General features: G+C 37.8%; 1 protein-coding gene and 1 long non-coding RNA gene across 2 annotated transcripts in view; one reads left to right on the top strand and one right to left on the bottom strand.

The window, feature by feature from the left end:
* Nucleotides 1–26,100: 26,100 nt before the first annotated feature.
* Nucleotides 26,101–140,871, top strand: LOC149231513 (ABC transporter G family member 35-like). Its single transcript, XM_089381658.1, has 24 exons — nt 26,101–26,495; nt 26,797–26,917; nt 27,160–27,248; nt 58,949–59,033; nt 59,194–59,353; nt 59,501–59,577; nt 98,219–98,272; nt 98,507–98,597; nt 98,693–98,994; nt 99,078–99,359; nt 99,448–99,761; nt 134,431–134,591; nt 134,743–134,846; nt 135,287–135,538; nt 135,624–135,732; nt 137,617–137,699; nt 137,800–138,132; nt 138,265–138,555; nt 138,680–138,763; nt 138,890–139,023; nt 139,152–139,379; nt 139,597–139,768; nt 140,079–140,333; nt 140,482–140,871. Exons 1-24 carry the CDS (start codon nt 26,101–26,103, stop codon nt 140,749–140,751), a joined length of 4,446 nt encoding a protein of 1,481 aa, XP_089237784.1. The 3' UTR covers nt 140,752–140,871.
* A 901-nt stretch (nt 140,872–141,772) lies between these two features.
* Nucleotides 141,773–144,179, bottom strand: part of LOC149231512 (uncharacterized) — a 5,405-nt gene continuing 2,998 nt past the window's right edge. Inside the window, exon 2 of the long non-coding RNA XR_016248074.1 lies at nt 141,773–144,179. This exon is cut by the window's right edge and continues 2,108 nt beyond it. This is a non-coding gene — a long non-coding RNA (uncharacterized LOC149231512).

Here is a 144,179-nt window from a genome sequence, read left to right as displayed (position 1 = left end):
GAGAGAACGTTTGAGGTGCAAACTGATGCTTCGGATTTTTCCATAGGATGGGTTCTTATGCAGGATGGGCATCCGATGGCGTATGAGAGTCAGAAGTTGCAGGATAGAGAACGGAGGTATCCGGTCCATGAGAAGGAAATGACTGCGATCATTCATTGTCTTCATGTGTGGAGTCATTACCTAATTGGGAAGCCATTTGTTTTCAAGACTGATAATGTTGTAGCAAGTTATTTTGCATCACAACCGAAGCTTTCTGCGAAGCAAGCTCGTTGGCAGGACTTCTTGGCAGAATTCGACATGACTATCGAGTATAGACCGGGAAGGCACAATGCAGTAGTAGATGCCCTTAGCAGAAAGGGATAGCTTGCAGCATTGGAAGGAGAAGATCGGGCAGCAAGGAGTAGGAGTCGAGTTCAGATGTCAGAAGAGATGCAGAATAAGTTCAAGGAAAGTGTTGAAACCGATACTTTGGTGCAGAATATAGTGAAGCAGATAAAGGAGGGGAAGACACGAAAGTTCTTTCTACGAGATGGGTTCTTGTTCTTTGGAAACTGACTCTATGTTCCAAAGTCATATGGGCTTAGGAGGCACCTTTTGAAGAAGTGCCACAACTCGCCATGGGCTGGCCACCTGGGGAGGTGTCGTTCTTTAGCATTGTTGGAGAGAGGATTCTTTTGGGAGAAGATGCGAGAGGATGTAGAGGAGTATGTACATACATGCATCATTTTTCAGTAGGACAAATCGGATACTCAGAGGCAAGGAGGACTGTTGCAGCCTTTACCGATTCTTGAGAGGCCATGGATGAGTGTCGCGATGGACTTCATCACTCAGTTGCCATAGGTTCAGGGGTATAATGGGATAATGTTCGTGGTTGAACGTTTTTCCAAGTATGTTGTTTTTGTTCCTACAAAGATACCGTGTGGAGCCGAGCGGACTGCGGAATTGTTCTTTAAGAACATAGTGAAGTATTGGGGGATGCCATTGAGCATTGTGTCGGATAGAGATCCGCATTTTACAGGCAGATTTTGGACCACATTGTTCAAGTTAGTCGGGACAGAGTTGTTGATGAGTTTGAGTTACCATCCACAGACAGATGGGCAGACCGAGAGGTTCGACGCATTACTGGAGGACTACTTGAGACATTATGTAACGGCTGATCAGAAGAATTGGCCTGAACTCTTGGATATTGCTTAGTTTAGCTACAATATTCAAAAGAGTTCTGTGACGGGTATAGTCCATTTGAGTTGGTGAATGGACAAATGCCAGTTGCACCGCATACCGTAGTGATAGGAGGTTTTTTGAGGAGTCCTCATGCGAAGAAGTTCATGAAGGCTTGGGATGAGACCTTGGAGTTGGCATGGTTGCGCTTGCACGAGGCTGCAAGGAGAATGAATAAATATGTTGATCGAGGGAGATGGGATGCACACTTCAGTGTGGGAGATATGGTGTGTCTCAGGATTACCGGGGAGCAGTTTCAGCCAGCCAAGGGGACTGTGAGCAAACTGACACGGAAGTATGAGGGACCATTCTAAGTGAAGAAGAGAGTGGGGGAAGTTGCTTATGAGTTGGCGCTTCCCCGCCATATGCACATGAAGCATCCAGTTTTTCACATGAGTCAGTTGAAGAGATGCAGACTTGATTCGGACCATCCAGAGAGAGCTGAACCACCAAGAGGACCAGCCGGGATTGTGGACAAGCCAGGACTGGAGTTGGAGAAGATTTTGAGCTACAGAACTACAGGGATTGGTTGCCACATGAAACGGGAGTATCTTGTCAGATGGAAGAATGCACAGGAGGAGGAAAGCTGGGAATCGGAGGACTCACTTTGGAGATGGAAGAAGAAGATTGTGAAGTATGAACGGAAGATACTGAGGCAGTCGAGATTGTCGAGGGCGACAATGATTTCCAGTGGGGGAGGATGTAATGCCCTGCGGTCATCAGGCGACCGGGCGCGCTCTTCCTCACCAAATTTCGACTAAGTATAAGTGCGACGAGCTCCAACGATGAGGCGCGGTTATATCGTGCGGACAGATTGGCACTCCACTTATATGGCAAGCTGGGCAAGACAAACGAAGGGCGAGCCGACCTATGGAGGGGTGTCGCATATCGTTTGGGCACATCGTTTTTGTGAGCATTTGGTGGGTCAGCCGTGGAGGAGGTCGCCACACCATGGAGCGTATAAACACATGTGTAGATTGCTCATTTGGACATCATCAACTCGCATCGTTCCATCGCAAACGAAGGCGAGCGACGGTCTTCTACCACAGGTCGTGTAGGGCATTCGGCGATGCGCCCAGCCGAGTCGGGCAAGAGGACACGCATATCATTTGGCATTTGGAGGTGTGAGCCGTGGGCGTGGGTAGGCGTCCGCCCGCCTGGTGAACCGAGTGAACCGCGCTTGGTTGTGGTCGTGTGGGTGTGCACGAGTGCGCAAGCCCATTTGGGCAACATTTGTGATTCAGTTGTATTGTATTGTGTTGGTTGTTGGGTAGGCGAGGTGCGACTGTCGTGCGCTCTTGCACGGGCGGGTGCCGGCCTTGGTTATGAACGCCGGTGGAGCATCGCTCCCAGCCATTATACAAAATCTCTATATATAATAAAAAGATTATCTTGCATATGAATCGTGTTATTGTTGTTGTTCTATCATGTTGTTTATAATGGTTTCCGCACATTATAAAGTTATTCATGGTTAATATGAATGTTGAAGGCGTAGTTCGTAAAGTAAATCTAACAATGGAAAAAGTTGGTTACTTAGGCGGTGTCGCACCCGGCCAATTTAAGGAAAAATGAATTGGGGGCGTGACACGCCCTCTCGTGCAGGCACCACCCGGGCCGCCCGCGCCCTCGCCCGATAGGCAGCAAGGCAATTCCGAGAATCGCCCTGCCGCCTGCCCGGGGGGGGCACGGGCGGCCTAAGTGGCGCCTGCACGAGGCGCCCTCGTGCAGGCGCCACCCAGGCCAGGTGGGGGCGCGGCCGGCCCTGGTGGCGCCTGCATGAGCCGCCCTCGTGTAGGCGCCACACGGGCCGCCCGCACCCCCGCCCGATAGGCGGCCCGGGTGGTGCCTGCAAGAGCCGCCCAGGCGCGGGCGGCCCCGGTGGCGCCTGCACGAGGGTGGCTTGTACAGGCGCCACCCGGGCTGCCCATGCCCCCGCCCGGCCCGGGTGGCGCCTGCACGAGGGCGGCCCGGGTGGCGCCTGCACGAGGGCGGACGGGTGAGGGCGCCGCGAGGGGTGGGTGGCAAGTAAGGGCGCCCAAGCCGAGCGGGCGGGTGAGGGCGCCCGGGCCGGGCCAACGTGTGAGGGCGCCCGGAGGGGTGGGGCGGGCGGGTGAGGGCACCCGGGCGGGGCGGGCAGGTGAGGGGGGGGTAGGTAGGGCGCCCAGAGGGGTGGGGCGGGCAGGTGAGGGCGCCCGGAGGGGTGGGGCGGGCAGGTGAGGGGGGGGGGGGGGGTAGGTAGGGAGCCCGAAGGGGTGGGACGGGCGGGTGAGGGCACCCGGTGGGGCGGGCGGGTGAGGGCGCCGGGTGGGGCGGGCGGGCTGGTGGCTGAGGGGGGTGGGGCGGACAGGCGGGCGGGGGTTGAGGGGGGTGGGGCGGGTGAGGGCGCCCCGGGGGGTAGGGCGCCGGGGGGGTGGGGCGGGCGGGCGATAGCCCACCACCCGGGCCTCCCCCGCCCGCGCCCGGCAGGCAGCAGGGCAATTCCCGGGGGCGTGGGGCAGGCGAGTGAAGGCGCCCAGAGGGGTGGGGTGGGCGGGTGACGGCACGCCACCCGAGCCACACGCGCTCACGCCCGGCAAGCGACAGGGCGATTCCCGGAATCGCCCTGCCGCCTGCTAGGCCCGGGTGGCGGGGCCGAGGGAGGGTGCGCGGGGCGCGCCCGGGGGGAAGGGGGTTGGGCAGGGGGGCGCACCCACAGGTATTAAGCAAATGAGGTTGACCAGGCCCACCATGCTCACGATGGATGTAATTGTTATTTTGGCTCAGGAAAATTATTAATTTTTAAAAAAATATTATTTTTCATTAAACTAATTTAATATAAAAGTTTTCAAGGACAAAAATTTAACTTACCTTTCAATTGCGAGAATTCTTCGTTGAATATGTTGTTGATAGCGATTTAGCTGCTCCACAAATTCACGAGTCTTTCAACGATTTTGAGAAAGCCTGGATGTGATGTGAGTAATAGTGATAATGAAATTTTAATATATAAGTGAAGTTACGGAGATGTTTTACTGTACGGTTAATATGGGATAATTTGTTTTACAATATTATAAAGTGAATATTATAGATTTGTTTTACAACAGGTTGAATGTGGGATAATTTGTTTTAAAATATTATAAAGTGAATATTGTAGTATTGGAAAGCGAATATTATATGGTTTAACTATTAAAATAATTAATGTAGAAGTTGTAGTGTACAATTTTAATTATGATTTCATAAAAAAATTTAGTTTACATTTTTCAATAAATTGTAGAACAAAATAATGAAGGTAAATAAATTTAACAGACTTTTTGGAGGGAAATATTTTCGCGAAACTTTTTGGAGGGAAATATTTTCGCGAAACTTTTTGGAGGGAAATATTTTCACGAAATTTTTTGGAGGGAAAATTTCATTCTTTAAGCTATATAATATCTTTAGGAGACTCTCCATTTGTATCATTCAACATCTTCTATTTCAAAGGGATGGATTGTTCTGATAGTGAAGTTTCGATTTATACACCATCAACTTCTTCATCGTGTAACAACTCTATTCATATTGATGAATATAGAGGGAATTCTTCCACTATGAATAGAAAGTCAATTCTTCCACTTAGTCCTGATTCTAAGGATTATGAGAGCAACACTGATGAAAGAGGGGATGGAGAATTTCAAATAAATAAAGAGTCATAGATTCCACTTAGTCCTACTTCTAAGGACTATGAAAGCCGCAGTGATGAAGAGCATGATGGTGAAGTTCAAAAGAATGAAGTGCCACGATGTCCACTTAGTCCTAATTCTGAGGACTATGAGAGCAGCAGTTTTGAAGAGCATGATGGTGAAGTTCAAAAGAATGGAGGGTCACGGTGTCCACTTAGTCCTAATTCTGAGGACTATGAGAGCAGCAGTTTTGAAGAGCATGATGGTGAAGTTCAAAAGAATGGAGTGTCACGGTGTCCACTTAGTCCTAATTCTGAGGGCTATGAGAGCAGCAGTTTTGAAGAGCATGATGGTGAAGTTCAAAAGAATGGAGTGTCATGGTGTCCACTTAGTCTTAATTCTGAGGACTATGAGAGCAGCAGTTTTGAAGAGCATGATGGTGAAGTTCAAAAGAATGGAGTGTCACAGTGTCCACTTAGTCCTAATTCTGAGGACTATGAGAGCAGCAGTTTTGAAGAGCATGATGGAAAATTTCAAAAGAATGGAGTGTCACAGTGTCCACTTATTCCCAATTCTCAAGACTATGAGAGCAGCAGTGATGAAAAGCATGATGTTGATTTTCAAAAGTATGGAGTGTCAAAGTGTCCACTTAGTCCTAATTCTAAGGACTATGAGAGCAGTAGTGATGAAAAGCATGATGTTGATTTTCAAAAGTATGGAGTGTCACGGTGTCGAGTTAGTCCTAATTCTAAGGACTATGAGAGCAGCAGTGATGAAGAGTGGGATGATGAATTTCAAAAGATTGGAGTACCACAGTGTCCACTTAGTCCTAATTCTGCAGACTATGAGAGCAATAGTTATGAAGAGCGTTATGATGAATTTCAAAAGAATGGAGTGTCACTGTGTCCTCTTAGTCCTAATTCTAAGGACTATGAGAGCAGCAGTGATGAAGGACAGGATGATGCACTTAGTCCTAATTCTAATGAGTATAAAGGTAGCAGTGACAAAGGACGGGATGTAGGATCTTCAATAAGTAAACAATCACATTTTCAACATAGTCCTAATTCTATGGACTATGAGAGTAGCACTGGCAATGCATATGAGGAAGAATATCCATTAAACATCGAGTCAGATTTTCCATTCAGTCTGAATTCTAAGGACTACGACAGTATCACTAAAGAAGTGGAAGATGAAGAATATCCTCCAAGTCAATATTTGAAAAGCAGAGCTGATCATAGTGTGGATAACATTCCTCTTAATGATGATGAAAAGCCTTATACAAATGATGATCCAATGATGGAGATGTTGCCAATAAATATTGTATCAAGGAGTAGGAGCAGACCTTTTCGTATCAATGCAAGTTGTTCTAGTTTTACAAGGGGTAGAGCAGAATATCTGACGAGAAGAAGTTCTATCAATGCTCTCATTTCAAGTGAATGTTGCCAAAAATATTGCTTGAAACATATGGATTTCAAATTTGCATTAGAAAGCAGGAAGAGATATTTGTCAATGAATAAAAGCATGCAAAATCCATATTTAGTTGGGTGCATGCAATCTACATTGTCAGGTTATGATTATCATATTGGGACTTTTTTTATCTATAGAAAAGGTTTCAAAATGTTTCATTCGATTGGGAATTTTCGTCTCTCGAGAATTCAAGAAAATTTGGAAAAGGATCCCACATTTTATTCAGAAGTACGTCATAAAAGACAGTTTGGTCCATTATCAAATACTGCAATGTCATGGATGAAAGATTTCTTTTCAAAGCATGGAGAGTGTATGCCAAATAGAGAGACAATACATATTCCAAATAATTTTTCAAGACGAGAAATCTACAACTTATACAAAGAACATGTAGAAGGTGCTGAGGGACATGGCTAGTTTATTACATATCAATATTTTGTGAAGGTATGGAAGAAAGAATTCAACAATGTACATATTCCTAAGAAGACAAGGATGGGGATTTGCAGTACATGTGCTTCTCTTAAATCAAAAAGGGACAAATGTGAAGGCTCAAAAAGAGGTAAGCATTCATAACTTTAACTTTTAAAATTGTATAGTCATCAACTATGAAAACATATTTCTTAATGAATCTCTTTTATGTTGTGTAGATTTAATTGTCAAACAACTTCAGGAGCATCGCGAACAACAAACAAACGAAAGGAAGAAGTTGTACAAGCATCGAAAGAAGTGTTATGATAATCCGAATAAATATTTGGGTTTGATAATTAATGGTATGGACCAGAAGAAAACACTTTTACCACATTTTGTTCGCACACTCAAAAATTTACAGGAGGAGAACTTTATTCAATTTCACTTGGTCGGTTGTATGGTCTTCAATGGGAAAATGTTGCCAAGGGTGTACTTCACAGCTCCAAATATTCATATTGATGCAAATCTGACCATAACCATAATTCATGATGTGATTTCTCATTGGTCTGGTAATCTTCTTGAAGTTTTGTATCTACAATTGGACAACACTTGCCGTGAAAACAAAAATCAGGTTGTTTTTGGATATCTAAACATGCTTGTTGAATTGAGAATTTTTCAAAAGGTAAAGGTTGGTTTCCTTCTTGTTGGGCACACTCATGACCATATTGATCAGATGTTTAGTCATTTTTCAGTCACATTGAGGAGGAAGGAAGTTGGGAGCTTGCCATCACTAATTGAATGTATTAAGAAATCATACATGCCAGAACCTACTTTTGATGTGTTGGAAGAAACTATTGACATGCGAAGTGTTATTCTGGGATCATATGGTGAGGGGAAATGCATTGAACAACTTAATGACATTAGCTTCCAACATCAATTTCGTATCAAAAAATTTGATGGGAGAACACTAATATGGGTCAAGAAGTATTCAAATACTATAGAATGGGCACCATCATCAGGTTTGCAATTTTTGAAGTTCATTCCAGATCATCCAATATTTGCATCAAAAATATTGTTATGACAATCAGTTGGTGAAGTTCAGAATGCACGCAGACAGAACAGGGCTATAAATTATTCTGATTGCTTGGAAGAAATTAAAAAATGTATTAGATATACATATGAGTACTTTGACATTGCTGATTCAGTTTGGTGGGAGTCATTTTTCAATAATCAAAGTGATATCATTTCGACAACAAAAAATGAAGATATACCTTTGAAAAATCCATTTATTTGGCCACAAAATGTGTCGAATGAACATGAGGAAGTAAACATTGTTGAACAACAACAATCTCAAGGTATTATTAATTCTTCACAGGCAACGGAAAGAGTGATGTATATTGGTTCCAGAAGATCTCATGCACAACATGAAGCCATGGAAGACCTTTATAGGGGTTCAGTACAGGATATTAAGGAGGGTTGCATGATTGTAGTGCTAGCAGATGGAGATCCCAATGGCTATCCATTTTGGGTTGCTAAAGTTATAAAGGTCTTTACAGAAAATGAGGATGTTACAAGTGTTGAAGTACATTGGTATGCCACAAATACACACCCATTCAATGGTGTGTATAAGCCAGAGATGGTAGTTAACAAAAAAAATGTTGGAAAAGGAAAAAGAAAGGGTACAAATGTAAATCGCCGCCGCACAGACAAATTAAAATTGGAGGATGTAGACATGCTTGTTTATGACTTCAATTTAACAAAGAGAGGAACTCTTCGCTTCAAGACGATAGAGATTCTGAAAAGGTTGTTACCAGAAGGAACAGTGTTGACATGGGAGTCACCTAAAACCAGTTGTAGATTAGTAGAATTTTGAAACCTGAAATGTTGGGCATGCATGTGGACTCAGATGGGGCACTAGTTGATGAAAGAGAAGAATATGGAACATCTTCGTCAGCATCCAGTCACTCATCTGAAGATGTGAATTCTGATGGTGTGCCAGAAAATATGAGTGATTTTGAATAATTGTTTAAGACAGTTTATATAACTAATGTATGCATCGTATCTTCAAATAAAATTAATGTTTTCCATATGGTGTTAAATGAGAAGTTATGAGGCATTTTTATGTTGTTGGATTATATGTCTTAATTATGATAAATTTTATTGTTTAAAATATCTACAATGCAATATTAAATTAGAGATATAATGTATGTTTTATTCAATATACAAATAATGACTTTTGAATGCATTTAGTGATGTAATTTGTTCATAATGTCATGGTTTTTTAATTTTATAGTTGAAAATTTTCAATTTTTTTTGTATCTAGCATGTTATGGTTGAAAACATGTTAAATTTATACTTAGGAAAGAAAAATGATATTCTACCAAAAACATTAGTGTGTTTTTTCCCTCATAAACAACTTTTTTTGACACATAAAAATTTGGTTTTATTAGCATTTTTTAAAAATTTTGAAAATTGACCCTAAAAAAAAAAAACATTGTTCCAGTGTCATCACTTTCATTTTGAAGCTATATTTTGCACGAAAATTTCATAGTAAATTTTGTAGTCACTGCCATTTTTAAAACATGTTCAAAATTGACGCCTAAAAAATAAAAACATCGTTCCAGTATACACACTTTTCGTTTTGAGCACTGTTTTTGATGTTTTTTTGGGGTTTTTTGGCCTGAGTTCCCGTTTTGAGTTTATATTTCCCGTTTCAAAATTTACATTCTTTGTTGTGCTCCTCTTGTTATCTCTATCACCCATCATATCTGCATCAACATATCCCTGTAAAGCAATGTTTGAAACACCAAAACATAATGCTTGATTTGTGGTACCTCTCAAATACTTGAGAATCCACTACACCACCATCCAATGTTCTTTTCCTGGATTGTTCATGTACCTGCTTACAACTCCCACTGCATGTGCACTATCAGGCCTTATGGAGACCATTACATACATTAAGCTTCCAATTGTTGATGCATATGCAACTTTAGACATATAAGCCATTTCTTCCTGAGTCTTGGGACACACCTCCTTACTTAATTTGAAATGGCTAGCCAAAGGTATACTAAGTAGTTTTTCATTCTACATATTAAATATTTTCAACACCTTTTCTATGTACTCACTCTAAGACAATGTTAATTTTCGATTCTTCCTGTATCTAGTTATTCTCATACCAAGGATTTGTTTTGCAGCACCCAAATCCTTCATTGCAAATGAGTTTGCCATTTTTCTTTTGAGCACATTTATTTCCTGCATGTTAGAACCTGCAACAAGCATGTCATCTACATAAAATAACAATATAATATAGATACCATCATTTTTCCTTTTGATATAAACACAATAATCAAAGTGACATTGTTATGAAACCAGCTCACAAAAATATAGAAAAGATAGATGAATGCCTTAGAAATAAGCCTCTTCGAGGGGGCAACCTCCTTTACACTACACAAATGAACAATTCTTTGATGGTGCAAATGACAAGACCTCCTTTCTATATATAGGAGTTTAAGGAGTCATAATATAATCAGAACCGAAATAACAATAATAATGTAAGGGCACAATAATAACAATAGTGGGCTTCTATGGGGCACAATAGTAAAAATATGGGGACTACATGGGTACAACAATATAATAAGTGGGTTGTACTAATAACAATAAGGGGTTACACTAGTAGTATAGGAGCCTAACATGCCCCTCTCCTTCAAAAAGTGTTGTCCTCAATGCTTGAGTAGTTCTTGATGCTTCTGTAGAATATTCTTGTCCTCCCATGTGGAATCTTCAGCGGGTAAGTTCTTCCACTTGACGAGATACTGTGAAATTGATCGATTTCGTAGCTGTTAGGTTCTTGTTTCTGTGACTTCTCTAGGTTCCAATATGATTTTTCCTTCCTCTTTAAGTTCTGGAAATATTGTTTGAATTAGGATCTTCTGTAAATTTTGAATGAGTGGCCACACTTCTTCATCCTTCTTTCATTCATCCCTTGCTTCGTAGGTCATCATGGTATTTGCGCTATAACTTTTTAGCTGCTCCAAACAGGTCATCGTGGTATTTGCGCTATAACTTTTTTTCTGTGACATTTAAGACGCTAAAAAAAAAAACCATTTGGGTTGAAATCGTGATGAACCGTGGGTCTGAATTTCAGAGCTTTTCGCACTATATTTGCGGAGATATGATCTGAGGAATTTGGCCTTTTTGTAGACTCCCGAATTACATTTTAAACAGGTGACCTGGGGAAAATCGTCATAACCGTCTCTCTGAGCATCAGATTGAAATTTCATAAGAAGTTACAGAAAGAGGACAGACTGTAGTTTCCTGTGTATATTTTTTAGATGTGAAAGTTAAAACAGTGACACATGGCACTTCATACAAGTTCGCTCTTCTGAAAAGGTATATAATCAGGGCATCTTGGGAGATTTGGCATAACTCTTCCTTGGAGAATCTAAATTCAATCAAACTGGTGGCATTAGAAAGATGATGTAGAGGGCTACAACAGGTCTCAATTTCAGAACTTAAAGATCCGAAAGTACAGAGTTACAGTCATTTCAAGATCAAGCTCCTAAAATCAAGAAAAAGCGAGATGAGGAAGTTTGATGGCAAGGATCCGGTAAATTGGATACTACAGATGGAGAAATATTTTGATCTACATGGTGTACCACTATTACAAAAGGTATGTATTGCATCTTCATATTTAGAACAAGATCAATTTTTATGGTATAAAGGGCTTTGTTCTCGTAAAAAACTTGTTACGTGGTCAATTTTCACGGAGGAAATTATAGCACATTATGAGAATACAAAGAGCAACACCTTCTTTAGAGAAACACCACAACAATTGGAAGAAAAAAGAGAAAAAGAGCTTTGTTACATAGTGGAAAGTAAAATTATGGCAACAAGGAAGTCTACCCCTCACAACTATAATACTAGAAGTGTTGTTTCTCCTAGCCTTCCACAACCTACAAGGGTTACACCACAACAATTGGAAGAGAAAAGAGAAAAAGGACTTTGTTACAATTGTGATAGTAAATGCACTAAAGGTCATAAGTGTGCTGAGAAGAAATTATTTTACATAGATTATGAACAGGAGGAAGAAAAGGATCAAGAAACATCAAAATAAGAGGACATACACCAGATGCCAACCCCAGAGAAACAAGAAATGAATCTGACCATATCTTGTAAAGCATTGGCAAGAATTACCACTCCTCAAACTCTCAAGATAGAAGGACATATCAAGAAGAAAATGGTTCAAGAAGTGAAAGATCACATCAAGAAAGAGGAAATGAATCCAACCATATCGTGTAATGCGTTGGCCATAATTACCACTCCTCAAACTATCCAGATAGAAGGACATATCAAGAAAAAAAATGTTCAAGAAGAGAAAGATCACATCGAGCATCAAGAAATGAATCCGACCATATCTTGTAAAGCATTGGAAGAAATTACGACTCCTTAATCTCTCAAGATAGAAGGACATATCAAGAAGAAAAAGGTTCAAGCAGTGAAAGATCACATCGAGCATCAACAACAAGTTCTCAAACTTTTAAAGGATAACGCCACTTTGGTGCAAAATCAAATGAAACAACTAGTAAATCAACATTGTAGTGAAAAATATTTTGATGTAGGTGATTGGGTATTTTTACTGCTACATCTCAAGCAAGCTATTTATGAGAAGGAAATGTTGGCAATACTACATGCACCTAAGAAATGGCGGCCTTACCGAATGGGAAGACACTTCAAGGTAAAAATAGATCATGATAGTCTTAAATACTTTTTAGAACAACTATTATCTTTAGAAGAACAGAAAAAATGGGTCACAAATATGTTGGGTTATAACTTTGACATCATCTATAGAAAAGGGAAGAAAAATTTTGTTGCGATGCACTCTCAAGAAAGGATGAGGATGTGGAATCATTGTTTTGTGCTATTTCTATTATCCAACCAAATTGGAGAAATGAAACAAGGGATGAATAGAAGAAGTATGGCTACTCATTCAAAAGTTGCAGAAGATCCCAATTCAAACAATATTGCTAAAACTTGAAGAGGAAGGAAAAATCATATTGGAACCTAGAGCAGTCATAGAAACAAGAACCTGACAGCTAAGAAATCGATCAACTTCAGAGTATCTCATCAAGTGGAAGAACTTACCCACTGAAGATTCCACATGGGAGGACAAGAATTTTATACAGAAGCATCAAGAACTACTCAAGCGTTGAGGACAACACTTTTTGAAGGAGAGGGGCATGTTAGGCCCCTATACTACTAGTGTAACCCCTTATTGTTATTAGTCCGTTATTATATTGTTGTACCCATGTAGTCCCCATATTGTTACTATTGTGCCCCATAGAAGCCCACTATTGTCATTATTGTGCCCTTACATTATTATTGTTATGTCGGCTCTGATACCAAATGTTATGAAACCAGCTCACAAAAAGATAGAAAAGATAGATGAACGCCTTAGAAATAAGCCTCTTCGAGGGGGAAACCTCCTTTACACTACAAAAATGAACAATTCTTCGATGATACAAATGAAAAGACCTCCTTTCTATATATAGGAGTCTAAGGAGTCATAATATAATTAGAGCCGACATAACAATAATAATGTAAGGGAACAAAAATAACAATATTGGGCTTCTATGGGGCACAATAGTAATAATATGGGGACTACATGGGTACAACAATATAATAAGAGGGTTGTACTAATAACAATAAGGGGTTACACTAGTAATATAGGGGCCTAATAGACATCTAGTATAAGCTTGTTGAGACATAAACCTGTCAAATTTTAGATACCACTGCCTTGGAGCCTGTTTTAAGCCATACAAGCTCTTCTTCAACCTGTACACTAGTTTCTCCTTCCATTTTATCTCATATCCTTGTGGTTGCTGCATTTATATATATATATATATATATATATATATATATATATATATCTTCCTCCAAATCCTCATGGAGAAAGGTTGTCTTTACAACTAACTGCTGAAGATACAAATCTTCAGTTGCTACTAGACTTAAAATAGTTCTGATTGAAATCATTTTAGCAACAAGAGAAAATATCTCGTCAAAATCTATACCCTTTTTCTGTGCAAACCCCTTCACCACAAGTCTAGCTTTATACCTATTTCTACCTCCATCTTCTTCCTTCAAACTGTAAACCCATTTATTCTGCAATGTTTTTTTACTTGCAGGAAACCTGACTAAGTCCCAAGTCTGGTTATGTACTAAGGAGTCCATCTTTTCTTTGATGGCTTGCTCCCACTTCTTCCTGGTTTCAACCTGCACTACTTCTTCATAACATTTTGGTTCACCAGAATCAGTCAACAATACATAATATAATGAAGGAGAGTATTGTTCAGGGGGTCTACTTATCCTGGTAGATCTTCTAACGCCACTTTCAGATGTTTGAGGTGCTTGTTACTGTTGTGGTTGTAACTATTGTTGTTTTTCCTGTTGATCATTATGATTTTTAGGCACCTTCACTTTTTCTGTGATCTCATCAAGCATTGTGTATTCTCTATTTTCTTTTTCCTGTTTCTTTTTTTGCATCTGATCCTTATAAAAAACCTTTTCATTGAATATGATATCTCTGCTCCTAATGGTTTTATGTTTTTTGTAATCATAAAAGCGATAACCAAAATCATTAACACCATATCCAATGAAGGTACATTTATTTGATTTTGCCTCAAGCTTTGTTCTATTTTCTTTATTAATGTGGACAAAGGCTTCACAACCAAAAGTCTTTAAAAATGAGTAGTTTACCTTTTTACTTGTCCATGCCTCTTCTGGAATACCACCATCCAAGGAACTTGAAGGCCCTCTGTTTATTAGATAAATAGTAGTATCTACAACATTTGCCAAAAATTGTAAAGGTAATCCTGCATGCAATCTCATGCACCTTGCATGCTCCATGATTGTCCTATTCATCCTTTCTGACACACCATTTTCTTGTGGTGTTCTTGGACTTGTCTTCTCTCTACGAATTCCATTCTCTGAACAGTACCTATTAAACTGTTTGCTACAATATTCACCTCCATTGTCTGATCTGAGACACTTCAACCTTTTTCCTATCTCATTTTCAACCAAAGCTTTCCATTTCTTGAAAGTATCAAATACAACAGAATTATTTCAAATACAATAAATCCAGGTTTTTTTTACTTGTGTCATCAATAAAAGTAACATAATAACGATAGCCACCAAGAGATGATACCTGAGTAGGTCCCCATACATCTGTATGCACAAGCTCTAATTTTTCGCTCTTCTTTTCTTTCCCAAATCTGAGGAATCTGACTCTCTTCTGTTTTCCATAAACACAATTCTCACAGAATTTCAAATCAACATGCTTCAAACCTAGAAACAAACTTCTTGAGTGAAGAATCTGCATCTCCTTCCCACTCATGTGCCCAATCCTATGATGCCACAATGTTGTATCTGCTCATGTAGAGGTTAAAGGATTAACAGAATTAGAAATACCATTGCATAAATACAATGTACCAAACTTTTCTCTTTTTTCTATTACCAGGGCTCCTTTAGTGACCTTTGAGGTTTTATCTGTAAAGGTAGTTACACAACTTTCACCTCCCAACTGCCTTGTTGAAATTAGATTTTTCTTCAGATCTAGACCATGCCTTACCTCCTTCAACAACCATTGATTTCCATTTTGTTGTTTTATGAAAACTGTACCCATTCTAATGATTTTACAGGGTGTATCATCACCCAATCGAACCTGTCCAAAATCTCCTTGAACATAATTATTAAAATGTTTACTATCAGGTGTGGCATGGAATGATGCCCCTGAATCTACCACCCAGGAATAGATAATATATTCTAATGAAAGAATCAAAGCATATTGCAACACATCACCTATCACATTTGCTTCATGATTGTTTTCTTGTTGCATGTCTCCTTCTTTTCCCTTCTGAGACTTGTAGTCTTTCTTCAGGTGTCCTTTCTTCCCGCATGTCTAACACACTATCCCTGATCTGGACATGGATTTTCTTTCCTTGACTTACTACGATATCTTGGGCTCTTTCCTCTTTCCATTTTTCTTCCCCTAGTTTCTACAGTCAAAGCATTACTTGATGTCTCACCAGAGCTTTTCCGTTGCATTTCCTCACTAAGGATTGCGTCGACAACATTACCAAACTTTAAAGCACTAGATACAGAGACAGAGTTACTAATGGCCATAAGTAAACCATTCCAACTTTTTTGCAATGAGCATAGAAACAACAGAGCCCTAACTTCATCATCAAAAGTTACCCCTACAAAATTTAACTGATTGGTAACTATATTAAATTCATTTAAATGCTAAGCAACATTCCACCTTTTGACACCTTCATATTAAATAAACGCTTCATAATAAATACCTTATTTGAGGCCAAGAGTTTTTCATATAATTTGTCCAATTCTGACATTAAACACTCTGTTGTCGTTTCCTTTGAAATATTAAAGGCTACTGACGCTGCTAGGAACAACCGTATTGTTCCAAGTGTCTTTCTGTCAAGAATATCCCATTCTGTGTCTATCATACTCGTCGACGTCTTTGTATTTCCACTCAATGGTAGGTACAGATATTTCTTATACAAGTAATCTTCCATTTGCATCTTCCACAGCTGGTAGTTTTGGTTGTTAAATTTTTCAACCCTAAACCTACCATCTTCCGCCATTGCTCCCACTCGAACCAGGAACCCTTCTCTTTAGTGAGTTTATCAGCCAAATAGACCTTCGGCTCTGATACCAGTTGTTAGAAAATTATATATTACAGAGCAATGGAACACATAAAATATATTGCAAAAATATAAACACAGAAAATTCATAAAACAAGAGAGACACAGATATACATGGTTCACCCAATTTGGGCTACGTCCATAGAGAAACAACTAGTCCTTCGTTTTATATTATCCAGCAAAATGAAGAGATATAACCTACAACAGATCTATTGTAATTCCCTCTTCTCTCTCACACAATATCCTCTCTTTCTCACTCAGAATACATATCTACATAGCCACAATACAATTCCCTCATATATATAGCGAGGGGTTGCCTTCTAGGGAAAAAACCCTAAATTAAACATAACTTCTACTGTCAGATTTCTACCTAATGAATGACCCAAATTGACTACGAAATTACAACACTTTACAAGGCAATTTTACATCTATTTTTAGCTTCAGGAGAACTTCCCCTGATCCCCCGCCAGGGGGGCTCCAAATAATCATCGTTGCCCCCCTTGGTAGCGCACATTTATGGGCAGCATTGCCGCCACATTACGAACCGGGGTCCAATTCGGCAATACCTTTGAATAAATAAGATAATCAGGATCCACATCCAACAATCTCCCACTTGGAGACTAATTATAACAACTCCACCGTTGCTTCATTTGTTGTACAATAACTCCCCTTTGGACTTGGTTGTTTCTCATCTTCATCATCATGCTTGAAGACCTATTGAAACAGAGCAAAATCTCAGTTTCTCCCTAGTTACAACTTTTGTTAACATATCTGCAGGATTCTGGCTAGTGTATATCTTTTCCAGCTTCAAATGTCCATCTTCCAACATTGATCGTATGAAATGGTACTTGAGTTGTATATGTTTAGTCTTGGAATGAAATGCAGAGTTCTTTGCAAGATGTATGGAACTCTGGCTGTCACTGTATAACCTACCCAACTCTTGCTTCTTACCCAATCCATCCAAAAACCTTTGTAACTAAATCATTTCTTTACTAGCCTTTATAGTAGCAACATACTTTGCTTCCGTCGTTATAAGTGCAACAACACTTTGCAATTTTGAAACCCAACTGACAGTTGTTCCACCTATAGTAAACAGATATCTTGTTGTGCTCCTCTTGTTATCTCTATCACCCATCATATCTGCATCAACATATCCCTGTAAAGCAATGTTTGAAACACCAAAACATAATGCTTGATTTGTGGTACCTCTCAAATACTTGAGAATCCACTACACTGCCATCCAATGTTCTTTTCCTGGATTGTTCATGTACCTGCTTACAACTCCCACTGCATGTGCACTATCAGGCCTTATGGAGACCATTACATACATTAAGCTTCCAATTGTTGATGCATATGCAACTTTAGACATATAAGCCATTTCTTCCTGAGTCTTGGGACACACATCCTTACTTAATTTGAAATGGCTAGCCAAAGGTATACTAACTAGTTTTTCATTCTACATATTAAATATTTTCAACACCTTTTCTATGTACTCACTCTGAGACAATTTTAATTTTTGATTCTTCCTATCTCTAGTTATTCTCATACCAAGGATTTTTTTTGCAGCACCCAAATCCTTCATTGCAAATGAGTTTGCCAATTTTCTTTTGAGCACATTTATTTCATGCATGCTAGAACCTGCAATAAGCATGTCATCTACATACAATAACAATATAATATAGCTGCCATCATTTTTCCTTTTGAGATAAACACAATGATCAGAGTGACATCTAGTATAACCTTGTTGAGACATAAACCTGTCAAATTTTAGATACCACTGCCTTGGAGCCAATTTTAAACCATACAAGCTCTTCTTCAACCTGCACATTATTTTCTCCTTCCCTTTTACCTCATATCCTTGTGGTTTTTGCATATATATCTCTTCCTCCAAATCCCCATGGAGAAAGGTTGTGTTTACATCTAACTGCTCAAGATTCCAATCTTCAGTTGCTACTAGACTTAAAATAGTTCTGATTGAATTCATTTTACCAAGAGGAGAAAATATCTCATTAAAGTATATACCATTTTTTTGTGCAAACCCCTTCATCACAAGTCTAGATTTATACATTTTTCTACCTCCATCTTCTTCCTTCAACTTGTAAACCCATTTATTCTGCAATGCTATTTTACCTGCAGGCAACCTGACTAAGTCCCAAGTTTGGTTATGTACTAAGGATTCCATCTCTTCTTTGATGTCTTGCTCCCACTTCTTCCTAGTTTCAACCTACACTACTTCTTCATAACATTCTGGTTCACTAGAATCAGTCAACAATATATAATATAATGAAGGAGAGTATTGTTCACGGGGTCTACCTATCCTAGTAGATCTTCTAACACCACTTTGAGGTGTTTGAGGTGCTTGTTGCTATTGTGGTTGCAACTGTTGTTGTTTTGGCTATTGAGCATTATGATTTTCAGGGACCTTCACTTTTTCTGTGATCTCATCAAGCACTGTGTCTCTGTTTTCTTTTTCCTATTTCTTTTCTTGTATCTGGACCTTAGACAAAACCTTTTCATTGAATATGACATCTCTGCTCCTAATGATTTTGTGTTTTTCATAATCATAAAAGCGATAACCAAAATCATTAACACCATATTTAATAAAGGTATATTTCTTTGATTTTGCCTCAAGCTTTGTTCTATTTTATTTATTAATGTGGACAAAGGCATTACAACCAAAAGTCTTTAAAAATGAGTAGTATACCTTTTTACCTATCCATGCCTCTTGATGGAGGAGCATGAGGCTTAAAGACAAAAGGCTTCAAATTTTATTCCAAAAATACAAAAAAAATTACAAGCAAAGGAGTGGGATCCTTTACTTGTCACTTTACAAAGCTTTCTAGATAGGATTTGAGCTAGAATTTGGGCATTTGAATTATTTTGTAATTAATTCAAGTATTTAGACTTAGTTGAGATTCGTGAGGAGAATATCATGTAGATTAGATAGTATCTAGGATTATATAGATTCAATCCATTGATTGAGGATTTGATTGTTGTATGTACTGGTATTTATGTAAGTTTTGAATTAGTAGAATGGGATTTGGATGGATTTGGAATCTCTCTGTATCTCTGTGTATATTGTGTTGAATGGTCAAATCTCGAAGGGTTGAATTTCCTTCAAATTATTTTTGAGTGTTGTTGATTTCCAGTTTGGCCTTGTAGAATTAGAGTTTTGTATAATCTTGTGTTATCGCGTTTAAATCTTCACTCACTATGTATTGAAACAACCTGAATGTATTCGAAATCACAAAGTTAGTTAGCGATATCCTGAATATAACTTAGAGACAACCTAAACTTGGCGGAAGTGTTAAACTTGGCGGAAAGAGGATACGCTAACAAAATCGTGAGAAATCCAAGAGAAGAACTGAATTTTCCGATCAACAGATCCAATAGATCTAACAGTCATCGCGTGCCAAAAAGCACAGGCGTTAGTCAGTTTAAAAAAGCAGTCTTTGTAGGTGAAAGTAGTATCTCGCGCGGTCTCAAGGTGGCAAGTGGTATTTTGAAATTTCATACGATTAACCTTAGCAGTCGACGCGTGGCACAGGAAAACCACTTTTCTCACATGCTCTCGGCTTGTTATACATCGCGCAAGATTCCATGCGAGATTATGTGATAGCTGTTGGATCAAGCGGGATTGATCAACGGTTGAGATCGTCCAGCCTAGTTGGTGAGCAGACGAAGCGCCAACCATCGAATTGAGGATGAGATCGACGACAAAGATTTAATGCGCTAAAGGTTTGTGGAATGGCAGATGCGATAAGGTTATAAACTATGGTTTTATTTACTTTTTGGTTCCGTGAAAAAATAGAAGGTTTGCCATATATCAGTTAAATTAACCAATTCTGCCATTTTAGTAGAATAACTAAAATTGGAGGTTGATGACTGAAACTCCAAAGGAAAACCGAAAAGAAGTTCCACCTAAACTTGAAGGAATAGTTTCTAGTTTTGAACAATTATCCTTAACACCTGCGACAAACCCACCACCTCCTCTGGAATACCACCATCCAAGGAACATGAAGGCCCTCTGTTTATTAGATAAACAACAGTATCTACAACATCTACCCAAAATTGTAAATGCAATCCTGCATGCAATCTCATGCACCTTGCATGTTCCATGATTGTCCTATTCATCCTTTCTCACACACCATTTTCTTGTGGTGTTCCTGGAACTGTCTACTCTCTACGAATTCCATTCTCTGAACAATACCTATCAAACTTTTTTCTACAATATTCACCTCCATTATCTGATATGAGACACTTCAACTTTTTTCTTGTCTCATTTTCAACCAAAGCTTTCCATTTCTTAAAAGTATCAAATACATCAGATTTATTTCAAATATAATAAATCTAGGTTTTTCTGGTTGCATCATCAATAAAAGTAACATAATAACGAGAGCCACAGAGAGATGATACCTGAGCAGGTCCCCATACATATATATGCACAAGCTCTAATTTTTCACTCTTCTTTTCTTTCCCAACTCTGAGGAATCTGACTCTCTTTTTTCTCCATAAACACAATTCTCACAGAATTTCAAACCTGGAAACAAATTTCTTGAGTGAAGAATCTGCATCCCCTTCTCACTCATGTTCCCGAGCCTATGATGCCACAATGTCGTATCTACTCCTGTAGAGGTTAAAGGATTAACAAAATTAGAAATACCATTTCATAAATACAATGTACCAACCTTTTCTCCTTTTGCTATTACTAGGGATCCTTTAGTGACCTGCTAGGTTTTATCTATAAAGGTAGTTACACAGTGTTCACCTCCCAACTGCCGTGTTGAAATTAGATTTTTCTTCAGATCTGGAACATGCCTTACCTCCTTCAACAGCCATTGATTTCCATTTTGTTGCTTTATGAAAACTATATCAATTCCATTGATTTTACAGGGTTTATCATCACCTAATTGAACCTGTCCAAAATCTCCTTGAACATAATCATGAAATGTTTCCTATCAGGTGTGGCATGGAATGAGGCCCTTCAATCTACCACCCAGGCATTAATAATATTTTCTAATGAAAGAATCAAAGCATCTTACAACACTTAACCTGTCACATTAGCTTCATGATTGTTTTCTTGTTGCACGTCTCCTTCTTTTCCCTTCTAAGACTTGCAGTCTTTCTTCAGGTGTCCTTTCTTCCTGCATTTCCAGCACATTATCCCTGATATGGACATGGATCTGTCTTTCATTGAATTATTGTGATATCTTGGGCTCTTTCCTCTTTCCATTTTTCTTTCCCTAGTCTCTACAGTCGAAGCATTACGTGATTTTTCACTGGAGCTTTTCTGACACATTTCCTCGCTAAGGATTGCACTGACAACGTCACTAAATTTAAAGTACTAGATCCAGATACAGAGTTACTAATGGACATAAATAAACCATTCCAACTTTCTGGCAATGAGCACAGAAATAACATAGCCCTAACTTCATCATCAAAATTTACCCCTATAGAACTTAACTGACTGGTAACTGTATTAAATTCATTTAAATTATCAGCAATAGATCCACCTTCTGACATCTTCATATTAAATAAATACTTCATAAGAAATACCTTATTTGAGGCCAAGGGTTTTTCATATAATTTGGCCAACGTCGACATTAAACCCTCTGTTGTCATTTCCTTTGAAATATTAAAGGCTACCGATGCCACTAGGCATAGTCATATTTTTCTAAGTGCCTTTCTGTCGAGAATATCTCATTATATGTTTGTCATACTCGTCGACTTCTTTGTCTTTCCGCTCAATGGTAGGTACAGATCTTTCTGATACAAGTAATCTTTCATCTACATCTTTCGCAACTGCTGGTTTTGGCCGTTAAAATTTTCAACCCTAAACCTACCATCTTCCACCATTACTCCCACTTGAACCAGGAACCCTTCTCTCTTGTGAGTTTATCAGCCAAATAGACCTTCGGTTCTAATACCAGTTGTTAGAAAATTATATGTTACAGAACAATGGAACACATAAAATATATTGCAAAAATATAAATTCAGAAAACGCATAAAATAAGAGAGACACATATATATGTGTCTCACCCAATTTGGGCTATGTCCACGAAGAAACAACCAGTTCTTCCTTTTATATTATCTAGCAAAATGAAGAGATACAACCTACAACAGATCCGATGTAATTCCATCTTCTCTCTCACACAATCTCCTCTCCCTTTCTCGCTCGGAATATAGATCTACATAGCTGCAATACAATTTCCTCATATATAGCGATGAGTTAACTTGAGTGACATGGCTTGTGTCACCCAGTTAGCTTTAAAAATTTGAGTTCGAGGACTTGAGTTCAGTTGAGCATGAGGGATTGCTAATTTCTAGCAATTTAATTCAGTTAAATTGAGTTATTATCAGTTAAACTAGTTCTAAATGTTAGAGGGACTAGTGGAAACTCAAGTTGTGCAGTGAGGCTTCAGTCACACTTAGTGATTAATCAGCCCCGAATAACAGTTGCATGCAAAGAATTCAAGTTACCCAGTTGAGGAGGAGGTTCTAAGGCAGTGTATTATCAGTTGTAAACTAGTTGGAAGTGTACAGGTGGTGCATGAAGTCAAAGGATCAACCTAAAGGAACTACGCAATTCCAGTTGAGGAATTTCCTAATTAATAGGGGCCAAATTCCTCAAGGAACAACGCAAGGAAATAGGAGCTCAGAGGACTTGAAAATTGGCTAAGTGTTGGCTAGATTTGGTCAGTCAAGCAAAGGGATATACTATACACTTGCAATTTGTGCTTAGGCTTGAGCAAGCATATGTATTCATCCATATTCTTTGATTAATGCAATACATATAGGAAGGGGTTTTGAGCAGTTGCTTTCTCCTAGATAAATATCTGTGTATGTGTGTTTATTCTGGATGCCTGTTTATGATTTGAGCTCTCGATCATGAATTGAATTTCACAGATGAGTAGAGTAGATTTGAGTCTTGTGTTTTATTAAATTAATGAGCAGTTTCATATTTACACATTAATTTCTACACTTGGGTGCCCTACCTTAGATCTAGGCATGCCCTTGGGCACGAGTCCACTGATTTATGTTGTCGACTTATTAATGTATGTGCGCGCACTCTCCCTCATGTGTCCTCCATTGTCTTCACCAAGTTGTTCCTTGTCGCATTGGTGGGCACCCTGCCTTGTGCAGTCGCGCCCCGTCGTGCGATCTCCTTGACTCGATTCCAAACTTCGGGTTTTCAACACCAAGTGAGAATGGCTTGTCATGAGTGCCCGATGGCCTTGGTACCAACTCAGGGTCCTAACATGACCGAATCCAATGATAGATGAGAAATCTAGCTAAAGCTAATCCAATGGACTGACGAACAAAAGTACACACTATTGATTTATATGATTGGTTTTTAATTATAAATAATTATTTTTACACATTGGGAAAACCTATCATAACTTAGTTGTCAAACCAGTAGCAAAGGCAGTGGGAAAAACTTTCATAACATAGTTTTCAAACTAGCAGTGAGGATAGTCATCAGTAGAAGCTATATGTGAATGTAGGGTCACTCATTACCTTTATTCAAGGAAAACCAAGGCACCTGGTTTTACCCCATTGGTGGTTTGTAAGGAGGTAGGTTTTTCACTTGTGCCAAATGCCTTTGGGTCTTGGGCCATTAACCTTTTTACTTATGTCCTATGAAAATAAACATGTCTCTGTCTTAGGAAGTTAACGTGTTTCTTTATGTCTTAGGAAGACAAACTCTTTGCCACCTACAAGCAGTTTTAGCATCATATTTTTTTAATAACAAAATATTTTTTATATTTATGTTAATTGAGTAGACATGTAAATGTTTACAAACATTTACACCACTACAACATCGTTGCCATACTACGCTTTATATTTATGTTAATTGAGTAGACATGTAAATGTTTACAAACATTTACACCACTACAACATCATTGCCACTGTAAAGCATCTCTCAACGCAATTAACACCCATAAACAATTAAACATTTACCTCATGGTACATTTCACATTGCTAAAAGTCAAACAAAAATAAAAATTAACTAAATTATAACTTTATTATTTACTTTAACATGGATATTCTTAACTTATAAATAGACTTTATTACAATATCATGACTTACTAATATCACATGCCCCAAAAAAACCATAACTCGAGTTGATATAATATATGTCCATATGTTGTTTTTTTTAATTAATCAATTTAATTAAAAAAGAATGAAGGGCATAACTACTTTGGAGATAAATATTTATCTTTGATTTATGAATACTACTAAAAACATTTTAATATAAAAATAGAGGTTAAATCCCTACTATCCACATAATAATTATTTTGGAGATAAACCACATTTTTTAATTTATAAATATTACTAAAAATACTATGGAAATTAAATCCCTACCATCCACTTAATATTTTTTATAATTAAATTAAAATTTTAAAAACTTCCAACCTAAATATGCCTATCCATTTAATTATAATACTAAAACTAAATTATTATTACTTAAAAAAAAAATTTAAATAAGCATTGATCAATTCCATTAATAAATTAACATATTTGACCGTTTTAAAAGGAATAATGGCTTCATGCCCATAGTCTAAAGATTATGTTTTTTTGTCATGAAAGTTATGGAAATTCTGGTTATATTTTGAAAAAATTCTGGTTTTTGTAAATGCAAGTAAAAGTTGTCAAACTTTATAATTTTAGATGCCCTTGACGTTTTTGATGGTGTTGAATCCATTTCCATTATCAACAACATGATTTAAATACTGTATTTACCATTTCCATTATCAACAACATGATTCAAATACTATATTTACAAAAAAAAATTAAAAGAAATTTACCCAAATTCCAACCACTTTTAACTATTCCAACCATTCTTCGTCTTCCATAAACTACTCCATTAATTACCAGCTTATATCATAATATATAAGCTTACATACATAATTGTCACATCATTAAAAATATATATATATAAGTGGAACATAAAGATAACTCTATAATACATCATATTGCATAGACCGAGAAGATCAGATTGGGATGTAAATGACGTATTCGACGAACGGTTCGATCGCAACGTATAAATGGTGAAGTCAAAGGCTAAAAATTTGACAGGAATTCAAGACAATGATATCTCGTTTCCCTTATTCAGAGTGACACTGTATTTTTAAAGGAGTTGTCTATAATGCGATTTTTTGGAGATTTAGTTGACGGAATCGGAAGAAATTGAAGTTAAATCTTGATTTGTTGCAATTAAAATGGTTTTTTAATTGCATATTTAGCACCCTGAAAAACTCTTGGGACGCTTTCATTGTGCAGAAACTAACTATCAAACTTGCGATTCCAATAAATTCTTGTCGGATTTCGACCAGCCGAAAAAGACTTTCAAAAAATCGTTATAAACAACTACATTTTTAAATAGTTTAACGAGATACGGCCAAAATTCCGTCTGGAATCTCTTGATCTCAGCCTGACGTATGAAAATCCTCTTGATCTCAGCCTGACGTATGAAAATCCTCTGACAAAATTTAGCCCGGGAGATTACGCAAATAGGCCCAAAAATTCAACCGATCTGTTGTCATCCAGAGCCTTTTGGTAAGTATGGAGTCCCAATACAATTAATGCAAATTGCTTCTTATACCAGAGGACAAATTTCCTCCGTATAAACAGCAAAGTATATATTCATTCAGATAAAAATGGCTCAGGTTATAGAATTATTCAGAGAAGAAATCGCTGAAGTGGGAAGAGCAAGTGAAACAAGAAGCATGAGGAGTAATATCAGTGGTATTATCAGGCGTCCATCGTTTCAATTTGGAGGAGAAGAAGATGTGAATGCAGATGATAAGTATGAGGACGAAGAGGCTGCGCATTGGGCAGCCATAGAAAAGCTTCCGAGTTCTGAGAAAATGAGAGCATCAATACTGAAGGAATATGCATGTGATGAAAATGGTGGCCAGGTGACAAACATGCGTGTTGTGGATGTGGGTCACCTCACGCCTCAGGAGAGGCACCTGCTGATGAAGAAGCTGATCACGGACACACAGCAGGATAATGAAAAATTTCTGAGAAAGCTCAGAGATAGAATTGACAGGTAAATCAGTATATTTATTTAAATTTTTGCATTTTTAAGATTTTTTTCAAATTATAATTTTAACTCAGTAAAATTTATTATTTTGATAGTGGATAGACATTCTTACACATCATACTGGATTGTAAAATAAAAATATTTTCGAAATTGTTATTATACAAAACTGTAAACTGAAATCTTGTTTTAGTTTGTTATAAACAGAACTTATGGAAACCAGATATTCTATTTTGAAAAGAAATGTTGAAGAGATATAAAAGCTCACACAATTCAGGAACTGGTGATGTTGTTGTTGTTTGATGTACAGGGTGGGCATAGAGTTACCAACTGTGGAAGTGAGATACAAAGATTTGAATGTGGATGCTCAATGTCACATTGGCAGCAGAGCTCTTCCAACACTTTGGAACGCTACCAGAAATATTTTGGATGTGAGGGGGCTGATATTTTTCATTTTCTTTGCATATACTAAATTTGGTAGATGTGAATTTCCAGGGCATGAACGAGATTTCATAAATATTTCTGATTAGTTTTAGAGCTTATAGCTTTCAGCTAGGCGCAATGGCAGGGTGTGATAACACTTTGCTTTCATGTGTTCATTTGATTTGCTTAATGATGCTGCCCTGTGTTGTGTTGCGTTGGCAATTTTAATTTGTATTCTGATCATTTGCAGGGTCTGCTGGAGATTATGCACCTTTCTCCATCGAAGAAGGTCAAATTTACGATATTGAAAGATGTAAATGGTTTAATCAAGCCTTCAAGGTGAGAATTTTAAGTAACATAAATGCCCACAAAATTATTGTGTTCAAACATTTCAATGAGCATGGATCTTTGTCACACTTGAATCTTTGAATTTGATGTGGTTTAACTATTTTAGAGTATAAGTTTTTTTATTAACAGCACGTAAATTTTAGTTGAATTGAAATTTCTGTGATCCATAATAGTTGAAAGAATAACTTCGGCGTAAATCACATGTTGACAAACATTTGTCGACGCGTTTCGAACCAATTAGTGTGGTTCATCGTCACGACAAGTTATGCTGACGATGAACGACAAATGTTTGTCTACATGTAATTTACGCCGAAATTATTCTTTCAAGTACGTAAATTTGTCAAGAGTGAAACTCTTGTGAGTGAAACTCTTATGAGCATTTATAAAAGTTTGAATTTTTTAACTCGAATTGCAAAAACAGTTTTTTTTTTTAATTAATATCTAAAATATATCATTTAATTTAATTTTATAATAATATAATATATTTCATAAAAACTTTATTTTGATTTAATTTAGAAAATATTTTATAGTTTAAAATATAACTTATAATTTTAATAAATATAATATAAAACAATATAGTTTTTTTAAATCAAAACCATAGGTATATTGTCTTAAACATGATCATAATAGTGAAATATAGTTAAAAACAAAATCTAAAACCTAATTATTGCGCTTGCACTTGCACTTGTGATAGATTCCACCTAAGTCTCAAGTTGTTCATTACTTTCTTATCCATGTTTATCACAAGGATGTCATATAATACAAATATAGAAAGGTTTCCAAAGTTACATATTTTGATTATTAAGTTTAAGAGAATTGGAATAAATGGTTCCAACTCCATTTTTTTCATCTCTTTGCATCTTGATATTACTTAGAGATGTGTTAATCTCAATGTTTTTAAATTTCAAAGAGTATTTAAAATAAATGGTTTTTATATTAATTTTTCAATATACTTATTATCAGTTATGATGTGTACGTGTTTCAATAAAAAAGCACACTTAAAAAATTATTGCAATTTGCATAAACTAAAATCTTTAAGAAATGATTTCCATAACTTTATTTTATTCTATTAAAACAAATTTATAATTTTCCTTCTACAAAATATTGTAATTTATATAAACTAAAATCTTTAAAAAAATGATTTCCATAATTTTATTTTATTTATGTCAAAATAAATTTATAAATTTTTTTGGGCAGATCAACGGGTGTCAAGGAAATTTGACCCTGTGACCTCCCAACTGGTAAAGTAATTAGGAAAGTACTTAGCAACCGAAGGGCCTAACCTCAAAAGTGTCAAGGAGATTTGACCCATAACCTTTCAAGTCTTAATTGGTAAGGTATTTAGCAACCGAACTCAAAAACAAGAACTCAACTAACTAAACTAAACCTATGGCAAATTAACTAATTCATTAATTTATTTATTTATTTAAAACTTCATGGCTAATTTATTTATTTATCCAAAGTTCTATGGCTAATTAATTAGTTCATTTATTTATCCAAAACTCCATGGCTAATTTATTTATTTATTTATTTATCCAAAACTCCATGGCTAATTTATTTATTTATCCAAAACTCCATGGCTATTTATTTATCTAAAATTCCATGGCTAATTAATTAATTAATTAAGATCTTCCTTAAAATCACATGCAGAATTATTGGTCGAACCGTTTCGAACTTCGATCTGGTCTTGATGATGAACCTGAATAATTATCCATGTGATTTTCAGAAAAAGCTTAATCATCACATTATGAATCACAAAAGCATCCAATCTAAAACTAATTTATTTATTTATTTAAAACTGTATGTCTAATTTATTTATCCCAAAAATTAAGACTGTTTAAAAACAATTTTTTTGCAAATGTGGTTTGCAGTGGCCCCAAGCCTAGTTTCGGGTTTTGGTGCACGACCCGCAATAAATCTAATCCATTCATTTCTTGATAGGTGGATTTGATAATGAGTTGTCTTTAGTGCCACTTTTTGGGAGGTTTTTCTCCATGCACAATAGAAGTGCCCTAAAAAATTTTGGGTGCTGAATCCATATATACAGGCAAAAAAACATCACACAAATAGTTTCACTTCAAATCTGCCAAATTAAAGCCAAAAAAATTAAAAAATTACATTGAAAACAACTCTGTGATAACCGTCTTTTAACCAACTCCCTGCCATTAAAATTCGAACGATAATTAAAAGTCGAACGACAAGGAGGAGCCCGCAATTTATTCTCACCGGAGGATTTCCGCGGCCTTTTAAGGCAACTCCCTGCCATTAAAAGTGGAACGATCAGGAGGAGCCCGTAATTTATTCTCACCTGGGGATTTCCGCTGACTGTCCAGTCATTTCGTCGCTCGGATCATCTTGCACTTGACCGTGAGCTAGTGCGTGAGCCGGTATAGACTAAATATGTCTATCTCATTATATCGGTTCAGAATTTCCGTTAGTGTAGCTTTACAGTTTTGGTTGCTCCAAGGGTTATTGGAATTAAAACCACAGGTATTTTTAATGATCCCATGAGTTCCATCGGACATAATTTCATGCCTCCATCCTCTGCTAGCTCTGCGACGTATTTCCCTTCTTCAGAAGAACTAAAGGCTGGAGCCTCTTTCTTTCACTGCATATCGGAACAGGGTCACTTGCTTCTGTCCTATTATGGAGCATTGAAAGACGGAGAACATTCGTTGCAGCAATATTCAGATCTCCCCATTTGTTTCTTCTATAAACGCTGCTCTAGAAACTGTCTTATTTTCTTTCTCTAGTGAGAATGGTAAAATTTTAGGCACAGACTGAGATATTTTATCTGCTCCTCTTGAGGTTGAAACGATATCTACAACTGCTGCGCCGTTGTTTGGAATAGGCTTACATGAACTGCAATTAAGTTGAATATAGAGGATTGTCTGTCCAATTGGGCATCTGTATCAGATTTTGATTTATTCTTGAGCCAGTTCAATACTTTGCTCGGCTGTTAAAGGTGTAATCTAACTTACAGGTGATACAATTGAATGGCAGCCGAAATAGCAAGCCTCACCCTTCGATCGCGGTGTCCTTTAGGAGGGTTCATTTCACTGTAAGAGGATTTTTAATGGTAGGATTTTTAATTTATGCTGATGGTAAATTTTGGGAATATTTTGAAAGTTGATAATAAAAACATTCAATTATTTGATTTTTTACTCAATATCAGATTATAGAAATATGTCAAAAATATTTTAAAATTTGAAAAAAAAAAAAAAAAAAATCAACTGTTTAACCTTTTACTCAATATCAGATTCTATAAATATGTCAACATCTGCCCTAGATATAAGAATGTTAATCATAATCTGATTGCAAATTCAGGGATATCTCCAAATAGCAATCCCCGAAACATCTGAGAATCTGACGATCAGAAGAGAGGTTGTAGAATAGCGAACACTATGTTTTTAGTTATATACAAATTCTATTTGCATTCCTAGTATTTTTTCAAGGGATCGTCTCATCATCCACATCAAACACACGATCATTTAAGCGTTCTGTTCTCCTTGCTACAGGCATGGAGCCATATCTCATAGCTATCATCTAGGTCAATCCACATGGCTCAATACCATAAATATAATCTGAAAGAGCCCCGTCGTACTTCAGAATCAGCTGATGGATGCTCACAAAATTGGTTTCAATGACCACAAATTCAGGCTGAATATGTGGAATCGCATAGAAGCCCAAAGGAGCAAATTGCCCTATAATTTTTTTTTTTTGGTTAAAACACACTAAACTAAGTTTTGTTTGGCTCCAAAATCCCTGTATTGTGTGAGATTCTCTGGTGTTGTTTTATGTAGTTTTTTAAACATGTAATGAAGATGTTAAATAGAGTTTGTATGCTAAAGTTATGCCATCCAAAAGTTGACTTTTTTGTTTTGTCTACCATGATTTGAAAGGATGTTAAGTCAGCCCTATTACTCATGGAAAAGGGGCTAGTCACATAGATATTATTATGAAGACTCTAGAAGGGTCAAATTTGTAACTCTAGTTGAGAGTTAAAAGAATCAAACTTAACCCATAGTTAATTTATGTTATAATCAAGCCACAAGGAGGAAAATGGATTTCATCCTATTCGAATGTATTTTGTTCTATAGTAGTGCAGAGTTGATAAGAGTGAACAGAGAGAGGGTAGAACTAAGGAGGTTTGCATTCTATTACAACCCATGGGCCACAAGTTTTAGGTAACTCCATAGAGAGTGCCTTCTCTTTATTTGCATTAAATTTGTATTCTCCTTTGTATTTGTATTATTTCCATTATAGACAAAAGAGTAGAGCAACCTCACCTCCTAGCTAGGTTTTCTCTTGAAAGAGTTTTCCATAGCATATCTTAGTGTTCATTGTGATTGTCGTGTGTTTGTAAGTCATTGTTCTCTATTTTCCTCGTTTTATTTTATTGCATGCATAAACAACAAAGTCATCGATAAAAATCGAGAATCTAAAGGAATTAACCCTTCTTAGTGTATATTTTTAGTTTATTTTAATAGATATGGTGTGATGAATTGCACAATGGAATATCCACAATATTTATAGATCATGCATGCCTAAGATCAAGTTGAGGAAGGAATACTCTATAATGCAATGTCAAGGAATGAGACAGAGGAGTAAAGGTTCTTTATGAACATCACAAACCTCACACACGTGAGAACATTAGGTGCTAAGTCTAGCTTGTGATGCTATAGTGTCAAGTGGGACAACAAAGGGGGTTTCATCCCACTACCTCTTTCGTTAATTGTTCAACAACCACATCCCCTTACCACCTTTCGGTGACTACATTCATTTTCCTTTTATTCATGGAATCAGATTAAAAGTGAGTTTAGTGACCCTCTTGCATCTAAAGAGTTTCCTCTGTTTCATCCATCATGGCACCTAGATTTTCGCTAACATTTTCCTTTGGATTTAGGTGTCTCTTTTACGTGAACACTATTGGAAATACAACAAAAGAGCTCACACAAGTAAAGGAGGAAAGACAAGCATGCAAGTGTTATTGTTGTAATGTACAACAATATTTACTCTTAATTGTATTACTATATGTAGGAGTACAAAATTGTGGGATAGTGATAAAAGTTGACCAAGTTTGTATTAAAGTACATAAAGGAAGACAATAAATATGTACAGGAAAGATTCTAAGAAAGAATGTAGATATTCCTTTTCCAAGAAAAACTCATATGGAAACCTCTAGCCATTTCCCTGCATTTTGTAGATGGTACCCAATATAAATTTGTCACCATTGTTAATGGATATTGACCTTATAGGGACATCAAGTAAGACACATAACAAAGGTATCTAGCATTTAGGATTGACCCTAAGGCCGCTTATATGAAGTTTAAATCTCTCAACCACTCAAGCTATCCCAATGGGCTATTAAAATGTAAGTGTGTACAAAGGTATATGTGCAATACATGAGAATGTTAAATAAAATATAATAATTTATGGGACTACATCTCATCACTTTTCACATTAAACATGGTTGTGCTTATGAAGTGTTATAGCTAGGATGAGGCTCTTTGGAGAATATGGGGTGTTATAGTTGATGAGACTAAAGACTCTTTAAAGAGAGCTCAAATAATGGTATTGGGTCACCAACTATAATAGTTTTTGGGTAAATTTTTTCCTTAAGTAGCTTGAGCCACTGTTATATTTCTAGAGGTTATATTTTATTATTGGTCATGTCCAATCTCCTAAGTTAATGACAATTCATTCTTTCATCTGAGATCAACAATGATCCCTTGAAATTTCTTCCACAGCATCTACTACTATGTCAAGTCTAATATAAACAATATCCAAATAATATCACATCAAACTATAGTGGGAACCTTGCTAACAACTTCTCTTTCAACTTCTTGTTAATGATCCATGAGGTAAATTCTCATCCTTAATGTGGAAAAATTCTAATATAAACAATATCCAAATAATATCACATCAAACTATAGTGGGAACCTTGCTAACAACTTCTCTTTCAACTTCTTGTTAATGATCCATGAGGTAAATTCTCATCCTTAATGTGGAAAAATTCCACCTTAGGCTAGTGACTATAATGGCCCTGCTCTTTCAAAAGGTTAAGCACACCATATGTTTTGGAGAGAGTTATACTTTGGTTGGGAAATAGTATACCTCCATTTTGACTATGATAGAAATTCTCACAATACCAGTGAAAACTATAGTGATTTTGGAATATTTCTCTCTACTCTTTTTGAAGACATAATCAAATTTTGAAAAAATCCAATTAATCTCTTTCCTTTTCTAAGATCTCATAAACCAATTTCAATCTCAATGGACGCTAATTTTTATCATCATCAATTTGATTACTAATAAAATGTTTTTTTAATTAATATTTCAACTAGATTGGGGAAATTGGTAACTCTATAGAATCTAAATAACATAAAATAAGGTTTAACCAAAAGACTTGAATGGAGTTGAGTGACATTCACACCTTCAATACCAACCAACCATTTTGTAACATGATGAGCATTATTAATACATAGCTATAATGCAAACATTCTATAAATTTGTCTTTTTTAATAATTCCAACTAAAACTCAAATTAACATTTTTAAAATCTAAAATCCTTTTAAATTAATAAAATTTATATATATCAATAATTAACATTACATAATTAAATTACAACAACCATATTTAAAATACACCATCCATTTTTACATAAAATATAACAATTTCAATAAAACCTAAAATTATAATTTAATTATAATTTAATTTCAAAAATAACAAATAAAAAATATATATCATAAAATATTCAAGGTTCTTCATAATACACCTCTTTTTATTAATAAAACAAAATTTTATTTCACCCTCGTCCGATCTTTACTCATTTTTCCTTTTATTTAAAGTTTCATTTTTCCATAAACTTTGCTGGAGGAACTAAATTATACTTTATTTAAATCTTTTTTTGGTTTTAATGTAATGTGTTTTTTTATTTAATTTTTATTCTATATTATACTTTATAAATTTCAAACATCCATTCATAATAACCTATTTATAAGTTTTATAATTTCATATCATCTAATAAAATGTTTATAATAATTAATCATAGTCTTTAACATTTTTATATAAATAGTTTGTTGGTAAGGTGAGGTGGTTATTTTATAATTTAATATGAATAAATTAGTGTAATAAAAATATTTTGATGTTTATAAAGTCAAAAATCAAATCATAAAAAATTAATTTATATTTTTAATTAAATTGATTTGATAGTAAAGTGAATTAATTATTTTATAATTTAATATGAATAAATAATTATAATAAAAATATTTTGAAATATTTTATGATGAGATGTTTTTAATAGAAAATGTGAGGAGGAGTGGGAATGGGTTATTATGGATTTTTTTATCCAAGTGGTTAGGAGATGTAGTAGCACATCTCCACAATAAATTGAATGACAGACATATTCATAATATTTAGCCTGAGACAAGTTGTATGTCGGATCCTTGATCCCAAGACTATGCATCATAGAAGATTTGCACAATCATTTTCTTATCGGGATCGTCATATGCTAGCATGTGAGGTGAATAGTGTTAGCATTTTTGTAAACCATGTCCTCCTTCTATTGTGATCCTATTTGTATGTTGCTACACGAAAAAGTCTCATTTGGTCTGTAACTCCTTCCTTAGCTCTAGCAATTAGCACTAGGGGCTTTGGTTGGCCCACCCCATTGAACTATGGCCAGGCCTTGTCACATTTACTCATATTTTTGTCAGTAGCTTTGGACCTATTCAAATTCTCCTTCATTCTCAACATTACAATGACACTTTCCATTCACCTACCTGATTTACTTGTGAAGACATGTTTCCTTTTTTTAGCTTATTGACTTTTCATGCAAGAGAGAATGTTGGGTGTCGCGTGGGTGGTAATTGCACACTTTTCACCATCCCCTGAGGAAGTCGGACTCATGTAGTGTCTTCTGGTTTTAAGTTTTATGGTTTGTGAATGCTTCTATGTTTAATTATTGCCTCTTATTTTAAAATTGAAGCTCTCTCCTTGGTTTTCCCGTCTGCCCTTCTCTGATGTCCTCAATATCTGGCTCAGTCCACTTTCGAAGCTTTATTCACGCCTCTGCCTTTATTGATAGCTTTGTATCCTCCCCTACTCCTCAACGATTGGGTTATCGCCTCTTATGGCTAACCTCCTTAACAAATTTTCCACCAATCCTTGTTCATTCCCACACCCCCTTCGTATTATCGCAGCTAGTTGGCAACTTACTCTATCATTGACTTATGTTTCCCTATGACTCCTTGTTATTTCCCCCCGCCTTCCCTCCCCTTACCCCTCTCCTTTCCTCACATGACTCTTCCCCCTAAGTCCAATGCTCACCTATCTATCTTCTCAACCATCCCTCTCAACATTTGTGTCTAGTCCTTCGCCATGCCCCATTAACAAGCATGTGTCACTCGAGGGGTTTCCTATTGTTAGGAGTGAGCCTCTCGAAGACATACGTGTGCACAACATAGGCTTCAAGAATCAATCGCTAGGTTTTGGGACCTTAACCCAAGACCTATCCAAGAGGTTCTAACTCGCATAGAACAAGAAGGGGCCACCCAATGGTAGCATCTTTCCGACACAAATATTCTAGCAAATTTGGATGACCAGGTGTCATATGTTGGGCATACTCAAGGTTTGTTTAATCAGTATATGTACACCATCGATTTTTATGACATTTGAAGTTCCTCCTAGGTAGAATTTTGATGGGGCCTTTTGAGCACAAGGCTCATATCTTACGCTCTTTAGAGCATTAAAATACTCTCATAGGGTCTCCAAGTGTATTTCTATACTCATATACCTTTCCAATGACGTAATAAAGATGTCAAACTGAGTTTGTATGCAAAATTTATACCACCCAGAAGTTGACCTTCATGTTTTGTCGACAATGATTCAAGAGGATGCGACGTTGACCCTATTACTCATGGAAAAGGGGCTAGCCATGTGGATACTATGAAGAATACTCTAGAAGGGTGAAAATTGTTACTCTAGTTGAGAGTTGGAGTCAAAATTAACCTATAGTTGGCTATTAAGCAATGTTATAATCAAATCACTAGGAGGAAAATGGATTTCATCCTATTCGAGTGCATTTTCATTACAGAAATTTTGAGGTCTAAAATAGCTCTCAAAACGAAAATGTACAACCAAAATCAACTTTATAAGAACCTATAAGATTCAAGATGATGATGTCAATCATGGGGGATGATTCAACATCTTTGGAGTAAAAACGTAAAAAGATTAAAAATTAAAAAACTATTTTTTCAACACGTATTTTCAAATTATCTCTCTACGATTTTACTCAAATTTCGAGCGAGAGTACTAGTTGGATGCATAATTAAATTCCTCATCCAAAGAGTACCCATATTGCATACTTTCGATGTATTTCTCAATCACATTTTTTCATGTATTTCTCATTTTTGTGTAACAAGGTCCATCAAAAGTATGCAACATGGGTACTCCTTGAATGAAGAATTAAATTTTGCAATCAATGAGTGCTCCCGCCCAAAATTTGAGTAAAATTGTAGGGAGATAAGTTGAAAATACAAGTTGAAAGAGTAGTTTATTTTTTGTTTTCTCTCTAAAGTTTGATGATTTAATCTAATCTTATTTTGTTATTTCCGCCATTATTTTATAATATTCCCAAGGAAACACATTTTTTACCTCAAAATTTCTCTAATGGTTTTATGGTAGAGAAAATTTTATGAGAGTGGATAGAGAGAGCATAGAACTAAGGGGGTTTGTATTCTATAGTAGCCCACGGGATACAAATTTCAGAGAACTCCATAGAGTGTCTTCTCCTTTGTAATTGCATTATTTCCATTCTAAACAAAAGAGCAGAGCAGCCTCATCTCCTAATTAGGTTTTCTTTTGAAAGGGTTTCCCATAACATATATTGAGGATTGCATGGAACCATGATTTGGCTTTGAATCCCATGTTGGCGAAGATAATATTAAAATTCATTAGATGCATATTCCTTTCCATTATCAATGTGAAGAGACCCAATAATTAGAGGAATTTTGAGGTCAAAAATGGGCCTCCTAAGAAAAATGTACAACCAAAATAAAATTTATAAGAACCAATAGGATTCAAGATGATGATGTCAACCATGGGGGATGATTCACCATTTTTGGAGTAAAAAAGTAAAAAGATTAAAAAATAATAAAATTACATTTTCAACTTATCTCCCTAATTTTTTACTCAAATTTCAAGATGGAGTACTCATTGGATGCAAAATTTAATTCTTCATCCAAAGAGTACACATGTTGCATAATTTAGATGGACCCTACTACACAAAAAATGAGAAATACATGAAAAAATGTGATTGCAATCACTTTTTTCATGTATTTCTCATTTTTTGTGTAGAAGGGTCCATCAAAAGTATGAAACAAGGGCACTCCTTGGATGAGGAACCAAATTTTGGCATCCAATGAGTGTTCACGCTCAAAAAATGCATAAACCCATAGAGAGATAAGTTGAAAATACGAGTTGAATTTTTTTTTTTTCCCTCTAAAATTTGATAAATAATCTAATCTTATTTTATTATTTTTCTATTATTTATAATTTCCTTAGGAGACCCATTTTAGACCTCAAAATCCCTCTAATGTGTGATTATGCTTCATTTTGAATTCATATATGAAAATTTTTGAATATTTCAAAAGCATGAGATTTATCTTTTAGCAAGTACAAAACATTCTGGTGTAATCATTAATAAAATACATGATATATTTATTGTCATTTGTGGAAGGAACATGTATGGGGCCACACATATCAGAGTGTATTAGTCCAAGTTTTCTAGATGTTCTAGATTTAAAATCATGGAATGGTTTTTTGCTATGTTTTGCAAGGATACACGCATGACATTTTTTCACCTTCCTAGAAATAATAGGCCAACTAGAAACACCTTTTTTTTCAACAAAAAAAGACCACCATAATTAATGTGTCAAAATCTAACTTGCCACAAAAGAGTATACGACATTGTATCTTCATTGTGATGAACAAGGTATTCTGAAATTTGTACATGTAATGTCCCCCTCAACTTTAGTAATATTTCATCTTCCAATCCTGTCATCATGGACCTGTTGTCAAAAGCCATCCTTATTTCAACATTGGCATCAAATGTGTGAATGGAATGGCCTTGTTATTAAATGTGCACAAGAGATAACAAGTTTCTTATAACTCAAAAAGAGAGAGAACATCATGTAAAGGAAAATCCAAGAATCCAAGAAACTTGAGTTTGACTATGCCAATTCTCGAGGTTTAAGACTAAATTTTTTCTGCACAATACACTATGTTATATGTATTTTAATTGAATCTTTCAAGGAATTCTCTTTAAAATGTCATGCGGTATGTTGCACTTTTGTTAAGTAGCCAAACATCTCTCCAAGAAGCACATGCAACATCAAATAAATCGCCATTCACTTCAATATTACAATGGGAACCGATGTAATGAGCAGATTTAGGTGCAACATTAAATAAATTGCCATTCACTCCAATATTACAATGGGAAACAATGTAATGAGTAGATTTAGGCACAACATTAAATAAATTTCCATTCACTCCAATATTACAATGGGAAACGATGTAATGAGCAGATTTAGGTGCATTATATTTTTCCAAATTTGATTTTTTTCCTATATCTTATTTATGTTCTTTTTGTTCTTTGATCCTCTCCCATGGAGCTTTGCGTGTCCTTCATTCATGTCCATTTCCACCACAATGTACAGAGTGAAGATGTAATGTGTTGCTTTGGTTGTGTCTACCCCCTTGCATTTGAAATTTGTTCTTCCACATCCTCTTTTACTACTTTCTCCTATGGAAGAATCATATGATATATTTTTCACTTTGTGAGCATGGCACACAGTCTCTTCAATGGGTTGTATTGTGTTCTTCTTTCAAAAATCTTTCTTGCCACAAACAACTTAGAAAGGTTTTCTTTTGAAAGGTTTTCCCATAGCATATATTGAGGATTGCATGGAACCATGATTTGGCATTGAATCCCATGTTGGCGAAGATAATATTAAAATTCATTAGATGCATTGTCTTTTCCATTATCAATGTGAAGAGACCCAATAATTAGAAGAATTTTGAGGTCAAAAATAGGCCTCCTAAGAAAAATGTACAACTAAAATAGAATTTATAAGAACCAATAGGATTCAAGATGATGATGTCAACCATGGGGGATGATTCACCATTTTTGGAGTAAAAAAGTAAAAAGATTAAAAAATAATAAAATTATTTTTTCAACTCGCATTTTCAACTTATCTCCCTAATTTTTTACTCAAATTTCAAGATGGAATACTCGTTGGATGCAAAATTTAATTCTTCATCCAAAGAGTACACATGTTGCATAATTGCAATGGACCCTACTACACAAAAAGTGAGAAATACATGAAAAAACGTGACTGCAATCACATTTTTCATGTATTTCTCATTTTTTATTTAGAAGGGTCCATCGAAAGTATGAAACAAGGGCACTCCTTGGATGAGGAATCAAATTTTTCATCCAATGAGTGTTCACGCTCAAAAATTGAGTAAACCCATAGAGAGATAAGTTGAAAATAAGAGTTGAATTTTTATTTTTTTTCCCCTCTAAAATTTGATAATATAATCTAGTCTTATTTTATTATTTCTACTATTATTTTATAATTTCCTTAGGAGACCCGTTTTAGGCCTCAAAATCCCTCAAATGTGTGATTATGCTTCATTTTGAATTCATATATGAAAATTTTTGAATATTTCAAAAGCATGAGATTTATATTTTAACGAGTACAACACATCCTGGTGTAATAATTAATAAAATACATGATATATTTATTTTCATTTGTAGAAGGAACATGCATGGGGCCACACATATCAGAATGTGTTAGTCCAAGTTTTCTAGATGTTCTAGAATTAAAATCATGGAATGGTTGTTTGCTATGTTTTGCAAGGATACACGTATGACATTTTTTCATCTTCCTAGAAATAATAGGCCAACTAGAAACACCATTTTTTTCAACAAACAAAGACCACCATAATTAATGTGTCAAAATCTAACTTGCCACAAAAGACTATATGGTGTTGTATCTTCATTGTGATGAACAAGGTATTCTAAATTTTATACATGTAATGTCCCCCTCAACTTTAGTTTCCAATCCTGTTGTCATGGACTTGTTGTCAAAAGCCATCCTTATTTCAACATTGCCATCAAATATGTGAATGGAATGGCCTTGTTATTAAATGTGCACAAGAGATAACAAGTTTCTCATAACTTAGAAAGAGAGAGAACATCATGTAAACTAAAATCCAAGAATCCAAGAAACTTGAGTTTGACTATCCCAATTCCCGAGGTTTAAGACTAAATTTTTCCTATACAATACACTATGTTATATGTAATTTCATTGAATCTTTCAAGGAATTCTCTCTAAAAGGTCATGCGGTATGTTTCACTTTGTTAAGTAGCCAAACATCTCTCCAAGAAGCACATGCAACATTAAATAAATCGCCATTCACTTCAATATTACAATGGGAAACGAGGTAATAAACAGATTTAGGTGCAACATTAAATAAATTGCCATTCACTCCAATATTACAGTGGGAAACGATGTAATGAGCAGATTTAGGTGAAACATTAAATAAATTGCCATTCACTCCAATATTACAATGGGAAATGATGTAATGAGTAGATTTAGGTGCATTACATTTTGCCAAATTTGATGTTTTTCCTATATCTTATTTATGTTCTTTTTGTTCTTTGATCCTCTCCCATGGAGCTTTGCATGTCCTTGATTCATGTCCATTTCCACCACAATGTACAGAGTGAAGATCTAATATGTTGCTTTGGTTGTGTCTACCCCCTTGCATTTGAAATTCGTTCTTCCACATCCCCTTTTACTGCTTTCTCCTATGGAAGAATCATATGATATATTTTTCACTTTGTGAGCATGGCACACAATCTCTTCAATGGGTTGTATTGTGTTCTTATTTCAAAAAAGCTTTCTTGCCATTTTTAGTTTTCTCCTTAGATATTCAAATGTGATGGATTTCCTCTAACCATAGGGTCGTAAGTAATCAAGATGGTGAGAGTATACAGGGTAGAGAACCTTAATGAAGGTTGTGAGAGGAAGAAATATCTTTACTCCAATGGTATCTACGTCAAGTATAATGACTTTGATCTCTTATGCTAAAGCCATGGGATCTTCATCCTTCAACTTGAGATTGAAGAGTTTTGCCAGCAGTTGTATGGGTTCAAGTTCTTAGTAAAAATCATACAAATATTTCAACTTCTTCAAAACAATGGCATGGCTCACCTCTTCATTTGCAATGGCGGTAATGAGTGTATATGTTTCTTTGTCTTTGTTCTTCGAAATGCCAAGTTCTTTGACAATTATAGGCTTGACAAATCCTCTTGACCTCGATTGTACTTCTAGACCAAACTCATCTTCATCTTCTTCAATGGTCTCTCCTTAACAAATGCCATCCCATAGATCAGTGTACTCTTGATCTTCCTATGCTATTCAAGGTACTTTTCTTTGCCCGTCAGACCCTGCCAATGATGGCGATGGAGTTAAGGGAATGCATTTTGAACAGTTATTTGAGTTGATCAAGAGGTCGAATAGATTTAATTAAGAGGTCGGGACTTAGGTTCAATGTTAACCTCGTGAGGAGCTTGCTTTCACTAAGCCAGAGGAGGCCATCACAGGCTATGGATAACGTAAGTGAATCCTAGACTAGCCAGTGTAAGTGTTTCAATGAACCACTCAGAATATCCCTTCCAATCTAACGAACCTACCCCATTGGCCCTTCATTGGGCCAACAAACTTTGTAGAGTTTTTTTCAGTGTTCTTCAGTCCACCTTGGATGTTAGGAAAGATGGGTCTGATCCTCAAACCCATTAGCCCTTGGATCTTCTCAGTCGAGGCATTCTATACATTGTATCTTTTATGCCCTTGCATTGTACCTTTCATATTCATGCATTGTATTTTTTATAAGAGACTCTTTGGTTCTCTCGCATTGTATATACATTATTGTACTCAACAATCCCTTTAACCTACTTTATAGTTATTAATTAAACATAAATATAATTATTTTATTTTATCTCCTTTTAAATGCGATGAGTATAGTAATAAGTTCACAAAATTTTCAAAAATCACTCTATTAAGACTACCGTAAAACAAAAATTCTCGAATGAGAACCATAACCTGCGGGGTAATTGATCTCAGAATCAACCCTTAATGGGCAGTATGGAAAGAAAATTGTGGATATTGCAAAATGCCCAGGGGATTCCAAAAAACTAAAATTTTATTTAGTTGAGAAAACCCCTTAAAATTAGACTATTACAAGGGATGACCTGATGATTCATGTACAATGGTTTCTCACATTTTAACTTCGATAATTTTAGATTTCTTAGGCTTCGGTGGTGGAAGCTTGGGACTGTTAACAGTCAGCACTCCATCCCGGGGTAGATAGCATCTAGGTCGCAGTCAATAGGCAGCGTGATTTTCCTCATGAGGAAATTGTAGCATGAAACAGAGTATAGGTGTCGAGGGTTAGGGTTCTGATCGCGGCCACAGGAATGTACGCAGGAGACAGGAAGAGGGTTAGGGTTCTGATCGCGCCCACAGCAATGTACGTAGGAGACAGGCAGGTAGAGACGAGGAGTTAGGGTTCAGAATTGCGCGAGTACGCAGTCCACAGGAATCTTAGCAGTCAACGAGGAAACCTTGGGCTGTAGGGTTCTGATCTGAGCGGAAATCCTGGAGTTAATAAAACTCTCGCTTCTTATACTATGTCGGCAGAGCTATAGGGTTTTGATTTGGCAGAGGCAGAACTGTAGTGCTTTGATCTGAGCTGGAATCTTCTCAATAAGTCCACAGGTATAAAAATAATTAATTTGAAATTTAACTTCATATTCCAATGTCGAAGTAGAGTGGCTCTTTCTATCGAATTATCACTCCTCATTTTCCATCCTTTACAATTGGAATCATGTATCCACACTAAATAATCAACATCCACAAGATCAGACACGTTCCAGCTTAGCGTTTCACGCTACAATCGAGTGAATTGAAGGTTTCTTCTGAGAAATTTGATGGCATACCATGTCATAGATGTGGGCGGGCCTCTGGCGTCCTCCGGCTTTATGAGCGTTAAAAAAATTTAGGAAGCCAGAGGGCCCCCTGTAAGTCTATGGGGTTTTCGAAGGAGTTCTTATCGTTGGTAATCCGGCGTTTAAGTATGACATGAAGGATCGCTGGTAGTACAGCGTTGAAGTATGACATGAAGTATCAGATTTTATAGAGGCTCTGGGCATGTAAGTACGCGAGTCTGAAGAATGAAGTTGTCTAAGGACTCCATATTTGTTAAGAATTTGGAGATTTTTTTTCTTAAAAAGTTTTTGTAGTGTTTGAATCTTGTTTTGGATAATAGAAATGGATTTAACACTTTCAAAATTCTAAACGCTTTCAAAATTCTAAGTACACTCAAAATCTTGAATTTTGACAATTATATCTAAATTTCCAACCAATTTATTTTTTTTAGACATTTATTGTTAGTTAGAGATTTAATCTCTTAAAATTAGAAATTTAAAACATTCAATAATGCTGTACATATCAAACTTGAAATTTATTTCCAAAATAGTTATGTTGGTTTTGTTATTTAAGTTAAATTGATTAATATCATTTTGTTATTTTAGTTAAATTGATTAATTGAAAAAATGTCATATGAACAAATGTTTAGAAGTAGGTCACTGTTTTTTTGGCATTTGGTATTGATGAGCCACAATATTTTAACAAAGACTATTACATATTAGGAAATTTCATAGTAAAGTGAGGATAAATCTCCGTAGTTAAGAATTTTGTTTCATGATTTTTATATTTATATATGTTTAATTTAAATATTATAATAATAATAATAATTTAAAACAAAGTTATAGTTGCCTCCATAAGTGCTCCACAACCCAGTGTGGAGTGATGTTGCAGTGATGTAAATGTTTGTAAGCATTTAACACAAATACAAAAAAAATTGTTATTAATGGAATGTTGGCTTCATATGTTTTAATTAATATTCAAATTAAACATATAAAAATGTAATATAATGTAAAATATAAAATATAATGCAAAATGTAAAATACAATGTAATGTAAAATATAAAATACAAAATGTAAAATGTAATGCACAACGCTACCAATTTGATCAAAAGAAATCAGTCTATCTATAATATAAAGTTAACATAAGATTGTTTCTTTAATAGGTTATTTCTTTCTATAATATTATTGGTATAACAATCAATCATATTAATTATTATTATTCCAAGATATTATGATAATAATAATCTTCATAATAAGTATTATTATATTAGACTTTACATATATTATTGATTACACAAAGTGACAATTCTGGATCATAAAGGTGGAGGGGGCAGAGAGAAAGAGTTGGAGGGTGGTGAGGGAATAACAAAGACATAGAGAGATAAAGGTGGTGAGAGAGGGGGAGTGATAAGAGGGGGAGAGAGAGATACAAGGATGGAGGGGGGGTGGGAAGGAGATAGTAACTGAGGTAGAGGATGGAGAGAGAGAGAGAGAGAGAGTGATGGGATGGGATGGGATGGGATGGGATGGGATGGGCGGGACATAGGGAGGTGGCAAAGAAAGGGAAAGAGAGAAGGAGAGAGAGATGGAGTTGGAGGGGGGGGAGAGCAATAGGGAAGAAGAAAGACATAGAGAGATAAAGGTGGAGAGAGAGAGAAAGTGATGGGACGGGCTGGACATAGGGAGGTGGCAAAGAAAGGGAGAGAGGGATGGAGGAAGAGATGGAGTTGGAGGGGGGAAGAGAAAGAGAGAAGAAGAAAGACATAGAGAGATAAAGGTGGAGAGAGAGAGAGAGAGAGTGACAAGGGAGAGATAGAGGGAGAGAGAAAATTAGGAGGGAAGAGAGAGAGGAGAGAGACTAGGAGAGAAGCGTAAGAGGGAGAGACAAAGAGGAAGAGGGAGGTAGAGAGAGATAGATAGATATGGAGAGAGAAAGAGTGTATGTTTGGGGATGAGAGGGAGAGACAAAGGAGGAGAGATGGAGAGAGATAGAGATATAGATTGAGGGGGAGAGAGGGAAGAAGAGAGTGATAGGGAGAGGTAGGGAGAAAGGTAGAGAGATAGATATGAAGAGAGAGTGTGTGTGTGTTTGGGTGGGCGAGATAGAGAGACAAAGGAGAGCTAGAGGGATATATATATATATATATATACACAGAGAGAGAGACAAAGTTGGAGGGGGAGAAAGAGGGAAGAAGAAAGAGACATAGAGACAAATACAAATATTATATAATATTGAACATTATTAACCATAGAGGAAGAGGAAGTAAGATTATTAGAAAAGGTAAAAGAAGTTGGATTTAAAAAGCCATGAATATTTGGGTTTTTATTGAAATAAATGCATTGATTTCAGTGTAGATGTTGATTCTTAATTATATTTTATCGTTTACACAGGATGCATTGATTTCAATGTAGTTGATTTCTAATCTTATTTGATTGCTTTCACTAAATATATTGATTTTAGTGTAGATGTTTATTTATAATTCTATTTGATCGCTTGCACTAGATGCATTGATTTATGTGTAGATGTTGATTTATGATTTGATTTAACTATATGAATGATGTACATTAATTTCAAAGTAATTAGATTAATAGTTTTCATTGATTTGAGTGTGAGCAAAAAAAATTATTGACGACATGCGTCGATTTTTGTGTTATAGTAATTCAACCATAAATAAGATATTTGAATTTTCATCTCAAATAAAATGTTCACTTCCCTAAAATGTTAGCTTCTTGAAACTATAAATTATCTGTAATTGACTACATTCTTATTATTCTCATTTTCCATCATTTAACATTGTTAATCACTTTGCATTCAAGCGGGGTAATAGAAAAAAACTACCATTGAAACTTGGGGTTTAACACTCTGTAAGTCACAATGGTTGACTTTGGAGAAAACTACTATTAATATTGGGGGGAAAGAGAGACAATGTATTATGTTTACTAGAATAGCCCAAGTTAAAGATTTCAATAGTCTATGATTTCAACCATTCTTTTCATATGATCAATATAAAAAGATGGCAAAACTAACAGGTGTGATAATAAGAACAATAGCAGAAAAAAGTTTGATATTGATCACAATGAAGACTATTTGTAATTAACTACATTCATATTGTTAACATTTTCTATCATTCAACACTATTGCATTGTCATTTTGCATTCAAAATTTGTATTTTCTCATTTTTCATTATTCAAGTTATTAATAGTCTCTATCATCTCAACAAACTGAGGTAACGAAGAAAATTTAAAATTAATATGACCATATTCATCTTTGACATCTTTAGCATATTTATAATTATCAGAGTATTTAGATGTTCAACAAATTCTGTGTAATCGCGCATGATTGAAACTAGCTTAGATCCATCTTAACCTCAAATTTATCAAGCACCAAGAGGGATCAAATCTCTCTAGTTGCAAACGATTCTTCAAGTTTTGTACTAAAAAAAAAAGTTTACACCTCAAGAGATTTGATTCCTCTTGACGCTTGATAGATCCGAGTTTCAAATGGATCTAAACTAGTTTCGTTAGTTTTTATAATTTTTTTTAATTTTAGTAACATAAAATGTATTATAAAATAAATATTTTGATACTTATTATATATTGATGCCTATTAATATTTAACAACCATATAATTTCATATAACTACCCTAATACAATATATATTAATATAATTTATAATAATAAATAAATATCCTAACTCACCCAACACGTCGTACCCATTCTTATTACGCTAAATGTAATCACCCGTATAAAGTCATATATATATATATATATATATATAATAACATTTAAATTTACTCCTAAACAAAATCACTTTTTGACAACCATTAATCAAATTGGTCTTATACCATACTCTTAGGAAATAACTTATGTTATATATTTTGTTATTTAGCTTTCTTATTTTGAAAATTTCTAGCATATGCACAATATGCTTACTAAAGTTTCGCGAGAGCATATGTATATGGTTTTTAGAGGCCGGATGGATTCAACAACTTGAATTGGGTTTGTTTAATATTGCCTGTTACATGAAATTATTTTTTTTGAATTTGAAGTGTGTTTTTAAAGCTGGTAATAAATCATAATAGGATTAGAAGCTATGGTTAGACTAATATTTAATATTTTTATTAATTTAATAAATTATAAATTTATTATTTATATATACTTGTTAAAATTAATTTTAACTAATTTTATATTTTTAATTGTGAAATTACATGATGTTTTTTAGTTTAAAGAGTTTTTTATAGTTTGTGACAATTTATAATATGTATAAAGGTTATGATTTTATCAATATTTTAAAGTTAATTAAATATAGATATTAGGAGATTTTTGAGCTTTAAAATGGGTCTCCTAAGAAAAATGTACAACCAAAATAAACTTTATAAGAACCAATGGGATTCGAGATGATGATGTCAACCATGGGGATGATTCACCATTTTCGGAGTAAAAAAATACAAAGATAAAAAAATAATAAAACTACTTTTTCAACTTATCTCCCTAAGTTTTTACTCAAATTTCGAGCGAGAGTACTCATTGGATGCAAATTTTAGTTCCTCATCCAAGGAGTACCCATGTTGCATACTTTTTATGGACCCTATTACATGAAAAATGAGAAATACATGAAAAAACGTGATAGCAATCACGTTTTTTCATGTATTTCTCACTTTTCGTGTAGTAAGGTCCATTGAAAGTATGCAACATGGGTACTCCTCGGATGAGGAATCAAATTTTTCACCCAATGAGTGTTTTCGCTCGAAATTTGAATAAACTCATACAGTGATAAGTTCAAAATACGAGTTTAAAAAAAATAGTTTTTCTTTTTTTCCTCTAAAATTTGATGATGTAATCTAATCTTATTTTATTATTTCCACTATTATTTTATAATTTCTTTAGGAAGTCTATTTTAGACCTCAAAAATCCTCTAATGCTTGTTACTTATTCATAATTTTTTAAATTATTTCTACGCAATCTTATACTTATAATCATAAAATCGTTTCTTTCACACAAAAATATAACCTTTAGATAATCTCAAGAGACCTTTCTCTTGTTAATCCCAAAACCATTGAGACCTTTCCCTTCTTAATCCCAAAAACATTTGAATTCCACATTACATGTCTCCATTCATTATAAAGTCCTCTTAACCTTGAAGAGGCTATCTCAAACATAAGATTCCCTTTTATTTATTAACACTCTCAGGTGCATGTAGAGGCCAATTGAATTGTTAGTGGGCATTAACTTGCTCAAGGTATTCCACTTACCATTAATACCCTATTCCTTTAACTAGGTCCATTTGTAATTGGAAATTTTAAAACAAAAGAGATTTCCTTTTCTTGCTCTCATTTTCTTATGCATGTAAAATCAAATTCAAGTAAGCTTTTCATGTGCCTAAAACCATGCCACTTTCATATTTTAAATTTACATAATCATAACCAATAACTATTCTTCATAATTTTTTCATGTATATAAAAGCAAATTCAAATAAGCTTTATAAGGTATTTAAAGGCATGCCACTTTCATATTTTAAATTTATATAATGGCAGCCAATAACCATGCTTCGTTGAAGAAGCCAATTTGAAATTATAAAGGCCAATCTTACTCCATGGTTAAACAAGCCTAAATGAAGCTTTAACAACTAGCTTAACTTAGATAGACTTTAAGGTTTTTTAAACACATTACAAATTCAGCGAAAAAAGCTAGATTTTAGACTTAATGGTCAAGGAACAAAGTCTACATGAATTTCTTATAAGCTGAAATAAAATGCCCACATCTATATCCTTCTATACTAATAACAACCCCAAGGGACCCTTATTCTCTCCCAATTGGTCTTGGACTAGACTTTTTAAGCACTTATTTTAGAAAAATTAAGCCTTCAAAGGCCCTTGTTAAACTAGATGAAAAAGGGAAGAATTATGGTCTAATTTAATTTTCAAAATTTACAAATTTTCCAGGCCTTCAATACTCTACTGAATTTTCAGCCATTTGTTCTTGGTTTTAGTAGGAGCACAACTCCCAAAATTTATGTTAAAGAGGTGTCAATACCCAGTTAGTCATTCACAAAGGATTGTGAACCCAGGGCTTATCCCCAGATTAGAAATTTAAGGGGATTTTTTCATTCATTACTAAAATTTACAATTTCACGAGTTCTTTACTGAACTTTTTAGCAAATCATTTTAGATGTTTCTTGAAGACTCTTCTATCTGAGTCTTGACTATAGAGAATTGTATTTTTCTTTTGTAAGTGTGTCCACATTACCAATGGGGAAATCCTCCCATAAGAAACATGTTCAAGGCATCTTTTTCCTGGCTGGTGAAAACCCAACCTTCATGGTTGAAACCTACCAAGTGTCTTACATAAGCATTCAACCATCATGGTTTTTCAAGAGGCTGAGAGGCTATCTTCTACTACCCTTCTAACCATAAAATTCCTTTCAAGAGACCCGTTACAGCCATAACATTAATGATATTAAAGAAGTAAGATTCGACATGAGTCCAATGCTCATTTAATCCATTAAATCAATGCATTTAACCACATTTAAGCACCACAAAAATACATTTAAATTTCAGCAAGCAATAATATAAATTTTACATCACTAAAAACTTTGTTTACATGTCTTTCCACAAAATTACAATTGCCAAATAATTCACCAAAAGTATATATTTGATTTGTTTCAAAAGTTGCCTACAATTGATGAAGGGTATCCATTTTTCACTCAACCATAAGCTTAGCTATATGTTCAATTTCTTTTGCAGTTGGTCACCCACTAACTAGACCCTGATATCATCATGGAAACAATCTCACTCAGTCAACCAAAGGAGGTTTTATGAAGGCCATTCGTTAAGAGAAAATCAACAAGTTCCCTTTTAAATCCCACTAAGCCAAGAGTCGGCTTAAACCGTGGATGGTTTCTCATCTGGCTTTAACAACGCAAGAGATCCCCTTCACTGACCCAACAGTCCTTTGACAACCTCCTGTCTCAATGCCTCCATGCCTTTCCCAACAAGCACCCAAGAATGTAGTTCTAGATTGCAGCTCGAGTTTGGGACGCTTATGCTCAATTTTCTCAACTAGAAAATTGGATCCCCTGATTCCTCACTATGATCCCATCAACCAACAACATTCCTAGCACTCATTTTCATCCAAGTTTGGTCCTCAAATCCATTTGTGTATTCCACACTCTCTACATGTGAAATCTCTTTGTTCTTTGCTCTCTAGAATGAGATTTTGTGGGTCAAATCCACAAATTCATGGATCAACCTAGAAATTTCTAGATTAGTACTTTGCCCATACCTTTGGGACAGTTGGGCACAACTTTCCAACTACCTCCCATAAATATGAGGAGTTGGTATTGTTGCCACAAAATCTAGGAGGCCTTGGAGAGGGAAACTCTACAAGGCATAAACTAGACCAAGAGACAACAATGGGGTAGTGGCCCATTGTCACCACAGCCAAAACCCCCTTCTCTTTACAGAATTTCACTGATGGGAAGAGTCTCAATAGGAAAGAGATCACTTACAATAGGTATTTTAAGTTTGATATGTAAGATGACCTCACTAGGAGCTCTTCAAGAAAGGCATATTTAGGTTCAAGGCTCTACAAGGAGACAATTCACTTTCTAAGAGGAGACTTAGGAAAGAAGGCACAAGACCCAGAGTTTGGTAAATTTGATGAGTTTTGGGGTTTCCAAAGGTCAAGGCTAAGGGAAGAGGTTTCCAAAAATGTATACTAGCAATGCTAAGGCTCATGAAACCTTTAAGAAATCCCTTAAGTTGAAATAACGAAAACAAGAGTTCCCCTCTTAGGCAAACAACTAGGGCAAGAAAGTTTATGGATGAATTTGAATTGGATGCCCATCGAAAAGATATATTTTGTGGCAGATACTATCCCCTTGATGTTTAGGCTCTCCAACCACCAAACTCTACTTGCCTAGTGATTTGAACCAAGCCCTAGTTTCCTAGGTTGGCCTTGAAAGGACCAAATTAGGAGAGAAAGAAAATGGATAAAATTAAAATGTGATCACCAACCAAATGGACCAGTCCCTTGTTTCTTCAGAGTAGAGAGTCCTTAATGTGTTATATTAGCCAAAAATCTTATGAGGCCAAAATTTTGATGCCCTAGAAAGAAAATTTTCAACAATTGCCTATGCAATGGAAAATAGATTTTTCATGGGAGAGCTACCAAGAGTTCACCACTAAGGACATTCATTTACACATTATTTATGAGTAATGCATGTAATAGATCATCTAGATAGGCATTCAATAAGTATTCAACAAATTAGGGCACAACTGCATTTACTGTAATCAACAAAATTCCACACATTAGACATGTAAGAAATTAATTTTCAATATCTAGACACTTACACGACAGCATGCAATGAATCCATTCCATTCATCCAAATAATAGCTCCAAAGATAGACAAATCAACTCTAAATGTCAAAGTGCATTAAGATACTCCAAACTATCCTCAAAGATACAAGTTTGAATTCAGCTCAAGAGGCCAAAATATCCCACATGATGTGGTGATCAGAAGTTATAATGACATGTTTCTCTACTTATATGAGTAATACTTCCTAATTAGCCTACTAACATCTTCAAATCACAAAATAATGGGAAAATTCTAGTCTAGGCCACAAGTCAACCTATTAGCCTTTGTGAAATAAAATAAATCTCCATAAGTGCAAGCCGAAATGTTGACGTCATGTTAGACGATGTCTTCTTAGGGTTGTTGTTTATGACCTTGAGTGCCTCAACTTGCGTAGAGGCCCTCTAAATTCACCTTCTAGAGGTTGGCCACTAGATCTTTGTCAAAATCATCTTGTGGACCCCAGTTTCGGCTTTGGGGCACAAAATGGGTCTCATGGGTCTCCCTGTGGTTAATATGCATGACTCTACTCCAACTTTGAGGACATTGTAGATGGTTCTAGCCCTCCCATGTCTCGGGGTATGAGACAAACCTCATATGGGCCCTGGATCAACTGCCTGGCCCTATAGCAGTACTAAGTCGGCTAGGGGCATGTTGGTCTAGGTGCATCATCCCATAAATGATATAGGAAAAGCACAGGAGCTCTATGGATGCTAAAGGTGCCCATGGATACAAGTGATGCTCTACAACTGTCTAGATTCCCATGGCTCTCAATGCATCACCTATGGGTGTCAGTATGTCCCTCTGGAGGACCTGGACCCCAATTAAGTTGCCCAAACCTGTGGATGAAACCACCTTCCAATTACACACATATCTAGTGCTGCAACTTTCACCATTAGGTACATTTAATCATCATTGCATCTAAGTGAACCAAGCTTGAAAGAAATAGGCAAATTAACACTTCATATAAGGCTTTTGTTCCAAAATTGTGACCTTATTCGTGTAATGGTGTTACCTCTGGTTGTCGCACAAAGTGTCTAGCCACCGCGACAACACTCAAAGTAAGGGTTGTCACTCTTATCCTTACTCACTCTGTTTAGACTCTCTCCTAGACAAGTCAAGGGGGTAGTCCCTGGAGTGGATGAATGAGGGTAGCATGTGTTCCATAGGCTCTAGGAGACTTAAGGATGAAACTTGATGGATGTAAACAAGTCCTGGTTAACTGAGATGAATATATCAAAAATTAATACAAATAAGACATAACCACAAGATAGAAATGATTATAGACCAGTGCCTTTATATTCAATTAACACAGACTAAATAAAAACAAGTTATCGAGAGCAATTTATAAATGTGGCAAAACTTTATCATGCAAGATATTCTAGCAATTAAATATTGTAAAGAATTATGAAATTTAAATGCTAAAAATGATTCCAAATTTAAAATGATTTTCATTAATAACCCATATCTAGAATAATTTATCATTCTCCAATAATCAATGATCTTAAAACATTAATTGCACCTGACAATAGAGAAATCACTACCACGAAAGGACACCAAGGAACTTTAGATTAACAATTTAATTATTCTTTAGGAAATTAATTTAATGTGGTAAAATGAAGAGATTAAATTTTCAATGTGACTAAAAATCAAAGCAAAAGACCTTAGCCAAAATTTAAAAAAATTATGGACCGTAAGCCACATAAAAAATTAATTTTTTTAAATATGAAAACTTAAGTTTTGCTTTTGATTTATTTCATTAGCAATTAAAGTCACCAAATTTAAAAATTTTAGATTTTTTAATGTTCTTTAAAATTTTTAAAGCAAAATCAAAAATAAAATAAAAAATAAAAGGAAAATAAATCAAAATAGAAATAGAAAAAATCAAAGTAAAAATAAAAAAAGAAAATGTGAAATCAAAACAAGACAAAAATCAAATTTTAAATCAAAGTCAATCTAAAAGACAAAATAAAATAAATCTAATAGAAATCTTAAACTAAACCAACACAAACACAAAAAATCAAAATCAAAATTAAAATAAAAAATGAATAAATTAACCAAAGTAAAAAAAAAAAAAAAAAAAAAATCAAATGAAATCAAAAGGAACTAACTAAACTAACCTAACATAAATAAAAATAATAAAAAGTAAAACCTAAACCTAAACTAATGCATACAAATGAAGCAAAGAGGAAAAAAAAAAACAAATGGTTGTTTTGTTGTGCAGGTCAACAGTGGATGGAGAAATGAAGAACGAGAAAGGGAGTTGGCATTGGTGGAGATAGCACAGGTCAAGAGGGAGGAGCAAGTGTTGCGGATCAGCGCTTTTTGTAGGGATGACATCGAGGGATAGAGCGGGGATGGCAGGAAGAGTTGCGGTTTTGGAGCATAAATGATGAATAGCGTCGGAAATGGAGAATGAGGGCAACAAAGAAAATTTTTGAAAATGAAAGAGAGGATGCAAAAAAAATGCAAAAAACGTAGGTAGAAAGAGGGAAAAAGGTTGGAGTAATGGAGGGATAAGGGTTTTTCTTAAAAATAAATTGAAAATTTGCAGCAAATCGAAAAACCAAGTCAGCAGATCGGAAAAGTCAGCCAACACATAAATGGTAGCCAAAAAACCCTTTAAAACATTTCCAGAAATTATGATTAAAACGTTAATTCCTTTTGCTTCAGATTTCCTTGAAACCATTATAAAATTTTCCAGATTTAAAATTTTCAAATCCTTGAACAGCAAAAAATTTAAATAATATCCCTGGAAAATTATGTTGATAAACCCCAAAGATCCAGATCTTACCCTTAAGGGCCTAGGTTTGGACTCTACACAAATTTCTTCCTCAGATCTGTAGCTGCACGACAACAAGAAAACACCCAAGCGATATATACAATGATAAAAACTAAAACCCAGAAAAAACTCACGTAAAAAAAATAGGAGTTGTCTATAATGCGACTTTTTGAGATTCCGGTGACGGAATCCGGCGGAAGAAATTGAGATGAAATCATGATTTGTTGCAGTTAAAATGGTTTTTTAACTGCATATTCGGATTCAGCACCCTGAAAAACCCCTGGGACGGTTTCATTGTGCAGAAATTAGCTATCAAACTTGGATTCCAATAAATTACTGCCGGATTTTCACCTGAAAAAATCGCCGGAAAGGCTTTCAAAAAGTCGCGTTAAAGACTACTGCAAAAAAATAATTACAAAATTTACAAACTGCAAGCTCTAATCAACTAGATCTATCATTATGTTACACATAAATTAAAATATTTTTAAATTTTAAAGGTTTTAACTCAAAACTCTCATGCATCAAAATAAAAAATAAAAATCTTACTATAAGCCTAGGATTAATTTTGTTTGGATCTTCTGAAAACATGGATTGAGAGTTGGTTGGTCCAACTGAAAACTTCCCTTAACACTCGAGGATCTAAAATCAAGATTTCCCTGCAAAAATCGATCCAACCATTAAAAATAGAGTGAGAAAATAATAATAAAACTCAAACAAATAAAGATACTTACTGTTATGTTCAAAATTTAGATTATTATTCAAACCCTAGCAACTGAGCAAGATACATGTACTCAAATCACTCTTTAGAATCTATCATCAATAACTTTAGAAAAAATTATGCATGAAAACAATACATCTTACAATATTCCCATGAAGAGTAACACCAGTAGAATTTAATCCTAAAGTATTTCTTTATTATACAGAAAAAGATGACACAAGAGCTTCTTGCTAAGCACGCGACTCAAAAGTCGGATAGATCGACTTACAAATGACTCCTATTTAAAGATAAATCCTCCAATGGCGAGTTCGAGTGATACTCGTCAAAGAAATCTCGACCGTTGATGAATATTAAAATTTCTTTTAATTTCATCCGTCAAAATATTTAAATATATGGGGAAAATCAAAATTTTTAATTAAATGCATTTTAACTAACTCAAAAATAAAAATAAAAAATAGAGTTAATTTCCTCAAAAATTTTAACTTTGACTTAACCACCATGGATCAAAAGTTTAAAATTTGGCAAAATAATTAATTTACCTTAATCACGAGACCTTTAAAAATTCAATTTTTTAGGACCAACGAATTTTTCTTTTGGAGAATTTAAAATTACATAGGACCTAGAATTAATTAAATTTTTGACTTAGGATTTTAATTATTATTTTTTTCGCCACAAAATTTAATTAATTAAGCTATGAGGGGATAAATTATTTTTCCAACCCTTTAGGCACTTTACATCATGATTTTCATATTTTTTACATCATAAGGGGGAAAACCGATTTGTAATAGACCCTCACGGATTACCCATTTCTACGTCACAAATATAATCCAGCAGACCAAGCAATTTGTAATAAAATAACTTAACCAAATAGTTGAGACTATTCTCAAATCACTTTTACATAGACTCAAATCATTCCGCCTTTGGGGTTAGATTGGAGGAAAACTCTGTCGGCCATCCGAGAATAGATCGGTGAGCCAAAAAACCTTCTAGAATGGAGATCGTCATTAAAAAGATAAGTTTACCTAGGTGGTTATATACATGACACGGATCCAATGAGATTATTTGCATTATATACATGCAGAAAGGGTTTACATAATATCTTGGAAGTCAAGTTTATGATGATAACTGGACGGCAAAGACACATCAATCAAGTGATATCCCTTTTGCAAAAAAGGGGGTGTACTACTATGGGTCGATGACATGTAGTGGTCAACACCTCCCTATGTAGGAGTGGTTAATAGATGACCCTATTAAGTGTTCTCAACCCCTTGGGAAAGAGTCATGTCCTTGGTCCACCCTTCAATTGATAGGTGCCATGTGAATAATGATGGAAGGAAGGGAAAAAGACTTCATGGTTAAGTGCCATGGTCAAAGGGATTGGGTATGATGGAGTACCTTATCCTAGGTGTATAAATGTGAGGAGGGAGAAATTGTGGATGCATGAGTTACCTCGGCTTTTGTTTTTCCACTCGTTTAATTTCATTTTACTTTTTCTTGCTTCTTCTTTGTATTACTGCTCGTAACTCAAATAGTTAGAGCTTGCTTTGTATGATGTATAACAGTTATTACCTCCTTTATGATGGGGCAGTTCATCGCCCATTAGGGGTTGGAACATGCAAGGATTCATTGTCTTCTATGATATATAGCAACACTGGCCCGGGAACTGGGTGATGACCATATGAGTGAGATTGAGCTCATTCTTAGCTTTTGTTCATGTGCTAATTTGAATGTCCTGACCATCATTTGCGTTTTGTTTTTCTTGTGGCCATCATATGCTTTTTCTATTTCTTTTAGTTGCATCAACCTCCTAGGGTACATTTTGAGGCTCTACCCAGGTATGAAGATGTGTGGGCGCCAAATCCCAATGAACCAATGGTCAGTTGATCCCGAAGAATGGAGGTGGAATAGGGGCTTGTAATATAAGATTGAAAGTGGTAAGTATGGAATAGGAAGAGATGGGGCTATGTTATCTCAATTATGACTTCCCAAGTAGTGCCCCTCCTATACCCATTGGGCCATTAGGGGAGGTCCCATTGGACTAGGATTGAAAATTAACAACCCATTTAAGGTGAGGGAACAAGATCATGGCCAAGACCCTTCTTTCTTCCAAGTTACATCATAATCCATGTCAAAATGTCCATATACAAACAATCATAAGCACTTGATTGCAAAATTAATAAAGCGTTTTTTTATTAGAAGCCCACCTTTCAACATGTGCTCTTGGGAAATGGGCAAGGGAACATATGACTGATGCAGGTGGTAGAGATATGAATGGCACGTCAAATCGACTATTGGGGCTCTCTGGGGCTACTGGCTACTAGCTGGAAGAGATGAGTAGGAGAAAGGTTTCTCCTATGTGCCACCTACTTTGGTGGGTAATAGTTAGCTCGACCACCAATTCCTTCATCAACTAGTTTGTTGGAGAATTTGGAAAATGAGTTTTTAAATTGGGTTTTTAATATTCATCTTAGTGAAATAATTCATGGCATGGATTATTTCAACAGGGGAAGATTTTGCACTATTCCCCGTTGATAGTTTCCCCTCATGGCTCATGTTCCATGCCAGTGCTCATCCCATTCATCAATTGTTCAACATTTTAAATTACAAGAAAAATACATACACATGCATGTTGGCTTAACGAGCTTAACATCTTTCCATATAGGCAATATTAATATAATTTAATTACAATGTTAGTGGAGAATCAAAACGGGGGTGTTATAGGAAGCAACGAGAAGTGTCCTCTATATCTTGTAATGGGGAAAGGTATGGGATGGATGGGGAATTCATTTTAAAAGTTGTCATGGATTGCAAGTGAAAGACAAAGATAATTTTCTCTTTAATTTCTTTAGTTATGATTACCTTTGGTTTGCTACTGCACAATGATGAGCATGCTTAGTGGCTTCATAATTTTTTGTACAACACTTGTAGTATTTTGTGTTCATATGTGCATTGTGTATCTAGATAGTGCAAATTTTAATCATATATTGTTTGATGTGTACATATGATAAAGTTAGGAAGAAAAAATTCAAAGACAAGTCATTTAAATTAAACATTTTTAGTTCACAGGATTCTATCAATTTTTCTATCAATTTAGTGATAGACAAATAAATGCAAACTTGTTTAGCATGTAATTTCAGCAGTTGATATAACATTGCTTGCTTGTTTTGTTCTTAGTGGCATTTTAATCTTTTGACTGCCATTTCCAATATATTACAAATCAGTGAAGTGACCATTTATTTGTGATTAAGTCTTGGTTATGGACATACCCCTGTGAGTTTTTTTATTGTGCCTTAAGCCATTTCCATATCGCATACATCTTTACATTGAATTGGCTCTTATTTAACAATGTTGATGACAATTTATCCTTTCAAATAATCGAATATTTAGAATTTAAAGTCCCGTCAATACCGCTTCAACTGCGATAAATGATATTAGATATTAGCCAATTTCAAAGTGCTTCCTAACATTCGAACTGTACCAGTATTTTTTAACCATAAATAGTGCAAAACATTGTCCTGGGCAACATTTAAATCTTTCAAATATTTAACTGTATTTAGTGCCTCTTAGGAATACTTGTCTTAGTATTCAGATGCTAATTCAACTTCCTGTTCCATGTATTCTTCAATCACATGCAAACTTGGATCTCATTACATAATATAAGTAAAAATTGTCACAGACAAAAGATGGTCCATGTGAACTTCATGCTATTTTTGACATCCAACAAATTTGTACAAATGTTTTTTTATGATACCATATTTTGAATGATGAACATGATGCAGGATTACTCTTCTGCTAGGACCACCAGGATGTGGGAAGACAACCTTGCTTCTGGCTCTTGCAGGAAAATTGGACCCTACAATGAAGGTTATTGCTTGAAATTTTGTCATGTTTTATGGTGATGATTTTGGTTGCACGGTGCAGACAATATTAGAATTTTAGGATGTTGAATGGTTAAATTCATTCATATATAAACTTTGGATTTTATTCAAAGACTTTTACCAATGTTTAACGCATATCCTGACAGGAAAGGGGAAATATCTCATACAATGGGTTCCATATCAATGAGTTTGTACCCCAAAAGACATCAGCTTATATCAGCCAACATGATCTTCACTTTGAAGAGATGACGGTTAGGGAAACATTTGATTTCTCGTCTCTTTGCCAAGGAGTGGGTACCAGGCATGGTGTGTAATTTTTCATGGAGGACTTTCCATTTGATTTCATATTTCTTTTCATATTTTAATTTACTGGTTGTATCTTATATAATCAATGTTGAATAGAGATTTTATACTATGGAATGTCTAGCAACTCATTTTTTGGCACACATATAGATTTGTTGTTGGAAATACAAAAAAGAGAAAGAGAAGCTGGCATCCTTCCAGAGGCAGATGTAGACACATATATGAAGGTGAGTTACAAGGAACTGTTGTATTTCAATAGAACAAAGGCCAAGCAGGATATGTATGTTAAGCAGGATATGTATGTTTTTTTGTTTGTAAAAATGCTTTGATCTTACTATTAATAAAATTGTTTCATTTTCCATGAAAATATTCATTATATTCAATATTTCAAGTATGAAATCAGAATATACATCGCACTGCCTTTGCAGGCTCAAAAAATAAAGTAGTATTTTGACTTTACTATTACTAAAATCTAACATCTTCCCTATCACTTCTTATTACAGTCCTCATGGCTCCTTTAAGGCATCTTTTCGGAAAGGAACATATCTTCCTACAAATGGCCACGGGCTCCTTTAAAGCAATAAAAGCTAAAAGCATAAAAAGTTAAGAAAAAAAAATTGTTCACCATGAAGACCCCTTGCTTCATAAAAGATTCCTTTCATAAGATGAAATTATGGTCCCTCCTCTGAATCCATGTTCAGAAAGAAGTCCCTCTTACAAAAGAAGCACTTCTTTAGACAACTAGTCTGCAATTGAATTGAATTCTCCAAAGACATGGGAAAAGGAGATATCTTCAATCTCCTTTGCCTCCAGGAATTGATTCTTAAGACGAACAAGCAGTATGTTATCCATTATGCACTAAATGTTTACAGAATTCACCTTTAATTTAGAATCTCAAAATACTTGTAGCTTTGTTACCCCTTTTCTACTGCAGTGTTCAGGAGAAGCAATAAAATACTAAGTTCAGCTCTGTTATTGCTAACTTGACCAGTTGCAAGCTTCAATAGAAAATGATGTGATTGACTTAAAACAGAACTAGACCAACCCCACAACACCTTGGAGCTCCTTTTCAGGCTCCATCAAAGAAGCGTCGAGTCTTCCCATAATCAATAGCAGGTTCCGTAAAACGTCTTGCTAGTTTTTCTTTTTCTATCACCCAACAACCTTCACAAGCACATATTATCTTATGAGCAACATATGCGTGACTCAAATTCCTTGAAATATCATTTTATTCTTTGAGAACTAAATGGTAAGTCCCTAAAATATTTTTCAGACTTTTCAACCATCTAGGAATAAAAACAATCTAGTAGAGTCTCGTGTTCCCACTTATTTTTACCACTTGAAATCTGTAGGATTTTCAACCAAACTGCTCTAGAAAAGGAACAATGAACAAACAAATGATCCACTATCTCGACACTATTGTTGCACAGAAGGCATCTTCCTAGACCTCGCATATTCCTATTTTGGCAATTGTCTTGTAGATAGAAAGATTTTTGCCTTTGGGAGAATTTCGAGCCTCAAGACAATCTGCCTCCATCATACTCTGGCCTTTTCCTGGTCTTTTTCCATCTTAGTGGCATAACCTAGTGTTACTCCTCGTCCCAACAGGGTACCTTATAATTACGTTTCACTTTTTTCAGCACGACATATTGGAGACATCACTATTTCTGGCTATTATTGCAGATCCCAATGCACAGGGCTCGTGGGTGAAAATTTCAACTAGGGCTCATTTTTTCAGCATCATGCATACTTGACATGCCACGTTGAAATTTTGGCAAAAGAAGGTATTTTTTCAAGCAAAACTCAACAAGCTGAGCGGAACACGGGCATAGTAATGCATAAGCAAAAGATGGAAAAGTACATTACATTGCATGCGAGATGTTTTATGTTGGATGTCATGCGTAGAGCCTCCTATCATATTTGCCAACGTCTTAGATTCCAAAATAACAAAATGTTGGAGTTCTAGCACCCATGCAAGTAAAAAATGATAGTTTCCAGCTCACACATATGAGCTATTCAAGTGGGCTTACTGGTAATGCACTAGCTCCAAAACTAGGCATGTGATGGCTCATTGGAATCCTCATGATGTGGCTCACCTTCCTCGTACAAAATGTTGGATGTAGATTCTAGAACATTTTCTCCAAAAGGCAGTTTTCGGGACTGGTCAATTCATGCAATTTCACATGTGTGGCCCTCAAGGAAGGCTTCTCTAACTCAGCATTGGGCAACCAAAGTGATGTTGAGCTCCATTTTCAAGCGATCAAGCCTTTTTAAAGAATATTTCAGCTTATCTCAAGTCAAATGTGGAAACGTTGGACCATTTCTTGTGATGTGGACACATCCTTCAAGGTTTAACGACTATTTCAAGCATGAATCAAGGGAACGTTGGTCATTATTGTCAAAAAAATATTAATTTATGGTTCTTTTCTTCCCTAGATGGATGGATTGATCCACTGGTTTTTGGGATCTATTATTTTGTTGTACATGTGGCTTTGACCACATTATTTTATTAATTTTTAGTTTCTTGAAGTAGACTAGATTTAGAATTTCCTTTCTAGATCCAAGGAAATTCCCCATATCATATTATTTTAATATAAGGCAAGTTCCTTACCTCCTCTATATAAAGGAAGGACTTCCTCATTTGTAATTTATGCTTAGATAGTGGGAGTATTCCTCTTCCTAGGGCATAATGAAAATATTACTTGGCATTCATTGGGGTTTTGAGTGTATTATATTATATATATTTCGGCTTAGAAGGATTTTATTTATTGGTTCCTATTGCATCAAAATGTAGCAGGTCTTGTGAGGTATTGTGAGAGGCCTCACAAGACAAAACCCAAACTAAGACACAACAACATGGTGGATGCCATTGTCACCTCAACACTCCACCTCTTGCTTTTCAGTGGAATTTCACCACATTGGAGGCTTCATGAATCCCACTATAGGTCACTTAAGAGTATTCTAGGTTATTAAGATCAAGGTGACACTTTGATAGATTAATCAAGGTACTCCAGACTAGGAACATGGCTCAATTCTTTATAATAAGGAGTAGCATACCTATGAAGAGGCCTACAAGGTAAAGCTTGTATCCTAGGGTTTTCAATATTTTGCTCAACAATGGCACATTTAGGCATACAAATGAAAGGGAAAAGGTTTTCTTGAAAGATATGGTCAACAAACCTTCAAGTGACCCTAAGTTGAAGATTAATGCAGAATTAGGATTTTACAAGCCCTAGAATTGCTTAGGGTTGATGACATCAACCTTGAGGAAGCACTTTCAACAATACAATTTGCTATATTTTGATATTTTAATGCCAATAAAGGTGAAATGACCTAAAATAAGCTCAATGCTAAAGTCCTAGTTGAATTTGGACTAAAACCCTACCCCTACCAACTTTCCTTGAAGGGCTAAAATTTCAGGAAGGAGGGAAAAAGATGAAGTTTTAAAGTTTTTGATCACCAAATGGATGTCAATGCCTTTTATATGCTTGGGTGATGGAGTCTTAGGGACTTTGACCATGGTAATATCAAACCCTTGAAGGGACTAAGGGGGAAAACCCTAAGTTTTCACTTGCTAACCCTTGCTGTCACTTTAAAAGGGGAGAAATTCACTAGAAAAACGCTCATTAGGAGGTTTTCTAGGGTGTTCAAGGAAACAAGATTAAAGCATGAAAATTTTACCAGGAATTTCACATAAATATAAGCATTTAGACAAGCAACACAAAAAACCTAGCAATATTCATCAAATGCAATAACCATAAACGATATACAACTAAAAGTACTAACAATATATCCAAGAAGATGCCTTCTTTCAATCCAAAATGACGTCCCACAAAAAGCACTAGTCTCCAATAGCCAAAAATCCACATAAGATCACATCATAACAAAGTAGCGAAGTACCATAGTTAGGCCGAGTTCTCTAAGAGAGGTTCAATTCCATGCAAGTGATGATGAAACAATGGGAGAGGTGATCCTCTATTTATATGATGTCTACCTCTAATAAATTTGAGTAAAATCCCCTGCACAAGTTTGAATTTTGAGTGGACAAAAATTAAAAGTGGGTTACAAGCCAACCCATTAGATTTACAGCAATATATTCCAAAATAATCTCACACATGTGATTCATAAGCCTGAAAGAGTCATGGCGCCATGCCCTTTTAGGCCTCCAAATACTCCATCAAGGCAAAGACAAAGTTGAAAATGTCTCCAGACATCATGATCATCCTCCATTTGAGGAAATTACCCAAATCAAGCATCAAAGTAGCTCCAATTGTCCAAAATCAAGATGGAGGTGCCACACTTCATCTTCATGGGTGCCAAGTAAGCAACTTGGTGCCTTCCCTCTCCAACGTTGGGGCTCCATCAAGTACAACAAACCCTCCTCATTATCCTAAGGATGACCATCCTCATTTGGCTCATGGATCATGGAATTCCCATCAAGTAGTGTCTAGGCCAGCTTGGGAGCATATTGTGTCCATTGGTAAATCATCAAGAATCCTTCATGCTAAGCAAGAGAAGTTTATTGTTTTGGCTTCTGGGGGTGTTGTAGGATGTATATCAGCGTCTCAAGTCATCAAAAGGCCCAACACTCTTCCAAAATTGGGAAACGTTATATCTACTAAGTCATCATGCTCTCTAGAATGTAATGTATGACCTGGGCATCATGAGGAGTAGGGTGTCTTCAAGGCCTCTATTGCTCTGGACCACCTAGAAAAACCAACTCAAGCTCAAGTGAAAGCAACCATTCATTAGAGGCTAAGATCATGAATGCACCTAAATGGACCATACTTAAGTGTTAATGGCACATTAATACTTCCAACTAAGATCCCCTTCAATATCTAACTAGACCAAGTCCTATAAAGGTGTTCCCTGCCTTTGTAGGGGTGGTTATGTAGTTAACCTTATTACGTGTTTCTAGCCTCCAAAGGGAGGTGGCATTTCCAAGTTTAACCCTTCAATCAATATGCGTTAGTGTAAATAAGTGACAATGTAGGAGAAATACTTCATGGCCAAGTTCTATGGTTAGAGGACTAGCTAGTGGGAGTCCACATCCTGAGTGTATAAATGTAATGGAGGGATCAATTATGGATGCATGAGTTAGCCTACTCAGCCTACTTTTTCCACCCCTTTCATGCAAGCCATTCTATTGCTCAATGTATTGATCTCATGAACCGAGTTTAGATAAATAAATGACCATTCTAGATCTAGATCTAACTGACAACTCACAATGGATCATGACAACACCTCATCAAAGATAATCTTAACAACTCATAACAATTATGTTCTCAAACTTTGTGATTTTCTAGGGACTCGTAGGCTAACACCTCAAAGAGGTAAAATTAGATATATTCTCAACCTTTATAGAGAACCCGAGGATCCTCCTATAATATTGCAAAATATGTGTTATCCTCAAAAGAATGGAGGACACGCACCTTTCTTGTTGTCATTAGTGGTTAATAACTTGATACTACACAAATATATGCATGGTTCTAGAGCTTCTACAAATATGATGCCCTTAAGAGTCATGAATCAAATGGAATTGAAAACCAATAGACCTTATATAAATTTGTGTGGATTTGACTCAAAGTCCAAACCTATCCATGGTTTGATCAAAGATGTTAAATTTTTTGTAGCTTCTAATCTTGATATAAATATGCTCTTGGACATAATGGTTATTGATTTTCCTGATGCCTAGGGTATGATCTTACCAATTAAATGGTTGGCCATTATTGGCGGTTATTGGCAGATGGGCTTGCCTTATGTTACTATGCCCATATTAGATGGAAAAACATTTATCCTTTATAGAGAACCGATTCTTGTTGAACATGTTGAAGACGTCATGAAACAAAAAAAAAAAAAATGTTGAATGCTTTTTTCATTGATTTGAAAGGTAGGGGAGACTATAGATGTCTAGGATAAAGATTATAAAATGAAGATGGTTGGAAATATTGTTTGCATACCAAATTTTTTTCTTGATGCCTTTGAAAATTTGCTACAATAATTGATTTATTTCTCCTACTTATGTATAATAAGTTATTCGCCAATACTTCAGTAAATACCAAAATAAATTCAGTTACAGACTTCACAAATTAGGAACTAAAAAGGCAAGAGAAACCATCAGCATATGAACAATCTCATTGGCACACTTGTTTTTAGACAATCGTCCCCGGAAAAACCTATTGCAGGAAAACTAGTGTAGCAGCTCTAAGGGTTTTATTATTATGCAGGAGAAATATCTTAATACAAATCTAGGATGCTCATCTAGAAATCGTTCACAAAGAAAAATACTGGCGGAAAATCTGAGTGAGTATTACCTCACTTCACTCGGCAGAATTCTGGTTGATCTGGCACAAGACTGGCCAACCCTGACTATTTCTGCGTTGGCCCTGCGTCAGGCTTTTAGGCTTTGCGTCAACTTTCTCGGTTGTTCTAGTAGTTCTCGACAGTTCTGGTTGTTCCCGACAATTCCTGCTACTACATGACATGAAGCTTTTCTACTCAGCCCTACGTCACCTCTTCTACCCTCTACGTCAGCTTTCCCGATTGTTCTGGTTGTTCCTGGAATCTGTCTTTTTCGTGACAAACATATTTTTTGCTCTGTGCTGGCCCTTCTGGCTCTGTGTCAAGGATGCGTGGGCCTAGACTTGTCCAGCATCATCTCTCCTATCCATTGTGCTACCTCTCTGCTGGCTCTCTCCGCCTCTCTGTCAGTATTATCCGGAAAGTCCTCCTAGATTCTTACTGCCCCTCTGCTGCAGAATGATCACTTAATTCAAAATACTTAGCAAACCCTGCCCTGGGAATCGAATTCTAGATCAATTTATTCTCTCCATGTGTCTTTTCAAATGAACCCCAAGCCTCCATTTTATACTTTTCCTGTTGAGTCTTCAACGGATGAGATTAAGTTCTAATCAACGGCTAAGATTAAAATATGACTTGATATGCCTTCTAGATCATTCTCACCCATATTGTGATTAATACCCATTTATTTTAATTTCCCTAAGTTTAAACTTTAGACTTAGGAACCCCATTAAAAATATTAATTATTTTAATAAAATACAATCTGGGTAGAATTTCACCAAACGGTTTATGGGTTATTTAGAATGCGTGTGCCTTAGCCTCTCCACCAATTTTCAAGGCTAGAGCACTTCCGATTCTACCAAAAACTAATAATGCCTAGTTTAGATACCTTATTTTTGAAGGAATGTTTACTCTAAAATTTAAATACATAGCTCAAATGTGAGCAAAAGATATATGGTTTAATATCTTATTTCGAGACCTTTTCAATGATATATGGTACTCCCTCTAACTCCATAGGATTGAGGATATATGAAATATTATGTTATGTTGTTTAACCAGAAACTAAAAGTCGGTCTAGCCAAAAGGTATAGGTCAACCCACCCAGTTTTACAAGTAAGCCCCTTAAGTGAATGTAGAAACACTATAAATAAAGGATAGATGGGTGAATTTGGAGACCATCCAAGCAGGAAGAGATTTGAGGTACACGACAAAATCTAGTGAATACTCTTGGAATCTTAAAGATGAACAAAAATGTGATTTGTGAAGCAAATAGCTCAGTTTGGAAGTTTAGCTATAAAGTTTCTTCTAGGATGTTTTAGACTATAGAAATTGGAGGATATATAAGAGAGATCTTCCTCTACCCATGGTAGAAATTTCATAATTTGTTTCACCATAATTTTGGAGATATGATATGAGAAATTTAGGGTTCTTGAATGCTCCCGAAATTTGCTTCAAACAAGTCCTCTTGGCATTTTTGATATAACTTTTCTTATGGGATATTTCAGACCATGAAACTCGAAGGAGATAAAGGGGATATATTCATGTAGATATGGTAGAAATTTCTGACTTTGGTTTGCTATAATTTTGGAGATATGATCTGAGGAAGTTAGGGTTTCTGAATGCTCCTGAAATCTGCTTCAAATAGGTAGGCTTGGAATTTTCACTATAAATTTTCTTTTGTGATCTTTTAGACTGTAAAACATGGAAGATATAGAGGGGATATATTCATGTATTTGTGGTAGAAATTTTAGACTTCGTTCCACTATAATTTTGGAGATATGATTTAAGGAATTTAGGGTTCTTGGATTCTCCTAAAATCTGCTTCAAATAGTTAGTTTGAAATTTACACTATAAAAAAAATTTATGATATTTTTCAGATAGTGAAACCTTGAGGAGACAAAGAAGAGATCTCTAGGTACCTTTGACAAAAATTTCAGCTTTTGGTTTTCTAATTTCATATATAATCCCTATGGAAGTTAGGGTTATTGAATAGTCCTAAAATCAAATTCAAAGAGGTCGGTCTAGCATTTTTCTATAACTATTTTGTGAGACTTTTTAGATCGTAAAATTTTCAAATATCTAAGGAGGCGTATAGAAGTGCCTCAAGTAAAAATATTATAATTAGATTTGCAAAATTGGATATGTGGCATGTTGTACAAGTTTGATCTTGGGAGGAGGCCAAAAACAACAAGCTTTGGGAGAAGCAAACCTAGTGAATGCAGAAGCAGCAAGCAAACTCGTTGGATACAGAAGCAACTAATAGACCTGATGAAGGAAAAAATAGAAAGTGGGATCAATGAAGTAAGTTAGCCCCTATGATTATTTGCAACAAAGGGGATTGGTGTCTTTTGTAGGTTGGTGCCTATAAATCTTGTAGTAGAGGGGATTGGTGTATCTTGTAGGTTGGTACATAGAAATCTTGTAGCAGAGGGGATTGGTGTTTCTTGTAGGCTAGTGCCTACAAATCTTGCAATAGGGGGAATTGGTGTCTCTAGTAGTTTGGTGCTTACAAATTTTGTAACGGTAGGTTGGTGTCGACAAATTTTGTATCAGAAGGTTGGTACCTATAAAGATTTGTTATAAAGAAATTGCATTTGTATCTTGTGTTCCATATGTGAGACTGTTTGGTTATGATTATGAATATTTAAATAAGTAAGAAATTGTCCTATACTTATCCCCCCCCCCCCCCCCCCCGCCACCCACCTCCCCCTCTCAATATAATTGTGAATTTATTAATTGGTATTAGAGACAGGTTCCTTTAGAAGCATTCCAACTACTAGAAGGAAGATCTGAGAGGGACCATGGCTAGTTGTAAAGGTTCTTTTACAAGCAAAGCTCAATTATTTTATGGAAAACATTATGCCTTTTTGAGGGTAAGGATGAAGAGTTATCTAACGTTTTTTGGTTTTGACATTTGGAAATTTGAAGAGGATGGATATAAAGCTCGAACAACTCCATCTGATTAAGATGGTAAGAAGGTTTGTGCAAATAATGAAAATCCATGAATTCCATCTTGTGTGGCCTATCAAAATCATAGTTTGTCAAAGTAATGCATTGTGAATCAACAAAGGAAATTTGGGACAAACTTGAAAACAACTTTGAAAGAAATGCCAAGGTGAAGTGGGAAAAGCTTCAAATCCATAGAAAATAATTTGAGTGCTTGAAGGTGAATGATGAAGAAGATATTGCATCTTACTTCCTTTGTGTGGGTGAGGTTGTCAATACTATCAGAGGACTTGGTGAAGAAGTTAAGGAATCAATAATTGTACAAAAGTTGTTGAGATCACTCCCCTTAAGATTTGATGCAAAGGTCTCATCTATTGAAGAAATGAAGCATTTGGAAAATCTGAAGATGGATGAGCTACATGGGATTCTCACTGCATATGAAATGAGGACAAAAAGGGAAATTCAACTTTTAAGGAAGCAAATTTAAAAGCTTCAAAGAAGACAGATGAAATTAATACTAGTGGTTATTCCAACAATGAATTAGATGCAAAAGAAGCACAAATGGTGAGAAAATTGAAAACAGGATTTGGAAAATACAAAGGTAAGATATCATCAAATGTTTTAATTGTGGTAGAGCGGGACATTTTGCTACTAAATATCCATATGCAAAAAGAGGGAATAGTGATTATGAATAAGGACATAAAAATTTAAGCAAATCACTTAGAAACCAAAAAGGAAGATATACCATGAAGAAAAGGCTTTACACCAAAGAAAATAGTAGCTCTTAAGAAATTAATGGATATGCATCTAATGTTAACAAAGAATAATTATTATTCATTGCCATGGATGCCCAGGATGGTAATCATGAAAATGGAGACAATAAAAAAGAGAAAATAAATTTAGAGGATGAGGACATTGATGGGGAGGTAAACCTTGAAAAAAACTTCTTAGTGCCCTAGAAGAAATAGATAGAATCGAAGGCAAGATAAAAAAAATAGAAAGAACTATAGCGGAAATATGAGAAGAAAAAATATCATGATCTTCATGAAAAAATAGTTTCCGTCTTGAAAAGACAACTAGAAGAGACAAAGAGGATAAAAGTAGTGAGAAATTAGTTGAAAGAAAAAGGAAGAAATTTGTGAGATGCTAGAAGCAGAAGTTATTTCCATAAGGAAGAAACTAGAAAAGCCAAATGTTCAGTTGAATCATAGCTTGAAATTTGAAAAAACCTCTAAAATCTTAGATATTCTCAATTTCCAAGGTCAACTTTCATAAAAACGGCTCTTGGTTACAAATAAAATTATAAGACCTCCAAAGGAGAAACAAGAACAATGACATTAGATAAATAAAATAAAGAAAACCCCAAACACTATGAAAATATTCTCAAAGTTTTTATCAACAGTGAAATCAACATCAGGAAAGGAATTGAGGACCAACAAAGACCTAATTTCTTAAAGAGCTCTGTCAACAATGAAAGAAACATTGGGAACAGAGTTGTGGATGAAGAGAGATGTGATTTTTTCAAAATTTCTATCAACAATGAAAGAAACACAAGGAAAGGAATTAAAGTTCGGCAAGGGCCTAGTTTTTCTCACAAAATCATCAAGAATGAATTCAGAGGAGCTACTCCACCAAGAAGGCCTTCCACATTTCGGTATCAAAATATCATCTTTGGATATTGCTTTTCTTGTAATAATTTTGGTCATAAAACAATAAATTGTAGAGCTTGTGTGAGAAATGACTATGAGAAATAGAAACAAAGGATGTTATAAGACCTCAAAAAATGGTTTTTTGAGCAACAAAACGTGAACTCTAATGAGAGTATTGTTAGAAATTACAATTCTTTTGATCTCTTATTAGATTTTATTGAATTATGTTATAAGTGAAATAACTATGGGCACAAATCATATGATTGTAGAAACAACATAATTAGGTTTCCTAAGCAAAGCACAAAAGAAGATATTACCAGACATAGACAAGAATTCACAAAGGTATGGAAAAGGAAACAATAAAAACAGGACGAATGTGGGCTTGCTCTATATTCTCGAAAAAAGGAAGCTAATGGTATATTGATAGAGGATACTCAAAATATATGACAGGAGATCGGAGTAAATTTATTATTCTAAAAGAAGAAAAAGGAGGTAGTGTTAGTTTTGTAGATAATGCATTAGCAAGGATAGATGGAAATGGGATAGTAAATTTTGATAATCAAAGAACTAAAAATCAAAATGTGTTGTATGTTGAAGGTTTGAAACACAATCTTCTAATTGTAAGTCAAATGTGTGATCAAGTATATGATCTCACATTTAATTCTACACGATGTGAGATAAGGAATGCAGGCTATGGAAGATTAGTGGCAAATGCAATTAGGAACTCAAGTATTGTATATTATGTCCTAGATGAAGTTAAAGGAGAAAAAATGTGTATGGGACAACTGGATGAAAGCTATTTACAGCATATAAGGATGAGTTGTATTAGCTTTGACAATGTAGTAAAACTCAACAAAATACAATTAGCGAGAGACATGCCAAATATCTCAAAATTGAATGACACTATTTGCAAGCCATGTTAACATGGGAAGCAAACGGGAGTTAGCTTCACTAAAAAAGAGGACTCGTCATCAAGGCCATTCGAACTTGTTCATATAGATATTTATGGGAGAGCAAGAACACAAACATTAAAATGTGAGAGCTACTTTAGGTTGCTTATTGATGATTTTACAAGAATTATATGGGTCACTTTTCTTAAAGAAAAATCGGAAGCATTTGAGAAGCTTAATGCTTACAAGCTCTTGTTGAGAATGAGACTGATCTAAAAAATAAAATGGTTGAGATAAAACATAGCAGGTAAGTTTACTTCCAATGAATTCAATGGTTTTTCTAAAAATCATGGAATTAAGAGACATTTCTCAGTGGCAAGGACTCCACAACAAAAGGGAGTTGTAGAAAGGACGAACATGATAGTGCAAGAAATGGGAAGAACAATGGTCGATGAAGCAAATCTACCAAATATCTTTTGGGTAGAAGCAATTAGTACAATAGTTTAAATTATGAATAGAGCTTAAATTAGATTGAAAAACAACAATACTCCTTATGAATTATTGAAAGGTGGACTAGCTATAGTCGAATATTTCAAAGTATTTGGAAGCAAGTGCTACATAAACATAAATGAAGACAATTTTTACAAGTCAAATGAAGGAACCTTCCTTGGTTATGCATCTAGAAGCAAGGGCTACAAATGTTACAACAAAATACTGTGCAAAATCGTAGAGAGCATTAATGTAAAATTGGATGAAGCACTACCTCAAAAGAAAAGTCACAAGCAAATGGAGTTCCAAAGGAAACACTCAATATAGAGAAAGAAAAGGAAGAAGAAGAACAAGATGAAGAAAAAAAGGAACAAGAAGAAGAGAAGGAGGAAATAGAACATCAATATCCAGAGAGTCCATCCAAATATGTACAGAAGAATCACCCAAAAAATCATATTTTTGGTAGCAAAAAATTTAGGAGTCCAGACTAAAAGGAAATTGACAAGTACACCAAAGCATGCCAACTTTTCTTTTCTATCCAAATTATAGCACAAGAACTTTACTCAAGCTATCAAAGATAAGCATTGAGTTAGTGTTATGAAGGTAGAGTTGAATAAGATTGAGGAAAATGAGGCATGGGAACTTGAGCCTAGACCAAAAGACAAGAATGTGATTGCCACCAAATGTGCCTTTAGGAACAAGTTTAATGAGGATGGACAAGTAGTCAGAAATAAATCTAGATTGGTGTGTAAAGAATATGCTCAAGTTGAAGGTGGTGACATCAAAGAAACCTTTTCTATGGTTTCAAGACTAGAAGCGATCAACTTATTCTTGGCATTTGAATGCTTTAAAAACTTCAAATTCTATCAAATGGATGTCAAGTCAACTTTCTTAATGAAATTTAGAAGAAGGGGTATATATTGAACAACTAGAAGGGTTACAAATGTCAAAAAATGAAAATGACTTGTGTAGATTGAAGAAAACATTATATAGTCTAAAGCAAGCTCCTAGGGCTTGGCACTCAAGACTTGACAACTATATACAACAAAAAGGATTCAAAACAAGAGCAGGAGACAATAACCTTTATATTAAAATAGATAATTAAGATTTGTTAATCATTGTGGTATATGAAGATGATATTATTTTTGGAATTGATGTTGACACAATGAGCAAAATGTTTGAGAAGAAATGTAGACAAAATCTGAGATGTCCAAGTTGGGAAAAATTTCATTCTTTCTAGGTATGCAGGTTGTTCAATATAGTATATGCATATTCATTTCCCAAGCTAAATGCATTAAGGAACAATTTAAGAAATTTATAATGGAAGATTGTGCACCTGTTAGCACACCTATGTTCATAGGACGCAAGTTGAGCAAAGATGATGAATGCCCTGATGCAAATCAAACTGTGTACATGGAATCGATTGGAACTTACTTTATTTGATAACATCAAGGTGAAATATCATGCAAGAAATAGGGTTGGTTGAAAGATTTCAATTTGCACCAAAGGAAACACATTTTCAAGAAGTTAAGAGAATATTCACATATTTGAAGAGCACTCTAGACTTTGTCCTATGAAATTCAAGAAGAAACACTTTACTCTAAATATATATATATATATATATATATATATATATATATATATGTAGGTTAGGAAAAAGTGTTGATGACAAGAAAAGTACAAGTGGAGGAGCATTCTTTCTAGTAAATTGTCTAGTATCATGGTTGAGCAAGAAAAAAACCTCAATATCCCTACCCACAATTGAAGCTTAATACATTGAAACTTAAGACTTTGAAGGATACCAAGGTAGAATATGATTCACCAATATCAATTGTCTACAATAATAAAAGTGCAATCAACATTTAAAAGAACCCTTTGATGCATTCAAAGAAAAAATGCATTCCCATCAAGTATAACTTTCTAAGAGACTTGGTAGTTGGGCAAGGTGTTAAGTTGGGAATTGGAATACATTGTTACCAAGGAACAAATTGCAGACATATTTACTAAGCCTCTTCCTAGAGAAACATTTGAATATCTTAGACAGAATTTACAAGTGATATCTCTCCCAAATAATTAGTAAAGGAAATAAAAATCTTAGGGGGATTAGCTCTTTGCCATTTATGTCAAAGAGGGATAGATTGCTGACAGGGAGGTTCTATAACATCATTGCAAAATTGCTTGGGATTGTTGAAAATGAGAAAGGGGGATATTGTTAAATGTTATTATCATTGATGTCAAATATATGGGGAGACTACAGATGTTCAAGATAAAGAAATCAAGATGAAAATTGTTGGAAATATTTGTTCGAATACTAAATTTTTCTTGATGCCTAGTTTAGATACCTTATTTTTGAAGGAATTTTTATTCTAAATACCTATATGAAATGGGAGCATAAGATATATGGTTGATTATCTTATTTCAAGATTGCAATGGTACATGAAACTCTCTCCAACTCCATCGGAATGAGGAGATATGAAATATTTTGTCAAGTTGGTCCAGTAAGAAAGTACAAAACAACTTGACAGGTCAGCCCCATAAGTGAACTTTGAAACACTATAAATGTGCATGTGGAGACCATCCAAGCAAGAATAAATTTTGGATGTGAAAAAAATCTAGAGAATACTCTTAGGGTCTTGAAGGTGGAGCAAAAAAGTGATTTGTGAAGCAAACAGGTCAGCTTGGGATTTTTGCAATAAATTTTTTTGTTGGGATGTTTCATACTATGAAACTTGGAGTAGATAGAAGAGATATCTTCATGTGCTTGTGGTAGAAATTTTAGAATTTATTTTTCTATAGTTTGAGAGATTTGATATGAGAAAGTTAGGGCTCTTGAATTCTCCTGAAATATGCCTCAAATAGGTCAACTTGGAATTTTCACTATAATTTTTCTTTTGGGATATTTCAAACCGTGGAACATAGAGGAGATAGAGGGTATCTCTTCAAGTATGTGTGCTCTAAATTTTAGACTTTGGTTCATTGTAATTTTGGATCTATTATCTGAGGAAGTTAGGGTTCCTGAATGCTCCTAAAATCTACTTTAAACAGGTCAGATTGGAATTTTTGCTATATCTTTTCTTTTGTATGTTTTAGACAGTGAAATAGAGAAGATAGGGGAGACATTCACATATCTATGGTAGAAATTTCAGTGTTTGGTTTGCTATAATTTCTGAGATATGATTTGAGCAACTTAGGGTTCCTGAATGTTCTTGAAATCTGCTTCAAACAAGTTAGTTTGGCATTTTTTCTATAACCTTTGTTATGAGATGTTTCTGATTGTGAAATCTTGAGGAGATAAAGAGGAGATTTCTAGGCACTCATGGTACAAAATTCATACTTTGGTTCACTATCATTTTGGAGATATTCTTGTGGAAGTTAGGGTTACTAAATAGTCTTGAAGTTTGAGTCAAACATGTCAGTCTGGCATTTTCTATAGCTTATTTTCTAAGACTTTTCAGAATGTGAAAATTTTAGAGATCCAAGGAGACATACAAAAGTGCCTCAGTAAAAATTTTATAATCATATTTGCAAAATTAAATACGTGGCATGTTGTACAAGTTTTTTCTCAGGAATAGGCTAAAAGCAACAAGTTTTGGGAGAAGTAGGCTTGGTGAAGGTAGTAGCTGCAAGGAACCCTGGTGAAGGCAGAAGCAACTGTTAAACCCAGTGAAGGAAGAAACAGAAAGAAGACTCGGTGAAGTAGGTTGGTGCCTATGAATATTTGCAGCAAAGGGGATTGGTGTACCCTATAGGTTGGGGCCTACAAATCTTACAACAGAGGGGATTAGTGTCTCATGTAGGTTGATGCTTAAAAATCATGCAATAGATGGGATTGGTGTCTCCTGTAGGTTGGTGCATATAAACCTTGCAACGAGGGGGATTAGTGTTTCTTGTACAAAGATCTGTTATAAATAAATTCATTTATATCTTGTGTTCCATGTGTGAGATTTTTTGGTTATGATTCATGAATGTTTAAATAATATTTTCTTAAACTGATTCACCTCCTCTCTTAAAATAAGTGTGAATCCAGCAACTTTACTTTCAGCATTGATAGAGGATTGGGGTATGAATTATTTTCTAAGTCAAAGATGTCAACAACTGATGATCCCTTCCCTTTCCCTCTTTCACCTAAAGAGTCTACAAAGGAGGAAGGTAATCTTGAGGCTTTAAACTTGCAAGTGGCATGGAAACACTTTGAGACTAGTATCCTTGGGAAACCAAAGGTTGCTGAAGGATTTGGGGAAAATGTGTCAAGTGAATCAATTACCTCCTTCCAAAGCAAAGAGGAAAAGAACTAAAAAAGAAGAAGAAACAATAGGTCAAGAGGCAAGAAGAGAATTTCCAAGTTGGGGATCTTGTCCTTGTTGATGATGACCCTTACCCATATAAGGTCCATGGAAAGGTAGGGGTTGATTACTTTTACATATCAAACCTTGATGGAGTTCCTTTTTCATCACCAATGTATGGAAAACACCTTACCCCTCTCAATGGAACTTGATGCACTTAGTAGTACGTAGTTAGAGTAGGATTGTGTGTCTTGCATTATTGTTTTTGTATCCTTCTTTGCTTGGTTACATGTTGATTTTCCTTTCATACTAGGTAGATTTTATTCTTTAACTTATTTAACATCTTATTATTACTATTCCCCTATATCACAAGGGAGACGATCAACACCCTGCTTAATTGCTATCAACAAGTTGTCGTGAGTGTATAGGTAATAGGTCTACATGTACAAAGAATTACTAGGATTCTCATGCACTCTTCGTTTGAGCACACAGATCATTCGGTCTATGGTGAGCACATGTCCCCAAGTTGGAGCTATATGTTACCTACCAAAAGTGGGTAACACATAGGAGAAAAATTTTCTCCTTATTTGGAATTCAACCATCTAGAAATTATGTGATGACCCACAAATAGCTTTGCATCAAAGCTCTCCACTTATGCTCTATTTAGTTCTCTCTCCCATTTAGTGTACTTCTAGAAGGAAGTTTGGTCATCATTCAAAAGGTACACTAACCATTTCAATAATCATGTGCTTTCATTTAATGTTTTGTGGCACACTAATATGTATCACAAGCCAAGCTATATGATTGACCACTCTTGGTCGTACCCTTGTTCCCATGCTTCACCTAGGGGGGTTATCCTTTGCCCCTAATCTAGTGTGACCTCCCTTGGGGTGCTTCCTTTAAGAGAGGCACTAATAGAAGGAACCAATTGAAGTAGCATGCCCAAGGAAATCCATACTTAACACTTTCCATGTTTTCCTTATTATCCATATCCACTCTTTGGGTTGATTGCCATTCGTCATAGGGGTTGGTACCATTTGTCCTCATCTTTAAGTTAGGGCCTAGAAATTGTTGAAATTTCTACATGTTACCAATTAGAAATCCCTAATGCATTATTTGGTTTATTTCACCTACTTATTTATTCCATTAACAAGTTATTTATACATATAAATACTGAAAATAAACACAAATGCAACCTTAACTCATATATAGATCAACAACTGAAATACTAGACAAACACACAAGGGACATCGTTATTTTGGACAATCATCCAAGAAAAACCAAATGCGAGAAAATTGGTGCAGCAGTTTTGAGGGTTTTATTATTATGTAGATTTCTTGAGTACGACTAGGGTGTCGAACTGACTCACCCAACAAAGATTGTTACATGGCAGGAATACCTCTTCTCGGAGATAGATATTCAACTTCTTAGCACTATTCTGCCCCACAAAAATTCTTCTGGTGCTTCTCCTAGGCTCTACGTCAACCCTGCTAGCCTTAGCGTAGCTCCTGAACCCTTTGTGTCAGCCTTCTACCTCTCTATGTCAGCTCTTTGGCCCTCTGTGTCACCCACGTAGGCCCCTCATCCTCTGCGTAGTCTCTAGCTGCCTCTATGTGGCTCCTGCTACCTCTACGTAGCTCTACTTGCCTCTGCATCAGCCTCTTCAGTCACTACGTTGACCCTCAGGCACTATCTCTGCCTCTGCATCAGCCTCTTTAGTCACTACGTTGACCCTCAGGCACTATCTCTGCCTCTTTGCTATGTACTCATTGCCCCTCGCTGCAACAGAACACTAGTTCGAATTTTCTCAGCAAGCCCCACTGTAGAAAATCGAACTGACTGATCAATCTTGGTGTATCTCCAACTGATCCTCAAGCCTCCTCTTATACTTTTCCTGTTGAGTCTTCAACGGCCGAGATTAAGCCCCTAATCAACGGCTAAGATTAGATTTGGCTTGATCCATGTCATTTAGAACATTTTCACCCAGTTTTATATTAATACCCATTAATATTTTAATTTTCCTAAGTTCAGACTTAGGAACCCCATTAAAAATATTAATTATTTTAATAATATCTCTCCAACCATGTGGAATTTCCCCAAACCATTTCTAAGTATTGGAGATCTCATGTGATTTAGCCTCTCCACCAATTTTCATGGCTAGAGCACATCCGATGCTACCACAAAATCAACACTCCTTCTTAGCGAGGAATGTGCTCTACAAATGCTCCACCACTAAACATCACACTGATACTCCAGCACTGGTACCTGTGTTGATTCTTGGCCTGCTACCCAACATCCATTGCACTGTTACTTCCTGTACTGCTGTGCATGGCTTTGCGACTGCCATTGCTACATCTGTATTGTAGCTTCCTCTCAACATGATGCGCATAGCACTACCATTTCTAACTGTTGCACTGCAACTCAGTTACCGAGAAGTAAGTAACTGATCTACGCAAATACTAACATCCTTTTCAGTTCAGAAGCCTCCTGATGCTAAAGCTACCTCTGCTGCTATCCGGTGCTCCCTGTGTTACCTCTACATTGTTGCAAACACCTATGTGCCTCTTGCACTGCTGCAACCTCCATTGTGCCTCTTGCACTACTACAAACACTTTTGTGCTTCTCGCACTGCTGCAACCCCCAGTGCGCTGCTACAAACCCCTACACTCTAGCACTGCCTTGTCGCTTCATCACATCTTGCTTCTACTGACATCTGTCATCCTGCTACTGTCACTTGGGGATCCCGTAGCCAGATATGATCCAAGAGTTTGGGTACCTCAAGGATCTTGCCCCTCATATTCTGTAGTCCTCCTGACTACAACTCAATGTCACCCCACCTCTTCTCTAGAGGTTCACGAGCACTCGTGGCACAGTCGTCATGAGCCTCGACTTCTTTCTCTGCCTTAGTCGGAGATACCTTGGAGTCAGAAACCTCTCCCTTGTTCTTCTTCCTGGGACACTAGGTTGCATAATGACCCATCTCCCCACAATGGAAGCACTTTACCTTGGATATGTACTTCTTCTTCCTCTTCCCTTGTTGTCCCACAGATGCTAGAATCGCATCCTCCTCCTCCTCTTTCTTGATTCGACCTCCCTTGCTGCTACTTCATGCCTTGGTCAGTCATCTGATCTCTTCTTGGCAAAGAGCTACCCACATCTCTTCCCATCCTGGAAGAATAGCTCTGCCCAAAATGCCTTGGACAAATGTCTCCCACTCCTCGGAGACTTCATTCAGGGTGGTCCTCGCCATGAACTCCTGATTTGGTGTGGCCCCTATGGAATTAAGTTGGTCCTGAATCTCCTGCAATCTAAGGAGGTATAGATCTATCTGCTCCCCCTTCTGCATCTGATACAACCACAGTTGATTCTCCAATAGCATCTTCCTTTTCACGGAAGTGCCCTGATACAATGTTGTCAAAGTATCCCACATCTCCTTTGTCGTGTTCTTCTCGGCAATTTGTGGTATGACATGATCCTTGACCCCATCAAAGATTATACACTTTTCCTTCACCATTGCATCCTCATACTTCTCATTATCAGTTGGGTCTACTGGGATAGCCACAGTTCTCAAGGCAAAGCCCTTGATGGGATGTCTATTAGGAACAGACAAGATCTTGGCCTTCCAGATGACAAAGTTGGAGACCCTGTCCAACCTGTCCTGATCCCTCAGTCCATTCATTACCATCTCTGCTCCTTTTATGGACTCACTCTGAGTCTCGACTTCCCTCATGGAAGTTATCTCCTAGACTCCCTTTGAGTCTCGATTTCCCTGCTGGAAATCTTCCCACCAATTGTCGATCTGCTCCTCTCCAATCCTCTTTGCAACTGCAACTGGATCTGGATTTCTTGGCTAGAAATCCGCCAAGGCAGCGACTCTCTCTACCTTGGTTATGTCCTGTTAGGTACTATTATGCTTCGACAGCAACAACACCCCACCAGCTTCCTAATCCACATTTGCCAACATCTCCATGTGCCCCAGCAACTGAAGAAACTAAGCCTTCGAGCTCTGCGCAATCCCGACAAAGGCTGAATCACTCCTCTGACCAACTGCGTCAAGCCTACCTGACTGAGTAGGATGACATGGCTCTTCATGAGCCTCTTCTGCCTCTCTATGCCTCTGCACTGGCCCTCTCTCTGGCTCGAAATGATGACGTAGGCCCTCCGCATAACTCCTTCTCTGCTGCTTTTTGCTTAGGAGCAACTTTGTCTCTCAGGACAGTTGTTACTTCTGCAAATACTTCTTATTATGCTGGTGCCTTCACTCCTCCTGTGATCTGCAACACTCCAATACCATGTTGAAATTTCTAAATATTACCTATTAGAAATTCCTACTGCATTATCTGGTTTATTTCACCTACTTGTTTATTCCATTGACAAGTTATTTGTACATATAAATATTGAAAATAAACACAAATGCAGCCTTAACCCATATGCAGATCAGCCACTAAAATACTAGACAAACACACAAGGGACACCGTTATTTTCGGACAATCGTCCGCGGAAAAACCTAATGCGGGAAAACTGGTGCAACAGTTCCGAGGGTTTTATTATTATGCAAATTTCTTGAGTACAACTAGGGTGTCGAACTGGCTCACCCAACAGATATTGTTACACGGCAATAATACCTCTTCTCAAAGATAGATATTCAGCTTCTCAACACTAGTCTGCCCCACGAAAATTCTTTCGGCGCTTCTCCTTGGCTCTGCGTCAGCCCTGCTAGCCTCAGCATAGCTCCTGAACCCTCTACGTCAGCCTTCTGCCTCTCTGTGTCAGCCTTTTGCCTCTCTGCATCAGCTCTCTAGCCCTTTGTGTCACCCACAGTCTCTAGCTACCTGTGTGTGGCTCCTGTTGCCTCTACGTAGCTCTACTTGCCTCTACGTCAGCCTCTTCAATCACTACACTAAACCTCAGGCACTACCTCTACCTCTCTGTTATGTACTCATTGCCCCTCACTACAACAGATCACTAGTTCAAATTTTCTCAGCAACCCCCGCTCTAGAAAATCGAACTGACTGATCAATCTTGGTGTATCTCTAACTGACCCTCAAGCCTTCTCTTATACTTTTCCTGTTGAGTCTTCAACTGCCGAGATTAAGTGTCTAAGCAACGCCTAAGATTAGATTTGGCTTGATCCATGTCATTTAGAACATTCTCACCTAGTTTTATATTAATACCCAATAATATTTTAATTTTCCTAAGTTTAGACTTAAGAACCCCATTAAAAATATTATTATTTTAATATCTCTCTAACCGGGTGGAATTTCCCGAAACCATTTACGGGTCTTGGATACCTCATGTGCTCTAGCTTCTCCACCAATTTTCATGGCTAGAGCACATCCGATGCTACCACAAAATCAATGTTTTCCCTAAGAGGTTGATGCAGCTAAAAGAAAGATAAAAGCATATGAAGCCACAAATAAAGAAAAGAAAAATTCAAAAGATGGTTGGGACATAGTAAGCACATGGGAAAAATCCTAGCATGAGCTTTGTCCCCATCATTACCCATCACCCAGTTCCTCAAACATCTCATGCTTCATTTGAAAGGAACTCTAAAATGTCCCAACCCTGATGGGCAAGAATTTGCTACATCTTCAAGGGGTATTGGAAAAGCATAAAGCAATTTTGGTCTTCTAAGCTATGTAATAAAGAAATATAAATCATTAAAGTAAAAGGTGCATGAGAGGGGTGGAAGAAGCAAGCGAGGGAAAGGGGTAACTCATGCCTTCAGAATTGCTCCATCTTCTCATTATAGAACTTAGAGGTGTTGGACCTCCTTTAGTTGGTATTGTGGCCATGGCCATCTTCCTTGAAGTCTTTCCCACTCTATCACCACCATTATCAAATGTTTTGATGGCCTTTTAGGTGGGTTGTTTTCAACTTGGAATCCTACCTTTGATGCTACTTCCTCTTCTATTTTAAATGCATGCATAGAGATTGAATTTAGGTCCAAAGAATTATGGAAAGTGTACAAGACCATTAACTTATATGGACTTTGTTACCTCAAAATCTAGCAAGCCTAGTGCAAAGCCACACTAGGAAACCTAGGTCTTGTAGAAACAAGATATTAGCCATTATTGTCTCCTCAATGGTATCTTTACAGTTATTTAGTGGTGGATGTTATCCCCACAAGGGAGGCTTCCCTAAAGAAATCACCCAACAAGATCTTCAACAAACAAGGGCTCAAGGGTGATATAAGTTCTAATGGTTATGGACAAAGGTACTAGTAGGGCTTTGATGGCCAAGATAACATATACAAGCAATCAAGTACACTTTCAAGCAACCCTGGTGGATTGGAAGAGAACTACTATAATTAGGATTTTTATGATATGCAAGTTTACATCATGCAAAACCATATAACAACCAAAAACTAGCCTCTAAGAGATATAGTCAATTAAGTATCAAATGATATCAAGAGGTATGCTAGGTTAAAGGAAACTTTTGAAGTTTTTAATGATTTTAGGATGCATAAAACAATAATGGGAGCTTAGACATCCATAAAAAAATTTGCAAAATCTAATAGGCCTAGTGCATAGCCACACTAGGATACCTATGTTAGTGGCCTCTCTCCAACTATTTAGTGGTGGATCTTATCCCCACGAGGGAGGCTTCCTTAAAGAAATCACCCAAGAGGATCTTTAGAAAACAAAGGTTTAAGGGTGCTATAAGGTCTAATGGTTACAGAGGAAGGTAGTGACAAGGCCTTGATGGCTGTGATAAAAGATACAAATGGTTGGAAATGTAGCAAGAAAGTCAATTTTGATTTTGCCTTAATCAAATTGAAGAAATTTGAAATTCCACATCAACAGACAACTGGGAGGAGTTAACTGAGGTGACATGGCTCTTGTCACTCAATTTGAGTTAATGAGTGGAAGTTCAGTTTGCTTGAGTCGATTCCTAAAAAAATAGGAGTCTAGCTCAGTTAATTCGAGTCACGGGCATGAAGTTCAATTGTGTGCAGTGATTCCTAAATTTTAGGAGCCTAGATTGAGTTAATTTTAGTTGTAGCAATTTAATTCAGTTAAATTGAGTTATGGTCAATTAAACTAGTTCTAACTATTGGAGGAACTAGTGGAAGGTCAAGTTGTGGAAGTGTGACTTCAACCACACTTAGTGATCAACCAGTTAACTAATCAATCAACCTAAATTAGGTCATGCATGCAGATAATTCGAGTTACCCAATTGAGATGGAGATTCCAAGGCAGCGTACTATTAGTTGTAGACTATTCCAATGTGTACAGGTGGTGCATGCAGTCAGAGGAAGAGCCTAAAGGAATTGCACAATCCAATTGAGGAATTTTCCTGATTAATAGGGGCCTAATTCCTCAAGTAACAACACATAGGAGCTTGGAGGGCTTGAAAATTGGCTAAGTGTTGGCCGGAGTCAGTTAGTCCGCCAGAGAGATAGACTATACACTTGAAGGTTGTGCTTAGGATTGAGAGAACATATGTATTCATCTCTATTCTTTGATTAATGCAATACATATAGGAAGGGGTTTTGAGCAATTGCTTTCTCCTAGATAAATCTCTATGCATGTGTGATGTTTCCTTTTGCATGTCTATGATTTCAATTCTAGATTGTGAATTAATGTCTGCAAAGAAAAAGAGTAGTTTAGAGTCTTGTGATTTAGTAAATTCCATGAGCAGTTTCGAATCTACGGCCCAATTTCTACACATATAGCCAAGCACACTTTCCACCAACCCTAATTGACCAAAAGAAGGCTACTATAAACTAGGGTTTTTATGATATGCAAGTTTATGTGAAAATTTTGTTAATGATTCCTACTGCAGCAACTGATGTTAAGTCTTCTAATTATTAATTCGATTAAACAATTTACTTGTTGTGTGCTACAACAAATATCAAATTACATACACTGCAACCTACACAAATATACAGATCAAGTACTGAAAAATAAATGAGACAACCATGCAAAGGACACACTTATTTTTGGACTAAACGTCCTTGGAAAAACCCAATGCGGGAAAATCAGTGTAGTAGCTCTGAGGGTTTTCTATTATTAAGCAATAGTTCTGAATACAACTCTAGATGCCCTCTTGGCAATCCAGTTACAGAGAAAAAAGACACTAGCAATAACCTTAATGAGATTACCTCAATTCACTCGGAAAAATCCCTCTGATCTGGTCACTGAACTTACTATCTCCGGCTACAACTAGATTACCCCTTTGCAGTAACTGCATGGGCCTACGTGGAGCTCTCCGAGGCTCTGCGTCATCTCTGCACTAGGTCTCACTACCTCGTGGAGCTTTGACGTCAACCTTACCGGCTGATCTAGTTGTCCCCGACAAGTTTTGGATTTCTATAGGAGGACAACTATTCCTCTGCGCTGGCACTGCATCAGCCCTCCTGGCCCAACGTCAGTCCTCCTTGGTCTGTGCTGCCTCCTCTGGTGTTTCTTTTCCTCTCTTTGCTGAGTATTCAAGGCTCTAGAGAAGATCCTTCACCCAAACTATCCCTGCCCCTCTGCTGCAAGAGATCTCCTCAATTGATTTCCCTCCTCAGAACTCACCTCACAAAATCGATTTCTTGATCTCATTGTGTGTGTTCTACAACTGACCCCAAGCCTTCCTTTATACTTTTCCTGCTGAGAAATCAACGGTCGTGATCTAAACTCTAATCAACAGCTAAGATTAAATTACACTTGATCCTCTTCACTTAGAACCTTCTCACCCATATTTACATTAATACCTATTAATATTTTAATTTTCCTAAGTTTAGACTGAGGAACCCCGTTAAAAATATTAATTATTTTAATAAAATACAATCTAGGTGGAATTTCTCCAAACGATTTCTGGGTCTTGGATATCTCATGTATTATAGCCCCTCCACAAAATTTCAGAGCTAGAGCACATCTGATGCTACCCAAAAGAAAACACTCCCTCTTAGCGAGGAATGTGCTCTAACAATACTTCCCAGCATAAGTATCACACTGATCCACGACATCGGTCCTCTGCATTGTTGATGCTTGGCCTGCTACCCTTCATCCACTGTGCTGCTGCAATATGTATTGCTGCCCATGACACTACCACTGTCACTGTTGCATCTGTACTGCAGCTCCCTCTCAATACGATGCATCATGTTGCCCATAGCATTGCCACCACTAACTGCTACATTGCAAATCAATTGTTGAGAAGTAGGCAACTAAAAATCCACCCAAAAGATGACATGTTGGTCAGTGTGGATTCCCCTTGAAATTGAAGCTACCTTTGTTGCTAATATGTGTTGTCCCTTTGATTCTACTACGTTGTTGTATCTACTTTGTGCCTCCCGCATTGCTACAACACTCCACTGCACTGCTTCAGACTTTGGGGCTCTAGCTTAACCATTGTTGCTCCATCATCCCCCACACCAACTGACTCCCATCATTCTGCGACTGTCATTAAGGGCTCCCATAGTTGTATGTGATCAAAGAGTCTGGGCACCTCAAGGATCATGCCCCTTTGCAGTCCTCACGACTATAGCTCAATATCGCGCCACCTCTTCTCTAGAGGTGCATAAGCACTCATGGCACAATCATCATCATCGTCCTCTCCATCAGCTTTCGTTGGACCAGCCTTTGAGTCAAGCTTCTCTTCTTTTCCCTTATTTCGAGGGCACTGAGTGGCGAAATTACCCATTTCTCCACATCTGAAGCATCTGACTTTCGATATATCTTTCTTCTTCTGATTTTGCTGCCCTTGTTGTCCTACTGATGCAAGAGATGCATCCTCCTCTTCCTCCTTCTTGACTCTGGTCCCTTTGTCGCTACTTCCTGCCTTGGTCAATCGTTTGATCTCTTCCTATCGAAGAGCTTCCCACTTCTCTTCCCAACTAGAGAGAGAAGTCATGCCCAAGATGCTTTGGACAAAGGTTTCCCAGTCTTCAGTGACTGCATTCAGGGTAGTCCTGACCATAAATTCAGAATCTAGTGTAGCTCCTAAGGAAGTTAGCTAGTCATGGATCCTCTACAACCTGAGAAGGAAGGGATCGATTTCTTCTCCTTTCTACATCTGAAATTGTCTCAGCTGACTCTCAAGCAACATCTTCCGCTAAATGGAAGTTCCCTCATACAATGTGGTCAAGGCCTCCCACATTTCCCTTGTTGTGTCCTTCTCAACAATATGTGGGATCACATGATCCTTGACTCCGTCCAAGATCATGCACTTTTCTTTATCCTAAGCCTCCTCGTACTTCTTAAGAGGATCGGCATCAACTAGAACAACAACAATCCTCAAGGCATAATCCTTGATGCTTTATCCAGAACTGCTAGGATTCTGGCCTTCCAGATGACAATGTTGGATGCTCCATCCAACCTGTCCTGATCCCTTAGTCCATTAACAACCATCTCTGCTCAAAAGAATATCGAACTGGTTCTCTTCTCCCTCTTTCGTTGTTGCCCCAGCAAAACTCAGATCTAGATTTCTTTGGCGATAGAAATCCTCTAAGGAAAAAGCTCCCTCTGAATTTTGATTTCCTTCATAGAAATCCTTCTGCCAACCACTGTCGAACCACCCCTCTTTGATCTCTCTTTTTTGCTGCTTAGCAATGGATCTAGATTTCTTGGCAAGAAATCTTCTGAGGAACTGATTCCCTCTACTTTGCTTCTGCCCCACTAGGTATTGTTCTGCACCAACAAAATCAGCACCCACCAACAACTCTAGATGAAATCTGTGTTGCTCCTCTAGCAACGGCAATCAAAAAAATGAGACTCAACAGTCTCTGCGTTGGCCCCAGCAACCACTGCGTTGGCCCCAACAACCACTGTGTTGGACCTTGCAACCACTGCACTGCCCTCCGTAGCCACTGTGTCACCCAAACAGGTTGACGTAGGTTTTGCGTGAGCCTTCCTTGGTGACTGTGTCACCCCTCCTTTGCTCTCTTGACTAGAAACTGTGTTGTCTCTCGGGAAAACTGCCTTCACGCACAAAATTTCTTTTGTCCTTTCACTGATGGCTTCAGTCCTCCTTGATCTACAATTGCTTCGATACCATGTGAAAAATTGGTTACCCAATTCCTACTGCAACAACTAATGTTAATTCTTCTAATTATTAATTCGATTAAACAATTTACTTGCTTTGTGTTACCGCAAATATCGAATTACATACACTGCAGCCTACACAAATATACAGATCAAGTACTGAAAAATAAATGAGGCAACCATGCAAAGGACACACTTATTTTTTGACTAAACGTCCCCAGAAAAACCCAATGCAGGAAAACAGGTGCAACAACTTTGAGGGTTTTCTATTATTAAGCAGTAGTTCTGAATACAGCTATGGATGCCCTCTCGACAATACAGTTACAGAGAAAAAAGACACTAGCAGAAACCTTAGTGAGATTACCTCACTTCACCCGCCAAAATCCCTCTGATTCGACAACTAAACTAACTATCCTCGGCTACAACTATGTTGCCCCTTCGTAGTAACTGCATGGGCCTGCATGGAGCTCTCTGAGGCTCTGCGTTGGAACTTGGGTCTTACTCCCTCCTACAACTCTGACATCAACCTTCTCAGCTGATCTGGCTGCTCCACAGCAAGTTTCGTATTTATGTAGGAGGACATCTATTCCTCTGCACTGGCACTGCATCAAGCACTGTGTGGGCCCTCCTGGCCCAGTGTCAGTCCTCCTTGGTCTGCGTTGCCTCCTCTGGTGTTTCTCTGCCTCTCTCTGCTAAGTATTCAGGGTTCTGGAGAAGATCCTCCACCCCAACTATCCATGCCCCTCTACTGCAAGAGATCTCCTCAATCGATTTCCCTCCTAAGAACTTCTCATCTCAGAAAATCGATTTCTTGATCTCACTGTGTGTGTTCTCCAACTAACCCCAAGCCTTCCCTTATACTTTCCTTGATGAGAAATCAACAGTCGTGATCTAATCTCTAATAAATGGCTAAGATTAAATTAGAATTGATCCTCATCACTTATAACCTTCTCACCCATATTTACATTAATACTCATTAATATTTTAATTTTCCTAAGTTTAGACTTAGGAACCCCATTAAAAATATTAATTATTTTAATAATATACAATTTGGGTGGAATTTCTCTAAACGATTTCAGGGTCTAGGAGATCTTGTGTGTTCTAGCCCCTCCACAAAATTTCGGAGCTAGAGCACATCCGATGCTACCCAAAAACAACAGTTTATAGCATGCCAAAGTATATAACAACCAAGAAATAACCTCTAAGAGATAGATTCAATAAAGTGGGAAAGGCTATCGAGGGTATGCTAGGGAAAATGAAAGTTTTGAAGCTTTTAATGGTTTGAGATTCATAAACAATAATAAAAGCCTAGACTTCAATCCTAGTTTAGGGATAAAATTGCAACAAATGTTAGATTTTTCCTTTTCAATTTATTAAATGCAATTTTTACCAATAGAATAATGGCATATAAATGCAAAATTACCATAACATGCAAATTTAAATCAAAACCTAACCCTAGCAACCAAGAATTCAAGAAAAGTAGGAATTTAAGATGATCACCACAACTAGACTAGTGTCTTCCCTCAATTGGGCAATGGAGTCAATTAGGGAAAGGTTTATGATAGAGGGCCTTGGATGAAGAGGGTGAAAGTTTAAAGTTCTTACCTTATAAACCCTAGTGACCTCTTTATATGGAATATTTAAGGTCAAAGGATGAATGAATCAAGTCCCTTTGACAGATTCTTGCAAGGCAATTTTTTACATAATGTAAAGAATGAAGGTTTCAAGAAAGTTATTGCATTTTTTAACATGGTACAAATAGAAACCCTAATTTTAGAAATATAACATGCAAATGGAAGAAAAACAATAAACTTACACAATTCCAACAAGAATCACTTCATCAATCCCAAACAAGTATCTCCATGCAAAAAGCTCCCTCCCAAGACAATTTTCTCCAATAGATATCCATTGCCTCTAAGAGAAAAAGTAGAAGAGGGCCAATGCGAACTTATTAAGAGAGATAGAGAAGTGAATGAATGTGTGAAGATCCCAAATGAAAGTGATTTCCCTCTATTTATATGATGGCGACCAAGTCACTTTCCATAATTTTACAACAAAAATTCCTAAAAGTTTGCTTGGAATCTTCGACTAGGTTTAATGTTCACAAGTCTAAGATGGCTTTAAAACATAAGAAATACATCAAAATATCCCACATGCGCAAGAAGAAATGCTCCAACATGACGTCATCCTCCTAGAATGGACAATCTCAATCAAGCAAGTGACAAGGTGGGTCCATGAGTGCTCCTCACTCCAAGGTAATCATCAAAGTGGATGGGTACATCTCCAAGTCACATCTCCACCATGACATCATTATCAATGAAGCCCACGTCACCCTTCTAGGGCATATAGAGATGATGTGGCAACCTCTAGGGCAAAGCATTGACATTTAGGCATGATGCGCTAGCCCTCCCAAGTAATTAGTGATATCCATCATCATTTGGGCTCTGAAACAAGGAAATGTCCATCAAATAGGGTTAAGGCCAACTGGGGGGCATCATAGCTCCATCTAAGCACATCATCAAATAAGCCAACACATTTTCTTCCTTGCTCAATGTTTTAGTATTTGGAAGTGTAGCATGGGGGGTACAACCATGTGGAGGCTCCTCAAATACCAACATTCATCTCAAAAGGCCAACATTGGGGTTGCAATGTCTTCTTTGCTCAAGACTGGGAAAAAGCCCTCTGAATGGTGTTGGATAGGTATCAAGTCAGCTTTCAAAGGATATTTGTGTTGAGAAGTGTAACTAGGTTCGGTCTTCATAATGACATGCAATTGTATTTTTATGTAAAGAGATGAAAAGAAGAAAAATAATATTATTGTAATACGTGCATCATGGGTTTCATGAGCAAGAGATTTTATTTTTGAGTCAAGGCTCCCATTAAGAGCCTCTAGGAATTTTTTCATCTAGTCATAAAAGAATAAAAGAGTCATTGTCATGTAAACAAGTCATGCTACACATTGTAAAGAGTCACACTTGTCTATGTAAAGTCATCCTCCAAGACCTTGTCACTAGCCCTCTTGAAGTCGGCCTACAACAAATGAAGAAACCTAGAAGATCATGTCGGCTCTCCCTCAAGTAATCATGCCGGCCTAAAGGACATGAGGCAACATGTATATAAAGCAGAACTCGGCCTCATTTGGAAGCAAGCAATTCAGTGAAGAACAACCTACAATCATAAGTATGAAGAAGGACTAGAAAAGAGAAGCGAAGATCAAAGGAAGGATAGTGAAGGAAAGGATACTTTTGGGTATTGATTTATGTAGCATCGGATGTGCTCTAGCCTTGAAATTTTGTAGAGAGGCTAAGACACATGCATTCTCCAAGACCCAAAAATCATTTGGGAAAATTCCACCTAGAGATGGTTTAATTAAAATAATTAATCATTGTTAATGTACTCCTAAGTCTAAACTTAAGAAATGTGATTAATTAAAGGGTATTAATTAAATCTGGTGCGAATCTTCTAGAAGAAGACGAGGATCAACTCCCAGTTAATCTTAGCCTTTGATTATGTTTTAATCTTGGCCATTGGTGCTCCAATGAGAGATTATAAGGAGCTTGATGGGCACTTGGAGAACACACCGAGATAGTGAGACCTAGAGATCAAATTCTCAAGATTAGTAGTGTTGGGTTGTTGGAGAGAGATCAAGTGATATTCTTGCAATGAGGGGCAGGGATAGTAGACAGGAGGGGTTTTTTCTAGTTCCGGTGAGTGCAAGAAAGAGAAGTCATCGAGAGGTCCAGAGAGGCAGCGTAATGCTTCAGAGGGAGTTCGTAATTTTGTTGAGGAGTAGTCGAGATCCAGTGCCAGAAGCTGGGGTGTGAGTCCGGAGGGCCAAAGGGTCAAGTTTCTAGTCGACAGAAGGTTAGGATGAGGTGACGCAATCGCTTGAGCTGTGACGCAGTGACTGCGTGAGCCCATGCAGAGACTACACAGTGATAGCATAGGGCAGCTCATCCAAAGCCCAGATCAGTGTCAAATCTCCAGTGACAGTGTGAGATATTTTCTCACTACCTCTTTGCCAGTTTATTCTCTGTATTGGATAGCCAGTTTGGGCATCCAATGATTTGCACTCAGAAAACTACAGCGTAATAATCAAACCCCCAGTTGTTGCATCGGTTTTCCCACATTAGGATTTTGCGGGGACATTTGTTCAAAAACAAGGGTGTAATTGTGTGTGTGTTTATTTCTCTGTTGTGCAGTGTTTTGTTTCGTAGTATTTTATGTTGTGAAAGTTGTAGTAGATTTTATTTTGATGTTTACTATGTAACATTGTAAATAACTTGATTCGAAAATTAACAAGTAGGAGAAATCTAATCAGTTGTTGCAGTAGGAATTCAGGTCACCGAATTTTCACATTGGGAAGTTTGATTTGGGCTTGTATACTCTCCTATTTGCGAAGGTAGCAGATTCAAAGGCATATAGAGAGGTTCGAAGAACTTGCTGCTGTGATGAGGCGACCTTGTTTGGGTAAAGGATCTCCCAAGAGGAAGCCGAGTAGAAGTGTTATAGGTCTCTCTCTCTTGAAGAGACTAATCAAGGAGTGAAGATTGTTCTAGGGTTTTGGAATAGGGTTAACCTAAGAGACCAAGATTCTCTAGGAAAGCCGAGTATTGTACAAATGAAGGAAATAAAACAGAGAAACAGCAAGAAAAGAAACCGAATGCCAAACTGAATTTTGGATCGGACTGTTTTATTTAACAATGAGTTTCACCGCTTTACATTTCATGGGCAAATGCCTGTTTTATAGTTACAACTAATTAACCGTTATAGACTTATTCATTACAACGAACTGACTATACCTAAATTTGCTAAAACGACTAAATCGTTGTCAAACTAACAAACTCCACCTTGACAACAATTTTCCCATTCATCATCTTTCCTGCAAGCCAAGAGAAGCTAAACACCACCGCAGCTTCTCTACTGTAACTGGCTTTGTGAATATGTCTGCACAATTTTCTCGTGTATGGACTTTTTTAAGAGCTACTTTTCCGCCATCGATCACATGTCTCAGAAAATGATACCTTACATCAATGTGCTTGGTTCTGCTATGATAGGCAGGGTTTGTAGCCAAGTGAATAGCGCTTTGACTATCACAAAGTACATTCACTTTCTCTTGCGTCCTTCCAATCTCATCGAGAAAACCCTTTAACCAGATTGCTTCTTTACTGGCATCTGAAGCAGCTATATATTCAGCTTCGGTAGTGGACAACGCAATTGTTTCTTGAAGCTTTGACATCCAACTAATTGCTCCACCTGCAAGAGTAAAGACATAACCTGTAGTAGATCTTCTTTTGTCCAAATCACCTACATAGTCAGCATCTACATATCCGCAAACTGATCCTTCACTACCATTAAAGACGATGCAATGGTCACTTGTGCCTCTTAGATATCGAAGCACCCATTTCACTGCTTGCCAATGTTCTTTACCTGGATTTGCCATGAACCTGCTGACAACTCCAACATTTTTCCTGTCTCTGTGTATCTCCATGCCCAAGATATGTTTTGCTGCTCCAAGATCCTTCATATCAAACGTCCTAGAGAGTTGAGCCTTTAACCTGTTGATCTCTTCCATGCTTTTGCTTGCAATAAGCATATCGTCAACATACAAAGCTAAGATAATGAACATGTCATTGAAACTTTTGAAGTACACACAATGATCATACTCACTTCTTATAAAGTTCTGGCTCACCATGAAGGAATCAAACTTCTTGTACCATTGTCTGGGAGACTGCCTCAGACCATACAATGATTTCCTGAGCTTGCAAATTAATATTCTGTTGCGACCTCGTACAAAACCTTCTGGTTGTTCCATATATATCTCTTCGTTCAAATCACCATGTAGAAAAGCTATTTTAACATCTAACTGTTCTAACTCAAGATTAAGCAACGCAGTTAGTGCCAACACAGTACGTATAGAAACAAGTTTTACAACTGGAGAAAAAATCTCATGAAAGTCTATACCTTCAACCTGAGAATACCCTTTCGCTACCAGTCGCGCCTTATACCTTTCAATACTACCATCAACCTTTCGTTTCAGCTTGAAGACCCATTTACATCCAACAACACTTCTCCCTTCAGGAAGCTCTACAAGATCCCAGGTATTGTTCTTGGCTAAGGAGTCCATTTCTTCTTCCATAGCCATTTTCCATTTCTCGCTATCTATATCATCTACTGCTTCTTGATAACAAGAAGGTTCCTCATCTTCAGTAACCAAAGCAACAGATGAAGCAGAATCTTCATACCTTTTGGGAGTTTTCCTTTCCCTTGTAGACCTTCTCAGAGCGACTGGTTGCTGAACTGGTTCAGAAACTTGCACTGGTTCAGAAGCTTCAACGGCTTCCTTTGTGTCTTCAACACCTTTATCTCCAGAAGTCTCTCCTTCCTTTCGACTATCACCGAAAGATCTAGCCTCCAACTGAACTTGTTGACTCGACGATACCTGTTCCTGTTCAATTCTTTCAACATTTGATTTTAACAAAGAGGATTCATCAAATGTTACATCTCTACTAATGACTATCTTCCGCAATGTAGGATCCCACAACCTATATCCTTTCACTGCATAGTCATACCCAACAAAGACATAACATTTTGACTTTGGATCTAATTTTGAACGCTGATTTTTCGGAATAAGAGAATAAGCATCACAGCCAAATATCCTCAAATGAGAATAGTCACAAGACTGACCTGTCCAAACTTCTTCAGGAATTTTACAATCAATTGCTACTGAAGGTGATCTGTTAACTAAATAACAAGCAGTAGATATTGCTTCTGCCCACAACTCCTTTTGCAAGTTAGCATTGTTGATCATGCTTCTGGCTCTTTCCATAAGAGTCCGATTCATACGCTCAGCAACACCATTTTGCTGAGGAGTATAGACAGTAGTTTTGTGTCTAACAATGCCCTCATCCTTACAGTATTGTTCAAATTCAACAGAAGTGAACTCACCACCATTGTCAGTTCTTAGACATTTAATAGATTTGCCTGTTCTTTTCTCTACCATTACTTTAAATTGTTTAAAGACATTGAATACATCAGCTTTCCTTTTTAGCATATAGACCCAAACTCTACGAGAGTAATCATCAATGAACGTTAAAAAATACAATGCACCTCCATATGACATAACAGGGGAAGGCCCCCACAGATCAGAATGAATGTAGTCTAAAACATCTTTACTATTATGATTGCCAACTTTAAATCTCTGTTTACACTGTTTTCCATACACACAATGTTTACAGAAATCTAAATTCAAGGATTTCAGACCGGGAAGAGATTTACGTTTCATCAGTATGTGAAGACCTTTCTCGCTCATATGACCCAAACGTTGATGCCACAGACGAGTACCTGCTTCTTCCTTTTCTGACGCAACCGCTGCTTCACTGACCTGAGTACTTCCTTTTAACCTGTAAAGATTCCCGACCTTTTCTGCCTTCATAACCACAAGGGCACCTTTGAAGACTTTCAAGACGTCATCCTGACCTGTAAACTTATAACCATCTGAATCCAACACTCCCAAAGAGATTAAATTTTTCTTCAAATCAGGTACATGTCTAACACTAGTTAATGTTCTAACTGTGTTATCATACATCTTAATCCTGATATCTCCCATCCCAACAGTCTGACATGACATATTGTTACCCATAAACACAGAACTACCGTTTACATTTTCATATGAAGTAAACCAATTTCTATGTGGGCACATATGATGCGAAGCACCAGAGTCTAACAGCCAGCTATCAAAACTCTGAGAGACATTACATTCAGGTGAAGTTTCATCTATCATACACAATTCTTCAGCAGATAAAACTTCGTCTACCATACCTGAATCAGCCTGATTCGCTTCGTTCTTCAGGTTTTCGGATTCCTTCCGTTTCCAACAGTCCTTCTTCAAGTGTCCAACTTTACCGCAGTTACAACATTTTGCCTTACACTTCTTGCCCTTCGATTTCGACCTGGAAGACCCCCTTGGTTTGTCTCCTCTTTCCTTTGAGCGTCCTCTAGCGACCATGGCTTCTGATGCAGTTGTATCAGTGCTGGATTTCCTTCGTACTTCTTCAGACAGAAGAGCTCCCACGACTGATTCAAACTTCAAAGAATCAGCAGAGCTGAAGCTGATTGAGGTTACGAAGTGATCCCATGATTCAGGCAGAGAACACAGCAAGGTTATGGCTTTATCTTCTTCCTGTATTTTGACTTCCATATCTGTTAATTGACAAATTAGCGTATTAAAAACATTCAAATGTTCTGCAACACTTGAACCTTCTCTCATTCGAAGACTGTATAACTGTCGTTTCAGATAAATTCTGTTGGTTAATGATTTTGTCATATAAAGGTTTTCAAGTTTTTCCCACAAACCTGACGCTGTAGTCTCTTCAACGATGTTGAAGAGAACTTCATCCGCTAGACATAACCGGATGGTACTGAGAGCTCGGGCATCCAAGTCCTCCCAGTCTGAAGTAGTCATGGTTGTAGGTTTCTTAGTAACCCCATCCAATGCCTTGTGCAACCCTTGTTGCACAAGCAGATCCTTAACCTTAAGTTTCCAAAGAGCAAAATTGCTCTTTCCGGTGGATTTCTCCACCTCGAATCTTGCATTTGACATCTTGGCCATTTTTCCTCCTTCCTAGGGTTTCAGTCTTTCTAGGAATTTTGTTTGTCTTTCTAAACTTTAAAAAAAAAAAATTCCCAACTCAACAGTTTTTTTTAATTTCAAATCCTTCTTTTCTTTCCCCCTTTCTTTTCCTTCAATTCAAAAAATTAAAAAAACTTTCCTTCAACCTACTCACACCCCTTTTTTTTTGTAAAGAATTTTACTCTCACTGTTTTCTGGAAAAAAGTTCTGAGACAAAATTTCTTTTTTTTTTTAAAATACCCGGATTTTCCAAACAAGCTCTGGTCGACGACGCTGGAAAAACAGAGGTTTTTCCTCTTCCGAACAGGTTCTGGCAGCGCCTTCACGCTGGTCGCCAACGCTGAAAATAGAGGTGTTTTCCTCTTCCGCTGGCGGAAACACGCTGATTCTTCAATCGTCTTGGTGTTTGCAGCTTCAGCCTTCACGCTGGTCGCCAACGAGGTGTTTGCAGCTTCAGCCTTCACGCTGGTCGCCAACGCTGAAAACAGAGGTTTTTTCCTCTTCACGCTGGGTTTTTTCCTCTTCACGCTGGTGGAAACACGCTATTTTCTCTTCCCGGAGCTGACTCACAGAATTTCTATTTCAATTTGATTTAGCTTTCGTATTTCTGCGACCCACAGATATTCACGCAGTCCTCAGCGTTGCTTTCTCTTCCCCGGAGCTGACTCACAGTCGTATTTCTGCGACCCACAGACATTCACGCAGTCCTCAGCGTTGCTGGTCTTCTCAGCGTCCCTCAGCGTTGTTGATCTTCTCAGCGTCCCTCAGCATTTGCTGGTCTTCTCAGCATCCCTCAGCGTTGCTGGTCTCAGCGTCTCAGCGCAGGTTCTTCTCAGTGCCTTCACGCCCAATCGCTCGGCCCTCGAGCTCTGATACCACTTATTGTACAAATGAAGGAAATAAAACAGAGAAACAGCAAGACAAGAAACCGAATGCCAAACTGAATTTTGGATCGGACTGTTTTATTTAACAATGAGTTTCACCGCTTTACATTTCATGGGCAAATGCCTGTTTTATAGTTACAACTAATTAACCGTTATAGACTTATTCGTTACAACGAACTGACTATACCTAAATTTGCTAAAACGACTAAATCGTTGTCAAACTAACACCGAGAAGAACAATGTGGAAGAAAAGAGACCTAGATTCTCTAGGAAGCCAAGAAGAGCAGTTTGAGGTTCTAGAAGAAAGCCGAGAAAGGGAAGAGAAATAGCATCAAGGAGGCTAGTGACTTGGTATTGGGAGGACTCTAGTGTCAAGGGTCTTTGTCATAGTCTTGGTATTTGTCAATTGAAGATCTATGAGAAGAATTTCTGATTGGGTTTTCCTCTCAAATAGTGAGAGGTTTTGGCCCTGGCTGACAAGTCTACATACTGTGTCACTTGTCTTCTATTGTTTATTTGGTAATTGTCTTGATGAAAAGAAGACAATAATAACATAACAAAGGGAAGATCATAATCCAAGAAGTAAAAGTATATCACAAGCAATTATCAAAAAGAGAAATCTCCTAACTTCTGATGCCCTAGATTTCTCAACACTTTGTTGCATGAGTAATGAACCACCTAAAACATACCCTAAGATCTGGTGAAATCAACATCATTAGGGAAAAAACCATTAAAGTATCATAGTGGACCATATTAAATTTTAGGGGCAAAAAAGATAGATTACACAAACCTTTCCTTCCAATGTCTTTCTAGCTTAGGATTTGTAAGCAAGTTACCACACTTGTGTTAGGGATGATTATACTCTCAGCCCTAGGTACTTCGAACCCCTAAGGGGAAGGACAATTCACAGGTAGACCCATCAGTGCAAGATGGCATCAGGATTCAGTACTAAGGTCATCAGCTCCTAAATCAGATTATGGGTTAGAAATCTGAACTTCCATGGTCAAAGGAGATAGAACTCGAGAAAGACCAGGACCCCAAGAACTTAAAAGGAAGCTGAGAAGCTTGAAGAGTTTCCTACATTTCCAACCCCTGAAGCTGTCTCTTTGTCACTGACTAAACCCAACAATCCCCTAGAAGAGAGTACATGCAAAAGAGCTGTCTGACAACACTGAGAGGGCTCAGAAAATGTCCACAGGGATGGCACCACAGGCACAAGCACCAGAAAAAGGAAATAAGTGTCATTGAAGTGTACAAAATTGCCCTAAATCAGCTAGGTACAAAATATTGCCTCTTAATAACAGTCCAAATTTAATATGCCACAAAGGCTGCACAATAATGATAAACAGCAACAAAGATTAAGCTACATCTGGGGTCAGGCCCGAGTTGGGTGGGTAGTCAATGTCTCTCTCCAGTCCCTTCCCCATCACTTGTTCTGCAGCTCAAGCTCAGGCACATCAATTTTCCAGCCATCAATCTCCTTCTGCTTTACATATTCTATGATTGGCCAAGTAAATGTAGGAACTTTATAGTTTAATGGCTATGCTGGAGGACTGCATGACCAGCTGAGGTGGTGTTCTCTTCGTTCCCACACAACCTGGGTAGCATGATACTGGGTTGACTACCACCTGACCAACATGATACTGGGTTGACTACCAAATCGTTGAAACTGTTGAGATCTGGCAGTCAGAACAGGAGATGCATCTAGAAACATTTGGTTCATTGTGCATGCTGCAACCCCCTAGTGGTTCTGTATAAAATTGACTGCATTGTTTTCCTTTATTAGATTCGATTATTCACTTGTTCCTCCTTTTGTTTCCAGGCAACTGCAATCGAGGGTCTGAAAGGAAGTCTTCAAACAGATTATATTTTGAAGGTAAAAAACTATTGCCCCCCACATTTAATTTTCGTGCATATGCTTCATTCATGGAGAATCAGCATTATATGATGTTCGAGACCTTAAATTCTTGGTATTTTGATAATACTTTTAACTGCGCTCAGAACAATCTTTGCACTGTCATGCATAATAAATGCGTTTTCATCTGTTTTGGTGTTCTTCTCTACAATTTTCCAGTTCTTATGTTTTGCTGCCTGCATGTTACTGTTGTAGATCCTTGGTCTGGATATTTGTGCAGACACCATAATTGGTAATGCGATGATAAGAGGAATTTCTGGCGGGGAGAAAAGAAGAGTAACGACTGGTAATGACTGAGATTGATTCTCCGTATCTGTCTTTTGCAAGTTTGGGTATCATTTAATTTTGAATAAGAGTCAATGGTATTCGTTCTGTCTGCAGGGGAAATGATCGTGTCTCCAATGAAAACTCTTTTCATGGATGAGATATCAACTGGCTTGGATAGCTCTACTACTTTTCAGATCGTAAAGTGTCTTCAACAGGTTGCGCACATCAAGCAAGCTACAATAGTCATGTCACTTCTTCAGCCAGCACCTGAGACATTTGATCTCTTTGATGATATTATCATAATGTCAGAAGGACAGATAGTTTACCATGGGCCTTGTGATCATGCTCTTGAGTTTTTTGAGCATTGTGGCTTCCAATGTCCGGCGCGCAAGGGAATTGCAGACTTTCTGCAGGAGGTGAATATATAGCTATCTCCATGCTATTTTTTATGACCTGCAATGAGATTAATTGTCTCACATGTTTCGATGACGTGGTGCAGGTTACCTCTAGGAAGGATCAAGAACAGTATTGGAAGGACAGGGAAAAGCCATATAGATACATTTCAGCAGAACAGTTTTCTCAGAAATTTAAGCAGTTTCATGTTGGCCAGAAGTTGACAGAAGAACTTTCTAAGCCTTTTGAGAAGTCCAAACGCCACAAAACTGCTCTGTCTTTCAGCAAATACTCACTTAGAAAATGGGAGTTGTTCAAAGCATGTTTTGATCGAGAGTGGCTACTTATGAAGAGAAACTCATTTGTTTACGTCTTCAAGGCAATACAGGTATTTCATCTTGTCCTGATTGTCTAATTTATTGCCCGAGCAGTATAATTTTTAACTAACTCACGTATGCCTTTATCCTTCATGACAGCTTGTTGTAGTTGCATTTATTACAATGACTATGTTCTCTCGAACACACATGCAAGTCGACCTTGAACATGGAAATTATTATCTTGGTTCTCTTTTCTTCTCATTCGTGGTCATGATATTCAATGGCTTTCCGGAACTAGTGATGACGATCAGACGACTTCCAGTGTTCTTCAAACAGAGGGACCTTTACTTTTATCCTGCATGGGCGTACACTCTTCCAATATTTCTTCTGAAGATTCCGTACTCCTTGTTCGATTCACTTATTTGGACATCAATTACTTATTATGGGATTGGATACTCCCCTGAAGCTGGCAGGTCCGTATTTACTATTTAGCTGAAGTATTAAGAATATTGCTTCATTCCATACTTGCTGTAGATATTAAACTACTGTAAAAAGAAAGTAAAACTAGGCTACATTTGAACCTCTGCATGTTACTCTCTTAGTGCACAAAATATCGAAACGAGTACAAATTTCTGAAACAGGTGTAGCATGGAAATGTGATTCCCAAATTATTTTGAAACGGGGAAAACATATATATATATATATATATATATATATCACATTATTTTGAAAATTGGATGAAATGATCAATAAATTTAAAATGATAGCCATAAATGACAATTAAGTGGAATGATATTAGTGTTATTTTATCATATTTAAGGATTGATTTGTGAATGGGCAGCATATAGGCTTCAATTAGTTGGCAGAATCAAGCAGCTTTTTCCATTTATAGGCTTCAATCTTAAAATCAACAGATTCCTAGCTCAATGAATGCAGGATGAAGGGGTACAGGGTCATGTTTTGAATATATGCTGATGTTGGAAAAATTGTTAAGAGTGCTAATAATTAAAAAATGCCCTAGTTTCTATCTTCTCTAAGTGAAGTTCAATGGGTTTTGTTGCCTCAAAGAATGGTAGGCCTTGTGAGAGGCTTCACAAGGCAAAACCCAGACTATGACATAACAATGAGGTGGATGCCACTATCACCTCAGCACTTCAGCTCCTACTCTTTAATGGAATTTCACCACAAAGGAGGCTTCCTAGTATAGGTCACCTAAGGGTATTCTAGGTTGATAGGATCAAGGTGACACTTTAAGAGGCTAGATCAAGGTACTTCACACTAGGAACAAGGCACAATTCTTTGTAATAAGGAATAACATACATATGAAGAAGCCTATGAGATAAGGCTTGTAGCCTAGGGTTTCAAGATGTAGCTCAACAATGGCACATCTAGGCATACAAGCAAAGGGAAAAGGTTTGTTTGCAATATATAATCAACCAATGGAGAGATAAACCTTCAAATGGCCCTAAGTTGAAGCTTTTATGCAGAATTAGGGTTTTACAAGACATAGAGTTGCCAAGGGTTGATGACGCCAACCCTAGAGAGACACTTTTAACCATGCAAATTGTTAGATTTTGATGTTATAAGGTCAAGCAAGGTGAAGAGTCCCAAAACAGCTCCAACGTTCAAGCCCTAGTTGAATTTGGCTTAAACCCTAGCCCTAGTGGCTTTCCTTGAAGGGCTTGTTACCCACCAAAATAGGTAACCCCATAGGAAAAAACTTTTCTCCTATTCTTGACAACCAGTTAGCCAGCCATGCAACCAACAACCCTTGATAGCTTCCACTAGCTGATGATATGCCATATATCTCTGTCACTTGCAACAACCATTTACTTCTCACCCATCTGGCATGAGCAAGTGGATGAAGGTGGGCTTCCACTCAAGAGGTACTTGGGATTTTGCAATCGGGTGCTTATGCTTGTTTGTTTTCGGCATTTGGTATGGATTATGGGGTGATCTGGAAGAATGAGGAATTTTAACCATGATCTTGTTCTCTCACCTTAATCGGGTTGTTAATCTTCGATCCTAGTCCAGTGGGACCTCTCTTAATGGCCGAATGGGTACATGAGGGGCAAGATAGTGTAGTTGCATCTTCCCTTATATCCTAATTAACACTTTCCATCACACATTACAAGCCCCATATTCCACCTCCATTCTTTGGGTTCAACATGTCATGAGTTCTTTGGGATTTAGCACCCATATGTCCACATATCTAGGTAGGGCTCGGAAACTTTGCCCTAGGAGGTTGATGCGGCTAAAAGAAACAAAAAGAGCATACCATGGCCATAGTAAAAACAAAAAGAAAGAAAATCAAAATGTAAAAGATGGCCAGGGACATAAAGATTAGCACGTGGGAAAAAGCCTAGCATGAGCTTTACCTCACCCATTATGGCCATCACCGAGTTCCTGAGCACATGTTTCTCTATTACATCAAAAGAAGGAACCCTTACACGTCCTAACTTCGACGAGCAATGAACTGACTCATCATTAAGGGGTAATAAAATTGCCACATCATTCAAAGCAAGCTCTAACCCTTGAGCTATGAGTAGTGATACAAAGAAAAAATAAAAGGCGCACAAGAAACAAAGGCCGAGTTGGTAATTCATGCATCCATGAATGAATAGGGGGGAAGAAAACGACACTAGCTCTGTGTATTAGGGTTTAGAGCATAGGAAGTTGTTAATTTTAGGTATGTTCTATGCTTAGAGCAATTTATTTCAATTTTCACAGATAGCTCTATCTTTTCCAAATTAGAAATCATATCAGCATTAAAGTAAATTGCAGATAGAACATAAACATAGATTGCAGAAAACAAGTCAAGACAAGAGGACACCAGATGTGGCACTAGCTAGGGACAAACCCTAATGTAGGGAAACCCTTGATCAATTCTTCTTATATGTGGGGAAACAGAAGTCAACACTTTGACTTATCGAAGTAAGAGCATAGATCATCTCTAAGTAGATGATACATGAGGTAGCTGAACTTAGTTGAAGACACGCTGCTTCAACTGATTCTCCCAGGTAACTCCATCACCATGTTGCACCCATCATCACAATGTTGCATCTCATCATGCTTCACCAATCATGATTGCCCCCATCACTGTATTGCATCATGTGCCATTGCTGCACCATGTTTGTCACTATTGTCCTATGTGCTTGCTGCACCATGCTTACCATACTTCTGTCCCAATGTGCTTGCAGCACCATGCTTACCAGGCTATCCCATTGTGTTTGCAGCACAATGCTTACCATGTTGTCCCATTGTAACATTGTTGTACCATGTTGTTGTCCCAATGTGTTTGCAGCACCATGCTATTGTTGTTGTCCCATTGTAACATTGTTGTTCCTACACTTTTGGTTAGGGCATGTGCCAGTACCCTTAACCCAACACGCAGCAAGACTGCGGCCTAGTCAAGGTAGAGTGTTGCCTCCTCATACTGTTGTTTTGGGCATATGGCAGCCTCTCAAGTCTACACGCAGCCCTGATTTGGAGTGGCTAGGCCCGCGGCCTACCACAAATGTCTATGGCACCCGAACAGCCCTCCAAAACAGTCAATCCTTACCTCTTGTTGCCCACAACCAATCCACGATTCTTCTTTCCTAACTCGGCCTCCATGCAAGTGAACAGTCCTCAAAATACATCCACTGCACCTCCAGCAACTCGACCTTCAACATAGATTTCTCCCACTCTGTTCACGCTGTCCCAAAATCTCCTCAGCCTACTTTACAACAACTCGGTCCTTCAAAAGTCCCATGACTTTGCTGTGGCTAAGACCTATTTGGGCAGCATATAGGTGTCTGTAATTAGGGCTCTTTTTGTCACTGCATCTAGGGTTAGATCTCCCCTCTAGGACTGTAGCTAGGGCATCCTCCTTAGGACTGCGTTTTCCTTGCTAGGGCATCTCCCTTAGTCTCCTTTCCTTCTGCGTATAGGATTTCATCATCTAGATTTGTCTTGCCACTAAAACCCACAACAAGCGGAGAGAAATCAAGAGTGAAGTGTGTGTAGAAATGACTATCAAGTCACCTCCTTTTAAAATTTATACTAAAACGTTGAGCACATGTGTGGGTTATTTGGTTGCTGGCCGACCTTGATGAATTGTCTTATAACACAAATAAATTCATAACTCCATGAATACTTATCGGAATCGAATGATCTTTAGATCAGTCCTACACCTCTCGATGAGAGGAGTCCAAGAAAAATATCAGCTGCCATAAATAAGATGACCCACATGGAGTTTGGCCCTAGTTTCCAATTTTAACACTCCCTCTCAACTAGGGAGAACTCCATCCGCTGATCCATCTACCAGACTGTACTATCTCTGCCAACAATGCCCTCCACTGCTCTGCTCTGCTGAACCATGAAGAAGAAGAATTGATCGAGAATGTCTCATACCATTCTCTACTGACCCGAAGTCAGTCCCATATGAAGAGAGTGTATCATACCACTCTTACTGAACCCAGATCAGTTCCAAAAGAGAGTGAGTTATGTCACTCTTACTGACCTGAAGTCAGTTTCATTGATCCCAGATCAATATCAAAAGAGAATGTCTCAAACCACTCATATTGATCCCAGATCAGTTTCATTGTTCCCAGATCAATGGAGGTCATCCTAGCATAGAGAGTACGGTAGATACAATGATGCGTCCATCGATAGTATTTCTCTAGTCCCTAATCCCATTTCCCTGCTCATTGGCCATATGAGAGGTACTTCCCATGAGTCCCAAACTGCATGGGTAGGACGCCTCGAAAGGAGAACCACTCATCTTGTCCATAAGTCGCCACGGGGTATCACAGGGGAAGGTTGAACCATGCACTATGTACACAGCACACCATTAGGGGAGGGTGAGTTGCCCTATGGTTGATTGTTACTCCAAGAAGTACCCCAAGCCCCCCGGAGCTCCCAGAGCTCAATGTATGCATCATACAGGACCGTCATAAGAGGGTCTCTCAACAACTCCAAGTCATTTTGGAAAGTCACAAATTTGACCTTTCCTCGGGCTTTGACAGAATGTCTGCGACTTGCACATCAGTGCCAATGCGATGGAGCCTTCTTGCTCATCGACGTACCATATCCCAAGGTAGTACCTAATGTCTATATGCTGGAGCAATTATAGAATACGAGATTCCTCAATAATCGAATCCCCCTCTAGTTGACACAGAAGATTACGGTGGTATCCATCATGTGTACAAACAGCTCGCTGAAGAGCTTCCACAACCAGGTAGCTTCACACGAGGTCATACTTGTAGCTATGTATTTGGTCTCAGCGATGCTTATAGCAACCGACTTTTGTTCCTACTTATCCAGGATATCGAAGCAAAACCCAAAGAGAACCAGCACCCGGAAGTTCTTCTTGCGATCCTCCACACTACCTGCCTAGTCAGTATTCGAATAATCATGCAGCTTCACATTTCCGGCAATGTATCTCAATCCATGAGAGATTGTGCCCTGAAGATATCTCAGAAGATTCTTGGCACCAAACCAGTGAGGCTCAACCATATATGAGCTCACCACACTAACTATAAAACATATATCTGGATGGGAGTTCACCAAGAACATCAATGCTAGTATGAGTTTTTGAAACTCAGAGGCATTTCCCAAAACAGGTCTGGTATCCTTACCACATAACTTCTGAAAGTTAAGATCCATCGAGGTAGTCGTGGGTTTGCAGTTCACCATTCCAAATCTGGAATTCAACTCGCTCTTATTTTTGCAAATGAGAGGGTCTGCACCTGTCAGAAAGAGGTCGTCCTCAGAAGGTGACGGTATGAGAGGTCTATCATCCACAACCTTCAAGCAATGGTTTGGATCGGCTTCACTCCTCGTGAATATGAGCTTCATGAGACAACTATCAATCCTCTCATACTACGCCTAGGGTGTTTTGCTTCAACCCATAGAGGGTTTTCTTCCACCTGCATACATGAGATTCCCGATCATAAATCTCAAACCCCCCGGGTTGTTCCAAACCTGTGGACCTGCTACATGAGGATAATGGTCCCCTTGTAAGATTTTCCTTCGGTACATCTTAGACATGTACCTTCATGCTATTTTGAATTCAGGCATCCCTGTCACCATCTGACTCACATCAGATAGGGCCCCATAAAGTAGACCTTCAGTGCTATAGATGAGATGTGTCAACTCACATGGTCCCTAATGGACTTCCTGCAACTTGATACAAATTTCCAACCCTGAACCCATGAGTAAAAGCATCTTTGAAAATTTCATTTTCAAACACGTACCTTTCCATCGATGAATGCCACCCTGAAACCTTTGACTTCCATTGCCGAAATGGACACCAGGTTCTTCTTGCGATCAGGTACATAAAGAGATTCTCGTAAATGAATCGAGTTACCCTCATTCAATTGAGGGGTAACATTCCCTACACCCTTTCCGGGATAGGTGGCATCGACTCCAAGTATAATCCCACGATTGTTTCCATCTCTACCAAATTAGAGAGAGCACCCTTCTATCCGATGAAGTGCCTTGAAGCACTACAATCAATAAGCCAGATTCCCAAAGAGTCTGAAGGAGAGGACCAATACAAGATAATGCTTCTTTATCTTATTAGAAAAAACATTTGATTCTTCATACATGGGGTTCCTTGCTTTCTTGAAGAGTCGGTTGTTCCCTTGATGACCTACATTACCTGTCATTCCTCTGATCATTGAAGATGTCCATGGAATGATTGTTATCATCATCAAGTGATGTGTCCCTACCATTCGAACACTCCTTTGCATAATGGTTGAACTTATTACAAACAAGGCATTTTCCTTTCCTTCCACCCTTAGATCCGGACTTCCCATTGAAGTGATCTTTAGGTAGGCCATTAGAAGCTTCTGTTGCACCATTCTGATAATATTCTCTGCTTCAATTTCACCCTTGGTGGATTTGAAGAGGGATGAGGAATCCATTGAGGTTTTTGTCCTTTCCCAACTGTCTTCGGTGATTTCTCTTTCACTCTTGCTTGGATTTTTGTCTTCACCTTAGCTCTAATACCATGTTAATTTTAGGTATGTTATATGCTTAGAGAAATTTATTTCAATTTTCATAGTTATCTCAATAGCTTTTCCAGATTAGCAATCACATCAGAATTAAAGTAAATTGCAGATAGAACATAAACATAGATCACAGAAGACAAGCCAAGACAAGAGGACACAAGATGTGGCGCTAGCCAGGGACAAACCCTAATGTGGGGAATCCCTTGATCAATTCTTCTTAGATGTTCCTTAATAGTTCAGCACTAAGAGAGAGAGAGTACATATACAACAAAAGTCAACACTTTGACTTATCTAAGAAAGAGCATAGATCATCTCTAAGTAGATGATACATGAGGTAGTTGAACTCAGTTGAAGACATGCTGCTTCAACTAATTCTCCCAGGTGACTCCATCACCATGTTGCACCTATCATTGAGCTGCTTCTCGTCATCATGTTGCACCTCATTGCGCTGCACCATGTTGCACCCATCATCACTATGTTGCAGCTCATCGTGCTTCACCAATCATGATTGTACCCATCATTGTATTGCATCATGTGCCATTGTTGCACCATTTTTGTCATTGTTGTCCCATGTGCTTGCTGCACCATGCTTGCCACCATGTGCTTGTTGCACATTGCTTACCATTCTGTTGTCCCAATGTGCTTGCGGAACCATGCTTACCAGGTTGTCCCATTGTGTTTGCAGCACCATGCTTACCAGGTTGTCCCATTGTGTTTGCAACACCATGCTTACAATGTTGTCCCATTGTGTTTGCAGCCATGTTACTTGGGAGCGGGAGCGGGAGCGAAAACGGGAGCGGGAGCGACCATTTTCAGAAGCTCCCGGTTTGGGAGCGAATCCGGGAGCGATTTAAAAAAAAAAAAAAATATATATATATATATATATATATATATTATTTTTTAATTTTTGATACATATATGTCAACAAAAACATGTAGAATGATGAATTAGACATAAAAACATAAAAAAACATAGATTGATCATTGAACCATATCTCATCAATCATCTAGAAATTATAATCATCATCAACCATGTCCACAAGTTAGTAAAATACATATTACAACTGCAACATATTGAGTCTTATAAATCATGATTCATCAAATTCAATATTAAAGTTTCAACTTCAAGCTTTCAGAATTGAAAATTCAATAACATTTATCATCATTGATCACCAAAGTTGTACTTGTAAGCTAAGTTTAACCATTACAAGAAGTAATATCGAAGATATTTCTAAGTCCTAACTTCTAACTGTTAACATGATATGAAATGTTAAAAATTTATAAAATGAAACATGAATAATGAGATGAAATGAAACAACTTTAGTCTTTCACAAAGCATCATATTCATAATTCACAATCATTACCAATGAGTTATAATTGCCAAGGCCCAACTTCAAACTTCAAATTTTCATTGTCACAGTGATATAATGTTTACAAAAAATATCATAATGATATGAAAGAGTCAAGAGTCAAGAGTCAAGGACTCAAAACTCAACAGTTATGAAAACTAAAGTCTAATAGAAACTAAAAAAGACAAGTAAACTGTAAATCTACATGTGGCCCTTGCCACGAGAGTCTCCAGGAGTATAAGCAGGTCATGGTGGTCTTCTAGGAGTCTCCCGCACAGACCGATGACCAGAACTAGAACCTCCACGCGAGGGTGTAGATGGAGGTGGCGACAGCAAAGGAACAAGACTCGGACCTCGAGCACTGCTACTGGATGGTGGAGGTGGAGGTGGAGGTGGCATGGCTGCTGCTTCATTTTCATCCCTTACAAGTTTCTCTTCTAGTTCTTCAATATGTACAATGCCATCCTCCAAATTGTCATCCTCTGGGTGATTGTCCCAAATTTTATATGTGGGATCCTCATTAGCCCGATCACAGTAATGACTCAACAACCTCAAGTTGTAGTGCACATAAACCAAGCTTTCTGCTCAGTTTTCATTGAGTCTATTTCTTTTCACATTGTGTATATAACTGTAGGTGCTCCAACACCTCTCTGCAGAAGAAGAATTTACAACCTGTGAAAGAACTTTTTTTGCCAATTTTGGCAAAAGTCCGTGGCCGCCATATGTTTCCCACCATGTGAGAGAATCAAATTTATCTTTGTCGTCCATTGCATGGAAGTTACCATACAAACCAGTGCCACTGAAGTATCTGCCTATTTCAAGGCGCACAGCTGCACATTCCTCCCTGTCAAGTACCAACTTTTCTAATGCTTCCAAATATCCTTTAGTTACCTCTTGATCTAAATGGGGTTTGGTCCTAACCCCACCCCCTGCTACAGGTTGGCCCAACCAAGATGTAGAGTAGTATTTTGGCGTAAGGATATACGCCAAGCAATGTAGTGGAAGGTTAAGCCTATTCCACCGTTCACACACACAATCATGAATCAGTTTGTACAAGTTGGGATCTCTATTATGAACAATGTCTTTTATTTCCCCCAACATGGTATCCATTTGCTCATACACCTCGCCAATCACTGGTTTGTCTGTATCTGCAAACCGAATCATGTGATAAATTGGCTTGGTGAAATCCAATACCTGCCTCACAGTTGTCCAAAACTGCCCATCAAGAGCGGCCTCCTCCACCATTTCAAAACCTACCATGTTAGCTACATTTGTAGCCCTTTCCTTTAACACCTGCCAATGTGGACTTGGTACCATGCTAGCTAATGCCTCTCTTACCTTCAAAAGGCGCCTGAAGGTGAGGTAATAGCTGCCAAATCTAGTCCTCGCAATCTTCAGCAACTCCAATCTCGAGTGACTGCGGAAAAGGCCATGGGTATTGCTATGATTTGTAATAAATTTTATCATTTGTTTTCCTTTCTTGTACAAATTACCAATCCATTGGTATTGTTCATTTTTGTTTTTGACAATATCATGCAACAGAAGGTTCAATGTGTGAACCAAACATCTAGACCAAAATATGTTCGGGTATTTATCCTCAATAATTGCTCCCGCTGCCTTACAATTAGGAGCATTATCAGTGATGACTTGGATGACATTGTATGGGCCAATACGCTCAATTGTTTCAAGTAATGCTTCTGCAATGTTGATGGCGGTCTTGAACTTGTCTGAGTAATCATGTGCAGCTAGAAAGATGGGACCACTAACAGACACAGCAAGAACACTTATCAATGGCTTGCCTTTTACATTTGTCCATCCATCAGATACAATGGACACCCCATTGTCAGTCCAAGAACTTGTCATTTTATTCAAAGAATGTGATATTTTTTCTTTTTCATGATCAAGGCCAATGGTTCTTGCCTTGTCATACTCAGGGCTCTTGTATCCTTTAGGGGCATCATTTATGGCAGAAACCATTTCGTGCCAATAAGGTGAGCGTAGAACATTGAATGGTATCCCACATGCATAGCGAAACCTGTAAACTTTTGAATCCACATCATTCCTACACCCCTCATCAAGGAAATCTGATATGGTTCTATGCCTTAAAGATGATGACCCTGTGCCTCCATGTCCATATCCACTGCCTTGGGAGGATGCTGAAGGAGTTCTTTGTGATTGTGAGCTTGGTTCAAAGAAACCCCTTGATTTTTTTGTTCTGTATTGGTCTTCCTCCTCTTCCCTTATGTATTTGGCTCTATCTGTTGTTGACACCGTTGTACAAGTTTTGATTCCTATTTGTTTCTCTCCATCCCATGGCCTTTTCCCGCAGAGGTGTCTTCTAGCACGGGTGTATGAACTTGTGTAATCAGTGTTGCAATGGGGGCAATGAAATTTAGTGGTTCCACCCCCTCTCCCTGTTTCAGCCCTGTGAACATATTTCCACAATGGAGTTTGGTCTTGTTTAGTTTTTTGAGGGTCATGTTCACCCTCCTCCAGCTCCTCCTCACTGGGGTTTTCACCCATTTGACTTTCTCCGGCTTCTTCATCCCCCTCTTCAGTTTGGGGCCCCCTCCGTTTCCTACTCTCCAGCACCATAATAACCATAAAAGGGACCAGGAAGAGGAAAATGCCAATAAATATAGCCAGGTCCATGGTGTTTGATGTTTGTAGGGTTTTGATTCTTGAATCTGCAAATTAATTTAATTTATTGGGATTAATTAATTTAATTTATTAATTTAATTTAAATACATGATCTTTAAACTCAAACAACTAAATTAAATTAACTAAATTAACTACCTAACCAGCTAAACTAACTAAATTACTAAGTTATTTACCTCTGCAGGCTTGCTCCTCGCTCCTCAACACTTGCTCTTCGTTCCTTTGCTCTTGCTCCAGCTCCAAACTCAAGCTCAATGAAGTTATAATGAATTTTTTTTGGCCCATTGGGCTTATAAAACTAAAAAAAAATTCTAAATTTTTTTTTTTTTCGGGTCCGGCGGATTTTTTTTCCGCCGAACCGCTCCCGGAGCGATTTTTAATGCCCAGGAGCGATCGGGGAGCGATCACTCCCGGGCATTAAAAATCGCTCCAGGAGCGCCGGAGCGATCGCTCCCTATGTCACTCCCTAAAAGACCAGGGAGCGCAAAATTTTTTAAGGGAGCGCGCTCCCAAAATCGCTCCCGTCCGGGAGCGATTTTCGGGAGCGCGCTCCCGAACCGCTCCCGAGCCGCTCCCGCCCGGAGCGCGATTCGGGAGCGGGTTAGAGGGGGGGGCGCTCCCCCGCAACACTGGTTTGCAGCACCATGCTATTGTTGTTGTCCCATTGTAACATTGTTGTACCATGTTATTGTCCCAATGTGTTTGCAACACCATGCTATTGTTGTTGTCCCATTGTAACATTGTTGTTCCTACACTTCTGGTTAGGGCATGTGCCACTACCCTTAACCCAACACACAGCAAGACTAACCCTCTAAATGACTGCGCCTAGTCAAGGTAGAGTGATGCCTCATACTGTTGTTTTGGGCTATGACAGCCTCTCAAGTCTACACGCAGCCCTGTTTTAGAGTGGCTAGGCCTGCGGTCTACCACAGATCTCTGCGGCACCCTAACATCCCTCCAAAACAATCAATCCTTACCTCTTGCGGCCCTCAACCAATCCGCAATTCTTCTTTCCTAACTCAGCCTCCATGCAAGTGTGAACAGTCCTCAAAATACATCCATTGCACCTTCAACAACTCGACCTTTAACCACAGATTTCTCCCACAATGACCCAAAATCTCCTAGGCCTCCTTTATAACAACTCGATCCTCCAAAAGACCCATGACTTTGCCCGGATAAGACCTATTTGGGCAACGTATAGGTATCTACAATTAGGGCTCTTTCTGTCAATGCGTCTAGGGTTATATCTCCCCTCTAGGAATGCAGCTAGGGCATCTTCCTTAGGACTACATTTTCCTTGCTAGGGCATCATCTCTAGGGCAACTCCCTTGGTCTCCTTTCCTCCTACGTCCAGGGCTTCATCATCTAGATTTCTCTTGCCACTAAAACCTATAACAAGTGGAGAGAAATCAAGAGTGAAGTGTGTCTAGAAATGACTATCAAGTCACCTCCTTTTATACTAAAACGCTGAGCACATCTGTGGGTTATTTGGTTGTTGGCTGACCTTGACAAATTGTCTTCTAACACAAATAAATTCATAACTCCATGAATACTTATCGGAATCGGATGACCTTTAGATCAATCCTACACCTCTCGATGACAGGAGGCCAAGAAAAATATCAGTTGCCATAAATAAGATGACCCACATGGAGTTTGGCCCTAGTTGTCAATTTTAACAGAAGTGCTTGTGGTTTCTTGTCATTTGTGGCCTGCAGTCACGTGGTCGAGCTAGGCCACCAATAGTTGTTACTGAACGGAGAAGGAAAACACAGTATCATTCAAGGCGAAGGCCAAAGGTTGATCTGGGTAACCTTAGGAGTGGTTCGAACGTTGTCTTCCTCAACGCTCTGAGATGGCAAGGTGGCAAGATCTGAGGTATTGGTTGAAGGGGGACAACCTGTTCCATTTATTAAACTCTCAGTTGGTAGCCCAAAGGGTTCTCTTCTACTCGGAAGGGGGCGACTCTCCGCCGAAGATGTCTGGTTGAGCATATGACTTGACCTATTAGAGTCTTTTTTGAGCAGATGTCTGCTATCAAATTGAATCAAGTAGGTATCGCCCCTTTCCTCTGGCCTTTTTTGGACGCAAGTTTAGTTCCATCCTCACACATCCTTGATAGCTTTTAGAAAGGTGCAAATCCTCTAGAAAATGTTGATTTTGGGTAGCAACAGATGTGTTGTAGCCTTGAAATTTGGTGAAGAGACTAAGGCACATAAAATCTCCAAGACCCAAAAATTGTTTGGAGAAATTCCACCCGAATGAGGAATTATTAAAATAATTAATATTTTTAATGGGTTCCTAAGTCTAAACTTAGGAAAATAAAAATATTAATGGTTATTAATAAAGATAAGGGTGAGAAGCTTCTAAGAGACGAGGATTGAGTCTGTTTTAATCTTAGCCGTTGATTAGAGACTTAATCTCGGTCGTTGATTCATCAACGGGAAAATTGTAAGGGAAGACTTGAGGATCATTTGGAGACACAATGATAGATACTCAATATCCCAAGGAAAATTGATTCTCAAAGAGAAGAATATCGATTTCAAAGGGAGAGTTGCAGGGTGGAGGAAGAGGAGGGCATTAGCAGCAGCCAGTGATTAAGAAGGAGGTGACACAGAGGCATTGAGAGACGGCACAGAGGGTGACGCAGTCCAGGGGAGACACATCCCTCACACAGGCTGATGTAGAGGGAGACGTAGTCTAGGGGAGACGCAACCCTCACGCAGGCCAACGCAGAGGGATGCAGAACCACGCAGAGTGACGCAGAAGTGACATAGAAGTGGGAGAAGGGTCTCCAGGGTGTCAGAAAGTCTCCAGGGGAAAGTCTCTGGTGTTTTCTCTCAGTTTTTCTGTAAAACCATTCCTTGTAAAGTGATTGTTGTTGAAGATTAATAAAACCCTCATCTGATGCACTGATTTTCCCACACTGGGTTTTTCTGGGGACAATTGTCCAAAAGCAACTGTGTTGATGTGATTGGTTCTTGTGCATGTATATCGTTGTTATTTTCTCTATGTAATTATGTGATAATTGCAGTAGAATTTATTTTAATGTTTGTTGAAGGGATTCCGTAAATAGCTTATTGTGAAGAATAAGTAGGTGAAATAAATCAGTTGTTGGAGTAGAATTTCGGGTTAGAAATTTTCACAGAAAAACCCCATATCTTAATTGATCTGGGTTGGGCGGAGGGTTGGAAGAGTTGGAACAAAGGGAGGACTTTCAGATCCTTATTAAGACCCTTAACAGGAAGTTCTTCCTTTTTTGGGTCTTGGGTCTTGATCTTGTGGTGAATCTCAAGTAGAAAATAAAGTATTGGTTGGGTTTTCCCGCAGATATACAACGTCTTCTTCATGAAGGGAAGCAGCTTGAGGATCTAACCTAGTTACAAGATTACAACATTGCAAGAAATTCCACCATTATCTTGAATTTAAGGCTACCGGGGGTGCTTTGGGATTCAGGAACCCAAAAGGTTCAGTCTCCTACAAGGATGCAACGTGAGGTAAGGGTTCTAATCCATCAAATCTGCCACAATACAATCTTGGAACTTACATTGTCGAACAACAACAACAAATGCTCACCATGGAGGTAAACCCAACAGAGGTAAATCAACATTTTTTTAGTTCTTCAATCCAGGGCAGTGATTTGCAAATTCAATGGGTTTTGGCCCAAGTCTGATGCTTTGCATAAGTGGGTTTTTAGTTTTTACAACCTGGACCAACAACTGTGACATATACCTATTCTTAAAAGGATTTTTCATTGTTCAGTTCGATACCCAGGAAGATTTGAAGAGATTTTTGAAAGAAGGGCCTTGGTTTCGGGGAAATGCAAGGTTTTTCATCACACCTTGGTTCCCAAATTTTGATTCCACGACAATGGTGATCTCAACAATGCCCATATGGGTGAGGCTACCAAATACTCCCCTTCCCTTGTGGCAACACAAGGTTCTCGAGGATATTGGAAACACTTTAGGGTCATTTAAAACGATGGACTCCGAGAGAATAGAGAAAGGGTTATTTACCTTCGCCAAAATCTTTGTAGAAATAGACCTAAGTAAAGGTCTACCTGTCTGCATTTAGCCAAAACATAGAACCTTCCAGTGGACCAAACTTCTAGATTATGAAAATTCAAAATTTAAATGCCGCTCATGTTACCAAACAGGGGATTTGTAGGACGTATACCCCTAGGCAAAAATGCACCCAAAAAAGAAAAAGGGGCAGGACGACAAAACAAAAGGATGACATCCTTTTGAACCCTTCATCACGGAGGATGAAGAAGGGGAAATCACAAAGAACCCATCAAGCCACGAAGAAGGGAGCACTCAGGTACATGTTGAAAATGCAATCGACAAGCAAAATGGTACAAAATCAGAAGCGATCCATGAACCAAATCAATAGAAAAATGTGGCACACAAAAAGAATGTGATGATGGGCACAATGAGAGTTCATGCTTCGGAAAGTTTTGATTCAGACAAGGAACCCCCACCAAAGACAACTATGAGTGATTTGGCTATGATTCCAATTGCCCCACTCTCAAGGGGATGACAAAAGGTTCAAAGAAAGAAAGGGAAGAAAGAGAAGTTAAGTGATTACTACAACACTTAACTTCTCATGTTTTCTTTTATATTTTTTAGTTTTTCTTAAGCACATGAGTCGAGAGGATGCTCTTACTGAATGCGGCTAGCATCTACAAAATGTAATTTTGTTCCTTTTTTCAAAAGTTGAAATAAAATTACTGTTTTTTTCCTTTGGAGAAAAAAACTCATGCATCCATGAATGCTCCCTCCTCACATCTATACACTCAGGATGTGCACACCCCCATCAGTTGGTCCCTTTGACCATGGCACTTGCCCATGAAGTCTTATCCACTTCGTTACCATCATTATTATTCACTAGCACCTATCAATTGAAGGGTGTATTGAAGAAATGTTACTTCTCCTTAGGGGTTGGAAACACCTAATAGGGTTTTCCTTTAGCCACACCTACCTAGGGAGAAAACACCATCGTGAGATCAGGGTCCTGATTTTGGAAGGGGATCCTTTTGGAATTATTAAATAGCCCATGAAACTCAAGCTTGGTTCACTTAGATGCAATAATGATCTTTACCACTAATGAATCACAACTTTCACTATAATATGTGTTATGGTTGTTTGGTGGTTCAGCAATCCATGCCTTGGGTACCTTCTCCACGACTACCCAAGCCATTAGAGAAGTATATTGGCACAAACAGGTGAAGCATTGAGACTCTTGGACCTCCTAGCAGAAGCTACCAACAACAGATGACACATGTTCCAGGGCACCTCCGGCACCCAGGACGTTGGATGACTTTGCACCTGATTTGATGATTCTTCAGGATGACACACTTGGACCCAGCAAGCCCCCACACCAGCCTTAACACCAATTGTTGGATGGCAATTGATTCAGCGCATATATGAGGATGGTCTCAACTTCAGAGACTAGGGAGGGCTAATTGCACCTAAGAAGCCCTCAACACTGGGACAAGGGAGGCCACTTTGAGAAGTTGGAGACCCATGGAGACCACTTTGTGGTGCCCCAACTGGATCTTGGGACCACACAGGATCCATTGATGTGGATTTGAGGGCCAACCCTCAAATCTTGATTTTTACATACTTCTACATCATCTTGGACACCGCATATCACTTGGACATGCCATTTGGAGCACATTTCTTGCATGAAACCAACCCTAGAGAGTTAGCGGCTCACACATGTGGGTTGATTAGGAAATTTATTGTTAGCGCAAGTGGGTTGTCTTGTAACCCAAGGTTGTGTTGTAATCAAACTTGTTTTCTAGGGGCTTTTAGTTTAATTAGCTCTTGCCCTCCTCATATAAATAGAGAGGATCATTCAATTCTATTCATCATCACTTGTAACATAATTTGGTCTCCTTGAGAATTTTGGCCTTCATGTATCTTGGAGAGATGCGTTCTATGGAGAACTTTGTTTATTGGAGCTATGTTCTTGGCATTGGAGAAGTTATGTTGGATCGATAAAGGATTGTACATGCATTTTGTCTTGTAAGGGAACCTTGTATTTGATAAATGTTTGATTCTACGTCTAATTTGTGGAATGAATTGATAATCTAGGGTTTTTCTATTGGGATTTTATCAGTGAAGATATATTGTATGGAATCTAGATATCATCATTGTATGCATTATTCATGTATGAAATGTGAATGACAATCCCCTTGGTGAACTTTTTTAATAGTTCTCCCAAATGACCTTGATCCCTCACAAAGATAATAGTTAGGGTTTTGTGCTAGGGCATCAAAATATCCTTACTCCTTTGCAAGATTTAGCCAATCTATCACACCCATAGACTTCATCATCCCAAGGACTAGGCACTGGCCTTGTCAATTTGGCGATCAAGCATCATCTCATCCATAAAATTGATTTCCGTTGTCTTTCCTAATTCAGCCCTCTTAAAGATAAGCCTGGGTTGACTTTTTGACCACCTGACCAATTTGCATTGGGAAACATGAACGTTGTCACAAGAGACTACTATGTTGTGAGAGTTGTCATGAGTAATATTGTACCAAGGCCAAGGTCACCTACAAACTCCATAGACATTAACCATGTGGAATGACATAGGTGCACCTTCACATGGGCTAGACTAGTTCATACATAGGTGATCACCCCTAGAGAAAGTAAGGCTCCTATAACACCGTTAATCCTCATGAGAAGCCTCCCATGATCCTTCAATCTGATCAGGGATGAGATTGCCAAGATGAAACTTTCAAGGGACAGGGCATGGTCAAACCAATCATAATGAATACATACTCAAACTGGCAAGACATAGGTGTTCGAGACCTAATACAGGGCCTCACATGGTTTTTACAAGGCTTTGACTTGTGATCTTGGGCTTACAATGGTGGTGATTGTTGTAACTGAAAAAGTCTATGTAATGCCACTAATAGAGGGGTAACAAACCCTAAATTTGTTCATTATTTTAGCCATATTTTCTACTATTTTATAACTCATTTTGAGGGCTATATGGTATTGTTGTCGTAATTTGTTTACTACTATAATTTCCTACCTTTTATGCAAGTTTTACAACAGCCATTGGCAATTTTCAGATTTTAGTGGTTTGGGGATTGTTTTGCATGAGATTGCTACTTGGTAAACCCTCTAAATTAGTCTTAGAATACTTCAAGCCAAAATTGGAATTTACTTTGAGTAACCACCTTATCCTTGACTTTTTTGATACAATCTCTTTGGTGGTGAATTAAGTAGATACTTAGGAGGCCTTGGACTTGATTGTTTCTTGTCTTAGGAGTCCTATGTCCTACTAGGGAAGCCTCCCTTGTGTTGGATTTAGTCTTCACTAAAATGAGGGAAGTTGTTGCTAAGTTAACAGTGGCAACACTTCTGACGTTCCACTAAGTCTTGGCACCTTGTGAAGGCTTTGCAGTAAGGTGCTTGATTTTGTGATAATAGTCCCCATGCTTCCTTAATCGTTGGGAGTGTAGTGTAAATTCTCATTGACTTGGTAAAAATATTTAGCTCCATCTTGATTGGTCATGAGAAATCTATGCAACATTTTCTTGATCCAATGGTATGCACTAGCTACAAGGTTCTAATAGGAAGAATAGTAGACATGGGTGGAAAAAAATATATTTATTAATTTATACGCTATAAAAATATGATATACTTGCATGCCATTTTATTTTTGGTAGTGAAAATGGCAATTTTTCAAGAAGTGGGCTCTGCATTTGGCTTGGATTCCATCTGTGAGGGGTATCTATTTCATCAAACCACCCGGGATTCTCTTTGACTCATGTTTTGAGAAACACTACAAGTGTAGCTAGCAAGGGTACTAGGATTTTTACTCTGTCTTATTTTCAACTTGACTTCTGAGGATTGTAAGGCATGCCCACCACAATTGAACCTCACATATTATGATTTCATGGCATTACATAAAGATATCATATACACAGTACGTACAACATACATAAACGCATCCTTTTTAATTAATATATATATATCATCATTGTCAAGGAGTGTTTGAAAATTTAAGATCACCCATCAAGAGTTAATTTTGTTTATTTCTTTTGGGAGAAATCCAATTCAGTAATAACTTCTTGTAGTTTTTCCTGGTGTATATGTTAATTTATGGTATGTTCTATGCTTAGTGCAGACTACTTCGATTTCTTCTTATTAGCCACTGTTTAGCAATCACATAAGCATAAAGTAAAATGTTGATAGAACATTAATAGATCGACAGAAAACAAGCCAAGACAAGAGACACAAGATGTGGCGGCTAGCCAGGGACAAAACCCAATGCGGGGAAACCCTTTGATCAATTCTTCTTTAATCTTCAATAGTTCAGCAGAGAGAAATAGTACAAATTCAGAAATCTGTAATTTTATGACAGTAGCAGCAAACCCTAAATCAGCAAAGTCAAATTTAGTCAAACAGCCCTCGATTGACCTCTAGTCAACCTTGAAGAACTCGATCTTCAACAGGAAACTTCAGCAGCCCAAAACAACCCTTGATCAATGGTCAAAACAGCAGTCTGCAGTCACCCCTAACCAGTCAACACTGGTCAACGCAACACCCAAACAACATGTGCAGGTCAGCCCTTGGTCAATGCTTCACAAAACAGGCCAGCACTTGGTCAACACAACCTTAGAAAAGTCAACACTGCCCTAAACAGAAAATGTGTCCTTGCACGTGTGAGAGAAGTTGCTCCTTCCCTGGCCCAATGAGATGAGGAGAGAGAAGATGAGTTGAGATGAGATGAGTGAATAATGACTCAACCTCACTTGTACTTATATGATATGCTCAGCATGTGTGCCACACATTTAGTTGCTGACCAACCTTGATAATTTGTCAAGTAAAAACAAATAAATTCATATCTCCATAAATACTTGTCGGAATCGGATGATCGTTAGATCAATCCTACACCCCTCGACAAGAGGAATCAAGGAAAAATATCAGCTGCCATAAATAAGATGACCCACATGGAGTTTGTCCCTAGTTGTCAATTTTAACACTCCCTCTCAACTAGGGAGAACTCCATCTGCTACTCTATCTGACCATTGGTACTATCTCTGCCAAGAAGTACCCCACACCCCTCGACAAGAGGAATCAAGGAAAAATATCAGCTGCCATAAATAAGATGACCCACATGGAGTTTGTCCCTAGTTGTCAATTTTAACACTCCCTCTCAACTAGGGAGAACTCCATCTGCTACTCTATCTGACCGTTGGTACTATCTCTGCCAAGAAGTACCCCAAGTCCCCCAGAGCTCCCAGAGCTCCTAGAGCTCAATGTATGCATCATACACGACCCTCATAAGAGGGTCTCTCAAAGACACCAAGTCATTCTCAGAAAGTCAAGAATTTGACCTTTCCCAGGGGCTTCGTCAAAATGTCAGCGGCCTGCTCATATGTACCGATATGTTGGAGCCTTATTGCTCCCCGCTCCACCATATCCTGGATATAGTGGTACCTAACATCGATATGCTTGGAGCGACCATGAAATATGGGATTCTCTTATAAACGAATCCCGCTCTGGTTGTCACACAGGATCAAGGTAGTATCCAATGTAAATCCAGACAACTCACTGAAGAGCTTCCGCAACCAGACCGCCTCACAAGAGACCACACTTGCAGCAATGTACTCTGCCGCAGTGGTGCTCAAAGCCACCAACTTCTGCTTCCTTCTCATCCAGGATATCGAGGGAGATCCTAAAGAGAAACAGCACCCGGAAGTGCTCTTTCAGTCCACCACACTGCCTGCCCAATCAACATTGGTATATCCATGTAATCTCACATCTACTGCAGTGTATCTCAACCCATGAGTGATTGTGCCACGAAGGTATCTCAACAGATTCTTGGCACCAATCCAATGTGTGTGGTGAGGCTCAACCATATGTTGACTCAACGTGTTGACTACAAAACATATATCCGGACGGGAGTTCACCAAGAACATCAATGCTCCGATGAGTTGACGATACTTGGTAGCATTTTGTAAAATAGGTTTGGCAACACTACCGCTTAACTTCTTGAAGTCAAGCTCCATCGGGGTAGTCACGGGCTTGCAATCCACCATATCGAATCTCTCCAATATCTTCACCACATATTTTCCTTGAGATAGGAAAATCTCCCCTGGCTTCTGCCAGACTTCCAGTCCTAGGAAATAGTGCATCAGTCCTAGGTCCTTCATCTCAAACTCAGAAGCCAACTCCCTCTTACATTTGTGAATGAGAGGGTCTGCACCTGTCAGAAAGAGGTCGTCCACATACAGCACCAGTATGAGAGGTTTGTCATCTTCAACATTAAAGTAAAGGTTAGGATCGGCTTCACTCCTAGTGAATCCCAGCTTCATCAAGTAGCTATCGATCCTCTCATACCATACTCGGGGTGCTTGCTTCAACCCATAGAGGGATTTCTTCAACCTGCACACATGAGATTCCTAATCATGAATCTCAAATCCTTCGGGTTGTTCCACGTAGACTTCCTCTTTGATCAAACCATGTAAGAATGCGGTCTTAACATCCATCTGATGTAGGTTCCATCCTTGTGAAGCAACGAGGGCTATGATCGAGCAAATGGTGGTATATCGGGCAACGGGTGCAAATATCTCGTCATAGTCTATACCTTCCTTCTGAGAGAAGCCACGAGCGACAAAACGAGCCTTATACTTTTCAGCACTTCCATCAGCTCCATGCTTTATCTGGTAAAGCCATTTCAAAGTGACAACTACTTTGTCCTGGGGTTTGGTTACCACATCCCAGACATCGTTCTTCATGATGGGCTCATATTCCTCAATCATAGCATCCTTCCATACTTGATGCTTCATAGCTTCTACGAACAACAAAGGCTCATTTTGAATGATCGTGCTCATGATGGTCAAGTATTCATGATACCTGGTCGGCTTCTTACTTTCACGGAAAGTCCCTCTGGGTGCAATGTGTCCTTCTGCATCATCAAGTGTCCCTCTGAGCCATGAAGGCCTCTTCCTAGAAGAGGAAGGATCTTGCGGAGGGGGATCAATAGGATCCATAGGTTCTTCCACATCGGGCATCGTCTCATCTTCCTTTTCCTCTGGTTTCCTGGTGTCAGCTTCTTTAGATTCCCTTAGAGTAGGAAGATTGTCAACTTTGCTAAGAGCCATATCTTCGTCTAAGGTGACATCATGGCTAATCTCGATTTCCCTTTGACCAGCGACATAGATTCTATAGCCTTTAGTATTTTCGCTATAGCCCACGAAGATTACTTTCTTTCCAGATGCACCCAATTTATTCCTTTTTTGTTTCGGCACATGAAAATATACAGGACTTACAAAAATTCTAAAATGAGATACGTCAGGTTTCTTACCAGTGAACATTTCTTCGGGAGTCTTGGAACCCAATGCTTGATGAGGTCATCAGTTTTGCACATATACGGCGGTATTCGCAACTTCGGCCCATAGAAACTTTAGAAGCCTTTGATCATGGAGCATAGCACAGACAACTTCCACAATTGTACGATTCTTCCTTTCCGCCACACCATTCTGTTTAGGAGTATATGGTGTTGTAGTCTCCCTCTTAATGCTAGCCTCTTTGCAAAAGTCATGGAACTCATTAGATTCATACTCAGTCCCATTATCAGTCCTTACGATCTTGATCTTCTTTTTGGTTTGATTCTCAATCAAGGCTTTGAAGTGACGAAACCAGGAGAACGCTTCATCCTTCTTTTTCAAGAAGTAATCCAAGTCTTGCGAGAATAATCATCTGTAAAAGTGAGGTAATATAAATATCATCCCAAGGTGTTCATAGGCATCATACCAGATATGTCTAAGTGAACCAACTGCAATATATCAGAGGTCTTGCTATGGCTTGAGGGGAATGGTCCCCTTTTGAGTTTTCCTTCGGCACATCCCGGACATACGCCTTCTTGCTCTACTTTGAACGCGGGCATCCCTATCACCATTTGCCTCACATCGGGTAGAGATTTATAATGAAGGTGAGCAAACCTCCGATGCCATAGTTCCAACTGAAGAGATGTGTCACAAGACATGACACCCAGCAGACTTCCTCCGACCTGATATAATGAATCAACTCGAAACCCAAGAGTGAAAGCATCTTTAAAATTCTTTTTCCATACACATACCTTGCCATCGATGAAGGCCACCTTGTAGACTTTGTCTTCCATTGCCAAAATGGACACCGGGTTCTTTTTGAGATCAGATACATATAGGACTTCTTGCAAATGAATTGTATTACCCTGATTCAATTGAAGAGTGACATTCCCTAGGCTTTTCACGATATATTTTGAGTTGTCCCCAAGAACAATTTCCAGGTTGGTCTCTTTCTCTATCAGATTAGAGAGAGCTTCTTTATAACCAGAGAAGTGCCTTGAGGCACCACTATCAATAAGCCAATTTCCCAGTGAGTCCAGGGGAGCAGTAGTAGAGAGGGTTGCTGGTAGATAATATTCATCTTGCTTATTGTTAACAACGTTAGATTCATACATGGAGTTTCTTGGAGGGTTGACCACTTCCTTGATTTCGGGCATTCCTCTTTCCTTTGCCATTGAACCTGCCATTCCTTTGATTGCCTCGGGAGTGATTTTGATCATCGTCATGATGTGAGTCCTTTTTATCAAGGCACTCCCTTGCATAGTGGCCCATTTTGTTGCAATTGTAACATCTTCCTTTTCTTCCACCCTTCGATCCGGCCTTTCCTTTAGATTTAGCCCCGTAATTGTTTCTCCTTTTAGCGTGAGAGGAGAATGCAGCAGGATTGCCTCTAAGTGTAGGCATTTCCTGCTCTTCCATTCTTGTTTCTTCTTGAATGCATCTTGCCATCAATTCCTCAAATCCAGGAATTACATTATTGTTGAGAAGAGTGATTCTGAATATATACCATTTAGATGGGAGTACTCCCAGAGTTGTGATGGTCAGTTCCTTGTCAGGAATGACTTCCCCAATTGATAGGAGATCACTCTTGATCCTAGTGATCCTTAAGAAGTATGCTTGCATACTCTCATCTTTGCCCTTCTTAATTTCCTTTAGCTTATTCTTAAGGAACAAAACTTGATTTGCATCATTAACCTTAAATAAACTTACCAGTCTATCGTAGATTTCCTTGGAGGTGGTCAGCTCGGAAACATAGGCCACCAGGCACTTGTCGATAAAGTCCCGGATGATCTTCTTTGCTTTGACTTCTCCCCTGGTCCACTTATTCCTAGCAGCAACGGATGCATGTGAAGGAGGCTCAACATTTCTGCCTCTCACATGATCCAACACTTCTTGCTCTTCTAATGTCAGATCGAGAGACATCTTCCATCCGTGATAGTCGGACTTCTCACGGAGCTTGTCTTCTGTGGGGAAGTGTGATGAGGACACCATGAAGTCTTTGAGATTGCTTCAACAGCCTTCGGTGATTGCTCTTGCTCTTGCTCTTGCTTGGGCTTTGTCTTCACCTCAACTCTAATTCCATGTTAATTTATGGTATGTTCTATGCTTAGTGTAGATTACTTCGATTTCTTCTTATTAGTCAATGTTTAGCAATCACATAAGCATAAAGTAAAATGTTGATAGAAAATTAATAGATCAACAGAAAACAAGCCAAGACAAGAGACACAAGATGTGGCAACTAGCTAGGGACAAACCCCAATGCGGGGAAACCCTTTGATCAATTCTTCTTTAATCTTCAATATTTCAACAGAGAGAAATAGTACAAATTCAGGAATCTGTAATTTTATGACAGCAGCAACAAACCTTAAATCAACAAAGTAAAATTTAGTCAAACAGCTCCGGATTGACCTCTTGTCAACCTTGAAGAACTCGGTCTTCAACAGCGAACTTCGGCAGCCCAAAACAGCCCTTGGTTAACAGTCAAAACAACAGTCAAAGATCAGCAATCTGCAGTCAGTCCTAACCAGCCAACGCTATTCAATGCAGCACCCAAACAGCATGCGCAGGTCAGCCCTTGGTCAACGCTTCACAAAACAGCCCAGCACTTGGTCAACGCTGCCCTAAACGCAAGACATAAAATTTATGAATAGTTCATTCAAATTGCAAGTTAATGATATTGCCATTTATAGAATCCAAAGAAATAAAACATGTTCTTTCCACTTCAAGATGTTTCCCAGTTTTCACCTCTCCGAACTTATGTTCAGTCTCTTTTCTTGTTTCCATATGCATCTATTCTGGAAGATCATTAGTTATATTAGTCAGTTCACAACTTTTGCTTGGAGAGGTATGCAACAATCAAAATGAATTGTTTGTATTGACTCCAACCAATTCTAATGCCCCAAGCCTCATCAACCCAAAGCATAATGATTGATTAGTGTGCTCCCTTCCTACTAGGAAATGTCCAAAGCGAGTTGACTTCTCCTTGAACTTACACATGGTTTGTTGATGCAGGAACAAGTTTGGATCCAAAAACCATTGGCAATCTGGTATCTAACCTGAGAAGTTTGATAAGAATATACTCATTGATGCAATAGATAGCCTCATCAAGCATTGTTGTGTGTAGCCTTTAGATCACTTACTAACTATCACAATGTCTAATCTCATCTTTGCACTCCATAAAGTGTTAAAAGGTCATCGTTTCACTGTTATTTGATGGTGAAAATAGGCCCAAACCTATCTACCCTTATCTTCATCATAACTGAGTCATATAGACATATGAACATAGGGTACCCTGCTGTAATTTGAAGCTTTATATGCTAATTAAACTCTGCCCATCAAAATACTCAATCAAACAATTCTGAAAAGGATAGGTATATCACTGCCATATTTACATCCACTGTTTAAAAAGGCTGTTTTTTCTCTAAGTTTGAATTGAATAAGATCATTATATAACAAGCTTTGATGGTTGCCTCTCTTCAGAAAATAAACCACCAACACAAACCTGTTCTCGTCAAGAATGTATATCTAGAACTTGTTTCCCTTCAAAATTGAAGTGTTTGATAACAGGTGACACCAACCACTTGTTCATATTTGAGTCTTGCCTTCCATTTGGAAATCTTCCATTCCTTTAAAGATTTTAGCTTCTCATCAATTTCCAACCTCTTGTTGAGAGATGCTCCATTCATTTTCTCCTGCATTTCCTTCAGTGTTGCATCTTCAACACCATTTATATCTGACAAAACCCTGTCAATTGCAACATTTGTTGTAGTAGATACTAGAATTCTCACCCCTGAAAGTTCTTGTGAGAAAAGTGATGACAACAGTCATAATGTAACTCTTTCCAGACCCGAAAATTCCATGTACAATACATATTTTTTGGAATCCTGAAGAATTATTGGAAAGTCTGAAGACTGGAGCTGCTCATGATTCTGCAGTTTGCAAAGTGTGATGCAACATTTCTTTCAAGGTTTGGTTTCTCCAACGCATGGAAATGTTTTTGTTATTCAATTCTTTTGATGCACAATATTCAGTTGGTAAGGCTACCATGCCATCTAATGGTGGTAAGAGCTTATTACACATAAAGAAATGATATTTTCTTTGAATAGAGGGCTGACTATATTTGAAGGTTAATTGTGGGTAAATAGGGTGACAAAACTAGGCAGAGGGGTAGCTAAGTGTGATAGGTTCACAAATTTGTCAATTAAATACAAATAGATTCATATCTCCATAAATACTTGTCGGAATCGGATGATCGTTAGATCAATCCTACACCTCTCGACGAGAGGAATCAAGGAAAAATATCAGCTGCCATAAATAAGATGACCTCATGGAGTTTGGCCCTAGTTACCAATTTTAACAGTATATGGCCATTGAATGATGATTTGCAGCATAGTCAAAGGAATGATCAGTGGACATTAGGAATTCCAACAGATGCCAGAGTTTCAACTAAAATCAAAGGAACAACGTTAAACACATTATAAGAGTACTCTAGTGAAACTTCACCATTTAAGGTTTTTAAGAAGTGATTTAGAATTTGTGTATAGGTTTTGACATTCTTTGTACAAATTTCCCAGAAATGGCTGTCAATGCAAATTCAGAAATTTCAGTTCAATCTTAAGGTTTACTAGATCTATTTCATGTGAATTTTCAGTTGTAGGGATGAAACAAAAATATTAATTTACAGCAGCAAATGCTTCAGTTCTCCTCATCCCAGTTAATTAGTCCAAGAAAATAAATAAATACCAATTAAGTGTACTTCAATGCCAGAATGCTTCAGTCCATAGGGCACACTTCCCAACCAAATTACAGATCTGAAAATGAATTATTACAGTAAATTATAATAGCAGTAAATCTGGCCCTTTATGTTCTATATATTTGTTAAATCAGTTAGGAAATTCAGTTCAATATTATGCCAAATCAGGATACATAACCATTGCTAGAATCTACTCAATCATGAAGATAGCATAAGCTGGAAATAAAATCTGCAAGTACACAAAATTTGGACAGATGGAACACTTCACACACACATATAGATAAAATATGAAGTACATCTACATACTAACAGTTGAATACAAATTTGTACGAGTCAATCTCTCCAAACTCTAGCTAGGGAAACCATAAGAAAACCCTAGCCACCATTTCCTAGCTAAGAATCACTTCTTACCAAAGATTGTCACTCTGCCTAATATCCTCAATAAGTTGGCATACACATTCACAAGTCCTCCTTGGTTCCTACACTCCAAGACCACAAGTGTACAAGGTCGTCTCCCTCTATCTTCTCCACGACAAGCATACCCAATAGCACTAATGTTTCCAAATGGCACAAAATGCTAGTCTTCTTCTCTCACAAAACCTATAGGAAAAAATGCTTCTCTTGCTCCTCTAGGGTTTACCCCGCAATTTATACTTCTTTTCTCCATATGGCAAAACCTGAACCCTAGTGCTCAAGACAGAGAGCAAATACAAATGAAGAAGAATACAAAGAAGTTAAGTCACTTTAGCTCTCACACCTCTAATCCAAGTGAGTATAATTATGAACAAAAAGACTCTCTTTTCCCTTTATTTATATGACATGTGAGAGAGGCTAACAGTACAAAATGGACCTAGTCCACTACAAGAAACTGAAGTACAAGAAGTTAGGTCCACATGTAGAAAGCTCCAACTCTAACTGACACGTGCCAAGCTCCAAGGTATGCACGTCCAACAAGCAAGCGTGCAAGGCTAAACATTCCTTTAGAAAGGTTTAATAATCCTCCAATTCTCCAATACTAGCTCCTAAGCCAAATGTACCTCTAGGTCCACCTCACCTCTAGGTCCACTTGTAGAGTGCTCCAACTCTATGTGGCACATTCCAAGCTCCAAGGCATGCACATCCAACAAGAAAGGGTGTAAGGCTAAACATTCCTTGAGAAAGTTCCAATGTTGATTTCTGGTAGCATCGGATGTGCTTAAGTCTCACATTTTGCAGGGAGGCTTAGAAACATGCATTCTCCAATACCCAGAAATCATTTTGGGAAATTCAATCATGAAACAGTTTTATTAAAATAATTAATTATTTTTAATGGGTCCCTAAGTCTACACTTAAGAAATTAAAATAATTAATGGGTATTAATCTAAACTGTGGGTGAAACTTCTAGAAGAAGACAGAGATCAAGTCAATATGATACTAGCCATTGATTAGGATCTAATCTGGGTCGTTGATTGATCAACGAGAGGATTATAAGAGAAGGTTTGATGGGCACTTGGAGAACACACATAGAGAGAGTTTAGAAGATCGAATTTCTGAAGCAGAGCAGTTGTCGGTAAGAAATTCGAAGTGAGCTTTTGCAGTGAAGGGCAGGGATAGTATCCGAAGGCAAATATTTCTCAGTCAGAGAATACTCAGCAAAGAAGGTAGAGGGAGATCTAGCAGTGGCAGTGCAGAGCTAGAGGGGCTGATGCAGAGCTACGCAGGCCCATGCAGAGGCAATGCAAAAGCCGAGAGGAAGTCTGAAAATATGCTAGAGGGTTCGATTTCAGAAGCTAGGAGCCAGGGTGTGAGACCGAGAGGCATAAATTGATGTTCCTAGGAAGCAAATCAATCAACTAGAGGAGTAATGTTGTCCCTAAAGGGTTTGACATTGAGCTGACGCAGACAATGCGCAGAGGCAAGTAGGGGTAGTCATTCAGGGGCTGGATCAGCCAAGATTTCCAGTGATAGTGTGAAGTAATCTCACAGATCTCTCTATCAGTGATATTCTCTGTAACTGGATTGTCGGGAAGGCATCCAGAAGTTGTATTCAGAAATTACTACTGCATAATAATAAAACCCTCTAAGTTGTTGCACTGGTTTTCCTGCATCGGGTTTTTCCCAGGACATTTGTCCAAGAATAATTGTGTCATTGTGTTGTATCTTTTTCCTGTTCAGTTTCTTGTTTCGGCATATTATTTTAAATAGTGAATGTTGCAATTGTATTTACTTCAACATTTGTTGTAGAACATAGTAAATAACTTGTATGGATTAACAAGTAGGAGAAGTAACATCAGTTTGCCGCAGTAGGGATTCTGGGTTTAGAAATTTTCACATCCAATGCTCGTCCTCCAAACTTCAAAGGCCTCCAATTCTCCAATGCTACCTCCTAAGCCATGTGAACCCTGTTAGTTTTTGTAGCATCGGAGGTGTTCTAGTCTTGAAACTTTGTAGAGAGGCTAAAACATAGGAGTTCTCCATAACCCAAAAATCATTTCTGGAAATTCCACCTAGAAGTGTCTCAATTAGATTATTAAACAATTTTTAATTATTCCCTAAGTCTAAACTTAGGAAAAGGGGTTAATTAATCAAAATTAATTGAGATAAGGTGTGAATCATCTAGAAACTCACACTGATCGACTGGGAAAGAATCTTAGCCATCGATTAAGATTTAATCTTGGTCGTTGGAGTCTCAACAGAAAATTATAAGAAGAAGTCGATGGGTAGATGGAGAAAACACACAGTTGAGATCGATTTCCTTGGAGAGTTTGATTTTTTGAGAGAGATAGCAGTTGCTGGAAGAGTTCGAGTTTTAGAAAGGAAGCAGAGACAAAGAGGGGCAGGGATAGTGAAGTCAGAGGAAGATTTTCCAGATCTGGTGATTACAGTGCAGAGAGGCTGAGATTTTCTCCATGAGTTGTGTAGACTCCAAAGGCAGCGCAAAAGCCTCAAGAGGGCAGTTCAATTTTACTAGAGGAGAAGACATTTTCAGTTCCAGAGGCTGGGAAGCGTTATCGGAGGGCTAGAGAAGCGTTTTCCTAGTCAGCAGCGGGAAGGACAGCTAGATTGGCAATTGATTCAGGCAACATGTGTGGCAGGCAGCTCAAGAGTGACGTAGAGCCTGCATAGGCCAAGTTGGATGGCTAGCTTTTCAGTGGCAGTTAAGTGTCGGGATTGCTCGGAGTGAGGGTAATTTCCCTCAGATAATTTTTGCCAGTATTTTCTCTGCAAGATTGCCATTATTCGACATCCAGATTGTACTCAGATAAATTCACTGTTGTTTAATATTATAAAACCCTCAGTTGCTGCACTGGTTTTCCCAAGTTGGGTTTTTCCGGGGAGATTTGTCCAAAAATAAATGTGTCAATTTTTATGTGTGTGTGCTAGAATATTTCTTAGTTTCCAATACTATTTTTTGCCAAAATTTCATTTGTGAATGTTACAATGTGATTTATTCGACATTTGTCGTAGCAAACAAATTGTTAAATTAATTAAAATTAGAAGAATTATTTCCAGTTGCTGCAATAAGATGTCAAACTTGAACTTTTCACATGGTATCAGAGCGTGTTTGACAAACGGGAAGCTTAGAGGTGCAAGAAGAAAATTTCGTTGTTTAGAGGGAGTAGTAGGCCGGAATTTTTTGGGATATGCGGTGCCTAGCAAGGTAGTACAAACTATTGGGCAAGGGTTCAATTTTTAGTTGCAGGGTAGCCGAAAATTTAATTTGTCCGGAATAATAATTCTAGCAGGCAGAGGGAGCAACAACATCCCAGATTTTCGCGAAGCAAATTCCTTGTTTGGGCACAAAGGGTTTTGCAGTAGTTTGCAGTAGTAGAATCAATGTCGGGTGGAAGAGAAATAGCACACAGAGGAAATTATCTCAGAGCGTTTCTAGCCAAGAAATCTGATTTTCTCAGTTGCAGATTGATAGTAGTTGCGAGAAGATCTTCTCACTCCGAAGGGAATGCAAAAAGAATATTCAATAGTCGAGCAGAGGAAGAGGGAGTTTGCAAATCAGATTCAGAGATGACCACGATTGGATTTAGAGATCAGGATAGGTTGGAGGGAGCCTCCTACTATGTCACATGGAAGGCTATGATGTCCTTCCTGTTAGATGAACATGGTTTGAAAGCCTATGCAGAGAACGTGGTGGCAGTACCTTGGGACCCTGATCAGCTAGAGGAGTACAAAAGGGAAATGGCGAAGGCAAATCAGATGATCTTGGATGGAGTACGAGATCATGTAGTCTCACATGTGGCAGAAAAAGGGGTGGCCAAGGAAATGTGGGATGCTCTCTTCGAGCAATATCAGAGTACTTCAGAGCAGAGGAAGATGTTCCTACAGGAGAAGCTAAGGAGCATCAGGATGCAAAAGGGCGAGAGCATAGATGGCTTTCTCACTAGGATTTATGAGATCCGAGACCATCTTGCAATCGTTGGGGAAGCACTCCAACCCACAAAACTTGTATGTTTGGCACTGAACAATGTTCGGAGGAGTGGTAGGTGTTTGTCCAAAGTATCTTAGGCAGAGACACATTTCCCAAATGGGACGGGGTGTGGCTCAATCTACAACAGGAGTTGAGGAGAGCTCTATTAAAGAGTACCATCAGCGGCAGCAACAGCAAGGGATCGAAGAGTGAGGAGGAGAATATAGCTCTAGCATCAAAGGGTCTGATCTACGGCAGGAGTTGAGTTGAGCTCTATTAAAGAGTACCATCAATAGCAGTAGTAGCAAGGGACCGAAGAGTGAGGAGGAGAATGTAGCCCCAGCATTGAAGGGTGTCAAACAGGGACAGGGAGAGAAGAAGAAGAAGAAGGACCTATCAAAGGGCAAGTGCTTCAGATGTGGTGAGTTCGGTCACTACAATACGCAGTCTCCTCTCAGGAAGAAGTACAAGCAGGAGAAGAAGGACCAAGCGGCAACATCCGCTGACATAGACAAGTTGTCCTCTAGGTTGGAGGAAGAGTTCGCCATGTTTGCTGCTATACCTCTAGGAGAGAGGTGGGGCGATATGGAGCTATAGTCCTAGAGTTGCGTAGACTTGGGCAAGGTCCATTGAGGTGTCCTGCTCATGGATCATTACCTTGCCTAACATAAAGACACGACTAATTTAGTATTTAGGATGCTTCTCAGTTGCAGTATTTGCAATTGCAACAACAACATATGAGAGTAAGTTGTAGTGTAGATGCAAAGTTGACAACAATATAGCAGTGTTAGCAGCATCACAAATGCAGCATCAGAGTTACGCAGTGGTTGGTGGGCAGTGGCAGACAGTCACAGTGGCCAGACATCAGTAGCATGACAGAGGGTGATACATATATAGGTTGTTATAGTAGCAGTAATGCAACAATAGAACACCTTCCTCGCTATGAGGGAGTGTTAGTTTTTGTAGCATCGGAGTTGTTCTAGTCTCGAAACTTTGTGGAGAGGCTAAAATACAAGAGTTGTCCATAACCCATAAATCGTTTATGGAAATTATGTCTATAAGTGTCTCAATCAAATTATTAGCCTACTTTTAATTATTTCCTAAGTCTAAACTTAGGAAAAGGGGTTAATTAATCATAATTAATTGAGATAAGGTGTGAATCATCTAGGAACTTACACTAATCGACTAAGAAATAATCTCAGCCATCGATTAAGCTTTAATCGTGGTCGTTGGAGTCCCAACAGAAGATTATAAGAAGAAGTCAATGGGTAGATGGAGAAAACACACTTGAGATTGATTTCCTTGTAGAGTTCGATTTTTCTAGAGAGCCAGTAGTTGTTGGAAGAGCTCGATCTTCAAAAGGGAACCAGAGACAGAGGAGCAGGGACAGTGAAGCCGAAGGAAGATTTTCTAGATCCTGTGAATACTGTGCAGAGAGACTGATATTTTCTCTAGGAAGCTGCGCAAAGGCAACACAAAAGCCTTAAGAGGGAAGTTCGATTTTGCTGGAGGACAAGACATTTTCAGTTCAGAGGTCGAGAAGAGTTTCCAGAGGGCTAGAGAAGCGTTTTCCCAGGCATCAGCAGGCAAGACGGCTAGATTGACAATCGATTCAGGAAACACGTGTGGTAAGCAGCTCCATAGTGACGCAGAGCCGACGCAGGCCAACTTGGACAAATAGCTTTTTTGTAGCAGTTAAGTGTCAGGATTGCTCATAGTGAGGGTAATTTTCCTCAAATAATTTTTGGCAGTGTTTTCTCTGCAAGATTGGTAGTATTCAGCATCCAGATTGTACTCAGATAAATTCATTGTTGCTTAATAATATAAAACCCTCAGTTGTTGCACCGGTTTTCCCAAGTTGGCTTTTTCCGAGGACATTTCTCCAAAAACAAGTGTGTCAATTTTTATGTGTGTGCTAGAATATTTCTCAGTTTCCAACACGATTATTTTCCACAGTTTTATTTGTGAAGGTTGCAGTGTGATTTATTTGATATTTGTCGTAGCAAATACATTGTGAAATTAATTAACAATTAGAAGAATTAATTCTAGTTGCTGCAATAAGATTTCAGACTTGAAATTTTCACATACCCCATGTCTACCCCACCTACATGATTATTCCTTCACTTGAACATCCTTAAATCAAGTACAAGCCTCCATGTAGGCCACCAAGTGTCCCCAAGCTATCTAGGGTTCAACACCCTCCTCCAAGAAGCCAAATGGTCCTGCTCCAAAGTAAGCCATCATCCCAAGCAACCAACCAACCACTCTAATTCCTTGAAGAAAGTCATCATGCCAAGTAGGACACCAACGCTCTAAGGAAGTGTGCCGAATAAGCATCAAGACAAGGTTAGCAATCCATAAGCAAATTGTTTCCAATGTGTATGTCCATTGTTGTATAACCAAGGGTTATCAACATGCCATGCTCCATGCATTGCATTAAGTGCCATCAAGCTTGGTGTAAACACTTTTGGAGTAACCTTGAAAGCTAGCATTCTTATCATAAGCAAGGGATGATGATGGATATCTTATACTTTTTAGTGTTGCAAAGATCATTGATTTTCAGTGATTTAGTGATTTTTTGCTGAGTTGTTTGTTAAACAAGAAATCAGAGAGGAAATATTGCCATTTTTTTTAACAAAAACACTTTAATTAAAAAAAATTGCAAGGGCAAGAAAGTAGCCCATTTAAAAAAAAAACCATTAAAAAGGAAATACTTTTACATTTTTTTTTGATACTTCTTGTCTTCTTGCCAGTCATTTCACCCTTGAACTTTTCCGTAAGTGTGATTTTTTTGAACCACGTGAGTTATACCTAAATCCAAATTTTGCAACTAATATGAATTTATGGAGCATTTTCCGAAGTCAATAAAGACATTAACCAAGTAATATGGTTTAGCTTTCTTTCTTGGAAGTCTAGGAGTGTTGTAAGTTTTAATATTCCTCTAGTTAAGTGTATTTCAGATACAAATTAAAGGAGTTGTATTTAAGTGTGGCTTTTTGGAGTTTCTAGTGGATTTTTTATTGGAATCCAGCGGAAAAATTTGTCGTGAAATCTTGATTTGTGTTGTTTAAACTGTTTTTTTGACTGCATATATGAATTCAACACCCTGAAAAATCCCTGGGGCACTTAGATTGTGCAAAGTTCACACATCAAACTTGTGATTTCATTGAATCCCTGCCAGATTCTAGACAAATTAGATCAGAAATAAACCAGAAATTTTTTCAGAAGATCGCACTTAAAAACAACTCAGAAATTAAATATATCTGTGCACATCATTAACTAAGAGCATAATTCTCAAATAATAATCCTCTGCAGATTTGTAGGTTGTTGTTCCTAAAGTGTTTTTCAGTATTTCTTTCTTATTTTGAATTTTTATACTCTCCCATAGAAAAAAAATTATAATAGTAATTAACATTGCTCAATTCTTATACAATTTTGGTGTGATAATTTGTCTGTTTAGTGATGGGAATCAGTCTACCATATTCTATTAGTTGCCTGCTTCCTTTTTTCCCTCTTTCAATTTTCAATGTTTTTGTTTGCATGGAAAAAAAAGGAGAATTTTATAAGTTCTAATCATTGACACGTCATTTGGGTATTCACTGAAGTTGTAGTTGTGGGCATGATCCTTAGGTTTTTTCGTCAATTTCTTGTCTTATTTTGTGTGAGTCAAATGGCAACCGCTTTGTTCCGTGCAACGGCTGGAGTTTGTCGAAGCATAGGTGTTGCCTACACTGGAGGTGATTTGGCAATATTGATTATTATAGTATTCAGTGGATTCCTCATTCCACGACGTAAGCTCATTCCCTTCTTAAAATATCTAGTATGGTTGAAAATGTAATGTCTTCTAGAACTGAATTGGGCCATTGTACAAATTCATTAAGGTCAGCAACATTTTTCTATTGAAAAAGGAATTGGATGTCAAGCTGATGTTTTGGCTTACAGCTTCAATTCCAAACTGGTGGCAATGGGGATGCTGGTTATCACCTTTGTATTATGGGGAGACTGCGATTACAGTCAATGAATTCCTTGCTCCACGCTGGAGAAAGGTAGTGAAACATAGCATATGTAGTGTTAGTTTATTCCTGTTTCCATTAACTTTCATTATCGGGACTAGACAGTGCTGATATTATTAGATTTTACCATTTTGCAAGAGGATTGTTCCAAATCTGTATTATTGGTACTTAATGTCAGTGTATTTTGCAAATGAGGTGGATTATAAACACTGTTCAGTGCTTTGTTTTAATTATATCATGATTTTTCTCCAAATATCAGTCCTTTCTTCCTCATTAATGCACCAATGTGACTTTGACATCTGCATGGAAGTCATTGACTTCCTAAGACATAATCTCTAGTGATGCATGTCTATCTGTCTCTATTTTTAATTTGTAACTATAACACGAATGTTTGCAGTTGATACAATGGGCATTATTAGTTTTTACAAAATGATGCTGTGAATAATGAGTTGAGTTTTCTTCTGTGATGGCAGTTGACTTCTCAAAACACCAGCCTTGGTATACAGGTGTTAGAGATTCATGGGTTTTTCCATGAAGACTACTTTTACTGGATAAGTATCGGAAGTTTGATTGGATTTACAGTATTATTCAACCTTGGATACACTCTTGCTTTAACATATTTGAACCGTATGTATCATTCTAGCAAATGTGATAGATTATGCATTTTGAGAATATATTTTCACAAGGAGAGTGAAATAGTTATGGATTTTGACAAAAGTGATGGTGCTCTATCTATCTAATTGTTTGATGAAATATTTTATGATATAAACAGCAATTGGCAAGCCTCAAGCTGTAATTTCTCGAGAAAAGATAGCTAAAATCCAAGATAGCCACGGAGATACGATCTTGGATATGCATGCTGAGTCAAACACGATATCATCTCACAATCATACATCTAGCACAGAGAGCACCAACGCAGGTAAGGATTTATTGTCTCTCCTTGAATTTAAATTTTATTTTTTTTAGATGGGTTAGAGCGTTCTATTCATTTTTGGCCAATCAACATTATTGTCAAGGACAATACCATGTACGTTTCAATCTATCCCTCGGGATTATTAGATAAGAGGGTATATTACATGAAGTACAAGTAATTTGATGAATGCATTCAATTTAGAGGAGCTTTCTATGTTAACCTGAATGTCATGACTATTATCCAGAGATCCCTTATTAAACTTAAACTTTGCATAACCTAGTTGTGACCTTATTGTCCAAAGATCCCTTATTAAGCTAAAACTTGGTATTAGCTAGTCCTCGTGTTGGGACTCGGAAGCACTAGAATCTAAGGTATATTTTTTATTTTTCGAGTATGAAAAAAAAATTGCCCGTTATATATATGTCTCGTTTCTAAAACACATTCTTTTTCACAAGAGGATAGGATGCACATGCACCTACTGAGTTACTATTAGGATAGTAGTAATGAATCATCTTAGTTCGGCACGGGAGTGAGCTGATAGAATATGATCCTTAATGAGCGTCCTGCACAGCTGAAATTGAGACAGACAATGCCATTAGCATTCATTACCTTTTTCCCCTCCCGAAGTTGGGCTAAAGTAATTTCAACTTGGGGGAAAATAGCTAAGGTTTGTGATCACTATAAGATGCAACTAAAGCAATATCATAATTACATAAAAAGAGAGTTCCTCATAAATTACAGTATTCATTATATAAAACTACAATAATATAATAGTACCTTTGACAAGACATGATTCAAAGGAATACAGATGTTTAAATGCTATATATTTCAGCAAAGATGCCATAATCAAATTCAGTTTGCATGTACATATATTCTTGTGGCGTAGCAACATCATGGATCATATGATACAGTTTCAACTTTAGATACAAAAATTACAGCTATTCAAAGTTATAAGCTGAAACCGTTGGTATTTCAAGATTTCTCAATATGGACAAGTGGGGCACAGTTTTTGAGAAGAAATCTCATGTATGGAATGTGGAAAGATGTGTCCAATTAAGGGGTATTAATGCGAGGAATGTTTTCAATTGATGTTCTTGTTATAGGTTGGCCCCTTGGTCCAAATTAGGCATTATTATAGTTCATTTAACAATTATATTGCGGGTCAGCCTTGCCACTTTGGTTTTACGTTGTCATTTTGTGTTTAAGTAGGCGTTCATCAATGGTAATTGTGGCTACCAGTCAGGGTTCAACTCAACTCATTTCTCCAATACAATTTATCAATAAAATCGCCTTTGGTGCATGGATTTATTACTGGTAGATTATGACTTGATACATTTCGGATGTATGAATTCTATCTTTACAAACTAAAATTGTTGAACTTGTCATATAGAACATAACAAGTTTTAAGATAGGACATTATCTTGAATTTGCTTTAAACTTGCAACTTGTATTGCTTTGCAAGTAGTCAGAGCTATCTATCAACATTTCAGTTTGAGTGTGTGACAATGAGCACGGCTGACATTGCTGTAGGGGAAGGTGACCATCTTGATTGTCACCTAATAGTATGTTGTAAAGGACATGTTATGATTTATAGATCACAAATAGAACCACTCAAAAGATTTTGTCATTCATATTTACTTTTTAACAGAAATTTACCTATTCCACTTGAAGAGTTATAATCGTGTATATACAAAACAACTTACAATCTTACTGTACTACGGTTGGTTCACACATAACAAGCTTTCTGACTGATTTACATTTACTTTTGAATAGAAATATTCCTGGTTCACTAACATTAGATGCATGTAAAAAATACATACATCAGCTAGCATATCTAGTATCGCAATCCTCCCTGGTATGTGGCTAAATCTATTTCTTCCATGTTACTAGGGGCAAAACAAGGAATGATATTATCTTTCCAGCCATTGCCAATTTCTTTCCAAAATATCCAGTATTTTGTGGACATGCCTGTGGTAATACTTCAGCTGAACCTACCGGTACTCTTTCTTGACATGATTAAACTGTGTAGGATTTTTTCCATTTCCTGAAATCATCAATTTTATTTTGTGGTAGGAAACGAAAGAACAGGGAGTGTCAGAAAAAAGACTTCACCTGCTGAAAGATATTACAGGAGCTTTCAGGCCAGGTGTTTTGACGGCTTTAATGGGTGTCAGTGGAGCTGGAAAGACGACACTGATGGATGTTCTCTCTGGAAGAAAGACTAGTGGTCATATTGAAGGAGATATACGAATTTCAGGCTTCCCAAAGGTGCAAAAAACATTTGCCCGAATATCAGGTTACTGTGAGCAGAATGACATACATTCTCCACAAGTTACTGTCCACGAGTCACTGATATTTTCATGTTGGTTGCGCCTTGCACCTGAAATAGATTCAAAAACCAAGAAGGTAATCTATGCAAATGAGTCCCTCAGCACAATCTTACTACTGTTAATAGATGCCTGAATTTCATCTTCTTTCTGGTTCTGTTTCTGATAGTAGAATGTGTTTGTTGGCTGACTCTGAGTTTTCCTTTTACAGCTTTTTGTATGGGAAGTCATGCAGCTGATCGAATTAGATGGTCTGAAAGATGCTCTAGTGGGCATTCCTGGTGTTAGTGGTTTATCTACCGAGCAACGCAAAAGATTGACTATTGCAGTAGAGCTTGTGACAAATCCTTCCATCATTTTCATGGATGAGCCCACTTCAGGTTTAGATGCACGTGCTGCTGCTATAGTAATGCGAGCAGTGCGGAATATAGTGGACACAGGAAGGACAATTGTTTGCACTATTCACCAGCCAAGTATTGACATTTTTGAAGCATTTGATGAGGTAGATTTATGTAATATATATATTAAAGGACCATTACTGAATATTGAGAAGCCTCATAAATTCCTTTTGGGACAATGGATGCATTCACATTATCTGACTGGGGTGATCGTTTGACTGGTTACAGTTACTACTAATGAAGCAGGGAGGTGAAATTATTTATGCTGGTGCATTGGGTCACCATTCAAAGACCATTATTGAGTATTTTGAGGTAGAAAATCAAGTCCTGATACCATGCAGTTTTGGTTATGTCCGAGTACAAATGATTTGTTGCTTCAGAGACCAAAGTCTCCAGGGAAGTTTATGTAATAGTGCTTTGCTTTAATTTCATCTGCAGGCTATTCCAGGAGTGCCAAAGATTAAGGACAAGTATAATCCTGCAACATGGATGTTAGACGTCACCTCAATTGGTGCAGAGCAGCGCCTCGATATAAACTTTGCTCAGATTTATAAAGAGTCAACTCTTTTTTGGTAAGCACAGGGAAATCCCTTGGAACCAATGGATTTCTAAAATCTTTTTGAACTTACAAACCAGTAAAATTCTTTTGTTTTCAAATTTCAATGATTTCTGAAATACTAATAAATCTCATTTCGTTAAGGCAAAACAATGAACTTGTTAAGGAGTTATGTACTCCAACTCCAGATGCCAAGGACCTTTATTTCCCAGCTGACTATGCGCAGTGTGCTTGGAAACAATTCACAACCTGCCTATGGAAACAGTTTTGGGCATATTGGCGGAGTCCTAGTTATAATTTAGTGCGCCTATCCTTCAGTTTTTTTACTGCCTTGCTCCTTGCCATTATCTATTGGCAACAAGGGACGAAAATGTAAGCTAATTCATTGCAGGTCATAACGCACTTATCTGTTCGGTATACAATCTAGCACTTACTTTAAATATGGTCGTCCAGTTTTGAATGCTGGCTTACATGATAGTGAAAAACATCTGTTCTAAGTTTTAACTGTTCTTTTTAAAATCTATCTGGACATAATTCAGTACTTGCAAGAAAATGAAGAGTATTTACATTACTGGCCTATTTGCAACAGAAATGACCAAAAAGACCTGCTAAAGATGATGGGGGCCATGTATGGTGCCATGTTGTTTATAGGAGTAAATAATTGCTCCTCTGTGCAACCCTTTGTTGATGTGGAACACCAGGTTTTCTGTAGAGAAAAAGCAGCTAGGATGTATTCTCCAATTGTATATGCTTTAGCACAGGTAAGGAATCCAAGGTCTTATTGAAAGTGACCTTAATTATATTGTTAGTCTTTGTCAAATTCTCTCTTAAATTTGCACATTTTTAGCATATCTTAAGCTCACAACTAATTTGTTGGACTTAGGAGTCACGAGTAGTAGAATATAATCATCTCTGAACGAGTTTACACATATCCATTCTTATAACATCATGTTCTAACATATTTTGAAATGGTTGATGAGTGAAAATTATATTAGGATAATAATAAATCTGACAAACCAGAAAGACCATTATGTTTAACAAGATTTTGTTGTGGTTTCCTGTTCGCTGCAGGTAGTGGTGGAACTCCCATATACTCTTTTCCAAACAGTTGTCTATGGACTTATTACATACTCAGTGATAGGTTTCTATTGGTCTGTGAATAAATTATTTTGGTACCTCTTCGTTACTCTCTGCACCTTCCTCTACTTCACTTACTATGGGATGCTGATGGTAGCAATTAGCCCAAATGTTCAAGTTGCATCTGTAATTGCAGCTGTGTTTTATTCCATCGTCAATCTTTTTTCCGGCTTCCTCATAGCAAAACCTGTGAGTATACTAAATTTTGCATGATATTGAACTAGCTAGAGATAGGGAAAATGTTTTTTTGTATGGACCACTAGGTTGTGTGTATTCCAAATAGGATATTTTCAGGGTTATTTTATTTATGAGAAATTCGTGGGTAAAATTGTTGCAGCAAATCCCAGGGTGGTGGGTGTGGTACTATTGGATTTGCCCTTTAGCCTGGACTTTGAATGGGCTCATAACTTCTCAATATGGAGATACGAGAAAGAAAATCAGTGTTGATGGCAAGCCTCAACAAGCAGTAGAAGACTTCTTGAAAGATTATTTTGGATTTCAACGTGACTTCTTAGGTGTTGTGGCTGCAGTCTTGGTGATCTTCCCTGTATTCTTTGCACTCTTGTTTTCTATATCTGTAAGCAGATTAAATTTTCAGAAGAGATGATGACCACAATTGCTAGAGGACTGCTATTGTATACGTAACCTCAGCATCCACATGAGGCATTAGCCATTTTGATTTTGAAAAAATGTTATATTTGTAAAAGGCCACTTTAATATAATAAGAGCCTAGTTTGTTGGGTTGTATTATAAAACCCTAGTGTGCTGGGCTGTGATGAAGTGATTGTTATAGGTTGTTGACGTGCTTAAGACCAAGGTTTAAACCATGATGGGTATAGAGCCATCAAAATATATAACTGTTATATTTGTAAAAAGGTCACTTTAATATAATAAGAACCTAGTTTGTTGGGTTGTATTATAAAACCCTAGTGTGCTGGGCTGTGATCCAGTGATTGTTATAGGTTGTTGCCATGGTTAAGACCCAGGTTTAAACCATGATAGGTATAGAGCCATGAATATATATATATATATATATATATATATATATATTATTTGTAAAAAGGTCACTTTAATATATTAAGAGCCTAGTTTGTTGGGTTGTATTATAAAACCCTACTGTGCTGGGCCGTGATCCGGTGATTGTTATAGGTTGTTGCCATGCTTAATACCCAGGTTTAAACCATGATGGGTATAGAGCCATGAAAATAAGTTATTCGCTGAGTTCGATGGCATCTATATATATAATAGGAGCTTTAATAACTTTATTGGTGATTAAATTTTATGTCAAATTTTTATTTCATGAACCGGCAAAAGTAAAGCAGAGTGCAAGCGAAGTAGTATGGTGCACGATCTATAAAACAAATGAGACCAGACCACGTCAGAGGTGTGATGGAATAGAGGCATCCGCTCTTTATGGCTCTTGAATAATCACTCCCATAAACAACCATCTACCGATATCATCAATTCAATCATCAATCACATACACCTGCAATGTGACATATGAGTGCACTTCTATGGGACTAAATAAACAGTCCGTCTTAGAATATGAAATTCATCATGAAAACTGGTTAAGGTTGTATGGGTTTTATAGGGATTTCTTCTCTCATATGTATTTTTTTTTTCAAAAATAAAAAAACAAAATACTTATATTAAGGATAAAGGTAGTTACATGAGCATGGGATATGTGCACAATCTTACCATATGTGCCTCAATAACCAGGAAAATAAAAAACTTCCTGTGCAGGAAACAGGATACATAAAACACCAGATCGCCAAAATAAACAAATAGGCAACAGCCTCAGATCAGCCGAGTAAAAAGCAGGGAAGAAACCGGATTCAGCTCAGAAACGTAGAGGACCCTCAATGAAGACAAACCTAGAATGCCAAGGAGAGGAGACAAAACTTGATACAGCCGAGACCTGCACAGAAAGATAAGCAAAAGGAAACAAAAAGGCCTAGAAAGAAAAAGCTCCAGAACTATTGATAGAGCCGTCGAGAAGGATGGAGAAGAAGATCTGCCTTGGCATAGTAGTCCTACCTCTCTTGGAAAGAGAATCAACAGACTGATTCTGTTCGTGATAGACATGAGTGAACTTGATTCTCTTGAAGCTGCTGATCTGAGACATCCAGTTGAATAATGCAGGAACCCCAAAGGAATAAAGCCCTGCACCCAATCTATAACAGCTTGAGTCCCCTGCAACCTCCATCTCATCAATCTCCAGCCAGGAAGCACATCTTACAATGCCCCAAACGGCAACTAACTTCGCTCTACTACTGGATCTAGCCCCTGCACTCCAATGGAAATGGTATTGGAGCCCTGCCTGCATCAAAATGGTAGCCCCACAACCATAAAGGCCTTCCGAGCAGGCGCCATCAAAAAAACCCACTGTATAAGACAAACCAAAATCATTGAAATTAACAGACCTCCGGTGTGGGGAGGGAAACCAGGGCCCAATTTCCCGAAAGAAACCCACAATCTTCATAACGGTAGAGCACACATTAGGGCCAGCATGATCAAAAAATAATGGCGTTCCTACACCGCCATATGCCCCAAAAAATGGAAAGAGGGAGCGTCCTGAAAGCTTTGCAGTCGAGAATCCATTGGGAAAACAACCACCAATAGATGTGAGTCGTGACAATCATGGCCTAAATGTGGAAGGACTTAATGACTTCCTGCGATATGACTTTCGCAAAAGGACATAGAAGAAAGAGGTGTACCACCTCCTCATTAGCTGTTCCGCATAAAGAGCAAATCCCCAGTCCTTGGAAGCCTCTCCGCATGAGATTCTCCCAAGTGATGATCCTATTATGGCATGTTAGTCAGAAGAAGCATTTCAGCTTAAGAGGGGCTTAAGAGGGGCTTCCCATCTCCACATATCTGCCAGCCACGCCTCACAATGAGCAGTCCGCAAATCTTGGGTGATGTAAGAATAAACATCTTGGACCAGAATGTTGCCCCCGAACTTCCTACCACCCCAAGCAAGATGGTCTTCCTTGTCATTGAGCACAATGCTAGCACGCCCAAGCATATATCTGTAATGTTCCAATTCAGGCTCTAGATCAGTTGGGAAACCAAGGTCCTGGGAGGAAGGCCAACAAGACGGTGGGAAGGCAAAAGAGCGCCTGTTCCAAATGTGAGCCAGAGTCTTTATGCCAGAGTCGTAGAAAAACTGTAGGATTGGAAGTGAAAGAAGATGATCTCCACTAAAACCTTTGATGGCATCCAGTCCAATGGCAATGCGATTTCCCCTACCCACAACCCATCTGAGGTTACCACATAGCCACGGTTTGGCTTTCAACAAACTATGCCAAATGTAAGAGGCATTTTTGGATTCAAGAGCACCCCTTCAAACCCAATATGCCAAATTGTGATTTAGCATATATTTCTCTTTAATAATCACATTGCATAATCCAGAACCGGTAAAAGGCTCGCCACAGGTTTCTTGTTAGCAAAGCCAGATTGAAATGCATGGTGTCTCGAAAGCCCTAACCTCCTTCTTCCACGCTCTCAGAGATATGGTCCAAGCGCACCAGGTGAGGCTTCCTAATATTGCCAACACCACTCCACAGGAACCTGACAATAATAGAGTTTATCCTTTGGGCAACTGCTTTGGGCAATAGGAACAGATGCATCCAGTAGATTGAAATGCCTTGAAGAACTGCCTTTATCATTATGAGCCAGCCACCCATTGACAACCATTTATTTTCCCACAGAAACAATTTCTTCTCAAACTTATGGATCAGTCAATACCAATCTTGAATTTCGTAGCTGTTTGGTTTTAATTGAAAGCCCAAGTACTTAAATCCATGAGACAACGGCCTTATTTTAAGCCCGAAAATGCTAGCGATCTCCTGCATAACTGGATCATCAATGTCAGAGATCAGTTCCGATTTTACCTTGTTCATGAACAGTCTAGATGCCAATCCAAAATTAGAGATGATCTGATGGAATTCCCACCACTCCACTAATTTAGCTTGACCAGCACAAAGGACATTGTCCACAAACATTAGGTGAGTGGCCCGGATGTTCTTTGTA

The sequence above is a fragment of the Pinus tabuliformis genome, chromosome J, assembly GCF_031772625.1.
Source record: "Pinus tabuliformis cultivar Carrire ecotype Pingquan chromosome J, CPIR1, whole genome shotgun sequence".
NCBI classification, from domain to species: domain Eukaryota; kingdom Viridiplantae; phylum Streptophyta; class Pinopsida; order Pinales; family Pinaceae; genus Pinus; species Pinus tabuliformis.
Note: the sequence above shows the minus strand (reverse complement) of the source record. Positions and strands in the feature narration are given on the sequence as shown.

Excerpts from the sequence above, each read along its gene's own strand:
- LOC149231513 (XM_089381658.1), top strand. The coding sequence starts at position 26,101 with ATGGCTCAGGTTATAGAATTATTCAGAGAAGAAATCGCTGAAGTGGGA. Across the intron at positions 26,918-27,159 it reads CTACCAGAAATATTTTGGAT|GGTCTGCTGGAGATTATGCA; the intron begins GTGAGGGGGCTG and ends GATCATTTGCAG. Across the intron at positions 138,764-138,889 it reads CCATTATTGAGTATTTTGAG|GCTATTCCAGGAGTGCCAAA; the intron begins GTAGAAAATCAA and ends TTTCATCTGCAG.